At 33.9% G+C, this 144,179-nt stretch overlaps 1 protein-coding gene and 4 pseudogenes across 1 annotated transcript; 1 reads left to right on the top strand and 4 right to left on the bottom strand.

The window, feature by feature from the left end:
- Positions 1-979: 979 nt before the first annotated feature.
- On the bottom strand, positions 980-1,954 carry LOC149564939 (F-box/kelch-repeat protein At1g80440-like). Its single transcript, XM_089816249.1, has one exon. The coding sequence runs from the start codon at positions 1,952-1,954 to the stop codon at positions 980-982; it is 975 nt and encodes a 324-aa protein (XP_089672375.1).
- A 46,820-nt stretch (positions 1,955-48,774) lies between these two features.
- On the bottom strand, positions 48,775-49,909 carry LOC149564938 (putative protein phosphatase 2C 55 pseudogene; annotated as a pseudogene).
- Positions 49,910-59,990: 10,081 nt separating this feature from the next.
- On the bottom strand, positions 59,991-60,997 carry LOC149564937 (transmembrane 9 superfamily member 7 pseudogene; annotated as a pseudogene).
- A 5,613-nt stretch (positions 60,998-66,610) lies between these two features.
- On the bottom strand, positions 66,611-67,828 carry LOC149564936 (transmembrane 9 superfamily member 7 pseudogene; annotated as a pseudogene).
- Positions 67,829-68,283: 455 nt separating this feature from the next.
- On the top strand, positions 68,284-133,240 carry LOC149564935 (uncharacterized; annotated as a pseudogene).
- Positions 133,241-144,179: the final 10,939 nt, after the last annotated feature.

Here is a 144,179-nt window from a genome sequence, read left to right as displayed (position 1 = left end):
GGCTGCCAGTAATCATTTTGTTCTATGACAGTTAATACACCAGATTGCAGTATACAAATTGCTTTGCTGCATGATTCATTAGGAATGCCATGGTGTAATATTAGGTTGATTGTAACATAATATGTGAGACTGTTCAAGAATCTGTCGTTCATTGTATGTTCCTCTAATATAGACACAGATTTTTTTGATTATATCAACTAAAAGACAAAATAACTTGTATATTGTCAGACAGAGATACAGATGGCTGATACACACCTGAGGAAGGGCAGGCTAGTTTCTGGCTACTCTTAGTAGTCAACATGGATAACTCAATTTCTAATGAACACAAATGGAAAATAAGAAATTTAAAAATCTAGTTTATGGTGGGAAAATATAGTTTCTACACCAAGCGAGCTTATAGAGGTTGCTTTATCAGAGGATACTTTGAGGACAGATTGCTACTGATAATCTTGGCAGAGGATACTTTTTATTCAATTTTTTTTAGAAGAAGAGTTTGTTTCAACATACTACAACTGATAAATCGGAAGACTAGAGGAAATTGATTGAACTCACTAGAAGCTTCCAGTTAGATTGTGCTGATTGTAAAACTAAAAATGAACAAAATATATTTTTTATTTAAAGAAGGAATCATGTAAGAAGCTAGGGAACAATATAAAAAAGCCCATAATAAAACAAAATATGTCAAAGAAACAGAACAGAAAAAGAAAGCTGAAGTCATAGTTAAAAATAAATTTTATCCGCTGATTAGAAACAAGTCCTGCTGCTGGAATATAAGTATTCATTCAGAACTATAATTGTGTCTATAATGTTATATATCCCATTCAAAATTTGGATATTGCTGAACCCAATTATGATAATTCTAATATTAATAATAATATAGTATGAACTTCAAACATTGAATTGAAAATACATAACCATGCACAAATAAATTGTCAGCATATATATGTGTCTGTAAACATCAAAGCTAAGAAACAATAAACTAAAGATGGAGAGTGGCAGCACTTGTACAAACACCCTGGAAACCCTGTGGTCTGTCAATGTCAATGAGCTTGAATGTTCCTCCTCCTGATATCTCTCTTGGATGTTCCATCATAAAATAGCCGTTCCAACTGCCCACAAAGATTTTATTGCTAACCAGTACAGCAAAGTTAATTAGCCGTCCATCTGTTGGGAAAGTCCCTACAATGCTCACCTTGTCTTGTCTATAGTCATATTCCACCAATCTCCTCTCACACAGACAATAAAGGCGACCAAACGCACTTACCATATTCCCATTACTAAATCTCTTCTCCATAGTTTTCCAGTTTTTTGTGAACGAATCAAAAACCTGAAAGTTGCCAGAAGATCCAAATACATAAAACTTACCATCTGCAAAAGCGCCATTAAAGTCCTCCACACAATTGGAATTGATGTCCATGTCGGGAAGAATGTCCCACTTGTCCTTCTCCACATTGTAAACAAAAGCACTAAGGATAGAGTAAAAGATGTTCAGACCACCAGCCACATAAATCATTCCTCCCTCCTCGTCCACAGCAGAGGCAAAGCCATTCAGCCATTTTGGCATTTTTGCCCCCCTTTTCCACTTCAAACTAACAAAATCGTACACCCAAACGCCACTTTTTGTAGTGTCGGGAAGCAGATGCGTGATCAAAACCAGTTTTTGTTTCACGAAATGGCTGCAAAAGAAGCCAATGAGTTCTACAGGAATGGGCGGTAATCTTTTGCACGACTTCGTTTCCAGATCATATATCACTACTGTCTTGCGATCCTGGAGCATACAAATCCTCTGTTCTGAAATCTTCAATCTTTTTCTCTCTCGATAAAAGTGGGGGCTCTTCAATGCGGAATTCCAGCTTTTGCAGACACATCTGAGGTTGTGATGAGAGTTCAACTCCACTCTAAGCAGACATTGCAGCCCAAGATCATCTGGAAGACAAGGAAACAGAGATCCCATTGCAATTTCGATTTGCACCTTCTAAGAAATATAGCGGAATGCTTTGAAGCTTTGATTGTTATAGGTATCCTCCTCTTGGAGGATTTGAAATTTTCTACTTATAAGCGCAAATCTCAATTTATTTATTTTGATTTTTTCACTTAATTGAGCCGACTGTGGCTGTTAATTATTATTATTCTTTTTATCACGTAGGTTATTATTAATTTTTAGTACTTTTAATTGGGCCGACTATAGTTGTAACCTTTCTTTCCTTTTATTTAGTTCACTAAAAAAAGGAGCTTTCTAAATTCTATCTATTTAATAATTTTTTATTTTATTGATTCTCATTTATTATAAAGCAACTAACTTGTGTTTCGATTAGCCCTTGTCTATTAATTTGATTCATGTTTTTTTAAATATTATATATCGATAGATCAAAAGGAAGAGTTACAAAACATCATGAGGAGGTGAGGCCTCAACCTCAAAGTATCAAGTGGAAACCAAAAGGTACATCAGAGAGAGTTGATAAAAGATGGAACTCAGAATATACAAAAAGAAAAGGCTTAAGAGAGAATATCGGTGTAATCTTCCATCCAGGAGGTCCAACCAATAGTGTCCTCCATCCAAACAACTTTCTTTCTTTCCAATATTTGAGTGAAGAGCTTGATTTTATCAAAATATGATCCTCTAGTGTCACGTATCTCTTTAATCAGCTTCTTGAGTGCCTCATCAAAGGCATGTTGATTGGCGACAATGCTAGTCCACTCGTATCCATTCTTCATTTTGTATATAAATATGGTAACGTGGCCATCCTAAAGGAAACATAAGAATTTCTCCCTCTCTAGCCTCATAATACAATAGACCTAAGAAGTAATTTTAAAAAATATGAGTTTTCGATGAAAACTAGTAAGTAATCTACCATTGCCTTGAAATTTATCCTCATTTCTAAATTTCCAAATAAACCAAAGGATGTAGGAAGAAAGGATTTGCCAGAACAAATTAGCATCCTTTTTAAGATTCTAAATATAACCAATAATAATATCAAAAGTAGAAACATGTTCAGAGATAATGATACCAAAGATTAGCCAAATCTCTCTAGCAAAAGTACAATCAAAGAACATGCGGGCAAGTTACACACCAAGCAAGGGTCAATATTACCATGAGGAGATCTAATAGGGAGCTTTTCAAGCATGAGCTACCACTTGAAAAATTTGATTTTTAGGGGGATGGGAGACTTCCAGAAATTCATAAGGATATTTTTCCATTGTGTGGGATTGAGATCAAGATACCAAATGGAATTAAAATGATCTAAGATGGAGGAGTCATGATTAAGAGTTTTGGAAATGTCTTTAGTTTTAACTTTAGGAAGGAGAGAGCCATCATTCCATTGGAAAGAGAGGAATCTATGGGAGTCCATATTAGCATTACAGGGAAGGTTAAGCGAAGCACAAGCATTTTTAAGCATATTGTAAGTTCTTATGTGTGAGGTACGAAGATCAAAGGTGGAGCAAAGAGTTTTCCAACTAATAAGTTCATCATTTTCTAGGATGTCCATAAAATATCTAATACCTTTATTATGCCAGTAATGAGAAAAATAGCCTTGAGTTAAGGCAAGAGGTTTACCATTGTGAGAAAGATTCCACAAAATGGAGTGTTCTCCATGCAAAGTGTTGTTGTTGATGATTCTAGAGTTATAAATAAGGTGATGAACATGTTCCCAAGCCTTCCAGATAGACTTAAAGACGCAGGTACCATGGACAGAGACAGGGAAGGAACTAGCCACAAGGTCACAAAAGGGTAGCTCCTTCCAAGTCTTGGCTTGCTTGGGGAAACCACATTGAATATTGTGTCTTATTAAAACTTTCTAGGGCTCTTCACCCTCAAGAGCTTGGAATATCCACTTAGCCACAAGGGAAAGGGTATGTGCAAGATCATGGTGTACCAAACTATGGCCTTAAGTGGCAGTGAAAAATCAGCAAATCAGGTTTATGTCAACTTGACACATAATTTTGAAGTGGTTATGGACTTTATATCAAAAAGTTGTAAGAAAATAATTTGTAGAAAATTGAATGTAGTTTCTAAACTACTAGGCCTTATCAGGAGAAAAAAGTAATTGATTGGTCAAAAGTTTGAATTTTAATGCAGTACTAAGAAAATTTCAGGACGAAAATAAAAAGTAGGTGTATGTCTGACCACCTTAATCAAAATCAAATCATAATATTTTTTTAATATAATTATAGATATGAAAACTAGACTCATGCCTGGATGTGACGCATATTTTTTGATATTTTTATTCCAAATAAATAATTAAATATGAATTTTCTACCAAAACTTTTTTGAATTAAAAAAAGTCTCGTGTCTGACCACCCTAACTAATAGAAAATTTGATCAAATTTTTATTTTTTTATTTTTTTCTTATACTAGGCGAAGTATAGAATGTGACGCAACTTTTAGATTTAAAAAATGTTATACCGTTTGAAAGTTATAGATATTTTTCATTCAGTATGTCAATTAGCACTTTACAATAATCTTCATTGATAATTAACTAATAAATACTTATCGAACTCAGAATTTGACAAAAATTATATTGATGGAATCTAGAGAGCGATATTAAAAAACCCATTTCATTTCATTCAATTTCGATCAAAATAACATTGTCAGACGACTACCCGAAGTCTAAGTATCACTAAGACTCTCTATAAACACGTCTTTGGGGTTGACCGGGCAGGCTTGGTAAATACCAAGCCTGATCGGATATCCGATTTGACATCGGATATCCGATATGGCTCGGTAGTCAAATTCCAAAAATTTTCAAATTTCGGAGGGAAATTCGATTTAAACGTTCTAGTTTTTTATTTTTAAATTATTTCACTTATATTAATATGTAAAGGCATATTTTAATATATTATATATATATAATAACGTAATGTAAACATACAAGATATAATCTAGTAATATATAATAATATCTTATGTTAATCTTATTACAATCTATAAATATAATATATATTATTATTATTTTTACTAAATATAATAACGTAATTTATATATATATAAAATATGTATTATATATTATTATATTAATATGTATGTTATTAATATATACAATAACGTAATATTTTCATTAAATGTAATATGTATTATATATTATTATATTAATATGTATAATAATATAATATTTATATAACAACGTAATATTTTTATTAAATATAATATATATTATAAATATTATTATATTAATATGTATGTTATTAATATATTTATATAATAACGTAATATTTTCATTAAATATAATAATGTAATATGTATATGTGTATATATATATATATATTATTATATTGATATGTATATTATTAATATATATATGTATATTATCAATATGTATATTATTAATATATAAGAGTCAAACGGGGTCATAGGGTGACCTATAACCCTCTTTGACCCATTAAACGAAGATATATGTCTCTAGGGGTCCTAGGACCCCTAGGGACATATGTTGTCCTTTAATGGGTCAAAGGGGGTCCCTTTGACCCATTAAATGACGACATATGTCCCTAGGACCCCCAGGGACATAGCCGAATCGTTCATATCGGTCAAAGGGGGTCATAGGCTGACCTATGACCCCGTTTGACCCATTAAACGACGACATATGTCTCTAGGGGTCCTAGGACCCCTAGGGACATATTCGAATGGGTATTATGGGTCAAAGGGGGTCATAGGGTGACCTATGACCCTCTTTGACCCATTAAACGATGACATATGTCCCTAGGGGTCCTAGGACCCCTAGGGACATAGTCGAATCGTTCATATGGGTCAAAGGGGGTCAAAGGGTGACCTATGACCCCCTTTGACCCATTAAATGACGACATATGTCCCTAGGGGTCCTAGGACCCCCAGGGACATAGTCGAATCATTCATATGGGTCAAAGGGGGTCATAGGGTGACCTATGACCCCCTTTAACCCATTAAACGACGACATATGTCCCTAGGGGTCCTAGGACCTCTAGGGACATATTCGAATGGGTAATATGGGTCAAAGGGGGTCATAGGGTGACCTATGACCCTCTTTGACCCATTAAACGACCACATATGTCCCTAGGGGTCCTCAGACCCCTAGGGACATATTCAAATCGTTCATATGGGTCAAAGAGGGTCATAGGGTGACCTATAACCCTCTTTGACCCATTAAACGACAACATATGTCCCTAGGGGTCCTCAGACCCCTCGGGACATATTCGAATCGTTCATATGGGTCAAAGGGGGTCATAGGGTGACCTATGACCCTCTTTGACCCATTAAACGATGACATATGTCCCTAGGGGTCCTAGGACCCCTAGGGACATATTTGAATCGTACATATGGGTCAAAGGGGGTCATAGGGTGACCTATGACCCTCTTGACCCATTAAACGACGATATATGTCTCTAGGGGTCCTAGGACCCCTAGGGACATATTCGAATGGGTAATATGGGTCAAAGGGGGTCATAGGGTGACCTATGACCCTCTTTGACCCATTAAACGATGACATATGTCCCTAGGGGTCCTTGGACCCCAAGAGACATATTCGAATGGGTAATATGGGTCAAAGGGGGTCATGAGGTGACCTATGACCCTCTTTGACCCATTAAACGATGACATATGTCCCTAGGGACATATTCGAATTGTTCATATGGGTCAAAGGGGGTCATAGGGTGACCTATGACCCCCTTTGACCCATTAAACGACGACATATGTCCCTAGGGGTCCTAGGACCCCTAGGGACATATTCGAATGGGTAATATGGGTCAAATGGGGTCATAGGGTAACCTATGACCCTCTTTGACCCATTAAACGATGGCATATGTCTCTAGAGGTCCTAGGACCCCTAGGGACATATTCGAATCGTTCATATGGGTCAAAGGGGGTCATAGGGTGACCTATGATGCTCTTGACCCATTAAACGACGATATATGTCTCTAGAGGTCCTATGACCCCTAGGGACATATTTGAATGGGTAATATGAGTCAAAGGGGGTCATAGGGTGACCTATGACCCTCTTTGACCCATTAAACGACGATATATGTCTCTAGGGGTCCTAGGACCCCTAGGGACATATTCGAATGGGTAATATGGGTCAAAGGGGGTCATAGGGTGACCTATGACCCTCTTTGACCCATTAAATGAAGACATATGTCCCTAGGGGTCCTAGGACCCTAGAGACATATTCGAATGGTTCATATGGGTCAAAGGGGGTCATAGGGTGACCTATGATCCCCTTTGACCCATTAAATGACGACATATGTCCCTAGGGATCCTAGGACCCCTAGGGACATATTTGAATTGTTCATATGAGTCAAAGGGGGTCATAGGGTGACCTATGACCCCCTTTGACCCATTAAACGATGACATATGTCCCTAGGGGTCCTAGGACCCCTAGGGACATATTCGAATGGGTAATATGGGTCAAATGGGGTCATAGGGTAACCTATGACCCTCTTTGACCCATTAAACGATGACATATGTCTTTAGGGGTCGTAGGACCCCTAGGGACATATTCGAATCGTTCATATGGGTCAAAGGGGGTCATAGGGTTTCCTATGACCCTCTTGACCTATTAAACGATGATATATGTCTCTAGGGGTCCTCGAACCCCTAGGAACATATTCGAATGGGTAATATGGGTCAAAGGGGGTCATAGGGTGACCTATAACCCTCTTTGACCCATTAAATGACGACATATATCCCTAAGGGTCTTAGGACCCCTAAGGACATATTCGAATGGGTAATATGGGTCAAATGGGGTCATAGGGTAACCTATGACCCTCTTTGACCCATTAAAAGATGACATATGTCTCTAGGGGTCCTAGGACCCCTAGGGACATATTCGAATCGTTCATATGGGTCAAAGGGGGTCATAGGGTGACCTATGACACTCTTGACGCATTAAACGACGATATATGTCTCTAGGGGTCCTAGGACCCCTAGGGACATATTCGAATGGGTAATATGGGTCAAAGGGGGTCATAGGGTGACCTATGACCCTCTTTGACCCATTAAACGATGACATATGTCCCTAGGGGTCCTCAGACCCCAAGGGACATATTCGAATGGGTAATATGGGTCAAATGGGGTCATAGGGTGACCTATGACCCTCTTTGACCCATTAAACGACGACATATGTCCCTAGGGGTCCTAGGACCCTAGGGACATATTCCAATCGTTCATATGGGTCAAAGGGGGTCATAGGGTGACCTATGACCCCCTTTGACCCATTAAACGACAACATATGTCCCTAGGGGTCCTAGGACCCCTAGGGACATATTTGAATCGTTCATATGAGTCAAAAGGGGTCATAGGGTGACCTATGACCCCCTTTGATGCATTAAACGATGACATATGTCCCTAGGGGTCCTAGGACCCCTAGGGACATATTCGAATGGGTAATATGGGTCAAATGGGGTCATAGGGTAACCTATGACCGTCTTTGACCCTTTAAATGATGAAATATGTCTCTAGGGGTCCTAGGACCCCTAGGGACATATTCGAATCGTACATATGGGTCAAAGGGGGTCATAGGGTGACCTATGACCCTCTTTGACCCATTAAATGATGATATATGTCTCTAGGGGTCCTAGGACCCCTAGGGACATATTCGAATGGGTAATATGGGTCAAAGGGGGTCATAGGTCACCTTATGACCCTCTTTGACCCATTAAACGACGAGATATGTCGCTAGGGGTCCTAGGACCCCTAGGGACATATTCGAATGGGTAATATGGGTCAAAGGGGGTCATAGGGTGACCTATGACCCCCTTTGACCCATTAAATGACGACATATGTCTCTAGGGGTCCTAGGACCCCTAGGGACATATTCGAATGGGTATTATGGGTCAAAGGGGGTCATAGGGTGACCTATGACCCTCGTTGACCCATTAAACGACGACATATGTCCCTAGGGGTCCTCGGACCCCAAGGGACATATTCGAATGGGTAATATGGGTCAAATGGGGTCATAGGGTGACCTATGACCCTCTTTGACCCATTAAATGACGACATATGTCCCTAGGGGTCCTAGGACCCTAGGGACATATTCCAATCGTTCATATGGGTCAAAGGGAATCATAGGGTGACCTATGACCCCCTTTGACCCATTAAACGACAACATATGTCCCTAGGGGTCCTAGGACCCCTAGGGACATATTTGAATCGTTCATATGAGTCAAAGGGGGTCATAGGGTGACCTATGACCCCCTTTGATGCATTAAACGACGACATATGTTCCTAGGGGTCCTAGGACCCCTAGGGACATATTTGAATGGGTAATATGGGTCAAATGGGGTCATAGGGTAACCTATGACCCTCTTTGACCCTTTAAATGACGACATATGTCTCTAGGGGTCCTAGGACCCCTAGGGACATATTCGAATCGTACATATGGGTCAAAGGGGGTCATAGGGTGACCAATGACCCTCTTGACCCATTAAACAACGATATATGTCTCTAGGGGTCCTAGGACCCCTAGGGACATATTTGAATGGGTAATATGGGTCAAAGGAGGTCGTAGGGTGACCTATGACCGTCTTTGACCCATTAAATGATGATATATGTCTCTAGGGGTCCTAGGACCCCTTGGGACATATTCAAATGGGTAACATGGGTCAAAGGGGGTCATAGGGTGACCTATGACCCTCTCTGACCCATTAAACGACAAGATATGTCACTAGGGGTCCTAGGACCCCTAGGGACATATTCGAATGGGTAATATGGGTCAAAGGGGGTCATAGGGTGACCTATGACCCCCTTTGACCTATTAAATGACGACATATGTCTCTAGGGGTCCTAGGACCCCTAGGGACATATTCGAATGGGTATTATGGGTCAAAGGGGGTCATAGGGACAAGTATCTCTGTTGCCGGACACCTTGCCACTCCATGAAAGCGAGGATTCAAGTAGATTAGGAAGTTGGAATAAAGGTTTGGTCCATATTTTACAAGTTGGTCTATGTTTTGTAATAAAGGCACATGTAAGGCCCACAAGCATTTTGGTGTGGTTATAAACCAAGTGACTCCATGGGACCAAAAGGCCTTAGAATAGGGTATTTAGAGTCTAAACAATATTAGCAAAAAGTGGTTGTTTTTTTGTTTTATGGTTGGGAACGCCTATATGGTTGTTCCAACGGTCATGTAGACCTTTATATATGTCATATGTGATCTCAGTTGAAAGGGGGAGATCAGAGTATACAGTGGTTTGGAGAAAAAATAATAAAAACTTCAATTTTTTGGAAATTTACTTAGTTGCATTTAATAAATCCATATTACCAATTTTGAGTCAATGGAATAGTTTAGAAAGTTAGGGAATGAATAAAAACTATAGTTTGAAATTTGAATTTCAAATTCAAACGGTCATATTAGTTTTGGAGGGAAAGTATTAATTTGGTATTTGTTTGATTAAATAAACCTTTGTAACCAACTTGGTCGGTTGGACAGGTGCATATAAGCCTATTTAAGTTGTAATGAACATATGCAAGACATGAATCATTATTGGTACGAAAAAAATCATAGAAAGTGTATAGAAAAACAATCATACTTTCCTCTGCATGAATTAAAAAAATAAAAAATAAATGATACTTATACATACAATGGGGCTCTCTGTGCGAATGAAAATCCCTGATGATCTAGGATGCCGAATCTGTACAGGCTCATCGCCAGTAGCCACACCCTATATACAATAAATAATGTAATTAAATGAGATTACCACAAACATTTTACAAGAATGCATCAATATTTAATCAATTAGAAAACATCTAATTACCTTTCCTTTGTCAATGCATGCTGCCTCACCCCCCGCACTTTGTCCCCACGGGGCAGGTGGTATCTGCAAGATAAAAAAAAAGATTAGCAACCATATTTGCTACAATATCAAATAGAAAAAAGAAATGCAAACACAACATAATGTACCGTAGATGTCTCAAGGCCAAATGAAATGGCCGAGAGTGTAGCATCATCTATCTGTCTGAGCTCCTCCTCGGTCATCAACTAAACATGAATGAAGATCACATACATGTAAAAGTCAGTATGGCTTAAAAATTAAAATTACTCTATTATAAAAATTAACTTTAAATCACATATGTCATAACAAAAAAATGTATACACGTACCGACACCGAAGGAGTCCATGCCTCTACATTCCCCTCCTCTCTCGCATTAGGGTCTGTAGCCTCTGCACGTGCATCTGGTGTATCCTCGTCTAATACAAAATGATACTCAGGAAGATCACCTATGGGACCCAAGCAAATATTCTTGCATGTAATGCAAGTGTGAGGCACACAAACATGTGATGAGCTAGCCGATGATGAACTGGCACCAACATCATCAACACGAGGAGGCAAGACTGACCTAGCTTGAGATATCATTAGGCTACTTAGCCTATGAATGGCTTTGATGGTCTAAGAGCTAGCCTCTGCCATAATATCTGGATGGTGCACTCGAGGAGGGGGGGAGATATTAGGGGGGGGGGACAAAAGTGCCAAGTTTCTTCCGCTGGGAAGAGGGTCTATCCTGAGGAGCTCCTAGTCCTAAGCCCATGTTGGGCTTCATGCTCCAATAGTTCACTTTAAGTTTCAACACAAATTCTGCATATAATTTTTTAAGGAAATAAAATGGTATGTTTAAATTGCCACGTGGAGGGATATCAAAGACCATCCACCAACAGTCCCAAAAATTTGCACGTATGGCGTCATTTGTGCACCATTTAATCGATAGTTTGGTTTTTTTTGGGTCAACTGGTATACCCGTTTTTGGGTTAGCAAAAAGGCTTGCCAAATCGTCTTTGGTTATGTTGAGGGCCGCGACCTCATCATAATCCAAACCATCATCAAACATCTGGTGCATTTCATCATGCCAACGAAGAACGACATTTTGTTGGTTTGTAAGAGTTTCAATGTTATCCACTATGGTGTTTAACGTGGATAACATAGGAGCCAGTGCAGGTACATTATTGTATGTTCTATGCAAACCTCTCAACTCAGTGAGATTTTCATTTATCAAATCCTCGATTCGAGGAGGGTTTTGAGGAGGTAGAGGATCATTTGGTGGATGGTTTTGTGGGGATACTGGATCGTTTGGTGGTGGGTTGCGAGGAATATTATTCCCTGCCTCAGTGTCATCATTTTGATCAGCCATTCCTATTGAATTGCAAAACGTAATATATATTAAAAAAAAATCTAAATTTTAACCATTTTTGTCAAAAAAACCCTAGATTCAACTAAAACAAACAAAATCTTGTTAAAATCTATTAAATTTAGGTTAAAAATGAGTCAAGGGGGGGGGCGGGGGGGGGGGGGAACATACCTGATATCTGATATCCGATTTGCTATCTGATATCTGATTTATTATCTGATATCCGATCTGACTGGCCCAAATTCGCGTGAAAATAAGGGCCGCGGGTCTATGATTTTGTGTTTAATCCATGCACAGGTATCGGATATCCGATATTATATCGGATATATGATATTATAATATATATAATATAACATATATATTACATTTTATATTTTTTTATATTATATTTTATTTTTATTATATTAATTTCCTATATATTATAATATTAAATATTATTATTATACTATATTATTATAATTTATAATATATTATACTTTTTTATTATATATTATATTATAAGATATTACTTTTTATTATTATATTATATTATATATATATATATATATATTATATTACATTACTATATATTATAATATATGAAATATTATATTATATTATTATAATATAATATGTTATTATAATATTATTATTATAGTATAATATTATACGATTATAATATAATAATAATAATATTATTATATTATAGTATAATGATTATTATAATAATAATATTATTATATTATAGTATAATAATAATTATAATAATAATATTATATTATAGTATAATAATAATTATAATAATAATATTATTATATTATAGTATAATAATAATTATAATAATATTATTATATTATAGTATAATAATTATTATAATAATAATATTAAATAATAATAATATTATTATAATATAATAGTATGATATATTATTTAATAATAATAATATTATTAATATTATTATTTTATATCAATAATAATAATATTAAATAATATATCATACTATTATATGATTTTAATTATTAGTCGGATATTGGATTTAAAATCGGATATCCGATATGATATCGAATATCCGATATGATATCAGATATCCGATAAGGCTCGGCTTAACCTTCCAGGTTTGGTTCCTGGATAGGTAAAAAAAAGTCAGAGCGGATTTTGAAGCACTTTTAGGCGTCTTCAAACTCTTTTTTTTTCACATCACCACTTTTTGGCACACCATGATCCTACACATACCCGAAACCCCTTGTTGCTTAAGGTCTTTTAGGCCTAGCCCACCAAGATTTTTATCAATATGGCACCAACTCCATTTAAACTCATGGGCTTTTTTCTTGCCTTTTCCATCAGACCACAAGAAGCACCTGTTCCATCAGACCACAAGAAGCACCTGATGAACTTTTGTATTTCAAAAATTTGATAATTACTAAACATCTAAGTAGAGGAATAGTAGATACTATAGGAGGAAAGGATCTTCTGGTAGACCTAAATCCTACTAGCAAGGGATAACACCCTATTATTCCATTTATTAAGTTTCTTGTCAATCCTTTCTTTAACCCATAAGCACATGTCCTTTGACTCAATATTTTCATTAGCCCTTCTCTATTAATTTGTGCAAAGGAAAAAATCTCACCTTCTTAAGTTTAAATTTTTATTTTTAAAAATAATTTTTATGCACTAATTTTGATTTTCAATTGGTTAATGCCAATTTCTAGAATTTAAACTATTTTGGAATAAAATAAAAAAATTAAAAAGTATAAATATGTAGAATATATATTAATAAACTCTATTTATTATTAATATCAGTGATTGACAGAACTTGCGAGTCTAATTTAGCATTTAATTAGGATTTGTTTTAGAATTATTTTGCAATTATCTACAAAGTTTGATAATTTCTTTCAATTTTTCTAATCTAAAAATCATCTAAAATATCTGGTAAAATAGAATTGTTTGGAACCCACTTAGTAATGACACCTTTATTATTGTGACAATAAAAAACACATCTCTATTATTGTGGTTTTTGTGGTTTTCCTTGAAGACTCCATGTTGCTTCAAAATCAAAATATTTTTTTTTCACTCCTGCTTATGCATAGTCATTGAACAATTGTGGTCTCTTATTCATGCTAATCCATGTATGTAGTTTATATGGAGCCTTATCTCAACTTCATTTTCATTTATGGATTATGGTGTAGGATCTAACAATAATGGCAAAATAGAACAAACAAAGATCACAACATATAACACACAAGCACTGTCATATTTTTATTCATATTGCAGATGTAATTACAAAATGCCTTAGTTATGGGGTCATTTACAACTTGTATGCTTACACACTTTTTATTTTGAAGCTTAACAAATTCAATAACATGAGCTTACTATATAGAGATGGTATCTCCTAAAAATAGTTGATTCCAAATGCTTACATTTCATACATTCAACATGCATCATTCAACAGATTTTTTTAATAAGGAGATCTAAAGAAAAAATCAAACTTAATCTGAATATAATTTGTAGAATTTAAAACATAAGTGAAATAGGAAAAACCAAAATACAAAAAGAGCAATATAAAAAATATAGAGTTTGGCACTTAGTTATGAGAAATGCAACCTTTGGATTGTGTTTTGTATTTCAATGAGAGCAACAAGTTTCCCCTTATGAAATGACCATTTCTCTTCTATAGATCCATCATATAAGTTTCACAATTTATTTTCTCAACTTAATTAATTTTTATTTGCATTTCCATGAAATTTGTCACTATTTATTTATTAATGTTCATTTGTGTATCTTCAATTTAATTATTTTTGTTCATCTATATATCTTCAGTCATAACCTCACCAAAGATTATGTTTATTAGTTTATGTCCAATATTTTTAATATTTGCATACTAGGTGTTAACTTTTTGAGTAAAATCAAAGTTTAAAACTAGCCAAACTTCAATTTCAATAGCTTTGCAATGTGAAATAAAGTACTAAATAGAATTGATTAAGTTTTATTTTATTTTTTAAAGAAATTATTCAATAATTTATCTAAATTTTAAAAACATAATTTTTATGATGTATTCTAAAAATATATAGTATTAAATGATATATAATATATATAAGTTTATAAATATTCTTTTATATAAAGAAATGTATGTATGTACACACACACACACACACACACACACACACACACACACACACACACACACGCACACACGCACACACACACACACACACACACACACACACACACACACACACACACACACCATTTGTATCTTATAGGAAACCTTGAGATATACTGTTTCTCATCACATTGTCATTGCAACTCATTTCTGGCAACATAGAAATTTTGGCACACAAAAACTTTAATATCTTTAAATTAATCTCTCATTCTAATTACATATCATAGGTTGCATAGATTGATTGCATTAGACAATTTTTCTAGAGGTTGCAACTTCTCATTTATAGCATTCTTTCCTATTTTTATATTTCATGCATCTGATATGAATTTGTAGTTCAAATAATTTAATAGACATTTAAACTAAATATGATTGATGCTTTATTTGGTGCAAACAATAAACCAACTCAGTGCAACTTAAGTTGTAGTTGAGAAAAACTAAGCATGTAGACAATTTTCATACAATAACTACAGGCTCACATGTTGAAACAAAGAGTTCAAGCATCTGTTTTCTCAACATATGGTGCGTACAATTTTTTTTCTACTTATCGTCATCTATTTCATCTATATTATGCTTGTATTTTCAATATTATTTCTATTTTGTTTTATGATGGCTGACCTTAACCAAGTTAAAGTTTTAGAAAACTTAATAAAAAAATAGTATACAATAAGTTGTAAAATCTTGGTGAATTCTACCTTGTTTTGGGTGGAAAAAGTTAATTTATACTAGAGAATTTTTTAATTTGAAAAGAAAAAATATTATTTGTATTGGTAATTTTTTTCCAAACCATATGAAATTTTTATAAAATGCCTCCAAATCATTCATTGCAAGGCCTAATTAGTTATTACACCTAAAGGTTAAATGTTCCCCACTTTATTGTTGTAATTTCCCTCCAAAATATTGAATGGGAGTTTTGGGACAATACCCCCAAGATGGGATCAAGGGGGAATGACCCTTGTGGGGTCTAGGGACATATTTGTCTCACTTAAATTTTTATACTAGCCTAATTTTTGTTATCTATTGGATGATCATGTATCAATGGATTAAATTCTATCTTGGGCCAAAGTTTTAAAGGATACAATATTTTATATAAAATCCCCAAAACAGAGATACATGTTCATTGATAAATGTATTTTAGGTTAAAATGTATAATGACAAAAGGTTCCATATATAAAGTCTCCAAAATAGAGACATGTTGGAAACATACAAATGGAATAATTGTTGTTTTATCATTGATGTCAAATCTATTGATAAGATAAATTGCTACCTAATCTAAATGTCATATCTATTTGATTGATGAAGAGAATTTGAAAAGTTTCTCATAACAATAGCACCTAGAGGAAAGGTTGAGTTATGAAAATGAAGTTACAATGGACATTTGATTAGATAGACTTTCATAAAGCAAAGTGATTGCTTATGTCAAGAAAACTAAATAAAGTCGAGTAGAAGTATAAAATATAGTTAATGTCGAATAAAGCTAGTGTTAACCAAGCTATAGTTAGTGCCAGGAAAATATAGTGTTGATCAAGCATTAAAATCAACCGAGGAAGGCAATTGATCCTAAGACAAAAAGATTTACAGCGACTAAGTATTTTAGTGATGATCGAGTGCCACACTTTAGAGATTATTGAGTGACAATATAATAATGAATTCATTGAAATCATGAGATCAAGATGACTCAGTTGATTTCTTGGGAGATGTAAACCACATTGAAGATAAGATTGATGGGTTGGATTATTAAATTCAAGGAGAAGATTAGATAAAGTCCTAATAGACGAATTCTAGATAAGTTTCTAGAAGAAGATCAAGTTGAATATGATCGTAAACCATAAGATCTATGGTGGATCTAGAAAATGGTAAAGCACAAATTATCTATTTAAAGAGATATAGGGCCAAATAATCGATGTGAGCATGTGTATGTGTATGTGCACAAGCGTGTGACTGAATGAAAAGCTAAAGAAGCACTAGTAAATTTGAAATCAATTTTTGATAAATTTTGGTCAAAATTTTGACCAAGTAGTTTGTGGCAATTTTTCTCATCAAAATTTTGACCAACTTTTAGGTTGGTCAAAATTTAGACAAATACATTCCTCAATTTTTTTTTGTCTCAGCTAACTCTGATTTGTCATTTTTGGTTGAAATTTTGACCAAATAGTGGTCTAAAATTGTCAAGAAATGGCCAAAATTTCAACCAATTCTTGGTGGAAACTTTCAAGAATTGGTGGAAATTTTGACCAATTCTTAGTAGAAAACTATCAAGAATTGGTTGAACTTTCCACCAATTCTTGGTCAAAAACTTTCAAGAGATGGTCAAAATTTCCACCAAACTAAGTTGTTTTTAAAAAAAAAGAGTAGGTGAATCCCCCAACGAATGGCTACCCATGTTGACTCTCTCTTAGATCATCTTCTTTGATCACTTGACCATCGCAATTTTAGAAGAGGCTTGGCAGTGGTTGCCATTCTATAGCACACATATTCAGGGATTTTGAAGTTGATCTAATGGTGAGCCTCCGTCTAGCATTAGGTAGTTGCTTGGCACTATAGAAATTTGTTATGAACCTATTGTGGCTAATGGGCACCAACTTTGATTAGCTAAGGCACCAACCTTAGTTTGAGCACCAACTCAAAAATCAACATCTCAAAATAACATAATAAGAAATTTATAAGAGTGACACTCAATTTTTTCAATCCCTAAGATGCATATACAACAACACACATCTCCTTCAAAAATCTTCAACTCAAAATCACATCCCCAATAAATACTCATTCACCACTCATGGTCTTGCTTGTTAAATATAGTTATGTCCAGCAAACCCCAAAAAAGAAAAAAGAAACACCCACCATTATACATCTATAAGAAGGAAGGATCTTCAACACCCTATAACAAACTCAAATACTTCTTACTACTAACCTATGATTAGAATTTTTTGTCAAAAACATTGCTAACAATGCCCAAATCAATCCACAACCTCATATGAAACTCATTTTTTATACCTAGTCCTCTTCAAGCACCTCCCACACAAAACAAGTCACTCTAAAAATATATGCGATTTCAAACTTTCCTTAGTGATGTCTCATGCTCATAACAACATTTGATTGATTACTAATATCCTCACATATTCCTCTTGTCAAACTTTATCCCTGCCCAATTTTTTCTCCAATAAATGTCTTTATTATTTTATTAAGAGCATGATACCATCATATTCAACTACTATATTAGATTAAAAATTATTGGAATTTACAAGTGGGAAGATTTACTTTTGAGGGTGGTGGGGGGGGTTGGTGAATCAGAAGTAGATAACTTTAACCTTTTCAAAACCTTTTTAGCTGAAATCATTCACATGCATCTAATTCATCTAATAAACATAAAAGGAAAGACATGCATGAAAATAGATAACACAAGAATTTGGTAATCTAGAAACCCTCCAAAATGAGACGGTAAAACTGGGGTGGGGATGACACCCACATAGTATCACTACAACAATATATAATAGTTTAAGGTTACAAAGTTTGACCACTTCCAATGGTTTTCTCTATGAAAGGCTTGTCCTATTAAAGATTTTACACCAGGTGTTAAAAGTGACCTAGTTAAAGGATTTACAAAAACTCACTTGGAATGTTACCCTATTAAAGGATTTAGTACCTTGTTGAAAGGCTTACAACATTACCATTAAACCAACCTATCATCATAAGATTTTCATTTCTTATACAATTGCTAGAGAGTATTAGAAACTCTTGACCTAATGACTTGCAATCTTCAATTGCTGATTCTAGATCCTTGTTCTGCTCTATCTGTTCTGATCCTTGCTTGATCTGATATGTCTCTCTTCAAAACTCTGATACTCTATTCTCAATCAACTAAATTTTGCAATGTTGTTCTACTCTTTCTAAGTCTTTACACCCCTCAGCATTTTGCTATTATTCTCCCATAATCTCTTACTCATGCGTACACACAATGGGGTCTCATCCTCCTTTTAAAGGCTTCAAAGACTTAGGGTTAGGTATGAATCTATGATCAATATTCATTCTTTGTTTTTCATTCAATTCTTTCACTTTTCCTATTGGTTGCATGTTTTCTCCATTTTTCTTATTGGCTACATGCTGATTACATAGGTAATGCAAAAGATTCAATCTTATCTTCAAGATCCTTCGAGATTCTTCCTAAGTCAGCTCAAAAATGGTTTACATTTGAGTTTGTGAAGAAACAAACTCATATGCTGATTTTGTGTTACTCGACACTTACTAATTGCTAATGCTTAGCACATATAGGAATTTTCTCCCACTCGGCTCCTATTGTATTTTTGTTTTGCTCAACACCTATAGTGACTCAACATCACTTATCACAGTTCAACACTTGAACTTTGCTTGGCACCTAAAGTTCACTCGACACCTAAAGTTCACTTAGCACCTATTGAATCTCTTGCTTGGTACATACTATAGCTCAGCATCTGTATTATACTTGGCATCATCTTAAGAATTGGTTAAGTGTATTGACTCAATTGTCAAAACCAATCTGAGACCAACAATTCCCCGTTTGACATGAGTGGCAAAAAGACTTAACTAAACATTATGAATCTGGTTTTTATGAGTATACTACACATTATGTTCAGTATATGTACAAAACTTCAAAAACTTGTTCAAATTTTTTAGAAGACTATATACCTCAAAAATTTGTAACTTCCCCTGAGTTGATGCGCCAATGCTGTAACCAAAATTCCCTTAAGCTAAATTTGTCTGATGCTAGTATTTCATTATCTGCCTTATCATTCCTTTGCCTTTGTTTCTATGTACCCTGTTTCTACTTAGTTTCTGCTCCCCTTTTTACATCTTCTTGCAATTTATTTATTTATTTATTGTCCTTTTGGCTATATCTCCTTATTACTTCCTCAAAATTTGAATATCTCCCCCTTTGGATATTCTTTATTACCCCCATCAAAGAATGTATTATCTCCCCCATTCTTATTATATGCAATAATGCATAATGAATATCTCGCCCTTTTTGACACTTATGTCAAAGGGTCCTAAGAATGAATAGAATATTTAGCCAAAAATGTTTTATCTACCTCCATTATCATCTTCAAAGAAGCATCCAAATTGTCTAAGGTAATTTCTAGTGCTTTGTGTTGGATGGATATCTCTGTTGCAAGATGTACAAGGCCTTCTAAGGTAGAAAGATTAGGGTCTTTTTTTAAAACATTTTCTGCATAGGCCATTTCCTTATGTAGTACTTCTAGGTGTGGGGTAATAGTAGATTGAATTTGTATTAACTTGGCCTTGACATTGGCCTCTTCTATTGTCAATACAGCTAACTCCTTATGAGTGTGAAGCATTGTTGCAAAATGCTTCTCACTTTGAGCTAGATCTTTAGGTAGTTGTGTGCTAGAAATCTTAAGATTCTGTTCCAAGCTTAGTATTCTCTGGCTAGTTTCTCATGTTAAGTATGATGAGTTACACAATTTGGAGTACAATGAGAATATATTCTCAAGTACTGTTTTCACTTTTTCAACCTTCTTAGCCAATTCAACTTGTGATAGTGTTATCTCAGTGGATATCTTCTCATTAAATTTCATTTGAAATTTCATTTTAGACCATTTTAATAATTTGACATTAGTATCAAGGTCTTTTTTTTGTACCTAGTCCAATATGTTGGATAGTTGCTCCATGATGGACTTTGTTTCATTAGGTACTAGCAAGCTAAATGCATCAAGGAATATGTCTTTGATTTTTGCTAAAGCTTGCTTTTGTCTATACTCATTTTTGAGTATCTCCTGCTTCTTCTTTCTCTCAAGTGCCTCTTGCACTTCATTTATCTATGCTAGGTTCATTGTTTTGTAGTCATAACTAGGTATGACTATTTCTTAATCAAGTGCAGGGTCTCCATAGTGAAACACCCTTGCTACCTTGGTGAAGCTGGAGCCTGGTGTTGAAATTTGTAGTGGTACTGCATCAGTGCTCGGCTGCTTGGTAGGAGTCCCTAAGGTAGGCAAGTTTGCCAATGTCTGTATTGCCTCTTGCTCTCTTTCCTTGGGGGTTTTCTCCTCTTCCTTCTCTTCTTCTCTACTGCCCTGATCAATAACAATGATTTAAGGAGATGCACCTTGGCTTTGTGTTGGAGGAACATCTTTGCTAGCTCCTTAGTAGTTGTTGTTGCTATGACTACGAGATCAACCTTAGCCATTGTATCTTGTGCTGCTTTCTCTTTTGGTTGATCTTCTGTAGCTGTGGGAGGTTGTGAAGGTGGTCCTTGTGTGTTCACCTTCTCCTTATTAATCTTTTCTATGAATTTTTACAATTCTTCCACACTCACCAAAATAGGATTTGTGCACAATTATGATTGCACTGTGGTTTGGTGAAGGATCTTTTTGAGATCCTCTGCAGTCAATGGATTGATGTTCTTACTTGAGGTGTCAGGAACATCCTTGACAATTGCAATTTCTATAGGAGTTTTATGTGGAGAACTTAGTGGTGGTAATTGGGTGTTTTGGACACTCTATTCTGGCTACTACTCCTCAGCTGTTGCCTCTTTACCTTGCCGTGTCTTCTCCACTATTACCTCTTCTTTTTATTTCTCTCTTTCCTCATCCTCTTCATTATCTTCTTCTACCTCATCATTTCTTCCCTCAAAGGGATCTTCCTACCCTTCCTTGATAGTAGTCAATCCATAAATTAATTTCCCCATTTGTGTGGATTTCTTTACAACATCCTCTATTTTATTTTGTAAAATACTAAAGGCTCTGTATTTGGGTGCAAATTTTCTCCCATGTTTCTTACTAGCCTTAGTTATTTGACCTTTTGTAAGGTCTAGAATTACATGAGCCAATGTTGACTCCCTTATTTCTTTCTCCATATTAAGGTAGTAATGCCATTTATTCTCTACAATGGAGCTTAGCTCCTTAGACATAGAATTGTCTAGTTCAAGTGGGGTGGTCTTGAACTTAGCCATCATAGTGTAGATAGACTCTTCCACTATGTTCTATTCTTCTCTTGAAAATTTATTAAAATCAATGGTCTTTAAACCAGTCAAATCTTCATTATCTCTAATGTTATCACAAACATTTTCCAAATTAGACTTGGTAGAATGCCTTACCAATCTGAATTGATCATTGTCAGATTTTGTCTTTTCTTCATTTGACTTTGGGGGTGCAACATATTTTTCTTCTTTTATTTTGTTTTGCAAGCCCTCCTTGCTCTGTGGCCTTTTTATTCCCCTATTCCTTTGCCACTTGTGTTATTTCCCTTGTGTCTTCCTTTGTAGTTGGCTTGGTTGGGCTCGGCTTTGTTTCTTTCTTCTTCCCCTTGGGTTGTGCAACTGGTTGTTTCTGTACTTTTCTCTTCTTAGGTTCAACCTTGGGTGCTTCTCACTCAACACCTTCCTCTTCTTCTGCATCCTCCCCCATGCCTTGGGTCAAAGCAAGTGTTTCCTATCCTTGTTCTTCTTCATCATCTTCTTCTTCTTTACCTTTTTCTTCTTCTTCTATTGTGCCTTCACCAAATTTGGCCTTTAACTTCTTAACCAATTTGTCTTTCTTCTTCATTTTGGAGGTAGTCTTTAACTCCATATACAATTTTGACCTTACCACATCAAAGATTCCAAAATGTGGTGCACTTTTTTCCACTTCCTTAGCTAGTAGTGCAGTTATAGCTACTGATGCATCATTTATATTTATTTCATAGCCAAGAGGTCTTAGCAGTCTAACTCTTTGTATGGCAGCTTGAATATAAATGTAGTCAATATCTACAAGAAAGCATACATCATTTACATGCTTCTCTTCCAATGAAATTGGTATTCTTAGCCTTTGCTTCATGGTCTTCTTGAAGTCTTCAAAATAGCTAGTCATTAGGGTCTCAAAATTGGTTCCCATTTGTTCTATATATTTGTTAACTTGAGCTATGATAGACCTATTTGATTTCCACACAACTTTTCCAAAAGAAGGAAATTCATTCTGTACTTAGAAGAATATGCAAATCAAAATAGCACCAAACTTGCACTATGCCCCCTTGGTTCTTCTTATTGCTACTAAATTCTCATTGATTTGTTGCAATTGTATTTCTGCAAGATCATAAGTATGATCCTTTTTCACTAGTTTGTAGCCTACATCCACTGCAATGCATGATACACTGTTAAGTTTGCTAGATTGGTAGAATTTATGTGCAATAATCTTGATAGCAAAGTTAACAAGAGTGTCTTGGATGGTGTCTATTGTCATTCCTCTCTTGTTCCACTTGGCACCAATGTTCTTTTCAATTGCTTCCTTAGAATCACTTCTAAGGGTCTTTGGCCAATCTAGGGTTGGGTACCCTATCACTCTGTGTACAATTCTCTTTGTTATTTTTATTGGACCATCCTCCAACCATAAAATTCCATCATGTATCCTACTAAGCACTATGCTGATCCATTCAGTTTTGAAAATTGTGGGGATTTCTAGGGCACACATCAAACCCTTCTTCTTAATAATTTGATACTCTTCTTTCAAAACTCCATTTTCACACAATCTCTCATAGGCTTCCCTCATCTCCATGTCTCCTATTGCTCCAATTTTATAGTCGTAACATCTTCTAACATCTTGAACCATAACTACCTTAGGAGGTATAATAGATAGGGCTCTAGTTGGCTCATTTTTATATGCCACTTCAGGGATTGGTCAGATATCTGGTTGTTTCACCTCATTTGATACTAGTTGTACCTCAAATGGTTCTTTCTCCTATGTTTTCCTAGAGTAAGAATCCATTTGTACAATCTAGGTTTTGAACACAAAGAAAATATGGAACTGCGTAACTCGGCACAAATGTAAATACCTTGAATTTGATGAAACTGTGTTGAATCACTATTGAAATTGGCTCAAATGCTAGATTCTTTTCTTTGAAGTCATTCTACAAACTCTTTTTCATCTTTGTTCTTTGTTCACAACGAAGAAAAATGATTCAAAATATGATAATACACCCTATTTCAATTGCATTTAATGCTTAATGCGTTTACAACTACCCACTCAGCTTTTTAAGCAATTTTAAATTCCTTAGCTTCGATTGTATTTTCACCACTCAACATCCATAGAAGTAGCCCTCATTCAGCTTCAACTAAATTTTCTCTTTACTCGACTTCCTCTACCAACTTGACTACAACTGATCATTCAACTTCTACTAATTTTGACAATCAACTCGGCATGTAATGGAATTTTACTCGACATTTGAGGGCAACTCGGCAACACTTATGGAAACTTGAAGTTTTAACTTTGCATCTCTAATCATGCTAATCTCTTCTTTCCAGTACTTGCTTATTTAGGAATTGATGTATAATAAAGCTTTGTAAATTAGTCCCTCATACCATCTCTTTTCTTAGTTTGATGAAGTGTGACCACTTGACCTTTTAGGTGAAGTGATCCCTTCATTTGATATGCTACTCCCATCTTTGTTCTTACATGTCTTATTCATTTCTCCTTTGATGTGTTCAACATCTACCTTCTCTTTACCTTTGTTGTTCATTGAATTCGGTGCCTTTGACCTTGTTGGGAAATTCCTACTGATATGACCAATCTTCAAACAACTGAAACATGTGGTTTTACTTAACCATCTATGTAGTTTCCACTAAAATGTGTCCTTATGCAATTTTCAGGAATGTGTCCATATTCCTAACAGTAATGACAATTGTACTAGGTGTTGCAGTCCCAATTGTAGTGATGTCCATGGTTATTTCCCCTTGTTGGCTAATTAGGTGTCCACATAGGCTTTGATTTGCACTCAAAAGCTCTATGTCCATACTTCTTGCAATTGTAGTAGTGACCTTCAAATATTGGTGTTCTAATAGTCCTAGTCCTACAATCATGTGCTTGATGTCCTTTCTTGTTGCACTTATGACAATGACTCACATTCTTAGGTTTTTCATGCTCATGAGAATTCTTGCTTCTACATACATTAGAGGTATGCCCTTTTTTACCATAGAAATGACAAGTAGTTTTAGTGTTCTTACCTTTGTTAATCCTTTCTTCTGTAGTCTTGGATGACTCTCCTTATTCAGTGCTGGTGTATCCTAGTCCTGAAGTATCATTGCTAGCCGTTGATGATTTTAGTAACTACTCAAAGTACTTGATGGCCTCATTAGGTTTATTGAAGCTCTCTAAAATCTCCTTCTCTCTTTTCAAGTCATTTTGTAGTTGTTCATTTTGCATCTTTAGTGTAGAGATTTCAATTTCCTTAACATTCAGTTCATGGTGTGCATTCATGATCTAGCTTAGGGTGTTTAGCTACATGTTTGAAATTCTTGCAAGTTCAATTGACTTTTCTTCCAATCTGTTGGCAATATTTCTCTTGTCTTCTTCTAGCATAGCCTTATCTTCAATGGCTCTTTTCTTCTATTTAGTCACCTCACAAAGCATCATGGCTTGTGATTCTTGTTTAATCTTGAGAGTTCTGATTTCTTCTACTTGAGCTCTATTCTTCTCCATTAGGTCTACTATTACTGCATCAAACTCTTTGGAATATCCATTTGAAAAGAATTTTGAGGTGTCAATCTCCTTGTATTGTGTATCATTCTTAGCTATGGCAATCTTTCTTCTTCTCTTTAAGGATTTTCTCAATTCCTCCCTGGCTTCTTCCAAAGTATGTAAAGCAAGTTGTATATCAATTTCTTGATTCTCTATGATCTTCCCAAGTTTGTAGGCTTCCATTTTTAGATCTTTTCTCCAAGATGCAAGGCTCATTCTTGTGAGAACTTGGCTCTGATACCAATTGTTAGAATTTACAAGCGGAAAGATTTACTTTTGAGGGGGGGGGGGTGTGAATCAGAAGTAGATAACTTTAACCTTTTCAAAACCTTTTTAGCTGAAACCATTCATATGCATCTAATTCATCTAATAAACATAAAATTAAAGATATGCACGAAAATAGATAATAGAAGAATTTGGTAACCTAGAAATCCTTCAAAATGAGAAGGTAAAACTGGGGTGGGGATGACACCCACAAAGTATCATGGTAGCAATATGTAATAGTTTAAGGTTACAAAGTTTGACCACTTCCAATGGTCTACCTTATGAAAGGCCTATCCTGTTAAAGACTTTACACCTTATTAAAAGCGACCTTGTTACAGGATTTACAAACACTCACTTGGAATGTTACCCTATCAAAGGATTTAGCACCTTGTTGAAAGGTTTACAACATGGCTATTAAACCACCCTATCATCATAGGATTTTTATTCCTAATACAATTGCTAGAGAGTATTAGAAAATCTTGAATTGATGACTTGTAATCTTCAATTACTAATTCTAAATCCTTATTCTGATCTATCTATTTTGATCCTTGCTTGATCTAATATGTCTCTCTTCAAAACTTTGATACTCTATTTTCAATCAACTAAACTCTGCAATGTTGTTATGCTCTTTCTAAGTCTTTACAACCCTTTTCACTTTGCTAGTATTCTCCCATAATCTTTTACTCATGCGCACACATAATGGAGTTTCATCCTCCTTTTAAAGGCTTTGAAGACTTAGGGTTAGGTATGAATCTATGATCAATATTCATTCTTCATTTTCCACTCAATTCTTTCACTTTTCCTATTGGTTGCATGCTTTCTTTGTTTTTATTATTGGTTGAATGTTGATTACATAGGTAATGCAAAAGATTCGATCTTATCTTCAAGATCCTTCAAGATTCATCCTGAGTCAGCTCAAAAAATGGTTTACATCTGAGTTTGTGAAGATATAAAATCATATGCTAATTCTATGTTACTTAGCACTTACTAATTGTTGATGCTCGACACATATAGGAATTCTGTCTCACTTTGCTCCTATGGTAATTTTGTTTCTCTCATCATCTATACTTTTCTCGACACCTATAGTGACTTTGCATCACTTGGCACTTGAACTTCACTTGGCACCTAAAGTTCACTCAGCACCTGAAGTTCACTTGGCACCTATTGAATCTTTGGCTCGGTACATACTATAGCTCAACATTTGTATTATACATGACATCATCTTGAGAATTGGTTAAGTGTGTTGACACTCAATTGTCAAAACCAATCTGAGACCAACAAAAACTTTATCATTTCCAACACCCATACACTTATACAAATCAACAAAGATAATTCCTCTACACACAGTCACCCTTATCAAGCCAACAAAATAAACTCTCACTAATTATGTTTGCCTTTTTCTACAAATAGAAATGGACCACAAATATTATTGTGCAAAAAAAAGAAAAAAAACATTATAGACCATCAATAATTAAATCATACCTCAATTTATCATCAATTCATAACTACTCAAACCAAAAATAAACCTCCAATACAAAATTTAGACTGTGTCATTATACACAATTCCATGAATGAAGGCTTAGTAGATGAATATTTTCATTAACTATTGACTTGGCAATCTAACCTAGCAAGACAAGCTAGGAAGTAGGTGAAGTGGACAAGCAACAAGCTCAATCTAACAACCACACAATTCAAGCACACAACTAGTTAGCTCAACTAGACAAACAAGCCATTGAAGCATGTATCTAATTATCTCAAGAAGCTCAACCAAGTGACCAAGTAGCTCTAAAGGCAACTAAGTAACAAAGTAGCTCAATAACATAGCCACATAGTACAAACAACTCAAGAAAAAAATCAGACCTAGAGGTACTATGTAACTTATGGATTGTGTTTGAGGTGCTATGTATAGGCTAAAAACTATTCTCCTTTTCTATTGTGCTAGTGCTTAAACTGAAGTCAGTACCTCTGGAAGTGGAATTTGGTGCTTCAAGATGGGTTTGTGCTCTCTGAAATTCAGTGCTCTTTGTGGGTTTGTGCTCACTTATGTAATCTGGGTGGTGCTCATAAAGTGAGTGAAATCAATTCTATGTCATGGTTTCTTGAACCAAAGGGGTTTTCTATGAGAAATCTAGTGTTAGAATCTTGATGATTTCTCTCTTTATGTTTTATGTAGTTTCATGCAAAGCTTCAATAACCCTCTTAGTACTTCTTGTGTACTCTTCACCACACACACCAAAGCTTCAACATGCCCACATTTTCTTCCTCACATATCATTGGCTTTTACGTATCTAGGCACATTATACAAGTGTAATTATAGCTAATATTTGTGTAAATTCAATTGATTTGGAACATGACTTGTGGATTTTCAAATCATCAATCCATCATACTTTGTAATCCTTGTGAGCATAGATGTAACATAATAGCTCATATAGAAACTTTTGAACTACTCCAAATTTGTGAATCGCTTGTCTAGGTTGCCACTAGTAATCCTTGACCAATCCACAACCTTGACTACATTGTTAACTTCTTCAATAAAATACCACATCCAAGGCTTGAAAATGAAATATTACAAGCACTTAAATATTATTCTCAACATCATCACTAGGTTGCTATACTCATCAATGAGATCCAACCAAACAATTTTTTTGGGCAATCTTGAATAATGAACCTTAGGCATTAGCAACCAAATCCTAGGAATAATCTATACATTTTCAAGGTCTCGTTGGATTTTTTTTTTAATGGTTTTGGTACAAATTACCTCCAAGTGTTGGGAATTTCATAGATTTCTAGGTGGCTATATTACTGATAATTCATATTGTGTAAGGCAAGAAGAGTAACTATTTCTTCAAAATTAGCACAAGATAGATGATTTAGCCCCAACCCTTCTAAACATGCTCTTGGTCTAGAATTATACCTAATGGAAATTAGTGGACTAAACAACCAAGAAGACATTACCAGTGAACCAAAGCATAATTAACATACATTTAGTCTAGTGTCCTTACTCAACTAGCCAAAATGTGGAGTGCAAAAACTTCCACCACAACTCTCTCTTGCTGCATTCATTAGTCCCAAGTCATCCAAAATGGAATTATTCTTTAAAAAAGAAAAATTTGGTTATATGACAACAAATGTGTGTTATCAATGGTGTAGGTGTGGAATTAATGGATGAGGCCTAAGTTTCTAATTTGCAACATCCTACCTTAGATTTGGAAGCAGATTCATTCTGATGCAGATGTTGGTGCCCTATGGATGCATATAGAAAGTGAATCCTAGGCATCTAGATGAACTTGAACTTCTATCTTAGAGTCAGTATCATGCATGTTCACATCTATATCCTATGCAAATTTTTTTTAATAGAGAATTGGTCTCATCAAAATAATATAAACAAGTATTATAGTTCAAAATAACTCATAGACAAAAAGCATTATTAATTAATTTATTCTCTGACAACTAAATAGTAAAGAAAATTCAAACCTACTTTAGCAAAATTATTTATCTAGGAAATCATAGAAGAACTCCTAGAAACATCGTTATTTATATATATACAAACAAAATTAGAAACATGGCCTAACTAGTTAATTTAGAATGTTGCACTCTTAAGAAAAGAATGGATGCAAACTGTAAACATGGGCAAACTACCAAAAAATGAAAAGGCCATATTTTATACATATACAAGAAAGCACTTACAGGAGGAGTTCCTGTCATACACTATGCTAGCACATACTAGTAGCACAGATAGCTCCATGACTATCTTCAAATCTGCAAAAGAGAATAAACCACTACTAAACACTAAATGCCACCTTTCAAAAGATCAATAGTATTCAATTGTAAATAACAAGGAGAAACAATAGATATCCTACAAAAGAAACATACACAAACCTTATGATATTCACATCAAGATTCAATTGCATAGGTTTTGAGTTAACTCATTGTAGTAGACCATTCAATCTCATCCCATGAGATATGGTCCAACTAAATGACTTGTACTTCAGTGAGAATGAATGAACTACCAGTAATAAAACATGGGTCTGAGGAGTTTTCCTCAAAAACCTATGCCATTGAATCCTGATTTTAATAAAATTTGAGACAACAAAGAATACTCCCTATAAGTTCACAAACCTTCATTTGTTAGAAATTTTAAACATAGAACAAAAATATTGAATCAGAATAGATGATGAAGAAGAAAATAAGGTTGAGCATGTGATCCCCACTAAATGAGCTATAGACTCACAAGTGTCCATGTCTATGTGAACTATATATTGTTTCAGCCATGGAAGGCATTCAACAAATCTTGATGCAAGTATCTTCACCTCAAGAAAAAAATAATAGCTCAAATGTGTTAGCAACTTCATTTAATGTTTACATTTTATAAATTTAAAGATCAAAATAGTAAAAAAAAAATGTTCACTATAGTTGGAGAATAGTTTTGGAGGGTTACATTGGAAGTTGTGAGGAAATGTGTGCAACTTATCACTTAAACATGTTGAGTGCTGTGGAAAAGAGAGCTGGGGATTGTACAGTGTAGAATTTTGGAAAACCATTTCACCACTTAGAATGAGAAATATATCAAGATTAGGTGTGTTTTGGAGCCAAAGGAAATGGTGCTTCTCCTTGCAAAGCATCTAGGGACAAAGTGAAAAGTTGTGGAGGAGTATAAGAAGTGGAAGTGGAAAAGTGATAATTATGTTGCCTTCTCATGACAATGTTTCATTAGGGATTTGTTAGAAGTAATAGTTCACCAATATTACTAGGGGGGCAGGGGTGGGGGCGGTGGGGGGGATAGTAGGGGGTGAATTAGTTATATATAAAACTTAAAAATTTCTTACTTTACCAACCAAAGTAAATAGCAATCATAAAAAAGTACACATACACACATACACTAGATATGTTCACTAGGGAAATCCTTGATTAGAGGGAAAACCTTGGTGGGAATGATGCCTACAGAGTAATGCACTAATATAAATATTCCTTGTTAGAGGATAGACCCTATTAGGAGTCTGTTACAATTCTTAGTACAAAGAGTCCCTATTAGGAGATTCCAACCCTGTTAGGAGTTGTAGAAGGTAGTTGAACCCACTATCCAAACAACTTCAAGATCAGATCAACAAACCCACTGTCCAATTGATCTTGGTACTATTCCTTTTAGAAAAATAGATGTGGAATAATCTCTTTTCTCTTCCTCTATCTAGTAAATTAGGCTCCTTCACCTTCAGACCATGCAAACATATCTAGAAATCATTAGTAACCCTTAAGGTCACTTACACACATTAGCAGATTACTCTACTCTTCTACTTCACAATTTGCAAGTCTTCTCTACTTCTTGATCCAAAAATATAAACTCTAGAACTCGAAAAACATCTTTGCTTTATACCATACTCAATTATTAATCATTTGAGTTGGCTCCATATACTTAACATTCATTAGAGTTGGCTCCATATTTAATTAAATGAAATACACATTTAATTAATTCTGTCAGCTCATAGTTGTTTCTAAATTTCCACACGTGCCACTTTTGTACCTATGCACTTGCTGACATCATCAGTGGTTAGTGAACTTCCTCCAGTTAACTACGCAACCCTTCATTCCAAGAACAATATGTTATATTGATCATACAATAGGAACTATTTTCCCAATACTCTATTTTCTTGCGAGTCTCATTAAATCATCAATATCTTTTGTAAACTATTGATTCAAGTTCTATGCACTTGACCACATGTCAAATACATGCTATAGTATATGTTGTTAACTACGCATGGGTAGATACATAATGTGATGTCCTCAATACATAAATCTTAATTTGTTGCTTTGTCAGTTTTACTATGTTGTCACCAATGACAAACATAGTTATAACACTATTCTGTGATGTTTTCTCATAGCATTAGCATTCATGCTAACAATCTCCCCCTTTGGAATTGATGGGAACATAGATGAAAAACATCTAGTTCCAAGAATACCAATCAATCAAATCCTTCAACACTACTCCCCCATAGTGCAAGTTCTCTTTGGTGTCTTACATAGCACTCTCTTTCCCTTTCTATTGAAATGTTTTTCATATCACTCTCTCCCCCATTAACATCAATGTCAAAGGTAGTACAAAATTTTAACACATAACAACTTATTTGCATGACCACAAGCTGGTCTATTGCTTTACAATCTTTGCATATTGTTAGGATTAAACCATAGATAGAAATAAAAATTACATGCAAATATAACCAATAAAAAATAATAATAGATCACACAGAAAAGAACACTAGACACCAAGATTTAACATGGTTCACCCAATCCCTAGGCTATATCCACCAAATAACAAGTCTGATATTATTATGATCCAGTGATTACAACTTGATTACAATATGTAATCCGTTACAGCTAATACCACTACAAGAATTAATTTTGCATCGCCACACTAAAACAATCCCTAACCCTAAGCCCTTTTATACAAGTATTTTTATGCCACTTTAGGGTTACAACATATCGACCATATGTCAGCCATACATTGGCCACAATGTCGGCCACAACCCAAAGAATTTATGAAGTATGTACAATACTTTCCCGATTAGTCACCACAAACTAACAATCTCCCTCTTGGGGACTAATTAGAATCCACACTAGATACAATCTCCCACTTGGAGACTAATCTTGTAGCAATACCACCATCACATGGGGCTCCCACTAGATCAGACCATCCTAGACTTTGTTGTTATTTTATGCATGTTTAGTTTAGAAGACCAACCAAACCTAAAGAGGAGTTCAACTTCTCCCTTGTTACTATCTTTGTAAACATATTTGCTAGATTGTCATCTGTATATATCTTTTCTAGCTTTAAGTATCCATCCTCTAAAATTGACCGAATGAAATGGTACCACAACTATATGTTTTTGTTCTTTGAATGCAGAGCTAAATTTTTTACAAGATGAATAATAGTCTGACTATCTGTAAACAAATAATTATCCTTTTGAGGGTGTCCCAATTCTTTCAAGAAGAACTAAAGCCATATCATCTCCTTGGATACCTTTGTAGCAACAACATACTCTACCTCTATAGTGAATAAAATATTAATCTTCTATAACCTAGAAACCTAGCTTATGGTTGCCCCACCAATAGTAAAGACAACCTATAGTACTCACCTAGTATCAATATCCCCTACCAAATATGAGTCAACATAGCTCTGTAAATCAATATTAGAGCCCCCAAAGTGTAAATAGTGATTAGATGTTCCTCTCAAATATTTGAAAATCCATTTGACTGCATTCCAATGCTCAATTCTTGGATGAATCATATACCTGCTAACAACTCCCACTACATGTGCAATATCTAGCCTTGTACATACCATAACATACATCAAGCTTCCTACAATTGAAGCATAGGGAACCTTAGACATCCTAGCCTACTCTTCTTGTGTCTTGGGACACATCTCCTTAGTCAACTTCAAATGACCAAGTAAAGGTGTGCTAACAGCTTTAGCATTCTCTATAGAGACATTTTGCAACGCCTTCTCAACATAATCAGCCTGAGATAGCATCAGTTTTCTATTCTTACTACCTTTACAAATCTTCATACCAAGGATTTATTTTGCTTCTCCCAAATCGTTCATAGAAAATATATGTGCTAATTAGCATTTCAGCCCCTTAATGTGATCCATGTTAGACCCAGCTGCAAGCATATCATCAACATATAAACATAAACTAATGTAGCTATCATCATCCAACCTCTTAAAGTAGACACAGTGATTTGAATGACACCTATTGTAACCATGCTTATGCATAAAATTGTCAAAATTTAGATACCATTGCTAATGTGCTTGCTTCAAGCCATGTAAACTTTTCTTCAATTTGCACACTAAGTTCTCCTTACCTTTCACCTCAAATCCCTATGGCTAAGCTATATATATATCTTCATCCAAATCACCATGAAAGAAAGTTATTTTAACATCAAGCTACTCTAAATGCAAATCTTCAATAGCCACAATACTTAAAATAGTATGGATAGAAGTCATTTTAACAACAAGAGAAAATATCTCATCAAAATCGATACCTTTTTTTTCTATGAAAATCCTTTTACAACTAACCTGATTTAAATCTTTTCTTACCTCCTTCCTCTTCTTTCAACTTGTAAAGCCACTTATTTTGTAAAGCCCTTTTACCTACAAACAACTTGCATAAATTCCATGTTTTATTTTTCAACAAAAAGTCCATTTTGTCTTTCATTGGAGACTCCCATTGAATCCTGGTATCTGCCTGCATAACTTCATCATAACATTCAAGTTCACCAACATCTATTAATAAAATAGACTACAAAGAGGGAGAAAATCTTTTTAGAGGTCTAATTTTCCTTGTTGAACATCTAAAATTTACTGGTGTATGTAGTATTTGTTGTTGTAGTTGTTGGACATCATAAGGAATGACTAGAAAATCATCTTTTGGAGTATCATCTAGCACTACATAATCATTTTATTTCTTCTCATGTTGTTGCAACAAATCTTTGTACAACACTTTCTCATTGAATATGACATCTCTGGTTCTTACAATTTTATGTTTTTCAAAATTCCAAAGTCTGTAACCAAATTCATTAGTGCCATATCCAACAAATACACATTTCTTTGTTTTAGCTTCCAACTTGGTTCTATTTTTTGAATCTATGTGAGCAAATGCTTCACAACTGAAAGTTTTGAGAAAAGAATAACTCACCTTCTTACCAGTCCATGCTTCCTCTAGAATACCAAAACCTAAAGGAGTAGAGGGTCCTCCATTAATCAAATATACATTAGTATTAATAGCCTCTACTCACATGTGTAAGGGCAACCCAACATGTAACCTCATGCTCCTTGCACACTCCATTATAGTCCTGTTCATGCATCCAGCCACTCCATTTTCTTGTGCAGACCTTGGAATAGTTTTCTTTCTATGAATACCATTAGTGGAGTAGTAATCCTCAAATTCATGATTGCAATACTCACTGCCATTATCAAATTTGAGAAATTTTAATTTCTTACTAGTCTCATTCAATTCAATTTCTTAAAAGTTTGAAATACATCAGATTTCTATCTAAGGAAATAAATCCATACCTTTGTAATTGCATCATCAATAAATGTAACATAATAATGAGATCCTCCAAGGGAAGATACCTAAGCTGGTCCCCATACATTGGTATGCACAAGCTCTAATTTCTCCTTTTTGTTTTCCTTCCCAGTGTTTACAAAACTCACTCTCTTTTATTTTCCATACACACAACTTTCATAGAAATCCATATTAACACATTTCAGACCTGGTAGAACTTTCTTTGAATGAAGTACTTTCATACATTTCTCACTCATGTGCCTAAGTCTATTGTGCCACAATGCTATATCAGAATTTATAATAGCTATTTGTTCTCCCTGCTTAACTGTAATAATTGTTCCTAAACATTCATTTTTCTCTAAAACAATTAAAGTAGAAGGAACAATATGACCTATATAAAGATATAAGGTGACTACTTTCACACCTTTTGCTATTACAAGGGGACCCTTTGTAACCTTCCAAATTTTATCATTAAAAGTAACTACACAACCCTCATCACTGACTTGCCGTACTGAAATTAAATTCCTACTTAGCCTTAGAACATGTAGATTACCTCATGTAGTAGCCAATGATTCCCATTCTACAACTTAATCTTAACTTTTCCCTTTCCAACAATCTGATAGGGTCCATTATCCCCCAAATAAACAAGCCCAAAATCCCCTTGGACATAATCAATGAAATAACCTCTACGAGGCATAGCATGAAATGAAGCACCATAATCTAAAACCCATGAATCATCAACACTTTCTAAAGATAGAAGCACAACATCCTCTTCAGATTTGTTATTTACGACATTTGCCTCCTTGTCTCCATCTAGTTTATCTCCTTCATTTTTCTTTCAATTCCAACAATATTTCCTTTTATATCCTAGTTTTTCATAGTACCAAAATTTGTTCAGTCCTTTTGATTGAGACATCTTCCCCTTTGACTTTTCTCTTGATTTCTTGCAATTTCTAAAATTACTTCCTCTCTCAATCATTCTGCCTTTAGTTTGTGCATTCAAAGCACTTCTTGATGTAGATGCACCTGAGGTTTTCCTATGAGTTTTCTCACTCAAAACAACATCGATCACATCATCATATTTTAGGTTACTAGATCCAGGAACAAAATTACTCACAACCATTAGCAAGCCATTCTTGCTTTCAAAAAAGAACACAAAATCAAGAGAGCCCTAATTTCTTCATCAAAATTGATACCCACAAAAGATAACTAACTAGTAATAGTATTAAACTCATTTAAATTATCTACAACAGATCCACCTTTTGCCATTTTTATATTAAATAAAACAGTTCATGAGAAATACCTTGCTTGAAGTGGAGGTCTTTTCATACAATTTCGCTAGCATTTGCATCAATTCTTTTGTCATCTTTTCTTTTGTAATATTAAATGCCACTGATGGTGCCAGGCATGATCGAATGCTTCCAAGTGCCTTTCTATCTAAAAGATCCCATTCGTCATTTGACATAGATCCCTTATTCTTGGTTTTTCCTTTCAATGAATTTCATAAATCCTTCTAATAAAGATACTCTTCCATTTGTATCTTCCATAACTAAAGGTTCTACTCATTAAACCTATGAACCCTCAACTTACCCTCATTTATCATCGCTCCTACTTGATCATGAGATTCCCACTCAACCTTGAGACTTTCCTATAGAGGATAACTTAAAAAACACAACCTTGCTCTGATACACTTGTTAGGATTAAACCACAGATATAAATAACAATTCCATGTAGATATAACCAATAATAGAAAATAATAGATCACATAGAAAAGAACATAGACATGAACATTTAACGTGGTTCACATAATCCCTGGGCTCTGTCCATGAAACAACAAGTCCAATATTATTATGATCTAGTGATTACAACCTAATTACAATCCATAATCCCTTACAACTCAATACTACTGCAAGAACTAATTTTGCATCACCATAATGAAATAATCCCTAACCCTAAGCCCTTTTATACAAGTATTTTTATGCCACTTTAGGGTTACAACATATTGACCATATGCCAACCATACATTAGTCACAAGCCACAACCCAAAGAATTTATGAAGTATGTACAATAATTTTTTGATCAATCACCACAAACTAACACATATGACTAAATAACACTAGTATCTAAAGATACTATTTTATACTAATTACCTATTACCAAGAGTCCTTGACTGAATCTGTTCATCACATATACTCCCCCATTAAGGAAGCATCAACTTTCGGTCCAATCTAAGAATGGTAATGTGTATCATGGACTGTTGCACTTCTACATCTTTTACTTCAACCTAGATAGGGGCATAACCCCAAGCATACCTCTCGAGTACTCAAATGCATCCTTTGGTAATGCCTTTGTGAAAATGTCTGCAGTATGTTCCTTAGTGCTGAAGTATTTCAATCTGATTTCTTCTTTTGCAACTTTTTCTTTTAGTACATGATATTTTATAGCAATGTGCTTAGTCTTAGAATGCAAAACAAGATTCTTAGACATGTTGATTATACTTGTGTTATCATTGTAAATGATAATAGGTTCTGTGAATGTGATTCCAATATCCTTCATCATCTGCTTCATCCATATGACTTGATTATACTTGTTTGCTGCTGTAACATACTCTACCTCTGTAGTACTTTGTGAGGTACAATCTTGCTTCTTGTTGAGTCAAGAAACTAATCTTCCTCCAAGGAAAAATGCTCCTCTGCTAGTGCTTTTACTGTCATCCTTGTCTCCTACCCAATAAACATTTGTATAGGTATAGAGAGTAAACTCACTATTTTTGTCATACCAAATACCATGATCTGATGCTCTTTTAAGATATCTGAATATTCTTTCATTGCTGAATAGTGATATTCCTTAGGATCAGCTTGAAATCTTGCCATAATTCCAACAACATTGGCTATATCTAGTTTGCTATGAGTCAGATATTACAATCCTTTAATCATAGATCTACACTTCTTTTGTTCAACAGTAGGCATCTCATCTTTGCTAGATAATTTATGACCAGTTACCATAGGAGTTCCAATAGGTTTACAACTTTCTAAACCAAATCTTTTTAGTAAATCCTTTAAATACTTGGTTTAATAAAGATACCTTCTTTGTTTTGAACAATCTGCAATCCCAAGAAAAAAATCATTTCACCTATCATGCTCATTTCAAACTCATTCTTCATGTCTTCTGAGATTTTGTTATTGGCTTCATCATTTCCACCAAAAATGATGTCATCAAAAAATACAGTAATTATCAGCAAACCATCTTCTATTTTCTTTAAGTACAAGTTACCATCTACTATTCCTTTAGCAAATCCAAGCTTTGCTAAGTATTTGTCCAACCTTGCATATAAATTTCTTGGTTCTTTTTTTAATCCATATGATGCTTTCTTTAGTTTGGAAACCATATCATTTTCTTTTGTTAAAGGAAAACCCTTTGGTTGCTCAATGTAAACTTCTTCTTCAAGTTCTTTGTTTAAGAATGCTGACTCAACATCCATCTGGTATACCTTAAAAAATTTGTTTGTTGCATATGCTAGAAACATTCTGACTACTTCCATTCTTTCTACAGGTGCATATGTTTCTTCATAATCAATTCCTTCTTGCTGAGAGTAGCCTTTGTACACAAGTCTTGCCTTGTTTCTTATCACTTGTCCTTGTTCATTCATTTTGTTTCTAAATACCCATTTAGTGCCAATCACATTTTTGTCCTTGGATATAGGAACTAATTCCCATGTGTTATTATTAATTATTTGTTGAAGTTCTTCCTTCATTGCTTCTTTCCCATAGTTATCTTTGATTGCTTCACCTATGCTTCTTAGTTCTACTTGAGATATTAGACATAGTTCTTCATTAATTCTGCTCCTTGCCATTATACCATTATCTTTACTTCCTATTATTTGATCAATAGGATGATTTCTTATCATGTTTCTATTTGGAGTAGAAGTTGCTACTTCAATTCTTATCTCAGGTACTTTGCTCTTTTCTTCTCTCACATCTTCAATTTGCACATTATTATGCAAGTCATTGTTAGTCTTGAGAAATAGCTCATTACTTCTATCAGCCTTTTTAGAGTAATCATCTCCATTGGAGTTATAGTGAATTATCTTTTCCTTAGTACCTATTGGTGTAAATAAGTATTTAATTATTACACTTACTTAAGTTTACTTAGGGTAATGCATTATTTAATTATTTTGCATTATTTTATTTGTGAGACACTTAGGAGTTTGTGCACTCTTGTGAGTTGTAATGATGACATCACAGGGGTCCGCACCTCTTTTAAGAACATGTTGTCTACAACATAGGAATCTTCTACACACATATGACACTTTTTCATTCTTATCCATTCATCTAGAATGTTGGATAAGCTGCTTAGTTGTCTTATCTTCTAGTTGTTTCTAGAGACATTCTAGGTGCTTCCTAAGAGGCCTTTATGTACATGTATTCCTAGTGTACTATTAAGTTGGCTAAGCTGGAATATTGAATGAATATCATCATCCTACTCATACTCTATCTATTTTGGTCTACTATGTGCTTGTGTTGAGTTCTTTAGTTCTTGGGTGAAATTTGGCTTAAGAAAAATTCTTACATGGTATTAGAGCTGAGGGAGATTCTCATCACATAGTTGTTCGAGACCATTCATGCTTCAACACCTTGACATGAATCTGGAGGATCCACATAAATTGGGAGTGTCTAGAGCTAGATTTGACCTCACCATTGCATCCAAAGCATCAATTTGGTGAAGATCAACTATAAATTTTCCTATGCTAGGTGAAAGTTGATCATGAGGCAATTTTTTTTTCCAAATTGGAACCCGAAGACCTCGATTTGCAAATCGAGTATGATCTAATTCGATCTGATTGATTGTGTTTTTAGATCTAATCTCTGGATTCCTTTTTTCAATTTTATTTTTGGAATTTAGCTCAAGGTAGAGAAATTTTTTGGTTGAATTGGGCAATGACACCCTAGCTCAGCTCTATATTTTGGTGGTGGAATAGTCAATTTTAATTTTGAAGAGAATATTATTTACTCTTGATGGACTATAAATTTTTAATTTAAGTTTTGGCCTCTGCAACAATCTGCCATACACTATATAAGAACTGGACATCTATCAATGGACACATAATTTTCCAACAACCTTTTTTGCCGGCAAGCTGACAAAGCAAACCCGCATCCCGTGAGCTCTTTTATTTTTTTATTCGCAGGCATTTATATTTATATGATGCTCCAAGTGTTCATCCCATGCATGTGGTACTATCCTCCCATTTCTAGCGATTGATAACTCTATTCTCCAGAAATTGAAAACTAAATTTGGGGACCACAAACCCATACCCAACAATGCCTTAATTGTTTCAAAAACTACATAGTGTGCTTTGACCTCTACTCCCTATGGACACACGTCTGCTTTCAACTAGCTTAGATGCAAGACCCCATCGTAGGCCTCCACATGGCCTTATTGCAATTACATAGGCAGACATGTACACTCTATATTGTCATCCTAGTCACTCGATCACTGTACAATAAGCATAAGACACGTGGCAATTTGACAGGGCACCTGTAATCTGAGTGAGTGGCTAAATCACCACACATGCAGAATCCTAGTCAGCAATACGATATGACACATCATCTTCCACCCTATCAATCTAGTTAGCAACTCTACTAGGCCGCGTCTAATTTTTTTCGTGCCATCTGTATGATCGTATAGGTGACACACAGTGAGCAGTACTGCCACGTCAGTAGGGGGTTTGATTTTTGCTGACATCATCCATTTTACTAGTTTAAAATTGACAGCCATTTGGATGTCATTCTAAGTCAAATTATAACTATTGTGACAACCGTATGACCATCAAATTTAACCCTGTCATTCGTTGATGCAACCCCTCTCTAGATTCATTTTGGTTTTTGTAGTCTAACTTCAGAATGCCATAACTCAAACATCTGGAATCCAAATCAGGTACTATTTTCTTTGAAATTGGGTAGAATTTCTTAAAATTTTCAATGGTGTAGCTATTTTCTAGTTTTGGTGCATGGATTGTTCAAAAATTGCATTTTGTGGTGACTGTACCTACATAATCCTACATTTTACAACTTCAAATGCTCTGTATGGGCATATCTAGAGTTGAAAATAGGTTTTTTTTTTTTTTTTTGAAAGTGTGTTATTTTTCATCTACTTTCCAGATCTGCTATCAAATTATAGGGTTGTGTGGAAAAAAGTGTCACTTTCAGCAATAGGGCCTTGCTTTTCTTTGTAATGCTTCAAAATTGTAAGCACATTGTAAAGTTCTAGATTTATAATTATTTAAAAAGTTGTAACAATCAAAATTAGAAGTCCATGAAAGCCAAAATTGGCAAGTGGCCCATTGCAATTGCACTACTAATAAACTTGCCAAAGCATCTATTTTAGAGGGCTTTCTTGATTTAGTGAAAAGGGGGGGGGGGGGGGGGGGGGGGGTGTGGCTCTTGGTGTTGTGTTCTCTCTTTTTTGCACTTTTCTTTCATTTTTTGCATTATGGGAAACTTTAAGTTTCCTAAATTAACTCCTCATAACTATGCTACATGGTCAATCAAAATGTGGTATCACTTAATGCATAATGGAGTTTCACAATATGTAGATGGTACTCTTCTTAAACTAGTAGGTGATAATATTTTAACAAGTGATATTTCAACTTGGGTAGCAATGGAAAGAAAAGCCCAAGATGATATATGTTTGGGGGTAGATGATAAGATCATGTACCAAATCAAAAAGTGTTCTACATTCAAGTAAATTTGGGATACCCTCAAAAGCCTTTATGGGAACATGTTTGAAGAGGATGTGTTCAAAATTGATGATGTGCTTGTCTCCTTACATCCTAAGTCATATGACTCCATATAGGATTTCATCATCAAGGTGAATGAAGTCAGGACAAAGCTTATTGATTGTGGGAGTTCTATCAAAGATGAAAGACTGATCTATCTCATCCATAACAAGCTTCCATCAGAATATTCTACATTTGTATCTTCTTTTAACACCTCGAACTATCTTAGGGTCTGCCTACAAGAAAGTCACTTTTGATGAATATGCTAAACTATTGGATGATGAAGAAAAGAAGTTGAAGATGATGGGGATTCTCAAATCACCTCAGTCTAAAGCATTGGTGGCCAACAATGAGGGTTCTCAAAATTCAGCTGGACAGTCTTCAAATAAAGGAAAGGGTAACAAGAAATGGAAGAGCAAATTAGAGGATGCAGAAAAGACAACACCACAATATAATCAACAAGGAAAGTCCTCAAATTACAACAAGAAGGGGGAAAATAATAAGGAGAAGAAGAAGTGTGCTTATTGCAAGAAATTGGGTCATGAAGAGCATGAGTGTTATCTCAAAAAGATTGATGAGTTGACCAACATTATGAGGAAACATAATGTTCCATTACCTAATGCTTATAAGGAGAAAGGGTCTTCTTTAGATTCAAAGGGCAAAGGGCAAGCACTCATGGCTAATTCAAACTCTTCAAAGGAATGGATATTTGACTCAGGTGCCTCATATCATATAGGTTCTTCAAAGGAGGATTTTTCTTCATTGAATTAGTCCAAGATATTGCATATCTTGATGGGGAATGATAGTAAAATGGAAGTTGAAGGGAAAGAAAATGTGGAAATGGAAAATGGAGAGTTTCAAGATGTTCTCTATGTTCCAAACCCAAGTTTGAATCTCCTATCAATCTACCAAATCAATCACCTTGGAGATGGACATAGAGTTGAGTTCCTTCCAGACTCAGTTCAAGTGCACAGTCTTAAAGATGATTCCTTGGTTGTAGTGGGGAAAGTGAATCACAAAAAAAGGTTATACTCTTTCTCTCTTTTTGTGCCCAAGTCTTGTTCAATGTTATCACAATCACATTCAAACATGCAATTATGGCATGAGTGATATGGTCATCTTGACTATCACTATCTTCAACAACTTTGCACATACCAAATGGTCAAAGGTCTACCTCAAATCAAATTTTATAAGGGTGAATGTTCAATAGATTTAGTGTATATGCATCTAGAGGGGAAGTTACAAAGAGGAAAGTCTTCTAGAGCAACATGTGTTCTACAGATGGTTCACATGGTATTAGCAAGTCCTTTTACATTCAGCCAAGGTCGCTACATACTCACCTTAGTTGATGACTTTTCAAGGTTAACTTGGGTCTACTTTCTTCATATAAAGAATGAAGTGTTGGACACATTTCTAGCCTTCAAGACTCATGTAGAATGGAAATCTAGGAAAGCCATCAAAGTTCTTCGAATGGAAAATGGAAGCATTTATGTGAACATAATACTTATGGACTTTTGTAGACTCAAGGGAATTGATCTTCAGACTCTGCCATCATTCAGTCCGCATAAGACAGATGTTGTAGCTTTGAGGATCCACACTCTTAAGCCTATGGTAAGTTGCATGATTCAAGCCAAGTCTCTTGATCCATCATTAGAAGTCAAAGCAATCTCTAGTGCCACTCACATTCTTAATCGTTCTCCTCATCTAGCCTTAGATGGCAAAACTCCTTTTGAGGCACGGTGTGACAGAAAACCTATTGTTACACACTTCAGAGTCTTTGGTTCTCCTACAGGGGAAAAGGTATCTTTTAGGGGATGCAAGGCATAGTCACCTTAGCCTTGTACCTTCATTGGTTATGAAGATGGTGTGAAGGCATGTAGACTTCTAGATCTTGAGACACATCAGATATTTGTGGAGAAGGATGTATACTTTGAGGAAAGTTCTCCAAGCTTGTCCTCTACTCCTCTTCACACATCATATAGTGTGGAAAGTGATAGTGACAACATCGATAGTGCTTCAATAGATTTATACACATGGGGTTCTATTGATAGTTGGAGTGAGAGGTCACTTTCTCAGTTCAATTCACATGCATACATCACCACATTGATAGGTCCAGAATAGCAGGGTACATTAAGTCTTCTAGATATAGGTTCAATGTTAGATTTGGGGGATAGTATTGGTGATCTACCTCTTCTTCTTGATGCAAAATTACCTTCTTTAGCTATCACAAGGGTTCTATCTGACTCTCTTATTCATTTTCTACATGATTGATCATCATAGGTTGAAGTGATTGTGGATACTTATGATCAGCAGTTGCAGTGGGGTTCTTCATCAGTTGTAGAGATAGATAGTTTTTTGGGATAGGTTCTTCAGCCAGTTGAGAAAGTTTTAGAGACATCACTTATCCATGGGATTCTTTCCACACACAGTGGAAGTGTCTCATTTGTACCCTTGGTATTGTTTCTTCCTATGGGGAGGAACACCATTCTGCAGTCTTGGACTAGCTTCTTCATCAGAGCAGCTTTCACTTATTGGCATTCTTCTTTTTTTTGGGGGGGGGGGGGGGGGAGCCTATTCTATCTCTCTTCCTTCTCTCATTCTCTTATGTATATACTAGATGTATGTCATAATGGGGGGGTCTTGATTACTCCATCCATCGATGCATCCTTATTTATCTCTCTTTTTGGGGGAAGATTTTTCCCATGAGGTTTTTCCTCTTTCTCCACTTTACGAGAGATTGCATCTTCATTATGTATATGGGTAGCTAACATGGCCTAGTAGCTAGGACCCATTATGAATCTTCATCCTAGTTTGTAAGCTTAAGGGCATTCCCCTAAGTTGCACTTAAGGGGGGGTGTTGGTGTAAATAAGTATTCACTTATTATAGTTACTTAAGTTTACTTAGGTTAATGCATTATTTAATTATTTTGCATTATTTTATTTGTGAGACACTTAGGAGTTTGTGCACTCTTGTGAGTTGTCATGATGACATCATAGGGGTCCACACCTCTTTTAAGCACATGTTTTCTACAACACAAAAATCTTCTACACACATATTGTCATTCTTATCCATTCATCTAGAATGTTGGATAAGGTGCTTAGTTGTCTTATCTTTTGGTTGTTTCTAGAGACATTCTAGGTGCTTCTTGAGAGGCCTTTATATATATGCACTCCTAGTGTACTCTTAAGTTGGCTAATCTAGAATATTGAATGAATATTGTCATTTTGATCATACTCTATCTATTTTGGTCTACGGTGTGCTTGTGCTGAGTTCTTTAGTTCTTGGGTGAATTCTGGCCTAAGCCAAATTCTTACAGTACCAAACTTTTCATCTACTTTAACATTTGCACACTCTATTATAGTTTTTGTTCTATAGTTGAAACATCTATAAGCTTTACTTTTCAATGAATAACCAAGAAATATACCTTCATTGCTCCTCGGGTCAAATTTATGAATATCATCATCTTTTTTGATGTAACATTTGCTTCCAAATATATTGAAGTACTTGACTAATGGTGAGTAACCAAACCATAGTTTATAGGGTGTTTTGTCCATACTTTTTCTAATTTGCACTCTATTTAGTGTGTATATAGCTGTATTGATAGCTTCTCTCCAAAAGATCTTTGGTACATCATTCTCAAATAACATAGCTCTTGCTGCTTCAACAATTGAATTGTTTCTTCTTTCAACAATCCCATTCTGCTTAGGTGTATTGGGTGAGGATAGTTGTCTCCTGATGCCATGTTCTTCACAATAGATATTGAATTCTCTAGAGGTGAATTCTCCTCCTTTGTTTGATCTTAACTCCAAGATTCATTTCCCACCTTGTTCTTAAATATCCTAAATTTCTCAAATGCCTCTAATTTTTCTTTAAGAAAATCTATCCACATCATTCTAGTGAAATCATCAAAAAAAATCATGAAGTACCTTTCTCCATAGGATCCTCTTGTTCTTGTAGGACCACTCAGATCTATATGTACCAGTTCCAACTTTTTTGTAGTACAAAACTACTTGCTAGGAAATCAAACTCTTTTCTACTTAGCCAAAATGCATTCCTTAAAAATAGTGTCAATGAGCTTAGAGATTTTGGGAAAATCACTCACAAAAAGTGTATTACTGGCCTTTACAATGTTATCAAAGTTAATGTGACAAAATCTTCTGTGTCATGACCAACTATTGTCAATCCTTGCTACTAAACATGTTATTTCAATGGAGTTTAACTGAAATACATTACTTCTAGTTTTTGTGCTAGTACCAAGTAGTTTTCCTTCCTTGTTCTTGATAATGCATGTATCGTTACCAAATTATAGTTGATAGCCTTTGTCCATAAATTTTCCAACACTCAACAAGTTATGCTTAAGTCTATCAAAAAAAAAAACATAATTAGTAAATGTTTTACCATCAAGTGTTATAGATTCAATTCCTATAATATGACAGGCTACATTATTCCTTACTATGACAATTCCTCCATCATAGCTTCTGAATTCGACAAATTTGCTCATATCACCAGTCATGTGATGTGAACAACCACTATCAATGATCCAATCTTTCTTTTCAACTTGTGAAATCAGCAAACTTTCTCTCTAATTTCTCTATCAAGATCTTCCTCTTTTATAGCTACAAATTCTAATTCATCTTCACTTTTGTGTTGATTAGATTCTTCTTCATCTTCTTGTTCATTAACATATAAGCAATTTCTAGATCTTCTAGATTTGAATCTACCCTTAAACTTCCTTTCTCTTTTAGGATACTTACATGCATAATGATCATATTCATTACAAGCCCAACATTTAAACATTTTCTAACCATCTTTTTCTCTTTCCACAAGAAGAGCCACTCCTTCTTGGATCTTTTCTTCTAAGGATTTTCTACTGCTAGCAATGTCTCCCTATGTTTTTGTGCTTCTTGCTAAAATAGATTTGATGTTTAATGCATTGAATGTTGTCTCAACTTTTGCCAATTCTCCAAAATTTTTTAGATCAAATTTTGCAGCTTCCAATCTAGCCAACAATGTCTGTTTGGTAAAATTAGTAGTGCAAGGTATCATCAGTTGAATCATTTGTGCTACTGACTTGAAAGGTGATGTCAAAATTTTCAAGATCTTTCATATCACTTCATCATCAGATTTCTTTCCATCAAGAGATGTGATTCCTACAACAATCATAGATATTCTTCCAACGTAGCTTCTCATTAATTCATCTTCCATCATTCTACCATCTTGAAATGTGCAATACAAATTTTGCAATCTAACTCTTTTTACATGTGTATCACCTTCATAATTAGGTTCTAAAATTTTCCAAATTTGATGAGATGTTTTAAGTAGTTTTACTTGACTGTACTCACTTTTAGGTAATGCTGATAGTATTTCTTCTCTTGCCCTTATGTTGCACATAAGTACTTCTCTTTGTTCTTTGGTGCAGGTTTCAAGATTGTCTTCTTCTACAATATTTTTGGATGTCTTAGTCACAAGCCAATATCCTGGTCTAATGCACAAGAGATGAGTCTTCATTTTATCCTTCCAACTATCATAGTTTGTGCCATTAAATCTAGGACTTTCCTTTCCAAACATATTCACCATGGATCTCCCAAAGTTGTTTAAAGTTTCTTTCAAGGACCTATGGCTCTAATACCAATTGTTAGAAGTAATAGTTCACCAATATAATTGAGGGAGGGGGTGTGAATTAATTATATATCAAAATTAAACAATTCTTACTTTATCAACCAAAGTAAACAACAATCATGAAGAAATGTGCATACACACATACACCAGATATGTTGACTAGGGAAACCATCCTGGTGGGAATGATGCCCAAAAAATAATGTACCAATTTGAATATTCCTTATTAGAGGATAGATAATGTTAGTAGTCTATTATAATACTCAATACAAAGATTCCCTATTAGGAGACTTTGAATCCCTATTAGGAGATTCCAACCCTATTAGGAGTTGTAGAAGGTAGTTGAACCCACTGTCCAAACAACTTCAAGATCATATCAACAAACCCACTATCCAATTAATCTTTGTACTATTCTTTTTAGGATAATATATGTGGAACAATATCTTTTCTCTTCCTCTATCCAGTATGTCAGACTCCTACACCTATAGACCATGCAAATAGATCTAGAACTCATTAGTAACCCTTAAGGTCACTTACACACATTAGCAAATTACTATGCTCTTCTACTTCACAATTTGCAAGTCTTCTATGCTTCTTGATCACAAAACATGGACTCTAGAACTTAGAAAACATATTTCCTTTATACCATCCTCAATTATTAATCATTTGAGTCAGCTCCATATACTTAACATTCATTAGAGTTGGCTCCACATTTAATTAAATGAAATACACATTTAATTAATGTTGTCAGCTCACAATTGTTTCCAAACTTCCACACATGTGACTTCTATACCTGTGCACTTGCTGACATCATTAGTGTTTAGTGAACTTCCTCCAATTAACTACTTAACCCTTCATTCCAAGTACAATATGTTATATCGATCATACAACAAAAATTATTTTCCCAATAATCTATTTTCCTACAGTTCTCAGTAAATCATCAATATGTTTCATATGCTATTGATTTAGGTTTTGTGCACTTGACCACATGTCAAATACATGTTTTAGTATATTATATTAACTATGCATGGGTAGATATGTAATTTGATGTCCTCAATACATAAATCTTAGTTTGTTGCTCTGTTAATTTTACTATGTTGTCATCAATGACAAACATAGTCATAACACTATTCTATGATGTTTTCTCATAACCTTAGCATTCATGCTAACAGGATTAGGAAAAGCTTAGGAACATGATTCCTAGGGTAATGGAAGTTGATTAGATGCTTATTTTCCAATCTGGTAAATGAAGTTAATATAATTTTACATCATCTCTTTACAAGTAAAGAAATAAGCAAGTAATAAGCATCACCTTATCCGTGTCATTGTGAATATTCACTTTTAAAGAAAACAAAACTCTTCAATGTATAGTTATGACATATGAAACAATAACAATTATTTCATCCAACTTCCCCCCTTTATACCAATAGCTTGCTCTTTGAGCAGCATCAGAAAAAGGAGTACCTTTATCTTTGTCTAGTGCATGTTGCCTTACAGATGCAACAATTTTTTCGTAGTTGTCTGAGGTCCAAAGTTATCTCCTATTGCTTCAACAACTAGTGTATTCAATTCACCATCATACAAGTTGTCAAATAGTCCATTCGTACCAGTAATTATAACATCTCCATGTGCCACATTAATGGTGAAGGTCTACAAGCATGGTTCCCAAACGTGTTAAAATTACTCTAATTAAATATTAGGTGTACAAGTATAGCTACAAGTCTAATGCAGTAAATCAAAAGGAAAATAATATATGCTTCCATTACCTAAACAAAACTTGGAAGATCAACACCATCACCACTTTGAAGCTGAAAACAACAATTAAAGCCATGGTGCTAAACATGGGACTTGAATAGTGTATGCCCACCTCTTATTACAATGAATTTGCTATCTACTAGATTCACTGCATGCAGTCCCTAGAAATAAAAAATAATGAAAAAATAGATATTCAGGTATAAAAGCAAACTTACTTAGAACCATGAAGAAGTAAATGAGTCTATATCAATAAATATAGCCGTGAGCAACTTTTTCTTTGTAAGAATCTCAGAGATTCCAATCTACAAAAAATTTTATGAATAAAAGATGACAAACATTTATGAAAAAAACTAAAAAAGATATGTAGGATAATATAACAAATCTAAATAAACAATGTAGGATACTTGGGAATTTTCTATTACCTTATCTAAAAGTACTAAAATACAAGTAGTAGAGGATACATGTGACTTTGTACTCAAATAAGCATTCTCTAACACCTTAATAGGATCAATTGAATTTTGAGGCTCCCCTTTAATGGCAACAAAAACATTTGCCATGAGTTCTCTAGAATAATCTCCTACATTGATGCCCACTTCTACCCACCCTCCCACTCCATTAGCAACCCCAACAACTTGTTCCTCTATAAAGATAAAGTGAGCATCTTCTCCACCTCTATCCTCTTTGTTTGGATATGGAAGGTAGTGTGACCCATAAACCAATTTCAAAACTTTATTGTTCATAGATGCCCTGAATATTAAGCATAAGAGACCATGAACATGACTAAAAAAAAGTAATACACATTTACAATAGTTTCATGAAAGTTTATCAAGAAAAATGTCGTTTGATACTCAGATCCAACAAAAAAAGTGGTACATAAATGAAGGTGCAAAAATATAGAACACAAAGACCACTCTACTAAGAAGTATTTCTGTTAGTTGAACAGCTCATAGATAAGATCAATATATGGCAAGCTTTTATCTAGGGCATATATTGCATGTAATGTATCAACAAGTAGGGAATTTCTAAAAGCATCCATAACCTATATGAAACCATCCAATAGAAGTTGACAAACACCACAACTTAAAGACCAATTTGATCACAAAGAATCTCTGTGTGCAACAAACAAAATAATCTCAAGTTTCATATGTGTATAGTAATTTTGTAAACATAATATGCATGCCTCATCTACTCTCAAAATATGCCACAATTCATATCGATTATAAAATAACAAAGCTTCCAAAAAATGTGCATAGGGATTAAGAAAAGTAGGGAATTAATGTATAAAGTTCAATTCAGTATTGAGTCATTGACGACTTCAACAATTCACATAAGTTTCCATAGCTTGTTATGCACCATGCATCTATTTTTATTAGGGTATCATGTTGAAGCATATATGATAAATATTCTATCTAAAACCCATCAATTCACTACAAATAATTCCCGTGTAACATATTCTCTTCCCAATATGTAATTCTTGCTAATTACATGGAATCAGACACCATTAATGATCCATTCACACATACAATGTATGCTCTCTATCACCAAAATCAATGACACAAAACTTGCATTGGTCTAAGGACATGCCTGTCCAAAAATACTACATTCCCTATAAGGGAAAATTTTCAAAATTGGAGAGTTGGGTAAAATGTTTCCCCCACTCCACCACCAACTTTTCCACCTTCACCGAAGATGTAACCAAGTCACTTGCTATATGGCACATGCCATTACATACTGACTGAAACCTTTAGCTTTGTGAAAACTAGTTTGCCTGTCGTGGAGCACTTTGCCTTGAAAAGTTCAATTCACCTCAATTTGCATATCAGCATTGCCCCCCACCATTGCTTCACTAGCATCCCCTTTTTTCCTCTAGTAATTACTAAATTTGGGCCCTTGGTCCTCCATCCCTATAACTTGTCCTGCATCCTCCATATGAAACTCCATGTAACTAAGTAAAAAGGCTGAAAAACATATACTCCAACAATAAACAAGTTAAATTAATGCTTTACAATTTTGATCATTCTACCAAGAGTAGATCAAATAAGGCTCTATGAAGCCAACCCCAAAATTCTAACAGTTAAACCCACCGTCATGTTGTAGACTAACTAGAATCCATGGGGAAGACACAAATTCTTCATCTACAAATTTGAACATGACTAAAAGTAAAGGTGCAAGGATGTAGCAAAATTGGTTCAACTATAATCTCTATCAATTAATTTTAGTTATCAAATGAATACATCAAAGAATACAATCATACCATTCCACAAACTTGAATCTAGTCTATACTACAACAGTAAAATACATAGAGTTACAACCTTGATAATAAGTTATTAAAAAGCCCATATAAATTATGGAATGACCATTAAGATAGGCTGCTCCAGTTCTCTATTTTTCAATAGTACTATAAATTAACATAACGTGTTAATCTATTATCAAATCCCAACAAAACATATCCATCAAATTTCAAAGCATAACTCAATTTCTAAACAAACATTGACTTTAGTGATGCTCATATGTATGTATGTATGTATGTGTGTGTGTGTGTGTGTGTGTGTGTGTGTGTGTGTGTGTGTGTGTGTGTGTATACTTTCTTCAAATACTAATGACAATATTGAACATATTATATTTCACTAATCAAAGGACGTTGTTTTAAATATCAAAATCCACCAAATAATGATACAATCTTGAAAATATATGGCTTAAATTAAAATAGGTATATAGTATTGACATTAATTAATTTTATTAGATAAAGAATTTATCTAGTAATTTTCTTCCCATATTAGAATAAATAATATAATTGTATATGAAGCATATATATATATTTTATAATAAACGAATATATAATTTTAGATTATAATAAATTTATAGAATATTAAACATATTTATTATTATCTAAGTAAAAGCTAGAGGAAAATATTTTTTAAGGGTGTCATTGTATAATTTGAAGTTATTGTTTACACAAAAGTATACACCCTTTCTTGAGGTATGACCCTCAAGTGACCTTGTGTAACATTGAAACAATCTTCAAGCTATGGGACTTGAACTGTGAGATTGAGTCTCTGGAGAAGGTTAGCTTCCTTACAATCAAGATGCACCTAACTACTGCTTGAGAGGAAAAGGGAGAAAGAGATGTAGGAAATAAAACTACCTAATCTAATTTAGAGGAGGATGATGCACCTAATTAAAATGGTTATCACTCTTCTTAGGGATGCAAAACACATCAATGAAAAGCCCAAATACACAAGTCTTGACTCTATTCTACTCCCCAAGAATTCACATGTAGTTTTAAAACTGATCAAGTGTTGAATGAAAATACATCTTCACAATACAAAAATCATCAATAGTTTGAGCACAACATACAAACCTTAAAAAATAGAAAGAAACATTTAGAACAAGGAAAGATACATGCACAAATAATGAATGGAAAGAAAAGGTAAAGAAGAGAGCTATTTCATTAATGGAAAGAAAGGAATACAATTGTAGAGCATAAGGCTACTGCAAGTAGACATGACAAAATAGAGAGGAACCTGTAAAACATATTTATAACTACCTTTTATAGAGTTCAAGCATAACTCTAATACTACATTGAGTTCAAACCCCAACTAGGTGGAGTTAAAATTGGAGAGGAGAGAAATAATTGAGAATCATAAAGAAATTTGATCAAAGCCACGTCTTTGTGTTGAAAATCTTATTCTTTCATGCAAATTGAGCTATGAAGAGATAGAAATAGTGGACATCAATGCTCTGGCTAAGTAGATGGATAACTAGGTGGTGGGAGGATAAAATCTACATTTACTAGGCATGGGGAACACCAATGAGTGGTTGCAAGTGATCAAAAGGCTTAATCTCCATTAAAGAGCTAGTCAATACCATGTTTACGACCATGCCAAGTCAATCATGTCATCAATTGAATAGTTAACCTCACCACTTGGCCTCATATCATTGACAAATTTTGCTAAATCATTCCATTTTTCAAGTTGTTATGTTGACCCATGCCTACCTTTGTTTGTGGCTTTGCAATTAAAAATCCTCATTAACTGTATGGCCCTGTGAAACCATGACCTCCCATATTATGCCTTATCACTGCTTCATGGCTTGGAATAATTTTGCAAACACCAAAAAAATGACCACTATGCTCCATCATTGCAGTTTGGACTTAACAATCCTTTAACCGTGTGATGATGTGAAGCCATTCATTATCTTTGTCACCCCTTCACAAGCTAAACCCTAGGTTGACTTGAAATGTGTGTGATATTGTGATTGCCATGAACTTAAATATCAACATTACCATTTGTACTGTCACAACTTAAAACTTGACTGTAGCTTAGACACGTGCGATAGTGTGAAGCCACATAAATTTGACTATCTAATACCCGTTGCAACTTTACAACCATCTATCCTAACTATAGGTGAATCCATGTGATGTTGCACTATCCTTCTAGGTCTTAAGATTTTCTTTGCTTGCAATATCACAACCTTAAACCTTAACCACAGTAATAACCTTGCAAAGATGCAAACACAACATTTCACATCATTGCCACCCTAGCTCTGGGTTAGCCTTAACTCCCAAAAAATGTGTAATGACCTATCTCTTGACTGCATGGTCTCTTACCACAACTTCATAAATTTAACCTTGGTTTTATTTGAACCCCCTATGACAGTGCAAACAAGGTATTTTAGAACCTCAACACCCTAACCTTGGGTTTCCCTTAATCATTTGTGATGGAGCAAAAAAATTGAAATTGACTGTAGCTATTGACATTTGCAACATTGCAACTTGGAATTTTGAAGCTTTTTGAAGGAGTGGTATCAATTGAAGCTAAGATGTATTTATAACTGGAAATTCCTTCAAAACTAACCCTTGTGACGATGCAACTAAGGAGTCTCCATGTGCCTAGCCCCACCATGACACACATCAAAAGCTCATATTCCCACTTCAGCTAAACTTTGCACAACTTCAAAAAGTAAGAATACAATAGTTGTCGATCTAAAAAGTTTCGATGGTCTGACTATAACTGAAGTTCCCTTGGCATAGTCATCATCCTTGACCAATCAAACACCACCAATCTATCACTACCTTGACACATCCCTTTTTGTATCCCACATACTAAATTTGGTCCCACCTTGTCTATGCAGTAGCTTGCTACTTCCCTAGTTTCATTAAACTTCAAACACTTTCAAAATGTAGGGATGAGATAAGTATTGATCCTCTTCTAATCGAAGATTTGGAACTTGCATGATCTTCACTACTTAAAACTAAGGAGGAGGGGGGTCTATAAGGATAGGTGTCACAAGGTCATATCCCTACATTTTTGAAACCTCATGCATTTACAAAAAGTGGGGATACGCCAGTCGTTGATCTATTTAAATCTGATGGTAGAGAGATGCCCTATAAACCTTCACAACCTTGCAACCTAAGATTGGATGCTAGCATTAACACCTATGAAGCTTTGCTAATGGTTATTGAGACTGCATCATGCTTTCTCAAGTCATCTGATGGTTAAGTGTTAAACTGGAGTGATAGGGTGATGAAAGGTAGTTGCACGATTATGACTTGAAATCTCTTAAGGATTTGTCATACAATATAAAAGATTTGAAGACTTAGGGATATAAGAAAAATATATTTGACCTAGATTTTACATATCCCTCTTATTCATGCATGACAATAAATGAATATACAAGAATACAAACATGGCTACCACCCTAGATTTTTATGAGATTGGTCAACATTGGAAAACATGGGTGGGGCAAAATGGTCAACATTTTTGGTGACTCAAAGGGAATGTTTGCCTCCTAAGCATGGACTAGTCACCTTAAGAAATCTATTGAGCTATAGAGTCACAAAAAAATGAGACCTTCTCTACAAACAACCAAAAAATTACAACCTCTACAACTATCAAAAATTCAAAACATGTCATTTCACAAAGAAATAGCCTATGCTCATGCACTTCTTGGAAATATCAAAACAACCTAATCTAATATGTACAAAAAATTATAGAAATGGAAGTTTAAAAAAAACCATTAACTTGTTTGTTGAAGTAGTTTCCTCTTCTCACTAGTTGATTTCTCCTTTCAAGCACATGGGTAGCTGAAAAAATTAGTAGACATGACAAGCACACTGTTGCATGAAACACCTTTCCCCCAATGCTGAAAACAATGGAGCTCTCCAACATTGGGACATTTTCTTATGGAGCAAAATATATCTGCTCCTCTTTGTAGAATTGTCCCTCATGCACTAGAATGAGCATGACTGGGGGTAACTTGCATTGTTGCAAAGCTAGATACCTAATGGGGCATCTTCTTGATGGTTTTAGGTTTGGGCAATCAACCTTGACTATGATATTCTCTACAATGGTAGCATCCAACTAGTTTGGAAGTGGCTCCTCTTCTTGCAAAGAAACAATCTCCACCCCTTCATGATACTCATGAGCCACCTCCTTGGGCGTTACTAGTATAATTTGTCTCTCCACTTGTTGTTGCTAAAGAAGATGCTCTTCATGTATTAGAGATGATGATTCAACATCTATGAAAGAGAAGATAGAATCAAACTCATCCAAGAGATCATCCTCATCATTGATCTCCTCCATTATAGTTTCAATAACATGCATAGGTTGAGGGGTGACCTCATGCATGTAAGCATGTTTCTCCTCAAGGATAAAGCTTGTTGGAAACATGAATGTTGATAATACTTCTATGGGGGAGGATTGTAGAAACATGATTAGATCATTATCATGATGAGATGTTAAATTCATGACTTTGTTTTTCATTGATGTCAACATAGCAATTTTCTATGGTATCTAACAAAAGAACAACGGTAAAGGTCAAGTTGGTACAAACAGCTAGTTGAGCATTTTTACTAAGTGATGTTAAAGGGAGATTATACTAAGTATCTAGTATATACAGCTAACCTCAAAAGCTTAAGATATTCAGTCTAGAAGAAGTTATGCAAGTTTTGGTAAAGAATATTCTAAGATAGAGTTTACATAGGCATGTTCTAGTAAACTTGTTATATCTCTTAGTAGATTTTTTATTCTAAGAAGCCAAAGTTAAGGATATGAAGAAGACATTCTAGAGATGACGTAGCTAATCTCACTCATCATAATGTTGCATGTATGGAAAATTATTCAAGTTACAAGGTGGAAGCATCTTGGCCATAAAATTATTTGGACAATGGGTCCTTCTATCATCCACAACTCTTAACAAGTTGCTACAACTCGTAATAGGGTTGGAATCTCCAAAAAAGGATTCAAAGTCTCCTAATAGGGACTCATATGTACTAAATGTTGAAATAAACTTCTAATAGGGTCCATCCTTTAACAAGGAATATTTATATTAGTATGTCATCTTGTGGGCATCATTCCCACCAGGGTTTTCTATCTAATCAAGGTGTACACACCCAAAAATTGGCAAAGACTTGAATTACACAATTTTGATCAATCAATGCAAATTGAGGAGGAAATTAGAAGAACACAATAGAGTTTCAAATCAAATATCACATTAGGTCATTAATCATCTATCGTATCAACAAGACCTAAACCAATTTAAAAAAGAGGAGAAAAACAAGTCAAAATCATAAAATGAAATTCAAAAAGGGAGGAAAAAAAGATAGTTTAAATTAAATAGAACATTTATTAAATCAATAAAGTCATTTATCCTCACAAAAGTGAAAATCCCCCTTTTACATTTAAAAGAATTGGAAAAATCCTCATTTATCCTCAAAACCAAGTCTATTGGACTTTTCCTCTTGGTCTCTTATGAGATATTTTCAATTTCACCTCTACCCACTTGTTAAAGATAAAAATCTTGATTCTTACCCCAACACCTTCCTAAATCTTATAAATAGGAGGGAAATCCAAGAGCTAAGGGACCCAAGTTTTAAGCATCTACACTATAGGCACATTTTGGGTTATCATATTTTAGCATTGTCATTATAGAAAGTTCATAACATTTTAGCACATGTTTAACTCATCGCATGTCCATTTTGATAGTATTCTAGAGTTGCTACCCACATCTAATTTGCATTATAGTCATAGATCTTGCATGCATTCTTGTAGATATACACTTTAAGCATACTCCCATTCTAGAACTGTAATTGAGCTGCTGGTCTAAGAGTTTTCTTAGTGGTTGTAGTTAGGGAAACATGAGATGCTCATAGAGTTTACATTTTGACAATGATTTCTTGGGTTTAGTCTAGTTCATTATCATTTTATCTACACTCTGAATTAAAGTCTCATGAATACATGAATATACCATGTACAAATTGGCACCCACCATGGGGCTTGATCTCAACACCTCTCTACTTTTCAATCTTTCTATCTATTCTTTTATTTTTTGTATAGATCTATGTTTCTTGTTGGTTTCTTGTGTAGATCTAATTGGTTGTAGGTTCTACAGCATTCTAAAGGCTTCGTAACAGTGAAAGTAAACTCTCAAAGTCTTCTTTGAATGCACAAGGGCCAAATCTAAATCTTCTGATGCTTCTGAACTCTATTTTAACACTTCCAAGCAAACTTTTAACATATTTACATCTTTTTGTAGCATTTTTAAATATTTCTATAGTGCATATAAACATTTCTATAGCCCATATAAAGTATCTTATAACACATTTTCTATTTATTACAGTGCATTTACTAGATTAAATAGTGCATATAACACATTCTATAATGCATACAATTATTCTTGTAGTGCATTTGATAAAAGTTATAATTTGTTGAATCTAACTTCTAGATCTGAATATTGGTTACTAACAGCTCCCTTTCAAGCTAATAGGAAACTCCTAAACTACAAACAACACATCATAGGAATGAAGACCCTTAGAAATGCACATAGTCTTTGCTAGCTTTGCATCAGGTAAGTGGACCTTGGCCCTCTTTTTAATTCAAAGTGTGGCATTTATAAGTTCCAACCCTAGTTCAATAGAAGTGTTTCATCTCACTGATCTAAAAAGAAGTAGGTTTATGCTCTAAACTCCCTTGAGTTGATCAAAATTCCTGACCTTTTGTAAAGATTAGTTATAATTGAATGAGGAAAGAACCCACACATAGTTAAACTAGGAGCCCCTTTGTCTTCAGTAGTATAAGGGCTAGTGATTGAACATTTGTGTCTGTTGTGTTTGGGAAGTCAAGAGAGTAGGGATATCCTCTCACTCTTCTCAAGTGATCAAATTCCCAAACCTTTTTTGTGATTTCTATTTTCTTTCTTTCCACTAGGTAGGATATTTAGCCATAAAAAGGCTACCTCCCAAGTTGCCTTAGTAGGGTTAGTGAGAAGGAATGCCTCCCAATCTTGTATTCCTAATTGAATGCAAGCCACCCATGTTTGGAATATAGCTTTCCTCTAATAGACCCATGAGGGATTGTGCCAAACCTCCTTAGTGTTGTGTTGGTAAACAAATTTGTTCTTTACAATTTAACTCTCAAATGTCCAAATCTGAAAGAATGACCCGATACCAATAGTTGGATGATCTATCATCAGGTTGGTAGATTTCCTCTAAATTAAAAGGTACAAATCCCTTAACAAATGATATTCAATGAATCTTGTTTGTTCCTAAAATAATTGGGTACATTCTTAACCCAAGAATGAAAGAGGAAAACCAAGCCAACCCTAGATAGAACTAACTCAGGAAGATTTTAGTTCCTAAACCTAGCCAATACCAAGAACCCACAATTCCTATGACTTCTTGTATAACAATAAGCTAATTTAAAGTAATCAGAAAAAGTGATGCTCAAATACTCTAATTCATAACAAAACCTTTCTTGTTTTAAACACAAAAAACACAACACTTTGACTACAGTTTCTCCCAACCTCAGCCAAATCTATTTGAAAAATTGATTATCAATATCCAATGCATTAACCAAAATACAAAAATTAAATGCTTTCCTCTCTACTCTAGTAATGCCTACTTTTTGTAGAAAAGAAGCCCTTATATCCTCATCTAATTCCTTATTTAATGCCTTTTCATCTTCATGACCCTTTAATCACCAATATAACTAATTCTTTCTCATCCAAGTATTTAATCATTTCTCAAAGATAATCTATTTTCACTATTTTTGAATCCTATTCTTTTAAATTTTAGTACCTGGACCATTTTAATGGTATCGTTATTTATGAATTCAATGAAAAAGATTCCTCAAAATAATGCAATAGTCTTCTGAATATCAGCACTATTGGGATTCTTTGACTCTTCATATCCAAAATTTGATTGGCTTGGAATACCCTACCTTTTTTTAAGGAATAGTTGTGTTTAAACATTGCACTACCTATAGTTCCTTTGCACCTTATGTTTGCAAATAATGGAAACCATCTGCACATCAAAACCTTTTTATGTCCTTTGCCATAAAATTGAATTCTATAAAATTGAATGTATGGCACACACAAGTAGTTGTGTTGAGTAGCTCAATCAATCTTCACTGATGAGTATATCATAAACAAGCTTGGTGATCTCCAATTTTGTGAAGAAGTAGAATATTGCATAGAGAAAAAAATAGAGCATTGATGAGCCTAAAGTTAGATATAATGTCCACCACCAATGGTAATCTTTACTACACAATGGGAAGTAACAGAGAATAATAGTGATCGTGGCACAAGTGATCAAAAGGATGATAAAGATGATGAACAAGAACCCAAAGATATAGTAGAATTGATTCAGCCATATGGAAGTCAAAATGAAAAATAGCTCAATGAAAATAGCTCCAAAAGGTAAGATGCCACCAATTAATATGGAGCAAATTGGTTGCATATACCAAGCCTATTATAGAATTTTCCTGGGGGTCTTGTTTGTCTTCATTAGATCCTCAATTGCAAGTTTCTTGAACCCAAAGTAACTCAAAACATAAAAGTAGACTTCAGGGTATATTTTTTTATTTTGTGCTTTTGAACATCTTATACAAATGAGCTAAAGAGTAGCCAGCAAATAACCTTGTGAAAACCCATAATAGAGCAATAGTAGTCATCAACCCACCACGACTAGAGAGAGAAAGGAAACCAAGCATTGCAAATATCATTGTAACAAGTGTCATTCCAAAAAATTGAACACTAGTTCCAACATACACATAAAGTAGGCTAGAGTGACTAGGAGGCTTGAACACATCTCCATGGACCAATTTCCATCATGTTTCTTCTTGGGATTCATCCTGTGTCTCTAGTTGGTTGTGTTTTGAAATATCCCTCAACAAAGTTCTCATCATGATCATTGCCATAATGCTAGAAAGGAATGACACAATCATCAATGAATTAATTATGGAGAACCAATGGATCTAATCATCTAAACTTAGCAGATATGTATCCCATCGAGATGCCCATTTCATAGAGCTATCCTTAAAAGTGACATCATAACTAAAGATGACCTATTCACCTTCCTCTACCTCTTAGGGAGTGTCAAAACTTAAAACATTTCACTTAGTGTTTGCGTTGCAAGTTATCAAATGTGGATTCTTAGGTTTCTAAGGCTACTCATATGCTTTACACTAAAAGGTGTGACTTCAAAACCAACAATACGTGCAATATTAGTCTCTATGTCCTTGTGGTACTTCACTTCAAAGTTCAAATGGTTGTGGATAAAATACTTCTCTTGTGTACTCCCTGCATAGCTTGTAACATGATTTTGAGCTTGGGTTCATTATACCATGGCACTCATGTTGTTCCTTGGTAAACTACAGGCAGTATCACATAATTCCTCTACTAGTGGGATTTCATAGTTTTGCATAGAACATATTGTGTATGAACAAATCATAGCCATCTTTACATGACCGTGGGTCTTTTGTAGTCTTCAATGGCAATCCTAAAGACACTCGGGTTGATTCATCTCTTGTATGGCCATGGGCCTTCTCCATCTTGTTGTCGACATTTGGTTAGGCATACTGACCATTTCTTCTCTATCACAAACTGTGTGCTTTTTCTTTACTCTCCAAACAAAGCTCAGCTGATGTTGTCTCTTGTTTGCATGTGAAAGGCTTTTGAGACTTTTATTTCCTTCTTCATGACCATCAAGTCTTCATTGGCCATGAGTATATTTTCTCAGACATTAGCATAACAAAATAGAAACTTCATATAGGAATGTTCCACTCCTTTATATGGGGTTTAGATGTTGGGCTTTCACATCCACAAGCTCATGTTATAGCACCCAATGGGAACAAGACATAAAATGTATTTAGAGCATCAAATTTATCAAGCTTGAGGTCTCTCATGGCTAAGACTTTTGTAATTGACATGCATCCTCTTCCAAGGCCCAAGCTCCTATGTTCGGCACTAATTCCCCACATGTACCATAACTATTGGCAAGTTTTCACAGAATTGCTTTGATGGAGTACCATAGTATACATCTTCTCCCTTGGCTTCATTAGAGAGTTTTTGCTATGTTATGGAGGATTCACAAAATCACTTTTGGTGAGATGAAGTGATGCAGAGCCACACCTTGGAAAGCTCAGGAGGAGAACTCACTCAACTGAGTTACATCAAGGGGCATCTACAACAGCAAGGATCAAAATCGAACCAAACTAAATGCAAATCTTTACATGCACACCAAGATCTTTAACCCGAAATGTCCTTCCAAATCAAATTTTTAAGGCTGAGACTCAAAGAAAATGTATTCCATCTCCGTGCCGCCTACACTTCAATGTGATCAGACTTAGCAAAGGTTTGCATGAAGAATAAAATGGAGTGATAGAACATGCAAAAGATCCACCAGAAAATAGACTGTAAAAGAATGTTATAACGTCTCATACTAATCCTCCTACAACATCATTCGAAAATCTGCACCTTTCTACTTTCGTACGGACTCACCACAATCTTTCCTCACCTTTCGTATTCTTGTCTTAGAAAATCAGGTGCAACTGAATCATAAATGCCATGCTTGAAAAAACAATCTCAAAACCGTATATCTTTTCTGAAAAACATCAAAAACACCATAGAAAACCAAAACTTTGCATAATGGAAATCATTTCATATTTGCCAGATGGAAACCGAAAAATCTCAGCGGTTTTTGGAGAGTTTTGAGAAAAAAATGACAACTTCAATGAGACTTGCACAAGAAAACTAAAACGCATTTCATACTAAAAAATGAACCATGCACCATGAAAATCAGAAGAAACATTCTATTCTCTCCAAAATTTGATCTTCCAAAGCTGAAGAGACACACGAAAAAATTGCAACTTTTCTATTTTACTCAAACTCGAATGAATCTCTTACATAGCCGAATGGCTTATTTAAAACTGACTTCTCCTTTTCTAATAAAAGTATCTGAAATGTTTTTTTTGTCTTTTATCCAATAAAAGAATAAGAATCTGAAACTGCCTACTACCTATTATTGGAATCTTTCAATCATTATCTACGAATTAAAACTATTCTAATTTAAAGAACCTACACCTAGTCCTAGGTGGCTATATCTGGAGAGCTCATCGAACTGCTATCTAGGTATGCCACCACATGTAGGACGTTTATTGAAAACATTAAATTTAAAATACACACACAAAACATAAACCTTTCTTATTCTATTTCCCACTCTGCTACTGCAGCATGAAGCACATAAATAGATTCTTTTGATAGCCATGCTCTTTGCTTTGAATTTGATGTTTGGCAAAAAAATTAACTTCTACTTCTCGATTGGTGAGATTTCATGAATGGACATTGAAAGATGCATTAAGACATGAATTTCCTACATCTTTCATTTCTCATATAGTGGCTCCAAAATCTAATCTTTGTATTAAGTAATTCATATTGAATACATCTTTCAAGTTTAGAATCTATGGAAATATCGAATTCTAATTTGCTTCACTTTGGCAAAAAATGGGAAATTGGCTTCTCCGGCGGAAAATATCAAAATGGCTTCTCCTATGGTAGGAAAATTGGAAATTTAGTTCTAACCACAATTCTAATTTTTCATTCCAATTCCAATTCTACATTCCATTTCTAATTCTACATTCCAGTTCCAATTCTTCTTCTTTTTGTATATTCAATCAAACAATTTCAAAGACTAACTCAATTGTTTCTTTCTTTAAGTTAGATTATGAACATGAAGCTGAAGAAGCATAATAGATCATATCAAACTAAACCTGTAATTCTAAATCGAGGCAATGAACTCTAAACTATGGCATAGGAACTTTCACATCTACATTAGAACTTTGATCTTTATCTTTCATAGAAATATTGTTAAGAAAACTGGAAAAAATTTTGGGGAATTCTTTATGGGAGGAAACTTTAAAAGTTTTTAAAATGGTGTACTAAAAGTGTACCTACAATTGGCTCTAAATGGGGATTATGTGCTGCAAAGCACATAAAGAATCTAGTATCTCTACTAGAAGACAAGTTCCTTATCCATTGGGTTACAAATTTTTAAAAAAATGAAGATGAAAATAGAGTTGGGTGGAGGGTAGCAAGGAAAAACCAAAACTAGGAATGTGAACAACAATGCAACAACGTAAGGAAAAACTAAACTAGGCAAGACAAAATTTCGAAAGAAAAACATATTTACAAATAGGAGAGGAAACCTCACTAAAAGGAAGGGGAGCATAATAAAACTCATACATGGCCATTAATCGATTGTAAAAAGAAGGAGCCATTTTGGAACAATGCATGGTGTCCCAATAAAGTAATTCATCTTAGCTATAATTTAATGACCTACTCAATACTGAAAATCAACTCAATAAAATGAAGAAGTCTTGCAAGCAAAATATTATACCCAAAGAGCCATGTTTCATCATAGAATTCCAGTTTTTCTTTATCCTTTTGCATGAAATATTTGAGGCCATTCCTAGACTCAAAGTAAAATGAACATTTCTAAAATATATCTAAAGAAAACACTTCATTATCTTTATCATTTAAACACTTGGGATTGTCATAATTTGGAGGAATTTCAACATACATGACAGCCTCAAATTTTGAACATGCCTCTCCAATTTTAGAATAAAGATTGATTGAAATAATTTATTTATCCTCCTCACAAATCAGATCTGAAAATCTTCTATCCAAAATAGTGACATAGGATGATGAATCAATACCTGAATCTATTGGAGGAGCATCCCTTTCTTCAATAATCAACAAGAGTTGAGAGATAACCTCTTTCTTGCAAGGTAATGTGTTTGTTGAAATCATGGATGATATCGACTACTATAACCTTTTAACTTCTTCAATCTCAACCAAAATTTTACCTTGAAACTCAATGGAAGAATTAGAAAACAATGATCCTTCAACTATTTGACATGATGGAATTTTATCATAGCACATTGGTGGAAGCAATACATTTTGAACATTGCTCTCTATTAACATAGGATCCAACTTCAATTTGAAACTCTCTTTATTCTCAAAACAATTAAAATTTTCCTCATTCAAACAATTAGGTCAAAAATGTAACTTATAAGAACATTCATTATTACTTAATTGAAGGTCATCTTGTATATGTTGTTCCTCTTCCTATTCATGCAACACATGTCATGAGGTAATGTTAGTCTCCTCATTTTCAACCTTTTGAAGATCTTCACATGCATTTCTTGTTCCTTGGGTTTTTGCACAGGAGGTTTCTTCTTGATGAGGAAAGAGCCATAGGCAACCTTCAACCAATTCACACTTCCTGCCATGTCTTCTGTAACTTCTTCAATTGGGTTTTTGAATCCTAGGATAAAAATAAAGTTGTTTGAAACATCTTCATCTCTTGTTAGCATCCAATCTTTTAATTTTTTTGAATATTTCAAGAAATATTCCTCAATAGAGCTGCCAACCTCCATCCTAGGGGAGGCACCTCAAATTCTAAAAATGAAAGCACCAAACTACTTGACCACAAATTTTGAGAATTAAAAATAGAGTCGCCAATATCCAAGCAATAGAGATAATAATAAATTGAGGAATTAAAACTCTACACTAATCTTCTTTTCTGCCTCCCTAGTAGAGTTTCCAAAAATCTCTTGGTAAATAGATTTGTTCTTTTCAATTTAACTCTCAAATGCCCAAATCTAAAAGAACGACCTGATACCAATAGTTAGATAATCTATCATCAGGTTGATATATTTCCTCTAAATTGAAAGGTGTAGCTCCCTTGTTGAATGATGTTTAATGAATCTTGTTTGTTCCTAAACTAATTGGGTACGTTCTTAACATGAGAACAGAAGAGGAAAACCAAGCTAGCCCTAGATAGAACTAACTCAGGTAGATTTTAGTTCCTAAACCTAGCCAATGCCAAGAACCCACAATTCCTATGACTTCTCAACATTGGTAATGCAATGATGTTTCTAATTATGCAAATGCAATGACATGAGATGAAAATGAAGATAAAACATACTAATCTTTACAAAAAGAATGAATGATAGTACTCTGATCTATCACCCATTCACCATTTAGCTAAGAATGCAAGAAAGTGCTCAAACCTAATTACAACAATACTTTGATTGAAAGTAATAAAAAAAAGTGATGCTCAAATACTCTGATTTATAAAAAAATCCTTTCTTGTTTTAAACACAAGAAACACAACACTGACTACATTTTCTTGTAACCTCAGCCAAATCTATTACAAAAGTTGACTATCAATCTCCAATGCATAAACCAAAATACAAAAATTAAATGCCCTCTTCTCTACTCTAAAAATGCCTACTTTTTGTAGAAAAGAATCCGTTGTATCCTCATCCAATTCCTTATTTAATGCCTTTTCATATTCATGACCCTTCAATCACCTATATAACTAATTCTTTCTCATCCAAGCCTTTAATCATTTCTCAATGATAATCTATTTTCATTCTTTTTGAATCCTATTCTTTTAACTTTTAGTACCTTGACCATTTTAATGGTATCATTATTTATGAATTCAATGCAAAAGATTCCTCAAAGTACTGCAACAGTCTTTTGAATATTAGCACTATTGGGATTCTTTGACTCTTCATATCTAAAATTTGATTGGCTTGGAATACTTTGCCTTTTTTTTAGGAATAGTTATCTTTAAACATTACACTGCGTATACTTCCTTTGCACCTTATGTTTACAGATAATGGAAACCATGTGCACATCAAAACCTTTTTTTGTCCTTTTCCATAAAATTGAATGTATGGAAAACACAAGTAGTTGTGTTGAGTTGAGCAGCTCAATCAATCTTCATTGATGAGTTTATTAGAAATAAGCTTGGTTATCTCCAATTTTGTGAAGAAGTAGAATATTGCATGGAGAAACAAATAGAGTGCTGATGAGCCTAAATTTAGATATGTTGTCTACCACCAATGGTAATCTTCACTACATAATGGGAAGTAGCAGAGAACAATAGTGATCTTGGCACAAGTGACCAAAAGGATGATAAAGATGATGAACAAGAACCCAAAGATATAGTAGAACTGATTCATCCATATGGAAGGCAAAATGAAAAACAACTCAATGAAAATAGCTCCAAAAGGTAAGATGCCACCAATTAATATGGAGAAAATTGATTGCATTTACCAAGCCTATTCTGATTTTCCTTGTGGTCTTGTTTTTCTTTACTGGATCCTCAATTGCAGGTTTCTTGAACCCAAAGTAACCAGAAACAGAAAAGCAGACTTCAAGGTATATTTTTTTATTCTATGCTTTGAACATCTTATACAAATGAGCTGAAGAGTAGCCAAAAAATAAACCCGTGAAAACCCATAATAGAACCATAGTAGTCATCAACCCACCATGATTGGAGAGAGGAAGGAAACTAAGCATTGCAAATATCATTGTAATAAGTGTCATTCCAAAAAATTGAACACCAATTCCAACATACACATAAAGCAAGCTAGAGTGACTAAGAGGCCTAAACACATCTCCATGGACCAATTTCCATTCTATTACTTCTTGGGCTTCATCCCGTGTCTCCAGTTTGTATTATTTTGAGATATCCCTTTACAAAGTTCTCATCATGATCATTGCCATCATGCTAGAAGGAATAACACAATCATCAATGAATTAATTATGGAGAACCAATGGATCTAATCATTTGACATTAGAAGATATGTATCCCATCGAGATGCCCATTTCATAGAGCTATCCTTGAAAGTGACATCATAACTGAAGATGACCTCTTTACCTTCCTCTACCTCTTAGGGAGTTTCAAAAATTAAAAAATAACACTTAGTGTTTGTATTGTAGGTTATTAAATGTGGATTCTTAGGTTCCCAAGGATGCTCATATGCTTTACACTAAAAGGTGTGAATTTAAAACCAATAATACATGCAATATCCGTCTCTATGTCCTTGTGGTAGTTCAATTCAAAGTTCAAATGGTTGTGGATAAAATACTTCTCTTATGTAATCCTTGCATAGCTTACAACACAACTCTGGGCTCGAGTTCATTATACCATGGCACTCATGGTGTTCCTTGGTAAACTATAGGCATTATCACATAATTCCTCTACTAGTAGGATTTCATAGTTTTGCATAAAATAAATTGTGTATGAATAGATCATAGCCATCTTCACATGATCGTCAGTCTTCTGTGGTCTTCAATGGCAATCCCCAAGACATTCGGGCTGATTCATCTCTTGCATGGCCGTGGGGCTTCTCTATCTTGTTGTTGGCATTTGGTTAGACATATGACCATGTCTTCTTTGTCACAAACCACGTGCTTTTTCTTCACTTTCTGAATAGAGATCATTAGATGTTGTCTCTTGTTCACATGTGCAAGGGTTTTGAGACTTTTTCTTCTTTCTTTGTGACCATCAAGTCTTCACTAGCCATGAGTATATTTTCTTAGGCATTAGCATTACCAAAAAAAACTTCATATAGGAATGTTCCCCTCCTTTATATTGGGTTTAGACATTTGGCTTTCATACTCGCAAGCTCATATTATGGCACCCAATGGGCACAAGACATAAAATGTATTTACAGCATCAAATTTATCAAGATCTAGGTCTTTCATGGCTAAGACTTTTGTAGTTGACATGCATCCTCTTCCAAGGCTTGAGCTCCCATGTTTAGCACTGATTCCCCACATGCACCATAGCTATTGGCAGGTTTTCATAGAATTGCCTTGATGGAATACCATAGTATACATTTTCTACCCTAGCTTCATTAGAGAGTTTTTTCTCTATTATGGAGGATTCATGGTATCACTTTTGGTGAGATGAAGCAAATAAATAGATCTCCTTTTATAGCCATGCTCTTTGCTATGAATTTGATGTTTGGCTGAAAATATGACTTCTACTTCTCCACTGGCGGGATTTCATGAATGGACTATGAAAGATGCATTAAGACATGAATTTCCTGTGTCTTTCATTTCTCATATAGTGGCTCCAACATCTAAGCTTTGTATGAAGCAATTCATATTGAATACATCTTTCAAGTTTAGAATCTATGGAATTATCGAATTCTAATTTGCTTCACTTTGGTAAAAAATGGCAATTTGGCTTCTTTAGTAAAAAATATCAAAATGGCTTCTCATGTGAGGGAAAATTGGAAATTTAGTTCTAATCACAATTCTAATTTTGCATTCCAATTCTAATTTTGCATTCCAGTTCTAATTTTGCATTGCAGTTCCAATTCTGCTTCTTTTTCTATATTCAATCAAACAATAAGACTAACTCAATTTTTTCTTTCTCTAATTTAGATTATGAACATGAAGTAGAAGAAGCATAATAGATCATATCAAACTAAACCTATAATTTTGAACTGAGGCAATGAACTCTATATTGTGGCATAGGAACTTTCACATTTGCATTAGAAATTTGATCTTTATCCTTCATAAAAACATTGTTAAGCAAACTGGAAACAATTCTAGGGAATTCTTTACAGGAGGCGAGTTTAATTTTTTTTAAAATGGTGTACTGAAAGTGCACCTACACATTGGTGGGGAGCTATCTATCACAAGAGAGGTAATTTGATCATTGGTTAAAAACAAAACCCACTAGTCACCGACTTTAGATAACCTTATTGGGAAGCCCTTTTCTTCCAGTTTTTAGGTGTGGGCAATTTTATATTTTATTCCCATTTCTATTGTTATTGTGCTTGGATGTGTTTTAAAAACTTAATAACAAACACTAGTGTGGGTCACAGTCCTACCAAAAGATGCAACTGTAAACTAATATGAGAAACCAAGTTCAAAATGAGAATACTACTAAATAACCTTAAAATACCTCATCTACTACCTAAAATGACACATTTGGCTTATCTTGTGATGCATTTGAACTCTTTATAATGCATATGACTGCAAAACAACACAATTAAAACTTTAAACAACACATTTACTCTATATAACAATGCATTTAAAGTCTGTAACAATGCATGACAAATGTAATAGAGCATTTGAGTATTTAAATAGCACATATAATCAATGAAATAGTGCATCTGATCAATCCTATGACACATTTGAGGAAAAGTCTAGAATAGAGGCTATTTACATACATGACACTTCCAAACCAACAACAGATTTGGATACCCCTTTTTCTCATTGATATTTTCCTAGACTGAGAAGTCCCAAAATTGATCGAAACCATTTTTGAAATGAGAAAAGCTGCAAATGGCATTATTAATCCAATAGTCATTATTGCTTCATTTCACACATCAAGCCATAAACATTCAAAGACAAACATCTATTCCCTACCTAACTTCACAAAAGTGAACTCACCATATCAACATTGCCAAACACCTTTTCCAACCTAGGTTTGTTACTCCGGATGAATCACAATCAATGAAAATCCTCATACTATGAAAATGCATAGGAACTAGAAGAATCCTACTCACATTTCATGCCACTACATAAACTAATATAGCCATGATGTCAAAATGATCACCTCTATGGGTGAGTGCTAGGATAGCCAACAAAACCATCAAACATATGAAACCTCTAAATATTATTGAACCTATCCCACCAACAAACTATTCACAAAATGTAGTTACCAATGAGTCACCCCTATTCAATCAAAATTCAAAATCCTTTTCCAAAACGGGTTCATCTAACATATGGTCTGACAAGAGCATGATACTAAAATTGAAGATTTTCAACAAAATCCTAAACTTGTTGATATCATGGAAAAGATACTTGAGAAACACAAGGAACATTTCATACTAGCATTAGCACAAAAAGGTACAAAATTGCCATCTAATTTTGATGTGACCAATCTAAAATGAGGCAAAGAAGAGTCACCCCTAGATATTATCACACAAAAATTACAAGACCTACAATTGGAAATGGAGAGAATGAAGCGAGGACAAATACAACTCGTAGAATTTAGTCTTGAAAAGGTGTGTCCTCTTCCATTTGATAAAAACATTACCTTCACACCTTTCTTTCAAAATGTGCAAATACCAAAATACAATAAATATTTTGGCACATCAAATCCACAAGATCACCTCAGACAATTCTATACCCTAAGTATGGAGTTTGTCCATGACATGACTTACCTAATGTGTCTATTTCTTAGGAGCCTTGGAGGGAAAGCCATGGAGTGGTTCTCCAAGCTACCCTCTAGCATCAAAACCTTTGACCAATTGGCTTCCATGTTCATCACCCAATATTCCTATAATATCAAAAGAGAAGTTACAATGATCAATTTGTACAATAGAAAACAACTTCTTGGCAAGTCATTCAAGATCTTTCTACAATGATGGAGACACATTTTTTCCAAGTATCATAGAGATATACTAGACAAAGAGAAGACTAATATCTTCATTAATAGTCTCTCCAAATTGATGAATTACAAGGTCCAATTTGAAGGACTTAAAGACTTTAATACTACCATAGAGAATGCCACTAAGGCAGAAGAGACCCTAATAAATAATGACATTATTAAACTATCAAAAGATGGTAAGGGTTTTTCAAATAATTCCATATATACCCACAATTCCTCTTATGGGACCACTAATAAATAAAAGTCATGGTGGAAAAACAACAACAAAAACACCATCAATGATGGGGCGGTTGAAGCTGACCATGTCAAATTGTAAACCCAACCCCATCCAAATTAGTTGCATGCTATAGTCAACAACACCAATCCAAATACACCTCAACAAGATAATGCCTATCCATTTTATCAATGTAACGTAGAAATTCCCTTGATATCTAATCAATAAGTCACTTATAATCAAGCTCCTCCATGTAGATATCAGTCTTTTGATATACATAGGGATTATACACCTATTGGGGTGTCTTATGAGAGTGCTTTACAAACCCTCTTGGCCGATGAACTCATTGTACTTCTCGGGGCCAAACCTTATGAACCTTAAGTCAAGCCAAAGTGGTGGAATGAAAAACACATTTGTGCCTACCACTAAAATAGGGGGCACTTAACAAATAATTGTTTTTCCCTTAAGGGGGCCATACAAAAATTAATCAATGATGGAACTATCGAAGTGAATAACCTTAGCAATAATGAAGATCATACGGCCTTCAAGAACCCTTTTATGAGTCATTAAAAGGAAAAATCCTCTAGAGCTAATCAAAATACACCTCCTCATACTAAGGTTAATTACACACATCATTACAACAAAACCATCAATATGATCTCTGGATTAGATGATGTCATAAATGTCATCATCATTAAGGATAAAAACAAGAAACAATCATCGAACATTGTTACCTAAGGCTAGGCCTCTAAAGTCATCTTTCCAAGACCCATGACAAATTTTGATCATGCAACTATGAGTTCCTCCTTACACAAGTACAACGTGGTCAACCAATTACTTAAGACTCCTGCCATATCTCCATTTTTGAACTATTACAAATTTCCCTAGACCATAAAGAAATACTCACCAAAGCCTTAGTTCCAAATGACCTAGATGTGAGTAGATTTCAAAACATGGTCAGCAATCTAGTTGCCCCTCATTGTATATCCTTTTCAGCCCAAGCTGATAGGTCTATCATTTAGCCACAAAATGCTCCTTTGCATATTGAAGTCTTTATCCATAGAAAAAAAGTCAAGAGAGTATTGGTTGATGTAGGGATAGGTCTCAACATTTGCACACTAAATTTAGTGAAAGCCCTATGATATAAAAATGATGCTATTGACCCAAGGAAGAAAATCACCATCAAAGCTTATGATGAGGAGGAGAGATCCTCCAAACAAATGGTTGTTTTGCCAATTAGGGTAGGACCAGTTGTGAAAGAAATAATTTGTTAGGTCTTAGACTTGCAATTAACTTATAACATCCTATTAGGAAGACCATGAATTCATCACATACAAGTCATTCCCTCCACTTACCATCAATGTCTTAAATTTCCATACATGGTTCAAGAGGTGACCATACCTGGGGATCAACACTTTGCCCAATATTGTAACTCTTGTGTTCCTCATAGTAGGGAACAAATTGGCACCCCAACAGACATCAACTAGTCCATATTGACAAATACTTCATGCTCTACTAGCCATAATGATAACCACTTACTTACATTGACTAAGGATAAAGAGAAAGTTTTTTGTTTGAGTTCTTCCCTTCCTTCACCATCATCATCTAAAGACCCTAAACAGTCACACTATGAAGAAATGGATAGATTAATAAAAGAATTTGATAGGAAGTATAAACTACAATGCAAATGGGTAGTGAGTACTCAGTCTCCTTATTTGGCCCCCCACTTTCTCTAAGATCCCACAACAAACCATCATCCACTACCAGACCTTATCATGCACATTTTTTCAAAGCAAGTGGAGTACCTCCAAGCTCAGTAGAAGAAATGAGTCAACAAAACATTGACATCTCCCCCCACCTTCATGGAAAAGGTTTTGATCTAATGAAAAAGATGGGATATATAGGAGATGGTCCTTTAGGGAAAGGGACAAGCATCATTTAACCTCTAATGGAATAGTTGAGGTCTAATAGATTCAAAATAGGGGTGGGATACAATGAACAGGACAAGACACAAACCTCTTCCGAGTCTCTTCCCAAGCATAGTGATTCCTCCTCTTCCACCTTCATGTGGGTAACTTAAAAAAGGGATGGTAATAACCATAAAATAGCTGACATTATAAATGTAAATTTGTCCCTCCCAAGTTCACATCACACAAGAGAACCACCCATAGACACCTCTAATAATGAAGATGATGACAATTCCACTAAGTGGGAATTTGAGTCATTATCCAAAGAGTCTCTTTATGACAAAGAATGTGATGTTGTTCACATGCCCGTATCTAATGGTTTCACTACACCAAGATCAACCTCTCATTCGGGTTCTACTTCACCAAGAGTTAGAGTACAATAGAGAAACTTAGAGGATGATGAACATATTGAAGGGTTTTTGTTTCAAACCTTATTTCCTAACTTCTTTCCAACATAAGTTGAAGTTGACTACCATGATCCCCTCACAAACTCAACTTTTCCTAACACTTTAGAGGAAACACATGTCATAGACCTAACTAATACATCATATGAGCCATCTAATGAGATCATGTCTTTTAACCTCACTAAAACCTTTCCATATTATGAATCACTCTCCCTAGTCCATCTTGAACTCATAAATTGAGATACAACTGAGCCTCACCATATTCCCCATTCTGACACTGACCATGATGTCTTAATCTACCTTAATCTAGCTTAATCATCTTGTCCATGAAAAATAGAGGAAATACACATAGATAGGTCTGATATCAATCATCTCAGTCACACTAGAATAGGCCAAACATTCCATAACCTTGATGATCACTACCAAGTTGTAGGTGATCTTAAGAAAAAATAGAAACAAATAGAAGCGACACATCCCAAGGTGCGAACCCAATTGTGGCACCCACAGATGAGATGATTGATACCTTACCTGAGAACTCTAAATAAAGATCATCCATCTTGATTGAATTGATAGAACAAGTCAACATTGGTACAGAGCAAGAACCAAGGATCATCTATTGGCATAGTCCTTAAGCACAGAAGAAAGAAGGGCATTCTCTCACTTCTTCAAAGAGAGACAAATAAAATTTGCATGGTCTTACCTAGACATGCCAAGATTAAACCCAAATTTAATCCTCCATCACCTCAACATTTCTTTAGAGGTCAAGCTAGTTAAGAAAAAGCTTAGAAAAATGCATGCCCACATAGCTCTATTAGTCAAAGCCAAATTATAGAAATTGATCAACACCAACTTCATCTGGTCCTTGGCATATGTGTTATGGATATCAAATATTGTGCCTATATCAAATAAAAATGATAGCGTACACATCTGCATTGATTTTTGGGATGTAAACAAAACATGCTCTAAAGAAGATTTTGACACCATTATAGATCTGACAACAAGCCATTCCATGTTTTCACTCATGGATGGATTTTTAGGGTATAATTGGATTATTATAGCACCAAAGGACTAAGAGAAAAAAACTTTTACTTATGCATGGGACACATTTTGCTGGAATGTGATGCCCTTTGGGCTAAAGAACACAAGAGCCACCTATCAGCAAGCCATGCCAACTATTTTTCATGACATGATGCACATCTTTATGGAAGATTATGTGGATAATATTCTTGCGAAATCCCATACTTAAGAATAAAATCTCCCCATCTTGGACAAGATATTTACTTGCTTAGAAGCTTTCAAAGTTAGGCTAAATCCAAAGAAATTTTCTTTTGGCATCAAATCAAACAAGCTTCTAGGATACATTGTCTGAGCCAAAGGGATAGAAGTTGATCATGAAAAGGTACATGCCATAGTCAGCATGCAACCGCTAAAGAACCTAAGCCAACTACACTCTCTTCAAGGAAGACTTCAATCAGTCCATCATTTCATTTCCTAGTTGGTAGAAAAGTGCATGCCTTTTACCCACTTACTACACAAGGACATAATTTTTAAATGGGAGGATCAGTGTCAGAAATATTTTGATTTACTCAAGATGTACTTACCATCTACCCATCTTGGACAAGATATTTACCCACCTAGAAGCTTTCAAAGTTAAGCTAAATCCAAAGAAATGTTCTTTCAGCGTCAAATCAAGCAAGCTTCTAGGATACATTGTCTCAGCCAAAGGGATAGAAGTTAATCATGAAAAGGTACATGCCATAGTCAAAATGCAACCTCTGAAGAACCTAAGCCAGCTACACTCTCTTCAAGATAGAATTCAGTTAGTCCATCATTTCATTTCCTAGTTGGCAGAAAAGTGTATGCCTTTTACCTACTTGATGAATCTGCCCATGTTGGTGCCTTCGGTATCACACAAACCATTGTTTCTCTACATTTACCTAACAAATAAATCAATTGGAGCCATCTTAGCACAAGAAAAAAACCAAGGAAAAGAAATGGCCATTTATTACATCAGGTGCACCTTGGTTAACTATGAGGTTAATTACTCTTTCATTGAAAAGGCCTATTTAGCTGTACTCTTTGCTTCCCAAAAACTACACCATTATCTTTTGACACATAAGATCAAGCTCATCTCCAAGATTGATCCCCTCAAATATCTTCTTAGAAAAACAACATTAATAGGTAGACTAGCCAAGTGGGTAATGATCCTAAGTGAGTTTGATATTGAGTATGTCAATAGGAAAGCAATAAAAGGATAGGCCATTGTTGATCAATTGGTAAATGTCCCTATAGAGAGCTCAAATCCTATCTTGGTTGATTCTCTAGATATGCACATTTTTTAAACAGAGCCGATAAACTAAAAGTTCTATTTTGACGGTTCTTACACACACCATGGACTAGGTGCTAGTATTTTTTTCATTGCACCACTGGGTGTTACCATCCCCAAATCTTACAAACTACTTTTCCCCTATACCAACAACATGGCAGAATATGAAGCTTTGTTTTTTGGTCTCAAACTAGCTTTAAAATGGAAGCTTATAGTGCTAGAGGTCTATGGACATTCCCAATTGGTCATCAACCAAGTCACCAACACATATCAGACCAAAGATGAGAAGTGATTGCCTTACAAACATATGGTTGACACACTTAAGGCATGTTTTGTTCATATTACTTTTGAAAAAATCCCTAGAGATAAGAATAGAGCAATAGATGCCATGACCACCTTGGCCTCCTTTCTTCAGTTACCAGAGTAACACAAGCAGTATGAGTTTTTAGTAGAAGAGGTGGTTCAACCTATGTTTACTCAACCGGATTCCCTTATCATTTTCCATTTAGATGCTCTCGATTCCCTCTAGTATAACCCCATCATCACTTTCCTTTGTGAAAACACCATCCCCTCTGATCTCTCACACAACCAAAGACATAATTTTATTTGAAAATCCTCATGTTAAATTTTTTTGGTTGATACACTATATAGGAAGGATCTTGATGGTACTTTTTTTAGATGCCTTGAAAAGGATGAGTCAAGAGTCGCTCTACAGGAAATGCATGTAGGGATTTGTGGGTCACACTAGATAGTGGGTTTACACTAGCAAAGAACATCCTTAGGATGGGTTATTTTTGGCCAACCATGGAAAGGGATTCTATCAACTATGTTAAGACTTGCAAAAAATGTCAAATCCATGGTAACCTTGTTGATACACTAGCCCAAAAGCTCAACCCTTTGGCCACACCATGGCCTTTTTATCAGTGGGGCTTTGATTTGATTGGAGCCATCCACCCACCTTCCTCTAGCAAACATAAATGGATTATTACCACCATAGAATACTTCACCAAGTGGGTCAAAGTGGCACCACTTGTCAACTCTATGGGAAAAAAAATATCTTCCTTCATTTTAAACCATATCATCTGTTAGTTTGGCATACCCCACACCATTCTCACAAACAATCCTTGTAATAATCAAATAATTGATGAATTATGTGAAAAATTTCACATTATACACCACTCCTTGTCAATTTATTATTTCTAAGGCAATGGCCAAGCAGAGGCCACCAACAAGACCATTATCAACATTCTCAAATGAACCATCAACAATATTGGTAGAGATTGGCATTTATAGCTAAACCCTACCCTTTGGGCCTACATGACAAGTTTTAGGACACCTATAGGTGCAACACCCTTTTCATTGGTTTATAGTTGTGAAGTTATTCTTCCTTTAGAGGATGAGATCCCATTCATGAGAGTTACTCTCTGTGATGCCCTATTAGGTGAGGACTATAGAGTGGCCCGTCTAGAGTAGCTAGAATTATTAGAAGAACATCAGTGTACAAAACATGAACACCTTAAAGCGTATCAGAATAGGTATCAAGAAATTATAACAAAAAGGTCAAACCCCATATTTTTTAGATTGGTGACCTAGTGCTCCAAGAAAACCCTAAGAACCAATCTGCTAGGGAAAAGAAATGAAAATGGGAGGCCAATTGGATTGGTCCTTACATCATCACAAATTCTTTCAAGATTGGTACCTATACACATTTAGATTGTGATGGTGTAAACCTAGTAGATCCCATCAATAGTATCCATCTCAAAAGGTTTTATGTCTAGAGCTTTGAGAAATACATCATCACTGAAAATACCAAAAAAATCAAAAACACCAAAAAAATGGCATAAAAGAAGTGATAAATGCCACCCCTAGTTTCAAAAGGAGTGAGAGATAACACCTTTGGACTTCCCTAAACAACACAAGTCCTTCAATGCTGAAAGAAAATCAAGACAACACTCAAGCAACTTCCTCAGTGACAAAATTTTGCTTGTTTGAGGGTTACCTAGCATAGTTGAGTTAATTTCACACATACCCAATTGAGAAACACTTGCGGGTTATAGTTTGGTGATTTCTTGGCATCAAACATAGTTCATAGTAGTAGATATAGTCAAAAAGATAGAAACAAAGAGAAGAACAACAAATCAAGAGACACATGGAGTTAGATTATGTATTGAGATACCATAGATTGTAGGAAAATCAATGCACATCTCAGCTATCCACTATGACCAATGATCCCCAATGTCCATTTTAGCCCTCGTTTGAATCCATTTGATGTCCCAAATTTCTTTTGCCTCCCACATCTCAAATATAGCTATCCACGTCCACTTTCTACCTTTTTGGTCTCCTTGATTCTTTAGGTGCCTCCACACTGTCCTAGTTTCCCCCATAGTCCACAAAATCTTAGTCACATCCTCATTCCACTCCCACCAATTCAAAATTTGTGAAAATTTGTCAAAAATTATCAAAAATTGCCAAAAACATTCAAACAGAGGTAATATTTGCCAAACATAGCGAAAAAAATCCAAAAATTAACAACATCCAAAAATTCCAGTCAAACGTGGCTCACTTCAACTTAAACAAACTATGCATAAATTATTGATGTATTTTTGAAACTAATGATCCATTGATTTCATGTCGAATTCGTGTCTATCTATAGTTGTTGCTCCTTCGAGACAGGTTTGCATATCTCAACTAGTCTTATATGAAATCAATGGTGAGACCCACTATATTGAAAAATATCTAAATATTTTATGACATGTTTTATGGCTACATTACCTTTGACAAAACAATAAGAGTGCCTCAATGGTATTAAGAAGTAGCGTAGTTATGTCCTAAAATATCTCACTGGGCTTTGAAAAATTTGGCACAATGCAAATAGCACAAGAGGCTCCAACAAAGTCTCCTCTTCTTTCCTCTTGTCAAGAACAACAATTCCCAACATATTATTAGTCTTATTTATGTTGCAGTGGCCACGATTGATCTAGATCCCTTCAACAAATATATCAATGCTATCCTAAAATCCTAGATATCTGTCAAACTCTTTCATCATCACCTAATAGGGGGCACATAATTAGTAAGCATAAGTTTGAGAGACCGCTAGGACCTTCTCTCTTTTTAAGCCTTGAAGCACCTTTTTAAACCCCTCAAACATCTCTTCTAGGTCCCTCAAGTGCCCTTTTTTCTAGGCCCAAAACACCTTTTTTGGCCAAAAATGCCTTTTTAAGGCCCTATTTCACCCTTCTAGGTCCCTCAAGCATCTTTTTAGGCACAAACGCCTTTTTGAGACCCGTCCAACACCTTTTCAAGGCCTTCAAGTGCCATTTTAGGCCCACTCACCTTTGCAAGGTCCTTACATGCCTTTTTAGGCCAAAATGACCTTTTTCAAGCCCCTTTTTTGCCCTTCTAGGCCCCCAAGTACCTTTTAAGCCCAAAGACCTTTTTCAAGCCTTGGTTCTGTCTTTTTAGACTCCCATACTGACCTTTTAGGCCCTTAAAGTGCCTTTTTGACCCCAAGCACCCTTTTCAAGACCCCAACCTCCTTCTTGGACTTCCAAGTGCCTTTTTCAAGCTCCCACTTGGCCTCTTTTGGCCATCTATGCTTCTCATTGGCCTTAACACCTTTCACAAGCCTCGTGGGCATCTATCTCAACACACACCTAGAGACAAATCCCAACTATGGTCTTAGGCTTATCTATAAAGGCTATCAATATATATGAGACTGTGCCTCATGATTGGTGGTTTAGCACTTCTTGCTTTTTCCACCTTTAAAGCCATGACTCTCCAATGTTACAAAAAATTATACTTATCTTTCATTAAGATCCCACAAAGACATTTAGTTTCCCTTATACAAGTAAAGGTCTTTCTTCCTCTATACATCATATTGTTCACACTTTTATGGAAATTGACACCTTCCAAATATCTATCAAAAATCCCATAAACATTCAAATAGTTATCAAAAATCACAAAAACATCCAAATACATTCCAAAAATATCAAAAGAAAACATGACAATATTCATCCCATACATTAACATCAACACCAGTTATCCTTTTACTTGTCACAAAAATAAACACAACTTTTACTCTACTACGACAGCAACGACAACATTAAGCATCTGGTGGATTATTTATTCAAGCCTCCTTGGGGGAGGTGGCAAGATAGGGTGTCCAATCAATGACATTTCTTCTAACCTAGCTCCAAAAGAAGAAGCCCCTAACATCAATCCTCTGCGTACCCATACCATGTCCATTGAAATCGAAAACCTCCCACCACATAATTGTGCATTCAATAGTTGCATAAATTTTGTATCCACAAATTGTGTCTCCCACTGGTTCTCATTTGAGAATGCTTGGTGATAACATCCCATATAATAAGAAGCTTCTTGGTGTACCTTTGTTGTCCATGGCATTTCCATGAACACATTCTGTACCAGCTTGTTTACCCCAGGCACCATGATTGCTCATTAGGCCACATCTCACTCCTACTACATTTGATTAGTTGCCATTCACCAATGCTCCATGTTTTTTTTTTCCTAGCCCAACCACTACTGCAACTATCTCACCTTTGCCTCACTCAATGCAAACTACTCCTATAGCTTTGCTAACAAAGAGTTTAATTTTGTAATTGCCTCCCCAAATGACTTAGAATGTGACTAAAATAATACTAGCTCATTTTGTGTGCTCTCCAAACCCACTTGTAGTATCTTTAGAGATTCCTACAACCTTTGAGCTCATGACCACTCTGCCTACATCCCTACATCACTTCCCTCTGCTCATGATTGCTTCACAGGCAGTTCCACTTCTAGTGATTGCACCCACACTCACTTTGTATTCACCACCGCTTGGAGTTGTCTTGCCTCTATTTGTGCTCCATCTTCCTATGCCTTCTCCATCAATCCTAGCAAAAACATGACTTCTTGTTCCACATTTTTTTCTTAGACTCTCTCTGTGGAAAACATTCTCTATAGTTCTTCCACATTACCTAATGATTGACCTCCACCCCCCTATAGATATGGCTCCTCCACCTTTACCATGCTTGCTTCCCCTTCCATTGACCCTTGTCCTAGAATTCCAAGACTAATCAATTGACATGCTCCACTCATCTTCTCACCCATACTAACATCTTCTACATCCCTCAGAGCTTCTCCTATGTACTTTTTAGGAGATTTTATCTTCCCCACCTCCTTCTCCACTCTTGACATACTCTTTGTCATCCTAGGTGAAATATTCTCTACCTACATCATCAACTCATCATCCAATATCACTTGTAATACCAATTATATTATAGTCCCCGAAAAAATCATTAATGCTGACAAGGGCATTTGTTCTACCTTGATCCTCATATCTTTAGGTTGTGTCAACTCTTGTTCCACATGACTTGATTCACCTTGCTTTGAAACTAGTGCTTGAAGTTTAGGCTAATACACCAGCTCCTCAAAGGTTTTCCGAATTTGTTTCACTCTTTGCCCTTACCTAATCCACCTTCCCTAGCTAGCATCACCCTCCTACTATGATTGATCTCATGAGCTCGACATGCTTTCAGTTGCACACCTCCTCACACTTCTCAATAAACCCAATGACCACATCATACTCTTCACTTTTCTTTGTTCCATCCCCATGATATCTACCTATTTATAGCCATCACTTGCCCAAGACTTGTTCTTTACTAGTCTTACCATGAATCCACTCTCTACATCTCACCACACCAATACTAGGTACACTTGACCCTCAGCTCTGACACTCAAACAACTAATTTCCACTGACATACATCACCAGATAGAAACCACTGCTAAATCACTGCTAACACATCTCATGCTTTTTTATCTAACCTATAAAATAGTTGTTTGTAGGGAGAATTGAACAAACTTGACACTATTACACACAATTGTTAGCACGCCTAGTCCACAAATAATGGGTTTTTTTTATTGTTATGCACTTCTAGAACCTCGATGATGGGTTTGAATAGAGGTACTAGGATGAAGTCATGATATTTTATTTTCCTTTGATTTTTCATTATTTAACTCCAATGATCCTCTAATCTCACACATTATTGGTGTCCACTTGTAAGTGTCTTCTCTCAGTTGGAAGGCCATGTGTACCTTGACCAATTTTGTATGATATCTTAGGTGAGGTCTTTCATCTAACATGTGACTATTTGCATGCCTATTTTTATTCTTCTGTAGCTATAGCTTTTGTCTTCTAGTAATTGTCATGTTTTTCATGTACATTTTTCATGTTCATTGGTACATCTTAGCATGACATAGTATTCATATCACCATAGCTAAGCTACTAGTGGTTGGACTTAGTCACTTATTATTAAACACTTTATGATGACAATTAATTTGCATCTCTTTACAAAAAAGTGACAGTTAGTTGCATTCATTTAGTTTGCATTTTCATCTTGGGTTCCTTAAAAATAAATAGTTGGAACACAGATGAAGATTGCACAAGAAAGCCTTCACAACATGATTCAACAAATTCAGGGCTGGTCATCCAATAACAGACATCAACATCAACATCAATGCAATCTTTTAACACTCAACTATTATGGACTTTGTCTCCTCACAATATTGCCACCATGCATCACACTTCATTGTCTCATATCATCATTCCACTTATTGCATTATGTGGCTTTTGAATCTCAAACAATTCTAGTCACTATTTCCTTTTATTAAATTTCATTCCTCATTACACCACATGTCTACTGCATTACGTGGCTTTCAAATCTCAAACAATTTCATTTCATCACATTCCATTTCATTGTCTTTTCTTTTGTTCATCACAATTCACTACATTAAATTTTATTACATACCACAGTGCATTTCATTTTATTATATTTCATTTCCCTTATTTCATTACATTCATGACATTGCATTATATTTTTGTCCATCACATTACATTTAATTCATGCATTTCATCTATTCATTTTGTGGCTTCTAAATCTCAAAGGTTGAGTCCTGTCCCATGTCTTCTCATCTCTAACAGATTCATTGCCTTCCATTTTTCACTTTCATTCACTTCATCTCCTTTACATATTTCATTACATTCCCATTCCATTTTTTACATTCCATTTTATCATGTTTCATTCCATTACATTTCCATTTCATGTCATTACATCCTGTTTTATCACAATTTCATTACATTATCATTTCATGTCATTACATTTTATTACATTTACATATCATTACCATTTCATTCCATTTTATCATATTTCATTTCATCACCTTTCCATTACATTTCATTCCACTAGATTTTTTTATTCCAATTTCATTTTATTACATTTTCTCACATTATTTGTCTCCTTATCCATTCCCATTTCATTTCACTCCATCACATTTTTGATTCACTTAGAAATTTTATTTCATTTCATTGTATTACATTACATCTTATCACATTCTCATTTCATTTTATTTCCATTTCATTTCATCACATTTCCAATCACTTACAAATTTCATTACATTACATTTTATCACATTTTCATTACATCATCATTTCATCTCATTTCATTACATTTTCATTACATCATCATTACATCTCATTTCATTACATTTTATCACATTTTCATTACATTGTCATTTCATGTCATTATGTCCCATTTTATCACATTTGCATTACATTAACGTTTCATCTCATTACATCTTGGTTTATTGTATTTGTATTACATTATCATTTCATGTCATTACATCCCATTTTATCACATTTCTATTTCATTTCATTCTCATTTAATTTCTTTCCTTTTTATCATATTTCATTCCATTACACTTTGTCACACCTCCATTCATTTACAATTTTCTTTTCATTTACACATTCATTTCATTTTATCACATTTTTCATTTCATTCTGCTTCGTCACATCACATTAAATCTCACTTCATTACATATCAAACTTCATTGCATTACATTACATCACATTTCATTTTCAATTTATTTATTACATTACATTACATCACATTATTGCAAAATTCATTCCATTACATTTCATACATTACATCACATGGCATTACATCCAATTTCCTTTTACCACATTTCATTTCATTTCATTCACACCTATTTCATTACATTCATACTCTCACATCACATTTCTATTCATTGCAATTCATTTTTTCCATCTAATTCTTCACATATCATGATACATTAATCATTCACATATATATCAATATCTACTACTATCATACCCATCAAATCAAACCATCACATGCATACATGAGTCCATGATATAACAAGTGCACACATCTAAACATCAATAAAAATAGATATATCATAAAGAAAAAGAATGAACATATCAAAAGGATCATATCAACATGAATATAAGATGGATTGCATCAACAAGAACATCCAAATGATCACATAACATGAACATCAAAAGTTCACAACATCTATCCACATGAGTATCCTAAGATCACCAAGTACATCAGCATGAATATCAAATGAACATCAAATGAATAATAAAACATATGATAAGTAATTCCATAACAAATAATATACATGCATCCATGTGTAGGTGGCTGATCTGAAGGTCCCTAGTCATTGGAGGCACTCCTATCTTCTCATGGCGCCTGCTTAGTTGCATCTGTCATCACTATGACATGTATAGCTATGGTTGTTTGACTAGTCAACACCCCATCTATCACTAGTGGTGGTGGCCTCAGTGTTATCAATGCTATGAATGCTTGTAGCATACTCATGAACTCACCCATTCAAGCCTCCATGGCACTCATCTGAGCCTCTAAATCAGTAGATCCTCTTGGCCTCTCTAGTGGTGGCTATGCATCTAGCAACACCTACTTCTACCCCTATAGTTGTACATCTTGTGGCCCTCTAATAGGAGCCTGTACTTGTAGCCTCTATCATTGAATAAACTATATATCATCGGGAAACTTGGCCCTCACTTGCTTTATCCTACCTAGCCCAATACCTCTATCCCGCTAACTAGCCCCCACACCACCACCCATCCCTCCCCTCATCCATGAACCTCTATGGCCTCAAATCCCTCCAACCCTCCCTTCACCTACATCTTTTGGCCTCTGCATTGGACCTCATGCAACACCCCTCTATGGAAGTACCACTACTACTTGGCCTCATCCTCCATATTTCCCCCGTACTCTAAAAAAACCTCATGCTCTCCCTCAAGCTTGCCACCTCCCTCTACCTCTCCCTTGACCACCCTCATCATCTCCATCCTCCTCTCCACTTGATGAGTCATTAATGCCCAAAATTGGCTCCACTGGATCTATGTATTTTAGAAATGGATACTCATAGAACCATCATGCATAGTCCCCCTCCATCCCTACATCTACCTCTCCATCTCGCAATGCCCATGGTTGTGGCATATCTATCATCTAAAGAAAGGCCTCTAGGAAAGCCTCATACTCCAAGGTTGGCTCCTACACTACCCTCTCTGATTGAACCCAAGCATAATGTGCCAACCCTTGTGGCATGCCTTGTTGCTACCCAAACTATCTCACAACCTACCTAAAAAAAAAAGTCTATCATTTTGGGCACCTGTAAAAGAAAATATCTCAGACCAAAGAAATATATCATCTCATCATCATCCTTGGCCCACAGCTCTATAAACCTATATGGTCTCCATACAACCTCATCATTGCCATCCAATATCCACTGCCAATACTCTGTCTTGCCCAAATGGGGCTACATGCTGCATGATCACACCATAGTAAGTATATATGTAAGATATATCCTAAGGATAGTGTGGCACACATATTGAATGAATTATGGGAAAATGCTCCCATGTCGATAACTATAACAATATCACCCTTGTTGATAGTGATGAAGCTCTAGAATATACAACCTGATGCAAGTCATGAGATAAATGGGCCAAAATGCAGTTGCCCCATGAAAATCTTCGTGGCTAATTAGTCATACCCTATATCAACTAACCCCATCCAACTAGACATCCTTGCCCTCATCTATCTAGTAATAAAAACCTTCCTATTAATCTAGCTAAAACTGCCAGCAATGGCTCATACTACAACATTTAGAACCAAAATACACTATCATCCCCAATGTTGTCATCTTTGAATAAATCTATGAATGCAGTGCCATCTACAATTTGATCATAGTACACCAAATCTCCCACTATCAGATTCTACAATAATTGATACACATCCTTTGGCATCATAGTCATCTTGCCCATAGGAAAATGAAAGGTGTTATGGTCCAAGTGCCATTGCTTGGCCACAGCTATCAATATCCCTCTATTCACTTAGAACTGGGGCATCTATAGTAAATCAATGAACCCACATTTGTCTATCACCTAGTAATATATGGCTAACAATCTACCTATAGCCTCTAGGGGCCATGGATACAATCCTCGTACCATGATCTTTCACCCACATACCTATTTTTTATTCAACAAATAAACAACAACACTAGTTTTCATCCCAAGTGATAATCATACATCAGTCTACTATCTATATCTAGCTACTTAGCTAATGGTTCTATCTTGGACCTTTTAATCATCCTTCTCTATCCTAAGCTAGACCTATTTGTTTTCCCTACTCTATATCTTGAGTTGAGGCATCATTCTCTACCTATCTAGCAACAAATTGATTGCTATTGTTTACTTGTTATGAAAAATCCCTAGCCAACAGACCTAGAATCTAGCCTTTGCATTATCATACACTCCATTAAGGCTCACAATTTGTTCCCACTCTCCAATGCTCATTTGCACTATTTCCTAGGACATATGTGCTACTTGTTTGGTCAGATGTGCTAAAACATGCATATGTGTTATTAAAACACTCTAAAGCACTATTTTTTTCTATATCGAATGCACTATCAAATGTATATGTGCTATTTACATAATCATATGCACTATTTCACAATGCATAAGCACTATTTAACACAAAAGCACTAAAACATCATTCAAATGCACTACAAGATCAATCAAATATGCCAATACGTTCAAATGCACTATTAAAAATCCTATATGCACTAATCTACCTAAAAACTAAGTCTTTGTATGCACTAACATGTCCTTCAAATGCACTAAATTATTATGTGAATGCACTAAAAAAAATCAAATGTGATAAAGAAAAGATAAATGTGCTAAAACACTTAAACTACCACATATACCACACAAATTTAGGCAAAATTTTAAAAAACTCAGGTACACATGCAAAAATATTTAAAATGGAGGATCTTGATGACTTAATGGGGCATTGTAGTTCACTAGACACTTGTACCTATAACCCCTCTTGAATCTATGCTCTCATAAAGGAACCACTATCCTCGCTAGCTTAGAGCTCAAAATTGCCAAATGTCAAAAGAAAGTGTGAAAATAACAAGGGCAAAAGGTCTTTTGATCTATTTAAACATCCTTAGGGGCATTTATATCACTTTTTCACCCTATTTACCCAACATTAGAACATTTTTACTCACTTTCGTGAATTGGGTATTGCTTTAAACCAACTTGATCGTATTCACTAGTCAATTCTCACACATTTCAGAAATCAAATTGGAACCTCCTTAATTTTCACACATTCATTTTTTTCCAATTTCATTTTTGAGGGCACAATATATCCATATCAAACTGGGGCATCCAAAGCAGGGCATCAAAATTTTCTAAAAAAAAGAAGAAGCAAAAATGTTCTACCCCAGCCAAAATTCCAAATGTCAAATAAACCAAAAACTAGGGTATCCAAGTAAAAACATTGCAACATCAATTAGCAAAATCAATGACAAATAAAGACATCAAGTCATCAATGATCAAACATAAAGTCATCAATAATTAGACACCATGATGAATGCGAAACAACATAATATCATCAAACATAATCTAATCATCAAGATTTGACCTAAAATTAGAAAATCAAGACAGTCTTTGAACTAATAGGCTTCACATATTAACTCAAAAATGGACATTTGTAGACACCCAAAAATTGGAAAAGACCTGAATTACACATTTCTGATCAATCAATGCAAATTAAGGATTAAATTAGAAGAACACAACAAACTTTCAAATCAAAAATCACATTAGGTCATTAATCATCTATCAAATCAATAAGACCTAAATCAAATTTAAAAAGAGGAGAAAAATAATTCAAAATCATAAAATGAAATTCAAGAAGAGAGGAAGAAAAAGACAAAGTGTTGAAAATGAATAGAACATTTATTAAATCAATAAACTTATCTATCCTCACAAAAGTGAAAATCCCTTTTTTACATTTAAAAAAATTGGAAAAATCCTCATTTATCCTCAAAACCAAGTTTGTTGGACTCTTCCTCCTATTCTCATATGATATATTTTCAATTTTACCTCTACCCACCAGTCAAAGATAAAAATCCAGATTCTTACTCCAACCCCTTCTGAAATCCTACGAATAGGAGGGAAATCTAAGAGCTAAGGGACCCAAGTTTTAGGCATCTACACTATGGGCACATTTTGAGTTATCATATTTTAGCATTGTCATTATAGGAAGTTAATAACATTTTAGCATTTTTTTTCATCTTATTTAGTATCATTTTAGCACATGTTTAGCTCATCTCATGTCCATTTTGATAGTATCCTAGAGTTGTTACCCACATCTAATATGCATTATAGTCATAGATCTTGCATTTATTCTTATAGATCTACATTTTAAGCATACTCCCATTTTAGAACTATCACTAAGATGCTGGTCTGAGAGTTCTGAAACATGAGAAGCTTGTAGAGTTTACATTTTGACAATGATTTCTTGGGTTTAGTCTAGTTTGTTGTTATTTTATCTACACTCTACATTAAAGCGTCATGAATACATGAATATACCGTGTACATAAGGGTTTCCCTAGTTAACATATCTAGTGTAATTATGTATGTGCATCTTTGTATGGTTGTTGTTTACTTTCATTGAATGGTTAAGATTATTTAATGTTGATAATTATTAAATAACTAATTAACCCCCAACCCAACCCACCCCACCCCCACCCCCACCCCCCCCCCTCTCTTAGTTATATCGGTTGACTATTGTTTCTAACAATTGGTCTCAAAGCATTAGGTCCTCGAAGATAAAGTTTAAAAACTTTAGGAGATCCATGGAGAACATATTCAGAAAGGATAGTCTAAAGTTCGATGGAAAAAATTATGACAACTGGAAGGAGAAGATGAAGACACATATGTTGTGTATGGGTCTAGGATATTGGATTTTGATAAAATCAGAAAAGACAAGATCATTGTTGATAAATATTTGGAATCTTGTACCAAGGAAGAAAGGGAACTTTTCATGTGCAACATGAGAGATAGGGAAGCACTAATGTTTGCACTTCCCCAAATTGAGTACAACAAGGTAAAATCACTTAATACTACTCATGAGATTTGGAAAGATTTAGAAAATAGTTTTGAAGGTGATGAACATTCTAAGAAAGTGAGGTTACAAAAATGGATTTGTGCATTTCAAGATGCTAAGATGATGGAAGATAAATATATAAGAACATTTGTAGGTAGGATATTAGAAATTACTACAAGTATCAAATCTCAAGGAGGAACCAAGGAAGATGATGAGGTGATCTAGAAGATATTGAAGAGCTTAGCGCCACCATTTAAGAAAGTAGTTCAAATGATACCGTTTTTGATCTCTTGTACCAAATATTTCATGAAGGAAAGTTACTTAGTAGGCTTGAAGTAGTTGAGAATGAGCTTAGACAGTCCAAATAATTGACCAGAAAAGAAACAACATTCAGTGTCCTAAATATTCAACCTAACCTATCAAGGAGCACAAGTGCTAGAGGAGACTTTGCTAGCAGTAGCAATTCTAATGAGGATAGAAAGATAGAAGAAGGTGTAGCCCTTGGCAAGAAGAGAAAAAGATGGTAAGAAAATTTTTAAATGTTGGACTTCTAATGAGTTTGGTCATTATGCATCTAAGTGTCCTAAAAGAGAGAAAAAGTATAAAGGAAAGTTCAAACCTAGAAGAGATAGAGAGTATTTGTATGCTAATGAAGAAGATGATTATGATGAACAAGCAATAAGTGCTAGTGATGATGAAATAGGATTTTTAGCTATTAAAGAAGAAATTCTAGAGAAGATGGCTTTGGTATCATAGGTTGAAAACAAATATCACTAGATAATTGATAATGGTTGTTTACATCATATGACTAGTGATATGAACAAGTTTTTTGACTTCAAAAGTCATGATGGAGGCATTGTCAGAGTAGGAAAGAATGCAGCTTGCCATGTTAAAGGTATTGGATCTATAACTCTTGATGGTAAGACTAACACTGAGGATGTATATTTTGTTGATGTTTTGAAACACAATCTTCTGAGTGTTGGACAACTAATGGATAAAGGTTATCAATTATAGTTCACAGAGAAGACATGCATGATTTGAGACAAAGATGGAAAGGTAATTGGAATGGGAACCAAATCTAGAGGTAATTTATTTCATCTGAATCTATAGTGCCTGCCCCTAAGTTACATTTTTGCTATCATTGCTAAACTTTTTTAGGTCAGTTTTATGTTTACTACTATTATTTTGGAGATTATCAGATATTGTTTTACACTCAGTTTATTATATGATGAGATTACTTGGCACTCTATATTTCATGTGTGTATGATGATTATTCATTTTTTTCAGTTATTGATGATGACTAGTTAGATGGTTTAATATCACATGTGTATTCTTATGGATACTTACCCCATACTACATGTGTATGGTGCACGTGTTTGTTTTCTTTATGTATGGCATCTCTGATGTGGTTAAGGAAGGGAGTCGTACTCACCTGCTAGTTGAGATCTACATGATGCACCACTTCCCGCCATTACTTGTTTAGCTTAGAATATTGTTTCTATACATGCGTGGATTTTATGCAGGTTGTAGGTACTGGGTATTGACTTCCCTGAATTGTCAGGATGAATGTAGCCATCACATTCTCTTAATGGTAAGATAGGGGAGATAAATTCTCAAGTCCAAATCCTAAACCTTTAAGCCATTGTCCTAATTAAAAAATTAGGATAAGTATCTGAGTCAAGTACCCTTTGAATGCATCAAATGACGTTAATTCGTGATTACAACCCTTTTATTTAATTTGGTATGTGTTTTTCTATGATGGGTTTTTGTATGTTGTTTTATGAGTCCTTGGAGTATTTTTCTATTAATTAAGTTTAATTAAAAAGATTAAATTAATGATTTAATTTAATGAAAAATTATTATGATATTTTAATATTTAATTATATTTAATTAGTTGAGAAATTAATTAAGTAAAAAGAATTAAAACTAGAGATTAAATTTGTAAGTATAAATTTAGAACGTGATAATATTTATTTAATTTAATAATAATATATTTAGAGTTTATTTTTAAATAAATGCTAAATATTATTGTCATTTGAGTTAATAAATATTTATCAAATTAAACATTTGAAAATAAATTAAAAGTGAAGAAAGATATTAAATTATTCAAAAAAAATTTCAAGATCGCATGATGCATGCATGAGTTGAATATAAAAGAAATTAATTAAAAAGATAAAACATGTGGACTTAATAAAGATATTTTAATTCATAAATATTTCATGAGATTAAAGTAATAAATTAATAAAAAATAGAAGTCAAGTGAAAATTAAATAAAGTTATTTAATAATTCATTTCATGTGCATTAAAAGATAAAAGAAAGATTAATAAAAGTTAATTTAGAGTTTGAGTCTTGTAAGCACAGAATTCTCCCGGGTGAATGCACAATTAGTTCCCCAATTTAAGGAGAGAGAACTCTTTATCACCATTTGGAGGTTCATTTTGATAGACACAAATTTTTGGGAGATGAATTTTTGAGACGAATTTTGGGAGACAAATTTTGGATGTGAAATTTGGAAGTGAATTTTAGAAGGAGAATTCTGGGAAAGTTTTCAGAGAAAGGTTCATGAAGAGGAGCAAATTCTCTCATAGTTTTCGAGGATTGCGTATTAGCATCAGGCTTTGGTAAGGTCTTGTGTTATTAATTATGCAATTATCCTTCCTCTCTTCTTCGTGCCTATGGATTGTAAATCCGAATTTCTCAATGATGAGTTGTGAATATTTCAAGGTTGTTAATTACTCAATGCATGTCATTATCTTCTACATATGTGGTGATTAGAAAATAATCAAAGATCATCATTCATAGATTAAAAAAATTATTACTTAAAAACTGGGGAGGGTTTGAATTTAAAAGAAAATTAAAAAAATTAGAAATTAGAAATTTGATTAGTTAATTATATTTTTCCTATCAGACTTCAAGTGCAAAGGTTTAAAAATAAAAAATAAAAAAATAAAATAAAAATTATATATATATATATATGAAATTTTTTTAATTTAAATTTTATAATTGATAAAATAAATTTAATTAAAATTATTTTAAAAAATAATAATAATAATTGGAGGGTGTTGATAAAATTTGATAAAATCTATATTTAAAAAACAAAAAAGAGTATACTACATATCGTGGAATGTTGTTTTAAAAATTTAAAGTTAAAAAAAAAATATTAATTAAGATAAAACTTACCCCATTTTATTTTATTGGTCTGGCAGCATCCACAAGGTACTGTGTGCAATGTGTAATACAGTGGGGCTGCATGGTCCTTTATTGGAAAGGTGGCGACTATATTACACCAATGTCCAATGTGTTAAAACGTAGGCCCATTAACGTGAAGTATGGGTAGAGTTTAAAGTTTTTAGAATTTTTTTATTATTATCATTTTAAATAAATAATAACTTTGTTAATAGTTTTTTTTAATAATAATTTTTAATTATTATTTTAATTAATATTAGTTATTAAAAGTTTAATATTTTTTTTTATTAATAATATTATTTATAAGATTTTAGTATTATTTAATTATACTTATTAATAGATTTTAATAATATTTATTGATTTAAATAATAATACATTTAAAATATAGTTATCAATTAATGAAATTATCTTATTTATGATTGGTAAGTACTAAGAAATTAATATAGACATTTATGTAATTATTAATTAATTAATTTAATTATAATTTAATTAAGTTAATTGATAATTGAAGTTATGTAATGAAATTTTAATTTATTATCGACAATATTGATCTTAATAAATTGTAGATTATTTCTCTAATTATTTTTGGAAATTTGATTTAATATAATGGGAGGGTAAATTTTATATTTTATTCGAAGAGATGAATGGGTTAACGTATAAGGGTAATACTAAGAATCCTATACACTTGAAACATACATTAAAATGCAAACTGAAACTTTACATTTAACCCTATTATGTAATTTGAAATCAAATCCAAACTATAAAATTGTACTATTTTGTTGTACTATCAATGCTTTTGGGCTTTGGAGTTGATCTAGCTTTGACCAGTTTAGGTTGTTACTAGAGGCTCGGGGGTTATGCGATTGTGATGATATGATGATTTGTTCTTGATCTTTCTAAACCCAACCATGGTGATGTGTTGATATGCTCTATGATGGATGTATTTACTAGTTGTTACTGCTTTCTAGTTTCGTTGTGAGAAGCTAAGGTGTATGTATATGAGATACCTGACTTAACCATTTTTGAGTCATTGATTAGCTATACTTGGGTTTCTCTTTCAGTCGCTTTGAGAGGATTGAGATGTTTTGGATGATTTGTTCTTGATGATGTCATGTTGTGACATGTTTTGACTTGACCATTTTGGAGTCTTCAATCAATATTGTGATTTATTTTCAGATACGTTTTGGTTTCTTGTTGGAGAACCATTGGATATTGTGTTTTATCATTGATGCCTTCAATTGCTTATAGAGAATTGTTGTGATCATTATGATTATCATTTGATGCTTATCAGTTGCTCATGGAGAACTGATGTGATTATTGTGGCTAATCTTTTGATGCTTTCCAGTCACTTGTATAGGGCTAAGGTGATTTTTTGATTTGTGATTTCATGAGCCTAGGGTAGGTTATCTATATACAATGTTGGGAATTGGCTTGCAATGGGGGACGGGGGCCCTAAGAGGCTCTAGGGATGACTCATTGTAATTTTTTTTTAAAATAAGTGATAACATTTACACTAAATGAGAGTAAAATGAACCTAATAAGATAATTGTATGTTCTTGCCCATGCCTCGAGTGCTAGTATAGACTAGGATGGGAGTAAAGAGAATGCTTGGTTACGACCTTGCATTCCGTAGTATGCCTCATCAGTATGAGAGGATACTAGTGGCTACAGGGATCACTAGGAACCTAGGATTCCCAAGAGATTGCTCAAGGATTGCTCGGGTAACTTCTACATGACTTTTGCTATGACACTTTCCCACTTACATAGTAGGTTTCCTACATGTCTTGCTGTACCTTTGGGTCTAGATGTTGATCTATGTGTTGGAACCTCTGAGTTAGCATACTTTTAGGATTCCTAGACTTAGAGAGTTCTTGTGTTATGTGATTTGATATTTTGTTTGGGACTTGAGACTATCTCCTTAACACGGTGGGACTGGTCGAGTGGTAGTGCTTTTTCACTCTTACCATTGAGATCCGTCCATAGTCACCATGATTGGAGCTTCTTGGGATGCTTGTTCTTCATGTTTAGGTGATGTTATCTACTTTGGAGGATTGTCTTGTTCTTTATTCTTGCATGTTAGATTTATTTATGCATATGTTGTAGCATGTTTTAGGAGTGATGTCCCTATTACGATAGAACCAATGATCTCTTTGGTGGCTTGGGATGTTACACATGGGGGATGGCTAGGGCCTATGATGGTCTTATGATGCTATTGATGGTTGGGAGGAACTGCATACTTAGTTAGTTATGTTTTATGATGGGTAGTTGTATTTCATGTTGGATGTTTATATGTTTTATGATGGATGGATGTAACATGTATGGTGGATGGTTTCGTTTATTTTACTGTACTTTGTATCATGGATTTGAGGAGATGATGTATCTTTATTTTTACATATGTATATTCTTTTAGCCTTTCATACCCTATTACATGTATAGTGGATGATTGAGCATTCCAAATTAATTTTCCAAGAGACATTCAAAATAAATGTACACTAAATGGACATTAGACTTTTAATTATTCTTTTATGTGGATGTGGTAGTTGTTAGACTTAGTATTAGGTTAAATTTAAATGTGACTCATCATCTTGGGATCTTTAAGAAATGTAACCTATTATGTATGCTTATAGTTGATTGTATGTTTTTGCTTCTGCTACTATGTGTTTGATGTGTATGATTATCTTTCTTGTTTAAAAAAAAAATGCTTGACAAACTTAGTAAAACTTTAGGTTAATTCTTTTAGATCCCTTAGTGGGGCATTACAAAATCCAACTAAAATGACATGTTTGGTTGCTAAGGTAGATGATAGTTGGTTATGGCATAAGAGATTTTGTCATATAATTTTTGACAGTATTGTGAAAACTAGTAGTATGGCTGTAGTTAGAAATTTTCCTAAGATTGTTAAGCCTACTAACACAATTTGGAAGGAGTGTGTATTGGAAAAGCATGCTAGAACTTTGTCTCCTAGTAAGAAGTTCACTACTACAGCTAAGTTGGAGATTGTACATATAGATCTTAATGGTCCTACGAAGACCAAAGGATTCTATGGTGAAAGGTATTTCATGATCTTAGTTGATGAATTTTCTAGAATGATGTGGGTTACATTTCTTAAAGAAAAATCTAAGGCATTTAATAAGTTCAAGATATTCAAGAATACAGTTGAGAATGAATGAGGTATGAAGATTAAATTTTTAAGATCAAATAGAGGAATATAATTTATTTCAAATGAGTTTAGCATCTTTTGTGAAGCTAATGGAATCAAAAGACAATTATCAACTCTAAGAACCCCTAAACAAAATTGCATTGCAGTGCAAAGGAATAGGTCAGTAACAAAAGCAACAAGAGCTATGTTAGCTGAGAATGATGTATCCAATATGTTTTGGAGAGAAGCTATGAATACAATAGTCTACACTATGAAAAAAGTGCAAGTCAGGAAAGACACAAACAAGACCCCTTATGAACTATGGTTTGGTCAATCACCTACAGTTAAGTATTTCAGAATTTTTGGTAGCAAATGTTACATCAAAAGAGATGATGATATTGGTAAGTTTGATGCTAGAAGTGATGAAGGTATGTTTCTTGGTTATTCATTGAAAATAAGATCCTATAGATGTTATAATCAGAGAACTAAGACTATTGTGGAAAGTAAAAATGTAAGAGCTAAAGAGAAATTTAAGATACAAGAAAGAGTAGTTTATTACAATTCTAATGATGAGAATATTTTTACTAAACCAAGGAATGATGAAGTATTCTTTGAGACTAACAATGATTTTCAAAATGAAGGAGAGAAAAGACACAAAAAAAGCTCAAAACCTATTACAAAGCTAAGAGTTGAGATGCAACTCCTACTTTCAGAAAGAATATGACAAATAATCATCTACCGGAGTAGATCATCGAAAGCAGAGATAAATATGTGATGACAAGAAGAATAATCAATGAAGAACTATGTCTGCTATCTCAAGTTGAACCAAAGAATGCAAATGAATAATGTAAAGATGATTATTGGAAGAAAGATATGAAAGAGGAATTGGAGCAGATAGTGAAGAATGAGACATGGGAATTGGTCCCTAGACCAGCAGACAAGAATGTTATAGTAACAAAATGGGTATTCAAGAACAAGATGAATGAACAAGGTAAAGTTGTAAAGAATAAAGCAAGATTCATATGTAAAGGTTATTCACAGCAAGAAGGAATAGACTATGATGAAACCTATACTCTTGTGGAAAGAATAAAAGAAGTAAGGTTATTCTTAGTCTATGCAGCACATAAGAAATTCAAAGTTTATTAGATGAATGTCAAGTCAACATTTCTAAATAGAGAAATTGAAGAAGAGGTATACATAGAATAGCATGAATGTTGTCCTTTAATAGATAACATAGACATAGTCTGTAGATTGAAGAAAGCATTGTATGGCTTAAAGAAAACTCCCAGGACTTGGTATGCAAGGTTGGACAAGCATTTAACAAATCTTGAATTTAGCAAAGGTATGGAAAATAGTAATCTATACTGGAAAGAAATAGATGAAGGATTTATGATTTTGGTAATATTTTTTGATGATATCATATTTGGAGGAAATGATGATGAAAGTGACAAGTTTTCAGAAGAAAGGAAGAAGGAATTTGAAATGAACATGATAGGAGAAATGAAATATTTCCTAAGATTACAGATTGTGTAGGAGAAAGAAGAAATCTTTATTTCTCATACTAAGTATTTGAAAGATCTATTGAAAAGACTTGGTTTAGAAACATGCAAACTAGTTGGAACACCTATGTTAACTAGACACAAGTTATCTACAAAGGATAAGACACCTACTATTGAGTAGAAGAAGTATAGATCTATGACTGAAAGATTGCAATATTTGACTTAGACAAGGCCAAATATAGAAAATGTAGTTGGAATTATTGCGATATTTCAAGTTGATCCCAAAGAAGCACATTATGCAGAAGTCAAAAGTATATTTAGATATCTTAAAGGAACACTAGAATTTAGATTCTGGCATGATAGATCTAATGATTTTACTCTATATGCTTATTTTGATGCTAATTGGGTAGGCAATATGGATGACAAAAAGAGCATCACTAGTGGAACCTTCTTTCTTGGAGGAAGATTGGTTTCTTGGTTAAGAAAGAAGTAGGACCATACCTCACAAAGTATAGGTTAAGAAAAATATGTTGCAGCAACAAACAATTGCAATCAAGTTGTTTGGATGAAGTAGATGCTGAAGGATATAAGGATATAACTTAGTGAACCTGTTGTCATACATTCTGATAACACAAGCACAGTGAACATGTCTAAGGATCTAGTGTTGTATTCTAAGACTAAAAAAATTTCTATCAAATATCACATGTTGAGAGAGAAAGTTACTAAAAAGGAAATTACACTGGAGAATGTAATCACCAATGAGAAGATTGTAGATGGGTAAGTGCACCAAGTTGTGGTGCCAAAAAGATGACACCTTTTTTTTTTTTTCTAGTTTTGAAAAGTGTGCACGTGCTATAGTGTGTACGCACTATAGCGTCTGCACACTTTTCAAAAAATATTTAACAAAGTGCATCCACGCTATTTAGAAGTAAATTTAAAAAGCTTTAAATAGCATGTGGGTGTTATAGTGTGCACACACTAGACGACACGCACACTATTCAAAGCTTTGCATTCTACCAAACCTAATGTTTGGTTTTGCTTTGGGGATCCAACCCAAAGCTTTGTAGTCTATAAACTGGTATGAAACATGTTTTTTTGCAAACATACAAAAAATGATTGATTTTTTTTGTGTGCTCTCCTTCTGGTTTCCTCGTGGTTGAGCATCGATAAAATCAAGTTACATGACATTGTTGGTCTCTGTATTAGCTACACAACCATATAATTTATTTTTTATTTGAACTATTTCAAGCCTTTCATCTATAATTTCTTTTGAATGTATGTCCAATTTTTGTCAAAAACCAATATGTACTAATTGGGTTGTAGATTTTAGCTTGTTCATCAAATTTTGCAACAACTTAGTTTTTTAGAAACTAGACTCCATTCTACACACTTTGAAAAGAAGAAGTTTTGATTTTAGATTAGTTTTTAATCATTTCTAGGGGGAGCACACAGATATTTCACATTTTTTGAATGTCTCTAATTAAAAAATTCATTAAAAAAATACAAATTATAAAATTATCCAAAAAATCTGGGATAAACTACATAGTGCTAGGTAACTTTTGATAGGAGGGGTTAGAGAATTTCAAAAAAAAATTTAAAATTTTGGGGGGGCCACACTTTGTACTATGTTATGTTTTTTTGGAATAAATAGTACCACTTTCTATGGCCCCCTTTTTTAAGGACCTAAAATTAAACCATTTTGAAAAAAAATTAGTAGTTTAGAAACTAGATTCAAAGCAATATGATTTTTTTTGTCATATCTTAAAATTCTGAGCATAACTATCTTCAAATTCTTATTGAAGTCCATAAATTATTGATTTTAGGAAAAAGGTGTCCACTTATACCCCCTTTTGGCACCACAACTTGGTGCACTTACTTAGATATTTTCATCAAGCCTCTTCCCAAAGAGACTTTTGAGTATTTGCAAGGTACACTATAGGTTATGCACCTTCCTACATTAGAGTAGATGATGCAAGAGTGCACCAGTCTAGTGTAATACAACACTATTGCTTGTCTAGATTGAATGTGTTGTTTAGTGTGGAGCCTGATCAGTCCCCAAGTGGGAGATTGTTAGATTATGGTGATTGATTAGGAAAGTACTATACATACTTCATAAATTCTTTGGGGTTCAGGGCATCACCCTCAAAAAAAATTTTGGGCCATGGCCAACGTTGTAGCCAACATATGGCCAACATGTTGTAACCCTAAAATGGCATAAAATACTTGTATAAAAGGGCTTAGGGTTAGGTATTTTTTTATTATGTTATGTTGTGATGCAAAATTGGCTCTTGTAGTGGTATTGAGCTCTAAGGGATTATGGATTGTAATCAGGTTATAATCACTGGATTGTAATAAGATCGAACTTGCTATTTGGTGGATGTAGCCCAAGGGATTGGGTGAACCATGTTAAATCTTGATGCCTTGTATTATTTTCTATGTGATCTATTATTTTCTATTAACCGATTATATTTGCATGTAATTATTATTTTTTGCTCGTGGTTTAATCCTAACAGAATGTTGATGCTTCCTGTATGGGGGAGTATCTATGATGGGTAGAGTCATCTTGGACTCTTGTTGGATTTTATTTTGAACAATGTATTTTGACACTTGAACTAGTTAGAGATAGTTGTTGCAAAGATTGATGGTTGCTAAAACCTTTGACATTGATGTCAATGGGGGAGAAGTTATATAGCATGAAAAATAGTTTACAATTTGAGAAAAATAGTTTGAACATAGAAAAGTTTGATATATAACACATTGATGTATATTAGTGAGGGAGATTTATTGATGAAGAGGATTTGAAAAGAAAGGTTAACAATATTGATAATTGGTATTTTTGGAGCTAGATGTTTTTCATCTATGTTGTCCTTAATGCCAAAGGGGGAGATTCTTGGAAGCATGAATGATGATGATACTGCTATGGGGGAGTATTGTAGATATATGATTAGATCATTATTATAATGAGATGTTACATTGATAACTATGTTTATCACTAATGTCAACATAGCAGTTTTTTTCAGTATCTGACAAAAGAACAATGATAAAGATCAAGTTAGTACAGATGACTAGTTGAGCATTTTCACTAAGAGAGGTTAAAGGGGGATTATATTAAGTATCTAGTATATTCAGCTAACTTCAAAAGCTTAAGATATCAAGTCTGGAAGAAGTTATGTAAATTTTGGTGAAGATTGTTTAGAGATAGAGTTTATAGTGGCATGTTCTAGTAAAATTGATATACCTCTTAACAGATTTTTTATTCTAAGAAGCCAAAGTTAAAGATGTAAAGAAGACATTCTAAAGATGACGTAGCTAAGCTCACTCATCATAATATTTCATGTACTTAAATTTATTCAAGTTACAAGGTGGAAGATTAATGTTATTGCTAAGTGTAACATGTTCTTAATGTGGTCCTATAATGGTTATTCGAAAAGGTGTAATAGCTAACTCAGGGAATTATTTTATGGAATCAATATAAAAGAAGTAAATTTTCCTTTATCATGGAAGAGATGTGATAAGATGTATGAATGATTGCAAAGAGTGGAATGCAAAGATAAGCAAAGAAGGGGGAATGTGAAGGAAACTTCAATGCTGATGTTTTATTGTATGATCCAAAGTTTGATACTTGGATCTAAGGTTTATGACTTGGTCTACAAGGTCTAATAATGGTTGGTATGGTTGACAGGACAAAAGAAAGAAGTTAAACTATAGTATAGAAAATTATTCTACAAGGAATAGTTGAAAGATCAGTTGGATGGTAAGTTTGGCGATCTTGCCCCTCAAGTTGTTTGGATAGTGGGTCCTTCTATCTTCCACAACTTCTAACAGGGTTGGAATCTCCTAATAGGGATTCAAAGTCTCCAAATAGGGACTCATATGTACTAAATGTTGTAATAGACTCCTAACAGGGTCCATCCTCTAAAAATGAATATTTATATTAGTATATCATCTTGTGGGCATCATTCCCAGTAGGGTTTTAACTCTGATCAAGGGTTTCCCTAGTTAACATATTTGGTGTAATTGTGTATGTGCATCTTTGTATGGTTGTTGTTTACTTTTATTGAATGTTTAATATTATTTAAGGTTGATAATTATTGGATAACTAATTGACCCCCCCAGCTATGTTGGTGGACTATTGTTTCTAACAGAGCTAACCTTGGAATCCTCTTTTTCATCCTCCATATCATGAAAGGTTGTCTGCAACATAAATTCCTCATATGGTGAAGATGACTTGCTAGATAGACACAAGGCTTCAAGCTCATAGAAGCCAATCTACCCCATCCACTATGATTTCCCCATCTCACAACAATCCTTATGATAGCTTGAAGATGAAAGAAAGCCTTCTTCCTAGATTTTTTATTCTGTTGTGACATTACATGCAAGTTGAGGAGCAACCTCATGCATGTTGATGTGTCCCTCCTCAAGGATAAGGATTTCCTTTTGATGTTCATCTTCCTCAACCTCCTATGGCAGCACATGTTCCTCAATGAGTGGTTTCTCTTTTTGTGTTTCTAATTAAAACAAACTTTATTTAATTTATTCTCTCTCTCTTTCTCTTATTAAATCACAAGACATTTTGATTATATATATATATATATATATATATATATATAATATTTTGAGTTTATTATTAAATGAAACTCCTAAATAAATTATTATTAAATTAAATAAATATAATTATGCCAAAATTTGAATTTGAATTAAATATTTTAAGTTTAATTATTTTATTAAAATGATTTCTCAATTAATTAAATATAATTAAATATTCATTTTTCTTTATAAAATTTTCTTTAAATTAAATCATTTAATATCTTTTTATTTGATTTAGTTTTAATTCAACATCACAACAAACCCACAAATCCAAATAAGAAAATCCATCACAAAGACAAAGTACTAAATCAAACTCAAGGGTCAAAATCTTGAATTAATGTCACTTGACAAATTTGGAAGGGTAAATAACTCATATGCTTGTCCTAATTTCTAGAACAATTGACTTAGTATTAGGATTTGGACTCAAGAACTATCTCCCCTCTTTACCATTGAGATATTGTGATAGGGCACACTCATGTTTGAAATTTAGGCAAGTCAATGCCTAGTACTTGCAATTTGCATAGAAGTTAAGCATGTACATATACATGTAAATCTAAACTAAATAGGCAATAGTGGGGAGTGGTTCATCATGTAGATCCTAACTAGCAAGTGACTATAACTCCCTCCCTCAACCACATTAGAAACATCAAACATGAAGTAAAACATACAAGTACACATACACATGTAAGTATTGGGCAAGTAACTATAGAAACTATATATAGATAATCCATCTAACTATCATCATGAAATAACTAAAATCACAATTTGAGTATACAGGTATCATCATCAAATGAATAATCTTGAACATAAGAAATAACCAAGTATCAAGTAGCTCATCAAATATATAAGTTGGGTATGAAATAAAATCCAATCAAATCAAGTAACCAAGCACTACTAATCATAAAACATAACCACAAAATTGGCTTGAAATAATTTGGCAATAACACACAAAACGTGAACTAGGTGTAGGCATTACATCCACCCTCTAGACTTGGGCTTACTCCTAGAAGCCTACAAGAAAAATAAAACTCTAGCACTCGCTGTGTGGGTCCCATTGGATGCTTAATTTCCCCATCTAGGAGGATAAGACTCCATTGAAAACACCCTCTAAGAGCTACCCATATCTCCAACCATGGGTTCTCAAGTTGTAGGTCTTTGATTAGAAAACTATGGTTTCCATTTATGACAATGGGATGACTTATGCCCACATTGTACAAATGAAAAATATTTTCTATCAAAACTCCTATGCACTCTAGGTGTGTTGGACTACTGAAAATTACCCCACTAGAAAAAGAATGAGTATTCTATGTTGGCTGGTCATACTTATTGTGACTATTGCACTGAGAGTACTAAGAATCCCTAGAGTGTAAACCACCACTACCACTCTGTGTTGGAGGATAAGATCTCCCTTGATGTTGTCATTGATTACCTCTAGAAGGAGGCTTCCTACTATTACCTACTCCATAATTACCTTTGGACCCTGATGCTGTAGGTGCTCCCACAAATCCACTATGTCCCAAAGTGACATTTTTCTCTACAAGAATATCTTGATGTACCACATCCTTTAGGATTTTATGTTGGAAAACCTTTACACCCCCAATAAGATGGTTGTTTAGACCCTGAATGAAGTGTTGAACCATTAGTGGTGAACTATCACTGATACCTGCATAAGACATGAGCTCATAGAATTTCCATTCATACTCTACCATGATTATGGTACACTGCCTTAGATTCTAAAATTCATCTACCCTCTCCTAGTGGTATTCCTTTTTTAGGAAGTGTTCATAGAAGTTCTCAACGAATAAATCCCATGTAACAGTATTCATGTTCATACCCGATTTCTTTTCCTCAATGTTCCACCATGTAGCCCCAAAGAGCTCTAGGTGTGTTACCTAGGGTTTTGAAACCCTATGTATTACCCCTCCCAAAAAAAGAAAAGAAAAAAGAGATACTTTCAAAACAAAATATTTATAAAATATTTTACATTGTATTTAATTATTTAAAGAGAATTCAATATTATCACTAAATGAAAAATAATTTATATATCAAACTATTGAAGGTGATATTGATTTTTCACATAATTAATTCTACAAAGAATTAAATTATTACTATTGCAATGTGACCATGAAAGTAAAAATGGTAAATTAGGTAAGATGATGAGGGGTAGGGTAAGTTAGAAAGAGAATTTGAAATAATTAATTCTTTAAAAGAATTAATTTTATTGTAACATGAGTCATTTGTGGAAAATTTGTACAAGGAAAAACTACTGGGAAATAAATTTTAATGAAAGGGAGTTATGGTAGTTGGGAAACTACTTGAGTAGAATTTCTTTAAAAAGAGGAAATTCTATTGTAAAGGGGTTCTTCTCCAATTTCACATGCATGTGCATTTTTGAAGGAAAGGGAAGACATTTTTAGGTTTTTCAAGTTTGTAATAGAGAAGGGAAGGAAGGAGATTGTGTTTATTTTGCAACTTATTTATGGTGTAAGGAAAAATTATCATATGGTTATTTGCTTATATATTTGGAATGAAGAGAAACTTACTTTTAGATCGTGTGGTTTGAATGTATGTTTCTTTAGTTGGAAATGATCTTGTGATTATTCTAATCATATTCAAAATACATCTTGCTCTCATTTATCAGGATTATTGTGTGTGATGAGATCAATTAGTTTTATTCATTCAAATATGCAAAATTAATTTTAGATCTCCATTTCATTTCTTTGTAGATGAGAAGATTGATTAGATAGTTTTTGTGCCATAGATTTGATTTTCTTTTAAAGTTATATAAATCAAACTTCACATTCATATCATGTTGATGAATGGATGTTAGTGTTCCTTCTTTGCCTTTTGGTTAAAGGCATATTAGAAAATTATCTACTATAAACCAAAAGAAGGGAGTTGTACTTTAATTTAAAAATTCAGAGAGAACTTGACAAAATAATTGCAAGTGACTCAACTGTTGGTTTTAGAGTTTGTCTTTTAGTTTGGGCATTTCAAAGTTATTTGTGAAGGATTTTTAAACAAGACAAATCAATTTACTAATAAGGTGGATGATGACATATCTCACTTTGACATTAGAGTCAAAGTCTTGCATAGAAAAACACCTATCTAAGGCAATTAACCACTACTCTACGACATATCCTATACCAACTCTATTGAAAGGTTTGATCTTTGGACCTTTCTAGGTCTCTCATTTGAGTGGCCTTAACCAACCTCTATTTATCACCATGGAGGTCTCCCCAAAGACTACTATATATCTACCTCTCTTCATTCTTAACATAATATGATATCTCTTGATGTGCACCCCTTGGAGGAGGTAGGTGCACTAAGATCATTCTCATCATTTGTCTCAAATTAGTCTCCTCTGAGTCAACATGCTCTTCTTTATGGCTCTCCTCCCTATTTTCCTCTTGAACAAAACTCTCTCTATGAGTTGGAAGAGGATTATCATATCTACATCTCCCATGACCTCTACCTATGCCTACACTATGACCTCTAGCAATTGATCTAGTCTTAGACACCATCCTCCTACAACAACCAAGCAAGAACAACAAATACACTCACAATGTCAAAAAAGGAATAGCACCTTAAATCATAATCATAAGAAAATATGTCTAAAATCCAACTCAATAGTTGTTCAAGTTTTTCCTTTTTCTATGTTTCAAGTATTCAAGTTTGAAGTTTTCATGTGTTCAAGTTGTAATAAATACTATAAGTTTTATTTTAGTTAACTAGTTGTCATCTAGTGATGATTCAATATACCTAGAGATCCCAATGTAGAAACTTGGACTCTGATACCAGATATAACACCCCGACAGGGAACCCAAAAGAAATTAAACTAAAGTTTCACTAAGTTTGCCAAACATTTTTTTTAAAGATTATAACAACAAGAGATAATAGAGCAGAAGAAATAACTCACATACATACAAACAATCCATAAACTGATTACATCTCTTAAGGGTTCCATTACATTGAATCACATGTATAAGTTTTATTAATATTAAATCTGATACATAAAAAATCCACTTCATAGAACAATCACAAGTATGAATCCATTTAAATAATATACAATTACATAAGATGCCACTTGGCATAACCACCATTGTACAAGTCACAAGGTATGAAAAGCTCAAAGAATAAACATCATCTCATAAGATCTTTGAAAATAAAGTATAGTACAACAGAATATGATCACTGAACATAAACATAAGATCACAATGAAAGAAACAACTACACAAGTACATCTAGCAATGACATCCAACTGTTGAATATCAATGGCATAAGAAACACTAACACATGGCCTTGTAGAACCTAACTGACCCACTCCCACCATGCTGAGGAGATAATCTCAAGTCCCATACTGATATCAATCCACAAGTCATAATCAACATCTAGGTCAAGGAAACACCTAGTAGCACTCTATCTCAAAGGTACCAAGTGTTAAAGTAAAAGGTTAATTTAATTTAATTTATTAAATTACCTTTACTCCCTTCTTCATATTTCACTTTATGCACCTTGCATTTCCATTTAATAATTAATTAGAAATTATTAAATGTCATTCACCTTTTAGGGTTTTGACCTCCTTCATAAGAATTGATTGGTTGTAAATTTATTCATTCTATGTTGCTCCAGCAAATACAATTTTCTTGTTTGTTGAGAAAACCCATCTCTCTCTATTCTTTTCTTTCTTCCTTGTTATTCGTTATTTTCATACAAGATATCCAAGGTTTGTGGATTTGTTTATAATCAAATCTTACATGGTATTAGAGCCTTGCCTGTGACTGCCTATTCTTGTTTGGAGAAAAAGAAGAACGATGGATTGATGGAACAAATTTGGCATTTTTTAGGCATTTTCTATGAAAATAGGGGGGTCTTAGATTTTTTGAGGTGCAATGGTAGCAATTCAGGAAAAATAATTATAGGGGTGATTTTCAAACAATGATAGTAGTGATTCAAAAAAAATAATTACAGGGATGATTTCCAAACAACGATATCTCACTCATTCAAACTCCTTCTTCTGAGCATTTTTTTTTTTTTTTGTGGTAGAATTTCATGATCTACACATTGTTGTAGGTTACTTGTAATCTATGTTCTTGAGTTTTTTTGAAAATTGTAAATCCCAATTTTTGCAACTTCAAAGGCTTCATTCGAACTTCTATGGACACATATTAAGGTGTTTTTTTTTGCTAAACTGTATAATTTTTTGTCTACTTTCCAGATCTGGTATCACTTTGTAGTAATATTGAGTGGACATAGTAATTTCAACATTTGGTCATTTTTTGGCTTGCAAAAAACAATCCAACACCTTCTAAAACAATGGTCAAGACTTCTTATTTTCTAGAACTTCTAACTCCTCATAACTATCACACATGGAAGACCTTAATGACATGATTTCTTCATTCAAAAGGGTTGTGGTCTTGTTTAGATGTTATGGAGCTAGTTTTACAAAGGCCTTTTGAGGTCATGCAACAAATGAACAAGATGGATAAGACAATGAGGTTGATTTCTTTACAGGTATCCAGCAATCTACAATTTTATTATGATGGGTGCAGTACCCCTCTGGATATGTGGACCAAGCTTGATGGCTTGTTTGGTACAATGAATGAGTTCAGAGCACTTCAAATCAAGACAAAGATTACCTCTCTTGTACTAGATTCTTTTCCTTCCATTAAGGATTTTTTCATGAAGTTCAAACAACAAAGATCTTTATTATAGGGCTGTCGAAAAATCAAGACTGATACTAGGTGCATCTACCTGATTGTTTCTAAGCTTTGTGGAAAACTCTAGATTTTTTCTTCTACCTTCTATTCAACAAAATATGCTTTGGGTAATACATTTAACATGACATCCTTTAGTTTTTTTGTGATTGTTTAACTCAAGATAAATATAAGCTCTCTTAGTTGGATTCTTTCATAGGCTCAAAAACTTATGCATTGGTAGCTTAGCCATCTTTTAGGATGAAGGAGAAGACACAAAAATCTCATTCTATTGATTTTTAGATTGATTCTAGCCCTCATAGTTCATCAGGGCCACCTCCTCCTAAGGGGGTTAAACCAAAACTAGAAATACCAAAGTGTGCTATTGTAATAAGCCTAATCACGATGAGTCACATTGCTATGAGAAGAAGTTAGATGATTATGTAAAATAGGTTTCAAATTTGACAACTCTTCTTTAGAAGAGAAACATTGATATTCCTTCTACTTCTCACAGATCTTCTTCATCGTCGTCATTTCAGTCAAATCGTAAAGATATAGGAAAGGGTCATGAACTATGTGCAAAAACTACTCCACTCTCTTCTAGATGGTTACTAGATTCAGGTGCTTCACACCATATGACATCTTCTCATGATTTTTTCTTTTCTTTTGAGGCTTCTCCTACTCCACACATTTTGATGGGGAACAAAACTACTATGACTGTATGTGTGAAAGGTTATATTGACATTGATGATGGTAAATTTCATGATGTACTTTTTGTTCCATCTTTTTCCTCTAACCTTCTCTCTATTTATCAGATTACACACAATGGGATGAGGAAGACAATTGAGTTTTCACAAGACTCAATGCACATCATAGATAGTGAGATAGATAATGTTTTTTCTATAGGGATTTTTGATCACTCCTCTTGCCTATACTCTTTCTCTCATTTTGGTCCACCATCTCCACTATCAGAGACTCACTCTCCTTCATTAGGGACTATCGAGGAAAAGTTAGGTCACTTGAACTTATCTTTTTTTCCTGAGACTAATATTGTGACTTCTACACCTCCACCTCCTATTCAAATTCCATCTCATGTAGAGGATTACTCTTCAACATTGCCTACTATTGAAGCTCTATTCATTGAGCCACCTACTATAGTTGTTGAGGATATACACACATCTCCTCTCAAATGATAGATTTAATACACCAATCATCCCACCTCCATTGGAGATTCCATTTAAGGATTCTCACGTTGGTCAAATAAATAGTATTGACAAATGAGTGTCAACACACTTAACCATTTTCATCATACATGTTGAGTAATACAGGAATTGTTCATGTGCCAAGTAACAGAATCATTTAGATGCTGAGAAACTCAAAACAACATATGCCGAGTGATACATGATATAGTAGGTGCCAAGCAAACTAGGAAATGTAGTTGATGCTGACAAATCCAAAAACACTATGTGCCAAGCATCAGTAACACTTCATATGCTGAACAATGCAGGATTAGCATAAAAGTTTTTTATTTGTACAAACTAAGATGTAAACCATTTTTGGAGCCAACTTAGACAAATTTTGAAGGAGAAAAATGATAAGGATGAGTCATTTGTATTCCCTATGAAATCTGCATGCAACCAATCAGAAAAAATGGTGTGGGCATGCAACCAATGAGAAAAATGCGAAATATAAGTGGGAATTTGAGATTCAATTTAGATTGTAGATCCATACCTAACCCTAAGTCTTTGCATTCTTTATAAGGAGGATGAATGCACCATTGTATGTATGGAAGAAAAGTTGTATAAGGGGAGAATATAGTGAAATTTTAGTATGAAGAGAAAAGACTTGGTGAAAAGGATAGCATTTATATCCAATTGATCATAGTAGAATAGGGGACATATTTAGAGATCAGATCAAGTAAGAATCAAAAGAGAAAGAGCAGATCAAGTGCTTGAACCTAGCAATTTGAGATTACATTCAATCAGGTCAAATGTTCTAATACTCTCTCACAATTGTATTAGAGGTTGAAATCCTATGGTGATAGGTTAGCTTAACAGCTAGGTAGGAGAGTCTTTGGAGAAGGTCAAGAAAATCCTATGTATTAGGTGGGTTTAACAACCTTTATGTAAATACTTTAATAGGGTGACACTTCTTGTAAAGTGTTTGTAAATCCTTTCAACAAGTCACTATTGACATAGTGTAAAGTCTTCAATAGGGCAGGCCTTTAACAAGGTAAACCATCAAAAATGGTTGAACTCATTACTATAGTAATTTTTGTGGGTGTCATCCCCACCCTAGTTTTACCTTCTTATTCCTAGAGGGTTTTTGGGTCACCAAAATATCTTGTGTTATGTGTTGATGCATGCTCTCATTTTATGTTTGTTTACTTGCATGCATGTTAATTTTAGTTATATATTTATAAGAGTTTTTTGAAAGGATAACAATTGGTACTTTTGAGTTAGGACTTCTAGTTGCACCTTACATACATGGGTTTTATCATCCTTGTCCACTACCTTTGTTTCCTTCATATAAGAGCCACATTGGTATGTTCATCAAGATAGGAGTTTTTCCATTCTGGGGGGCGCTATGGAGTCTCAAGCTTCTATCATGGGGGCCTTCATTGTACTTATGGTCTTGAGAGAGTCTCTTGAGATGTTTCATTTGTGCATCCTTTTCTATCTCTTTTTGGAGTAGGGTTTTTCCTACTAGGATTTTTCTATTTCTCTATTTCATAGAGATTTGATTGTGATTGGGTACCTCATCAGGCCTTGTTTTCAAGACCCAAGTTTGCCTTTAGCATTGTAGTTCCCTTGTATTGTTTGTAACTGCATTATTTCTCATCTTAAGGGGGTGTAAGAGTAAAAGGTTAATTTTATTTAATTTATTAAATTGCCTTTACTCCCTTCTTAAGATTTCACTTTATGCATCCTACATTTCTATTTAATAATTAATTATTAATTATTAAATATCATTTACCTTTTAGGGTTTTGATCTCCTTCATAAGGATTGATCAGTATTTGCACAAGAAAATACAATTTTCATGTTTTTTGAGAAAACCCATCTCTCCTTTTTTTTCTTTCTTCCTTGTAACAAATTATTTGCATGTAGGATATCCAGGGTTTGTGGATTTGATCATCATCAAATCTTACACCAAGACACAAGTATCATCTAATCCCAGAGGCAACAAAGACACATAGGAGATCTACTATGCAAGTGGACAAGTGTCATCACATGAGCCAACTCTAAGCTTACCCCAATAGCCTCTCTGGATTCTAGTCCCCTAGTGTCTCTATGTGGCATCAATATCCTTTCATATAGATAAAGCATACTAATGAGGCAAGGCTGAAACCAAGCATCCTTTCTACTCCTATCCTAGCCTGTACTAGCACTCAAGGCATGAGAGAGGCAAAATACTAACTCTTATTAATTCAAAATACTAACTCTTATTAATTCATTTTAGACCCATTTAATGAAATGTTATCACTTATTAAAAAAAATTACAATGGGTTACCCAAGAAGTCTCTTTAGGGCTCTAGCCTCCATTGCAAGCCACTTCCAAAAATACACATAGATAACCTACCCTAGGCTCATGAAAAGTACAACTCATAAAATCACAATTTTCACCTCAGTCCTATACAAGCAACTGGAAAGCGCCTATAGATAAATCACAATATTCACCTTAGTCTTATGCAAGCAATTGGAAAGAACCTATAGACAAATCAAAATCTTCACCTCAGTCCTATACAAGCAATTGGAAAGCACCAAAAGATAATGGATCAAAAACTCAAAGGTTACAAGAAGAAAGCCACAAAAATCACTTCCATTCTATACAAGCAACTTAACCAAAACGCATCATAGAAATATGTGAATACGTCACAATGATCTAGTATAAAAGATTGTGACCAAATAATAACCATAAGATCATCATAGAAAAAAAATCCCCCAAGCCTCTAGTAAACATCTTGACTGGTCAACATACTAAGTCAAACATGAAACCAATACCAATAAACCATACATCACATCAAGTATATAAAAAATGTAGTTTTCATAATTCATTTGGTTTGTAAACATGAACGTTCAATTTTCACATTTGGGATTCAAGTTTTCATTTTAAAAGTGTCATAATTACTAAGGTTTTTGATTTCACCAAAGAAATAAAATTTCCCTAGTATAAAATCATTTACATATAAACTAAACCATATAATCAAATCCGAGCTTATTAAAACCCATCAATTCTCCCAATTAGTTTAGGATTCTTAATTTGCTTTATAATTATATTTTAAATAATAAAGTAATTTATGAAAATTTCAAATAAATATTATTAATGATAATAATTATTAATTATTAATAAAAAAATATTATTAAAACTATTAATAAAATAATATTAATTATTGATTAAAAATAATATTTATAATAATTTAATATTTAATATATTAACAAGCATATATATAAAAGAATATATATTAATATAATTTAAAAAAAAAAAAACTTACCTATCTCCTTCATGCGAGCTTCAACATGTAGCTGCAGGGTGCCTTTGGCAGTCGCGGTTTGTTGTAACAGCCATGCATCACCAAAACAAAGAAGGGAGGAGGGGGGTGGGGGGGTGGTGGAATGCCTCCTATTTTTTTGTATTTAATTTTTTTAATATATAAAAACAATATCAAAGCCCACCCCCCTGCTCAAAGAACAAAATCATTTCTATTTTTATAAATTATAATTATCACAATAATTATCAATTATTGTGGTATATATATATATATATATATATATATATATAATATTTCTAATATAGATCTGATATAGCAACCTGGATTAAATAGTAAAAAAAAAAATATATAAATATAGTTTTTTTTCTAAATCCATATCCTGATTTTAATCAATTCAATTACGAATCACTGAATTTCTCAAACAAGGGTTTCCAATTTAAATTTTGTTCACAAACATTTTTAAAATGAAGAACAATAATTTCACGAACAAGTGTTCAAACATAACCATTTCTAAAATAAGATTCTGAAACAAACATGAAGAAGATAGAGAAATTAGAAGGGAAATTACTATGATAAATTCAAGCAACATTCTTACCTCAATGTGATGTTAGTCAGACCAATGCTTGAAGATTGCAAGAATTACCCGCTTCCTTGAAAAACCCTTTTCTTAAACTTTTCTCCCTATGTGTGGAGAAATGAGCTCTAATTTCTTAATAAAGAACTTTCTCCTTTAGGGTTTTAGTTTTTCAAACATGCAATCCCCTTTTTCTTTATTATTTTAATTTATTTTAATTTCATGCAACTTTTTGCATTTTTTTCTTTTTTTTGAAGAATAGTCCATTTCTATTAATAAATGATTTACTAGTTACTGTTCACAAAAAAGGGTGAGGGGATACAAGATCACCCCACAAGAGTTCACATGACCAAAGTCAAAGTACACAACTGTTCATAAAAAAAAACATTAAGCAACCCCTCAAACTGCTAAAGTAGTGCTAGCTAAGGGGGGTGGTTCATCGCAATCATGCAAACCCCAATCACCCTTGGGATTGGTAGGTGGACTAGGAATAGTCCAGCCATCAACAACATCATTAAGGGCTTGGTCTCCATCCTTTGTATCAGCCAACTCTAGGCGAAAAGGCCATTTGCCAAAAACTACACGAGGAGCACCAAGAAGGGGAGCCATCGGGCTTGGGGACCATCTAGAGCAATGAAAAGGTGGAGAACCTAATTAGTGATGCTAACCACCATCACCACCACTAAGAGAGTGATGGAAAGAAGCCTGTGAATGTGGCATGTGAGAGAGGTAGGTAGATGAGTTGTGCCCTCGGGGGTGGCACCTAGGCTGAGTGTGATCTATCAAGATGTCAGGAGGAACTTTGGCAACTATACAGGGAGCATTACCAAAATGATTGAGTAGCTCCTAAAGATGGGCCACCTCTAGAGCCACCTTGTTGTCTTGGACTTGAATTTGCATCATAACATTTTTACAAATGCATGCTTTAGTGTACATAGCAACATTTATGTCAAGAAAACTATGAGTCAAAAGAGCAACATTCCTATCTTTCCACAAAGTAAACAAAATATCCATCTTGAAGGTATTCCAGATCTAGGTAAATTGCCTAGGGAACTTGGGGGAGTCAACCAAAAGAACCATATGCAAGGAAAAAGGTTCTAGCTGAAACAACTTAAAGAAATCATGAATCTAGTACCAATAGTGTTGGGAATGTCTACAAAACCAAAAAAATGCAAGAAAGACTCTGGCTACCCACAAAAGGGACACTGAGGATCCAAAACCCTAATATTCTTAAGTTGAGGCCCAAGGGGAAGACCTTGAAATACTAGGCACCAAGAAAAATGGGAAATCTTGGGCTCAGTAATGGCACTCCATATAGTGTCAATATGCTTTCTCCACTGAGAAAGGGAAGACTACAGATGCCAACACTAGCTGGGGTTATCCACCATCAAAAAATGGGGAGAAAGCTATTGATACCTCAAACTTGGTTTTTAGGTAGTAAAGGGAGTGGTAGGATACAACTTCTAGTCTATCCATCAAGGTCGAACAAACTGAATACCCACTTTGTGAATTAAGTGATCTAGAATTGTAGAAAGCAATAGATAAAAATTCTGTCGATCTGAACGGGCAAGATGGAACCGGACTTGCATATTTTCCTAAGATTTGAGCCTCATAAAGACCTTGGAAAATAGGTCCTTAGGTGTCTTGATGCCATATTTGAAAAAATGCAAAGCACTAGCACCTTAAGTCTTGGCCAGTGGAACACCCTAGATGGAAAATAGTGGAGACCACCAAATATTCTATTGATTCAAAGAAATCCCATCATGGAACCCTTCAATAGACCAGCAAAGCCAAGGCTTGATAGCTTCCCAATATTTCCATATGTTCTTGATAACAAAAGAGCCCTGTATGTGCACAAGTTCCTACATGATGAGAAGGGTTTGAAAGCCAATTGCATTCCATGCAAGCCTATTAATAGGAAACCTAGAAGAAATGCAATGTCAAACCAAAACTTCCCAAGCTTCATCTCTAGTAATGGCACATATAATCGATTTGGCACAAAGAGTTAAGCCTTTCTTCTATGTGGAGACAAGGCCAAGGCCTCCAAACTCTTTAGGGAGACAACAAAAATGCCAAGCCACTTTGTCAAAGCCATGATGGTCAAAACTAGAAGCCCAAAGAAAGTCATAGAAAAAACACTCTAATTTTAGATAAGAGGCTTTGGGAGGATCCCAATAGAAAGAATAATAAACATGTTTAGCCACTGGGACCTCTGAACAAATCTGAAATTTCCCTGCAAGAGAAAGAGGTTTAGTAAGCCAATAGTAAAGCTTCTTTTCAATTTTAACAAGCACAATATTCCACAAATCAACTGGCAAAGCTTGAAAGGAAAAGGGAATACCTAGAAAGTGAAAGATCTCCCTATGAGTGACCCATTTCCATTCGAATTGGCTAATCCATAACAAAGCTAGAAGAAAATATTGCCTATAATAGAACATTTTGTGCCATTGAATAGCAGAACCAAAGGCTTGTAAAAAGGCATCTAGGTATTGAAAGGCATTAGTGATGTTCTCCTCATTCTCCAAAAGAGTGAGAAAGGAATCATTAGCAAAGTACCCATTGACAAACTAAGATGAGGAATTTGAAAAGGAGATGCCATGAACAAAACTAGAAGAAACAAAGTGGGCTAGAAAGTAGCCAAACCTATCAGCAACACAAACATATAAAACTGAAGCTAGAGGCTAACCCTGCCAGATGGAGCGAAATAGCCCAAAGGCTTTAGAATGAGAGCTATTGATAATAGTATAAACATTAACATCTCCATAGATTGAAGAAAATTGGGACCAAAACCAAGAGCTTGAAGCATAGCCAAGATGAAAGGCCATTCAATTCGATCATATGCTTTAGAAACATCAATTTTTAATAACATAAATGGCTAATTAGATTTGTAAGCCCATTCCATGCCTTCCTAGACAACAATGATATTGTCAAGAACATACCTAGACTTAATAAAGCCATATTTCTCTGGCCACACAATTAAAGGTAGGAGATGGAAAATTTTAATAGAAATTACCTTAGTAATAATCTTATAAGACACATTAAGCAAAGTGATGGTCTGCCAACTATATATATCCTTAGGATCATGAGCTTTAGGTGTGAATTTGATGTTTCCTTTGTGATAATAGGTCCTAGACTTTTAGAATGATAGGCTTCAAGATAAACTTTGTGCAGGTCAGAACCAATAGACTCCTAAAGGTTCTTGTAAAAATCACAAGGAAGTCCATCACAACCAGGGGATTTGTCATCATCCATGGAAAAGACCACCTCATTGAGGTCTCAGATGATGAGAAGCTATCATACAAAGTGCATTTCTCAAGCACTATGTGGTTTGGAGTAACATAAATATACATACTAGGGCTTCCTCCTGAGAAACTAAACTTCCCTACAAAGCAAAAACATTTTCATAGTGATGAACAAAAGCTTTTAGAATGTCAAGGAGATTGTAGAGAAAAAAATTGCCTTGTTTCATATTTTTAATCCCAAAATTGGTATGATGGTCTCTAAGAGCTTTAAGAAAATTTACAAGAAAGAATAGAACCATTTCCACATAACCCATAATAGATTTGAAATAAATATGTAATTGAGATCCACATGCAAGAAAATAAACAACATACCCACAAAAATTGTGACACGAGATATACCCTAGGAAATCCTCATTAAGGGAAAAATCTAGCCTTTTAAAGCATCCATCACTATGTATTATTTAGCAAAAAAATACCATTGCAATACAACCATGGAATTTTTCAAAGCCATAGCCACAATAGAACAATCTATGTGAACAAGCATGAATCCACACATCTCATGCCATGCTTCCAACCTTCACAAATGCTCCCTTGGCTAACCTATCAAGCCTTGTCCTACTTGACTATTGCCCTTTTTTCTTTTGTCTTTTCACTAAAACTAACCTTATGGTTGCTTATATAGTAGCAAGTCCTAAAAAACCACCAACTAGTATTACATAAACCATGTGCTACCTAACCCATTGACCCCATATTTAATATTGAAAATTTTAATTCTTTTCTCCAATATTAAATAGTTACATGAAATATTATCACAATATTACAATAGAAATCATAAAGTATATCCCATGGGAATCTTTACATATTTCATGTCCATCTAGATGCAACATTACATAATAAAATAAAATAATACAATATAACAATATTATGCAATGTGTGCAACACCATTATCTCAACAATCTCCCACTTGTTATATACATTGCATAGGGTTAGTCAATAGCCACATAAATTAACAAGGGAATAATCCCTTCTAGAGCATCCACCATCATGGATTAAAATACATGAAGTGTTCCATCTTGGTATCCAAAACAAAATCAAAGTATCCAACATCTCAAACATGAATGAAGCCACCTCCTATTATGCCATTATCACAAAACATACATAGAAGCCATCCAAAGAGAAAGCCACCCAATCTATCACATTATAAGATCATAAAATATTGTACCAATTGAAATGCCAAGAACAAAAAACCTGATCCAAAGGTAATCACATGTATCCATAGTTGTCAAAATATCCATAGCTGAAATAGCACTGATAGCAAGTGCCAAACCCATCCAACTATCCATACCTCCAAAGGTATACCAAATGAATCTCCACATCATCAACATATCCAATCTATAATCTACAATCACAAGTATCAAGAGAAATACTTGCCACATTTATACCAAGAAGTTCCCACTGCAAAAGATAATGTCAAATATATAACCAATCTACTCACAATATCTCAAAGTAGTGAATCCATGTAGTCTCAAGGACATCCACAACACATAAACCAATAAATTGCAAGAAAAAATCTCATTAAAAGTATCCAATAGTCTCCCAAGCTCTCCACAACCAACAAAAAAAAGAGATAAAGAAATAACCATGTCATCTCTCATAGGACACACATGAGCACAAACCAGTGATCACAATCTCTAATCCAATCTCAAATCCAATGTAAGTAAAATCAAACATCTTGGAAGATAACCAAGACCAAAGAGAAACCATGCAAATCATAACCTTTATCATGTCCTTCTACACACACCTCTAGATGTAAACTATGTAAGTATGATCTCCTCCAAAAAAACCCCAACCAAGAAGCCTCAAAAATACCCAAACCATACCATATAACTAATCATGGATGTAAGCCTCTCACAAGAAGATCAAACTCATAAACCATTCCTAATACAAGGAATATGACTAATATAAAACCATCTCCCAAACTCAATCAGCATAACAACATATGCAAATGGAGATAATCAATGTTAAACCATCTCTCAAATACACCCTCTAGAACTAACTCATGTACCATATCTCAAGATCCATATCCATGAAAGATAAGAATAGACATAATAAACCTAAGAGAAACAATGGGCTATACCTCTCAAGTAGCAAACCACTGAGTAGACCAAGAGTGGGGAAAGAGAATGCTCATCAAGATATCCAAGTCTCCAACCAAAACTCATCTAAGAACAATCTTCTCTCAAGTCCATATCAGGTGAATGCCCATTAGACTTCCTATTGAAAACATCAACGATCCCAACAAATACTTCTTTAATATAAGAGAAATCAGCATCATCACCATCTCTAAGTATGCATGAGCACTTGTAACCAATTGATCCATCCCAACTACAAATGCAACATAGCAATATCATGAAGTATCCATCTTATGATCAATGTACTCAATATCAAGAAACTAAACCAAGATCAATGTCAAAGTTCCAACCTAGCCTCAGGAACATAAACATGACAACGTGATCTAACCATCTCAACCAAAGAGATAACATGCTCCATATGAACATACTATAACATGTCAAAAATATAAACACATATCAAGGGTATATCATGACATAAAAATGAAACCATCCTCACACCAAGGATAATATGTCAAATGAAAGCATAAACCACACCTTTACCAAGAACCCCATTAGTCCTCAAGATGCAACCATTTGCACACAACATGAAGAAAACCATCTCCACATACCATGAAGAACCATCTCCACACACCATGAAGATAACCAAGAACCCCATGAGTCCTTTAGATCTAACCATCTTCATACACAGTGAAGATAGCAAGTGTACCATGCAAATGTCAAAGATGCTTCTACAGAAATAGGATCTAAGAAAAACTTCTAACATCTGCAAACACTCAATAAATATATGAATGCCAAGAACTCCTACTAAAATATGGTACCAAGTCACCTATGACATCAAAAAATCCATCTCCTACATAAAGATCCTCCAGGTCTAAACTCACACAACTAGAGTTCTAGTACCAAGTGGAACCAAGATCTCCAAACCAAGAAGATACAAACCAAACTAGGAACTAATCCTTTACTATCACCTCATCACTTCCACAAGCTCCAACTAAACTATGTATCCAAGCTATCCATGACATCATGATGAAAAATACCATCATCTAACCATGAGAATCAACCAAGGCATCAAACCATCAAAGAACTCAGAGTGTAAATCATGAGCTCCTCAAAAGAAGCCAAATAACCTTGATCCTCAACCAAGAAGATATACTACCATGACCAAATAAGGAATCCAAACCAATAAACATCAAGGATGTACCTATATATCATATCATGCCATGCCAAAATCTATGGCACCATGATCACATCCATGGACCAAGCATATAACTCTCAATATGTCCAATCTGTTAGCTTGAAATAGTCAACCACAATGATCCACCATGACTATACACTAGTATATTTTAGCAAATATGTGACTATGTGACTAGAACATTTAGTCACACCACTAAAATGTTTAGTCACATGACTAAAATTGATCACATTCTACTATTTATTTGTAATTTACAAGCATAGGTGACTAAATAAGTGACTAATTTGATCATCGAATAAAATCACAAGATCAACCAATTAGAAGTGAGTAAATAAACTACCAAATAAATGACTAAATAGGTGATTGAATAATTAGTCACCTAATCACAAGTGACTAAATAAGTTATTGGATAATTAGTCATTTGTACTTTCTCTCTTCAATTTCTCTAGGATTTATTTATTAATGGATTAGGTTAATTTTATTTTCCATAACTCATTCATGACACTTGAACTTTCATTTTCCCATACTAACCATGGTTTCACTTTGCATCTTCCTAAATATAGGAGGCTTTTTCTTATGTAACATAAACTTTAATTAGTTAGGTAGGTTTCATGCTAATGAATCTTTTCTATTACATGCTAGGGTTGTGAATTTCCAAGTTAGTATGTGGTTGGTTGTCCATTATTAATGAGTTATCACATTATTTTGTTCTTAAGGGCGAACCCCCTAGTTTTTGGCTACATTGATATTTTAAAACAACACATTAAATTCATATATTTAAATAAATAATAACTATAGTTATTCTATTAGGATATAAAATCTACAGTGTCAACATTGACTCTCAGTTTATATTAAAAAAATTGTCATAAAAGATTAAAATTAATTAGTTTTCTATTTATTTTATTTGCCTTTATTTATTTTAATTTAAGTTGTATACAAAAAGAAAAGCTAAAGATCAATAAAAATAATATATAACAACTTATTAAATAAACTACTATTGTCTATCATATCAAAATAGTTCCTATAAAATCCTAAGTTTCCCAAAAAAATCTTTTATTACAAAGAATTGTTGAATATAATTACAAAAATTCAAATAAGATTTTAAGATTTTAAACTACAACTTAATAAGAAATTTTTATATAGGTTTAATTTTTTAAAAAAAATTATATATAATTTATTTATCCATACTCTTCTTTGATGGAAAGCTAGGTGAATGGATCCTCATGAGTTTCGGAGGGAAGGTTGAAAGATGAAAATCGGCTCTCCAACTCATACGGTTTCCTTGCATAATTATTTTTGTTGAAGAAAAAGCCCTAGATTTTTAAGTTGCACACTGCACTCTGCATTGAGATCTTGGAGGAAAAAATCACCATAAAGATTTAAGTAAGGAAACATTGGCTAGGATGATTGAGTTTGTGACTATTTTTTGTTTGAAGAAATTTATTTTCACTGTTTAATCAAAATTTCATTGGGGATGACATCTATATGACAGAGAGCTATCTCCATTTCTAGAGTTTATTTTTGTTGTGGAACTTGCCATGAAATTTGGAGGGAATGATAATTATTTTATTATTCAGAAGATGAATTTTTAACAGCCATAACTTATGGCTAGGAAGGCTCCAAATGGAAGGTATAACCCTAGTTTTGCATTCAACTTTCATGGCCACCTAACATGGATAACAATGAGTTCTTGCATAATCACATTTCAAGGGAGTAAATTAGTAGATTTTTCAGGTACATAAATGAGTTACAAGTTTATAAAAAGAAAATCAATGGAGGAAAAATGGACTCCAAGGGAAAATAGAAAATCAAATGAATGTTATTGTAGTTTTCTAATATTAAAGGGAATTTTTTTGTACTAGATTAATACATATGGGGAATTAGTAAAAGTACCCTAATGAGGAAAGAAGATTTTGGTAAGAGGAGATAGTAAGATATGATTTCAATTATAGATTTCAAGGAGAGGCCACATTTCAGTGACAGCATGAGAGCCCACATTTCAGTGACAACACTAGACCAAGAAGTTTTTTTTCATTCAAAAAGAGGTAGAGTTTCAAAAAAAACTCACAAGGCCTAGTGCATTTATACATTTCTAAATGTTTCCATGCATTGGTTTAAGGTTTTTATCATCGAACTTCAATTTATTTTTTATCTATAACGTTTTCAAATTTAGATTCTATCTTTAAATCTAGGTCACTTTTTTTTTCTCTCTATAGAGTATTATACATTGTTTTTTAGTCACATGACCTTTTTTTTCCAAACAAAGATATATATTATTTGTACAAACATTTTTCCCCCTAACCTATTAATTATAAAGAAAACCCAAAACTAAAATTAATATAGAATATGTTCTAAAAAGAACAAAATAACACTTGGCATAGAAATAGAAGAGCTCAAGACAACTAAATTACAATCTAATTTAAATTAAAGCTTTGGTATTGACATACATGTCAATTCCTCTTTATGGTTTGTTGAATATGCTTTGTAAGCTACCCATGACTATCTTTTTGACTTCTTCCATAGGAATAAGTAAATTTTTAGATACTACTTTTAGTATGAACAAGGAAAAGACATGAGATTAGCATAGGAAAAACTAAATAATGGATCACAATGACCTAATTTGAAGCGTTGTATCCCTAGATCTAAAATATATGCAAGCCATTGAAATAAGATCACCTTGAATTAGTAGAAGAACCAAAATCATAATAATTATGTGTAATGTTCCTTATTGAGACATTATAATTCATTTTAAATCATAAATTCTCCCAATGTCTTTCTTCTTAGCCCTGATAACTCGAAAGTGGACACATCAAGGAAAAATTTTAGCTATCAATACTGAAATAAATTGTGCTCTATATTATCTCTAACATGATAAGCCTACTTGGGCTCTAAAGTTCTAGTCACCAGATAAGCCCCACCATGATCAATCATATATTTATGACCCTTATTCAATTGGGTGGGGCAAACAATGGAATTACCATCTTCATCTTCACTTTACAACTTGAGAGTGGCTTGAAATCAAAAGTGCTACTTTTTGGACTAATTTTAGTGGACTTAAAAAGTTTTCCATATCTACAATGGATTCTAGTTCCTTCACCCCTTCTATCATGGTGGGTCTTTCAGCTACCAATTTCTTAACGCATCTAAAACTCAAATTTCAAGAACTCCTCAAATACTTCTAGGTTGTCTTCTCTCAATCTAGGGTCCATTAACTTCTCTTGAAAGTATGAAATTCTATACCACTAGTTTCCAAGGCACTATTCATTAGTCAAGCTAGGTATTTGTCTCCTTTAATGGAGATGCATGTTGTAGTGAGCTCCAACAAAACTATACCAAAACTACACACACTTTTCTCACAAAATTGTTAGGTCATGTAGTACCTTATATCCAGGTATCCTTGCACCATATATAATTCCATATGAAATTATTTATTGAAATCTTTACTTTGTCTACACTATCATCTAATATTTTTCAAAAGTAAGCATCATTTAAAATATTTTTAAAAATATAACTTCATCAAATAAACTATATAATGTATTTTTTAATAAAAGGGACTACAAGGAAATGCCTAAGAAAGCCTGATCATGATAGAAATATCTATGAACAATGCACATACATTACTCACCTTCCATTTTCCTTTAACTTTTTTCATTTTCCCCTTTATTTATGTTTGGAAAATCGTAAAAACTTTTTTAGCAGCTAATGATAACTGGGAGTATGAATAGATGAACATATTTAGGTAGATTAATATATTATCAACTATAATTAGGTATGAAAATTATTACAATCTCAAAATTTGAGGACTTCAATAGTCTTACAGGATGAGTAAATAGGAATAATGACCAAATAAGAAGTACGATTAATTTTTTTTAGTCTTCCATCCATGGCTTATCATAAATATTTTTGGGCTTCAATTTTCTTGACTTCTCTACATTCACTGGTTTTTGTTGGAGTGGTGGATGTGAGAAATATGATAATTGATGAATATGCCAACTACATCAACCCCCTGCAATACATAACTGTAAGGTCAAGAATTTTATTTTTTCTAAAATGGAACTTTTTTTTTACATTTGAATTAGAATGTTTTATTTTGAGAAATCAACTGACCCTTATTAAACATAATCTCATCTTATAATTAATTGAAAGGTAAAAGAGTGAAATAAAAAAAAAGGATTTTGGATGGTATGATCCTATCCAATTGGGGAATGACTCACTAATTACCATGCAAAATAGTAACTAACTAAAAATATGTCTATTCTCTTCTAGGCCAAAACCACTCTAACAATTTAGGAAAGAATGGAAAAGAAAAAGGTAATATACAATCCAATGATCTCAACCATCTCCTGATAGGTTATGGATCCATTCAAGGATCCTTTTATCATAATAATGCATTCCAAGCCAAAATTTCTTCCTTGCATCATTATGCATCAATAGAAATTCCTTCAGAGTAACTATATTGGTACTTTGATATGTGTTAGTGTGCAAGAACATCTTTTTACATTTCTTGTTACCATCTCTAGATAGATCTGATCACCAATAATATGAATTTATTCTTCCATGACTCAAAAACTAAAAATAGCCTCATAGAATCTACACCTGGCAAGATCAAAAGCTCATATATAGTTGATAGAAAATGAAAACCTGATTAACCTACCCCAAATTAATTAACATGATTAAAATTAGTTCACAAATCAAACTACACCTCATTTCCTTCTTTTATGAATCACAGACTTCTATTAGAAACAATAAATTCTTGCACATGGTTATCTATCCTCAGTCTCATCATATTTGCTGAAGGAATATTTAGAGATTCTTAATTTCTATAGCTTAGTTAGAACTCCATGACCTTTAGGAATAACTTAGCACTAACATACTCCAAGAAATTAGATTTTAATCAACCAATATCTACCAAAGTGTCTCGTTTCTAGATTTTGATTGACGACAACATGGATCTTTGTCTTGTTCCAACTCATTTTTTTTATATTACAACTAATTCTTTTCGAAAACTTATAAGAACAAAAAAAATTTTAGCATGAAGAAAAGAAAAAGTTATAAGTTGAATCAAAATTAATAATAAAATAGTGATTAAACTCACAATTTATATATGGAAATGAAATTGAGGATATGATATGGAAGAGTGCTAAAACTCCTTACTTAACATCTCCTATACAACACCTTTATGTTTCATTGTTGATATTGTATTACTATTTAGTTGGGGCTCAAATTATGAAGTATTATCTAAGATAATTTCTCACCTAGGATTTATTCTTATGTTATAGTGGGGATAAATATTACATCTTATCAAAAATTGGGAGCATGCACTTCTTTATACTATTATAAATTTGTTGATCTAACACTCTCAAGATTAATTTGGAGATGTGTGGGTTCTTCTTGATGTGTCACAAACATTTGGTGGCTTTGTACCCCAACTAAAGTAATGGATGTACAAGAGGCCTAACTCCTAGGTATCTCCTTGTAAAATGATGGCATGCATTCTTTGCGACATATCTTGGAAAAATGGGCTCCTACATGTATAGGAATAGAAATTGAACTATTTTGGAAATGAAAAAGTTTGAGAATGAATGTTTTTTCTCCTTTAAGTGTGAGTTGTCCCAAATATTGTGTGTCTTCTAGCATCAATGGATACATTTCTAGGGATTTTGATTTCTATGAAAAGTTGAAGAAAGGTCACAAGAGTCCTTAAATCTAATTGATTTTATTATTTCAATAAAAATATCTTAGTTACCACATGCTGCAAGGTAGATGTGGATTAAAGTGAGATGTAATGGCAGCACTTCTGAGATGATCTATCTTTTGCAATGGGAAAAAATATCTATAACTTTGGGATCACAATAAAATGAAGATTTTCTATTAAAAAAATAATTTTTGACAAATCATGTTTATTCATAATATAGCCAATTCCTAAATAGTGAATTCCAATAAATGGCAAGTATTATATAGGCTATTAAAACCCAAAGAAACATATCTTTTTCTTTCAATAATGAACTTAAGAGTCAAATTCATCATTGTTAATATGTTTACTCATTTTCATTTGCTGCATATTGGTTCCATTTTTTTCATGTGTACCAAGCATGTGAGGTGTAAAAGAAAGTATGAGCATTGTTTCTAGAAACTGCTAAGAAATATTTTTGCCCATTTGCTATTATAGCATGTGTTGTGGGTGATACTATTTTGAAAAAAATAATACAAGATTAGAGAAATTGCTGATTCTAGTATCTAATTCATCCATTTTGATAATTTTTTATCCATTAAAGACATTAGGAGGTGATTGTCTCAAAGTTTTTATTTGATTGTCAGAACATGAATGTTGTAGAATTGGTAGTCTAAAAAAAACTATGGTTGAGGTATTAAATAGAGTTTGAAGACCCTATTATTTAGGAAAATGGTAGGTATTGAAGTTAGCTACAACTTTTGTTCCTTCCATTAAAATTAGTTTTAATGTTTTGTGGGTCAAACAAAAGGATTTCTAAAAAATTTCCCAAAATCTAAATCTGGACAATCCTAGTAGGATGATGGAATAAGGAATGTCAAGGGTGGATTGGAGTTACATTGTGGGGTTTTATGATTGGTTTGGAGTCCAAAAAATGGGTCTAGTGTTGTGAGGGTTTGGTTAGTCCCTTGGGAAGGGATACAACATAATCAAGCATTGGGGAGAATGTATTTTGAATGGTTAATGTGATTGGGGTCATCACAAATGTAATCTAATTATGCAAAGTGCCATAAGGATTTTGGAAATTCTATCTAATTTTTTAAGGGACCTCATAATTCTCATTAAATAAAAAGTATTTGATCAGCGTAATGGGATTTCTTTTGGTATGGCTAAAAGAAAACAAATGTATTGTATTTCCAAGCAAGTATGTGAGAACAATTTTGAAGAATGAATGTTCAAGGGTGTCCAACCTGCCAGCACAACCTCCTCTGCTTAGTATGCTAGAGGAATTAGATGTGTCTAATCCTTCACCAACCTTATTATGAACAAAAACAATACATTAAACACTCAATACTATTTTGTGCTAGTTGTATCACATTTGATGAATGGGCACCTTCTTGGATATGAGAAATGAATCTATCATTTTGCATAATGGTATTGAATCTAAAAACAAGAGAGTGGGAAAATTGAATATTAGTTCTCTTTTCATATTCTTAGATCTCCTTTCCATTCATATTCTAATAGATTTTTATTGTGAATAAATCAATAAATAACTAATCAACTTCAACGATAACTGTAGAATTTTAAACATCTTTGAAACACCCTTCAACTAGTGCATAATCAATAGCTATCAAAACCAATATTCAAGGACAAATGATTTCCAAATTTTGACAAAGTGCATGTAAGATCACTGTAACTTCATAACCATTTATTATATCGATCAAATTTGCACCTCTTTCCCATACCTTGATCCATTAGAGGTATCTTCCCACTTATTGTTCATCCCACCTTGAAGTTTTTTTTGAGAGGTTCTTTGTAACTCAACATTTACAATGGATTCATGATATCCATATCCATGCAAGATTTCATCAATACTTACAAAAAAGAGGAGATCCTTACTTGTCACATAGACAAGATGCGTACCCACTTCGTCTGCATTGTCTGCAACATTTGCATAAAATACAAAACTACTGCAGTTACTACAAATAATCCAATCATTCAACTATAATTTTCCACCTTCATCAAGTCTAAGTAATAAAATCTTTCCATTCCCTTCATCATATGTAGAAAAAACATGCATTCTTATTGTCAACATTATCTTCAATATTATCTTCTTAGGTCAACATTATCTTCTTACTATCAAAATTATCTTATGGTCAATATTATCTTCTTAATTACACTACACATATTGTTGTTTCTCCTTACATAACAAACAAACTTTAACTATTCTAGATCAAGAAGTTGGTCATCTTTGTGATTCATTGTCTACACACTGATATTGTAAATATACTTACTCATAATAATAGTAAATACAAATAAATAAAGGCAACCATATCATATGCTGCCAACATTATAAATTGAATTATTTTGAGAAGGTAACATAGTACAAAGTTTTTTAGAAGTTTTACTTTATGGTGTTGGTTATATGCATTTGTTTTTAAATATTTTTTATTATTCATTACATAAATATAAATAACACCATCACATATCCACCCACTGTAATATGTATTTGATATTTGATTATTTAATGAGAAAACCCATCCACTACAATATGTATCTAATATTTGATTATTTAATGAGAAAACTTAGAAAAGTAGAAAACTAGGTATTAATAATATTGACGATTTCATTGTACATTGTCAAGATAGTGTTCATATGGATCAAAGGTTGGGCCAACTAAGACTCAACCTTTTTAAAAATTAACATTTGAATCAAACTCATTGTATTTCCTTATCCAAATGAATGACATCAATGATCACATATTATTATTTATTGAAACCAAATATTCAAAATGAACTAGGAAGGAAGAATGAACTAATTTTCACAATACTACCAACAAACCCTTAACCTTAGAGCACCCAACAAGGGTTTATGAATATCTTATGCTTTCACTATTAGGAAATTTTGAAACTTTTGGAATTTATGAGTATGCTTAACCACCTTTAAGATGCATTCAATTTTATATTGAATAATTAATGCATATCCAAAGAATTAGAAGCTCTAGCAGGTTTTGCTAGTAGAGAGCTGTGCATAATCAATGATTGGTGTACTGGTTTATATGACCTAGTAGATGATGTGGGTATATAATGAATGGAACCATCATATTGCATTCTATTCATTGGAGTGATATTTTGGACATATCTAAGGATTTATTTTACAAACAACATGTACATGGAAATGTTTTGTACATTCGACCATTGAACAACCAATAAAACTCTAAAAAATTTGCGGGAGGACTGAATTAGTTAAGAGCATTGGTACAGATATTGATGGAATAATGGTTTATGTTTTTTTTTCCTCATTTTTTTCTATCCAATGAAGTGTAGGATGGAAGAAATACTTAACTTCTTGAGAGAGATTTGATTGAATGTGACTAAATTTTAAGAGAGCTCTTACAACCAGGTGGTTACTTGAAACTTGTTAAGTTTTGGTCTCAAAGGTAGATTGTTTGGATCTATTATTTATAGAGCTTGTGATTTTGTTGTATGTTTTTTCTTGGTAGAAAGTTTCTGTATATGAAAGGGGATCACTTTTTAACCTTTCTAGAATTTAATTTCATTTGATCACACAATTGGAGGATTTTTCCATGGTGCATATAGGAGTTATCAACTCATAATTGATCAAATGCTAGTAAATGAGAGTTTTAGAACTATTTTTAGAAAACTCGTTTATTCTTACTCTATAATTCATGGTTAGTGCTCAAATTGCATCCATAAAAGAGTTAATTCATTGTGCTACAAATCCAAATATGTTTTAGAACCCATTCAATCCATTTAACAATAGAAAAGAGTCCTAGAAAAAGTAAAAACTATGTTGTTATAGAGGACAGTGAAGAATATTGATCAAAGCATCAATATTACTCATTTATTCTTCAATAAAAGTACATTTCAAGGACACTTCACTGTCCATATATGTACATGTTAAAAGGCTGCATTAAAAAAACCTAATACAAGGTCTATCTTTCCTATTCATATAAATTAAAGCTACTTAAATCATACCACAATATAATGTCCTAACTCACATTGGATGCAACTATGCAGTCTAGGAATTTTCTCTATCTTTGTAGCATACAAGCTTGTGACCTTTCACCTCTAAAGAGGATGTTACTTAGTCCATCTTGGAAATCCTTAAAAGCCTCTATGGGATTGATCCCTTCATCCATAGTGTCATGGGGATGGCACTTAGGTGATGTCTACTTTGCTTGAAACTTGTATATTGGCTGATCATTTTCAACCAAAATATTGGCTGCTATAGATCACTCAGATAGGGGTTCATTTATCATTTGGTAAGGTTCTCACTTGTTCTTTTATAGTTATGGTTGGTTGCTAATGATAATTTTTTATAGATCACCTAGAGTAGTTGATGTTAGAGCCTATTGAGAGAAAACAACAAATTATCTGTTGAGAGAGTAATTATGTTTAAGAAAAATTAATTGGATGTTTTTACTTTTTAGTATCATAATGCAAATAGTCTCTTTATATTTTTGTGTTATCTCAATGCAATTTTTTTCAACTACATGTAGGTTTTGAGTGTGTTAAAGAAAATTTCTAATGAGGAGTGTCAAATGTTGAGATTGAACCCAAAATACGCTCACCCAGACTAGATGATTTTACAAATGCTTCTAGTTCCTCCTCCCCCAATCAAACCTTTAGTTATGATGGACACCACAAGTAGGAGTGAGGTATTTTTTACATTTTCCTCTGGTGTTTTAGATACACATTCTCATAATTTTAGGCTAAAATGAGCAGATCTAGTATTTATGCTTTGTGAAATTTAAATGGTATTTTTAATATCATTGGTGCATGAAATTTTTTTATAAAGTTTATTCTTATCATTTTGCAAGATGATCTCACTCATCAACTTGCTATGATTATTAGAAAAAATGAAAATCTTAAAAAATAGGAAACAACTAGGGCTTGAACACATATTATACCAGAGTTTGCACAATTGTTGCAATTCCACATTGCTACTTATTTTGATAGTGAGCTGCCTGGCCAACCAAGGGTAAAATAGATTACTGTTTTCATTCATTATGTTTTTGTATTTTAATTTTTAGCACTAAGTTAATATTTTATTCTTTCTATAATCAAGCAACCCAAAGGTCAGGTTGACTAATTAAGTCAATATGTAGCAAGTTGAAAGTGAAAGAGGGTTGTATCGAGGAAATCTAATGGGGAAGCATGTAAATTTTTTTGCACATACAGTCATTACACTTGATCCTAATATTAACATTGACTAATTATAAGTCCCCTAGAGCATTGTTCTAAATCTAACATATCCAAAAACTATCACTCCTTACAATCTTGAAAGGTGAATAATAGAAGATGTTAGTTTCTTAATCTTTGTTTCTTCATGACCATTGTTGTATAATTTATGTTGATCCAACTTGTCTTAATCAAATAGATTAAAGGAACTTGTTGAATATGGACCTCATCCTCCACCAACGAAACTAGTGCCAAATACATTATCAGGGAGGATGGGTAGAGACTTGATCTTTGTTACTTGAAAAAGAGTAGTGATCACCATCTAGAGTTGGGCTATAAGGTATAAGATTAACTATTGTGATTTGCATTTTTTAAAACACTTTCAAGCAAGGTGTTTATATTTTTTTTTCTTGTAGTTGGAGAGGCACTTGAATAATGGATACTTTGTTCTTTTAAATTGACAACCAAGTCTTCATAAAATGTCTATCATGAGGCATAGAATCAGAATCATGCCCTACTCAATGTTTCAATTAAACTTTTTAGTCACATCACCCTACAATGCTGATTTTGATGGAGATGAAATGAACATGTGTGTTGCTCAATTTTTTGAGACAAGAGCAGAAGTTTTGGAGCAGTGATACAAGATTAGCCTTGGCAAATTATATGAGGAGATTATAATCACTATGACATCTACAAAAGATAATTTATTTGGAAGTATGGATGATATTGTATTAGTGAATTAAAAAAATCCTTACATGGAGATAGGGCACTTCATGCATGTATACTAGGTTGCAATTGTGATGATGAATTAGGCACTCGGGGGAGTGATTATTAAAAAATTAACATATAGGCATTATCAAATAGAATATGTTGGATGATGTGAATATGAACAAAGTGTATTTATGTGAGTGAGAAAAAATAATACAGATGAGAAATGTTAATAATTCAATAAGAAATAGTGAGTCCAAATTGGAAGAGGCTAAATTCAATATAATAAGGCATGGTGAACTTGAGTCTTTTAGACAATGGAAGATCATCTCTGGAAAATAAGATAGTAGAAGTTTTAGATTTAATTTTAGAATCTACATCTAATCCTAATGCATTTATAGATTATGAGAATCAAGGCCAAGGGTGCTTGTAGTTAGGATTTCCATCTCTAGTAGATGATGTATTTTAGTTCAACAAGGGCATGTCATTATCTCTATATTTACCAAAATAGAATTATCTAGTTGAATCTCACCATCAAATAATCTAAGCTTTGTGAAGAGTATTTAGCAAGGAAGAAAGTATGGTTCATCAACTACATGTGACAGAAACTCTTAGTCTTCTTTAATTAATAATTTTGTAAAATTTTTGCTGGAAGCTTACCTTTTAAACACTAGGATGATGTTTGAACCAATTCATAAGAATGTACATCATACTAGTTTAAGTCCCCTAGCTGTCAAGTCCCCTATCTGGTGGACAAAATTATGGAGTGAATACATCCACATTCAGCCCTGCAAGGAACTAATCTTTTAATAAATTTTCATTAGCTACAAAGAATTAGTTTGACCATTATCACAATTCTTCAAGCTATCCATTACACCTGGGAGATAGTTCAAGTTATTTGGTAGTGGAGGATGATCATCTAAGAAAAGAAATAGATTCTCCAGAGGAGGGGCTTCCATCACATTCTACTAATTGGTAAATAAGTTTGTCTTATACAATGAGAATGCATCCAGTGCACAAGAATTCCATTTTTCAGTCAAGGTCTTCTCTTGTGAGGACTTTAAATAGTGGTTAAACATCAGTTGTTTTGAAAAGCTTTGGTCTTAAATTTGATCTTGGCTATCTTTGTTGAGTTTTGTCCTATTGATGACATAGATATCATGAAAGATGAATGGAAATAGAACAAAGGCGGGGAAATTTTTATTGTTTTTAATAGTTTGATTGATAAAAAAAATTCATGGTTGATATTGTCTTTGTTAATTGTTAAATTATCTATGTAGGATGTACATTTGTTAACTAGATAAATGGATGCATCAACTATTAACAAATTACATGGAGCTTTCACAATGAAGGTAAACATTGTATTTTCAATTGTTAATATTTCCTTTAGTGGGTGCTTATTTTTTATATAGTTCTCAAATGTAAACTACATTTTAGCCTTATGAAAATGTATTTTTTTTAGGGATGCAGTCAACCTTTGATTGTACAGTTTGCAGAGACTAAAAGACCCAAAGCTAGAGATGCAAGGTTAAAACCTCTATTTATCTTTTCACCTAAAACATGTTACATCAATATGTATCTTGAAATACTAGTGTATTCCCAACTTATTTTAGGTGATATTTTTTTTGTTATATTATATAGAAATAGCCCTATGTTTAGAGGACCAAGCTTTGGTGTTGAATAGAAAAGGTCATTTGGATCTAGTAAGCCATCAATAATTTAATGTGTTTGAGTTGGAGGCTTCAAGTAATGTATTTAGTAGAATCATTTGTGTTGCTCATGTAGGCCTACTATAAGTAGTGGAGGCCATACAAGAGGACATGTTGCACCTAGATACTAGTGGCCCATGGGTGTAGAAAATATGAGAATACCATCCGCAAAAGTGGAATAACATCCATATGGTAGGCCATCAACTCCTAGTGGAAGATCATGACTTATAGGAAGACATTCACCATTGGTAAGGCCATTCGAGTATAACTTTGTTGATTATATTATTTATATATAATATATTATAAACATTTGGGAGTTTCTAGTAATCTTTTTAAGGAGAGTTATATCATTGTTTAATATAGACATCAAGTGTGATGTACATGTTGGATCTATCAGTGGCCCCCAAATTTCAGTAAATGGCCCTATTGAAGGGCTTCTTCATGTTTTTGCTCTAGTAGGAGGCTCTGCAAGGGTGACTACCCCTTCTCCATAGCAGGTATATTTTAGACTTTTCTTTTTCTTTTTGTATCAAACAATAAATATGATACATTTTAATTTGATAAGTTTTGACAAGGATTTTCATTTTTTGGTTGCCTATAGAAATGGTTTGGATAGTATTTTGTTCATGGCATTTAGTGATGTTTTGGATGTTGTCCTTGACAGGGTTATAATTCATCTTCTTTGTAGCATCAAACTCAAGTTCAAGGCTAGTTACCACTAGTACAAAAAACACACCAAATGCAGTAATAGTTGTAACCACCATTTCAAAATCAACATTAATCTATACAATCTCATTCACAGTTGCAAAAATCACAGTAATTATTGAATTTGCAACAATATGGTCAACATGTGCAATCCTCTCAACTGCATAACCAACAATCAACACAATCTCAATTACAAATGTAGGCCCAACTATCTTTACAAAAATATCATCAATATGTGCAACAACATTCACAACCACATGCCCAACAACCCAAATAATTTCCTTCACAATTACAGGCCCAACAATCTTTGTAATAGTTTGGTCAATAGTTGCAATCTTCATAACATGTTCAACAAACCCCATTTGGCCATGCACCAAATTCATATCAACCATTTAAATATGGGTAGTTTCATCTTTCTCAGTCTCTAATCTAGCCAAGTGTTGCTTCCTCTCTTCAACAAATTCCTTCCCAAGTTGAGCAACTATCACAACAACAATATGTGCAATAACTATCACAATAACAACCCTCTAGTTAGCTATTGCAATAGTAGGTGCCTACTGTGTCAAGAAATGTTCAACCCCAACAACACCTTTCATTTTAATAGTAGATCTAGTTGCCTTTGGTACTAGCATCTTTAGCATAGGCTTCAACTCAATCCTAGAAACAACCACTCTTGATTCATCCTCAACAAAAGCAAGTGTAGGATAAACATAAATGTAATGACTCAAAATAGTTTATTGAATGTGAAATATCTTAAGAATACTTATTCATGATTTTCATTTTTCATGGTTATTATCAACTAACTCCAATACAATAATCTAGACTGCAACAAGTCAGTAATGCATTTATGACTTAGTTGTTGATTTATTTAGAACTATTAATGTGGTATAATATTAACATTGTTATATGTTGTTGATAAAGCTATGGAAATTATTAGCATAGTCACAAGGAATTGTGACAACTAGCTCCACAAGTGCACTTTCTATCTCTGCTGAAACCAAGACTATTGTAGTTGTCACACTAGTTAGTGCCCCTAGTTCTACACCACTAAGTTGTGTTTGGAGAGAGCAAACTTCTCCACAGGGATACAAGTATTATTATAATAGTGTGACATGCAAAAAAATCTTTTGAGCAACATTCTTTTATTCAATCTTGTTAGCTTCACCTAAAACTTTGTGATTAATGTTAGGCATTCAAATTATGTAGCTTGGTCAGCAGAGGCCACTCTTTTAGGTTAAAATGCTATCATTTGAAAAATAAAATGATACAATTTCTTATGGTTTCAAATTTATGTTATCTTGCAACTAGTAGTCATGCTAAAAAAAATTGAACAACAAAAGCAACTACAAAATCCTTGGCCAGAACTACAACAACCTCATCAACAACAATAGCCTCAAATGCTCCAACCCCGACAACAACAATAGCCTCAAATGTAGTAGTCTAATGCACAACAACAACCACAACTTTAGCAAACCTAGCAACAACATTAGCCTCAACTACAACAACCTCAGTAACTTTTTCAACCTTAATTATCAACTGTGAGTTTTCTTTTATATGATGTTCCATGTGGACCATATTAGTAAAATATAACAGTAATTTGGTAATTAAAATTTTGATATGAATTTTTACTCAGACCTTTGTGTTAACCAACAAAATAGAGCAACTAAGTTTTCAATAATGTATAAAACCCCTTTAGCCTCTCTGAAATGGAATCATATGAGTTGTCACCTCCAAAGAATGTGTGTGGAATTAGTTATCCAATTTTTAAAGATAATTTATTTTGACAATAGAAATATAATTCATGCCTATGGAACACTTTGCATGCTTATTTGTGCTCACTGGAAAATTTTGAATTTTTCTATATAAGTAATTATTGTTTTAGTGTTCTTGATACATTTTCACTTACTTCTTTTTGGCTACTATTACTATTGAAAATAAACAATTTTGTGCCTTATCTATGTGCAATGTCATGTGGGCTTAGTAGCCACCATTTTATTTCAAAATGAAAAATACTTTATAATCAATTTTGTTCATCTATTCTTTCCTTGAAAAATAAGCATTTATTTTGTGTAATTGCATGGCCAAAGGGTGGATGTAGAATCTGTAGCTGCAACTGTATGTTTGATGCATGACTTTGGTAATGTTAAATCAAAATTTAAGGCAATACTTAAAATCATAAGTGGAAGAGCAATGCTTGTACTTGAATGCAAGCACTTGACTACACAGATATTGTAAGCTAAAAAATCTAAGAAAGGCATAGATTCTAATGCACTCCTTGCAATACTTGATATAATGAAAGATAGGATTGAAAATAACTTCAAGTAATCTATCTCTGGAACTCTTAATGCTATACATAACCTATTATAGCTAAATATACTACTAAATACACTACAAAATGTACTCATACAATGTTATACACAATATATGATTATTCTTCAAAGGGTATTGGCTCAATGGAAGAGCACTTTCTTTTAAAGTAGGAGGATGGTGGTTTGATTCCATCATGCCCTATTATAACTAAATATAGTACTAAATATGATATTATGTGACAAAATAGATCACTAAATATAAAACTAAATATATGACTTAAATAAGTCAAGTGACTAATAGTAGTTAATATCCAATCATTTATAACACTACTACATATACTACTAAGTGATTTTAGTAACTGATTTTGATCTGTGACTAAAATATACTACTAAGTATACTACTAAAAATCAGTCAAGTGACTAATAGTAGTTATACCTAGTCATTGATAACACTACTAAATATACAACTAAGTGATTTTAGTCATTAATTTTGATTTGTAACTAAAATATACTACTAAATATACATATTTTAGTCATATATCAAAATTAGTGACTAAAATTGCTTAGTAGTATATTTAATAGTGTTATAAATGACTAGATATTAACTACTATTAGTCACTTGATTGATTTTAGTCACATATATACAATTTTTAGTGGTTTTTTTAGTCACATATTGTTGTTTTTGTACTAGTGGTACTTGGTAACAACATGTCATCCCTTCTATAAGAAGAAATATTAGCAAATCACGTGACTTAGGGCATAGACAACCCAAATACAAGCCACTAATCTAAATATGCATCAATAATGAAAGATCAATGGGCAAAGACAACCCATATCCAAGCTATAAATGCAACTTGTAAGTATAGACTACTAACAACACTACACAACTTGTAGACCCAACAAGTCATCATGCATATCCAAACCAAATACTGATAACTACATCACCACCATACCAATCTGAAATATGAACTGAGTATACAATGACATCAAATCCAAATCTCTAAAAATATACAATGTTATAAACTCACAATGTTACCATAGTCAATATATACCATAAACTATTTAGATCAATATATCACCAAATAAATCATGTCAAACTTGCACCAAATATGAACCAATGTGTAGAGCTCTCCATGAGCTTTCTATTGACTACTCAAAGTCAAAAATCTGACTTTGCATACCCAAGTTATGCCCTAATCTATGTCCAAAATAAGCAACATCCAACTTTCAAGCTCTTAAAACTTGACAAAATGTCAAAATCATAGAAGTAAACCTACAACAAGTTGTAGTGCTCTAAATTAGCTTTCCAACTCCTATAAGAACTCTGAAATATGATATCCTGAGAGACAGTTATGGTCATTTTACTAAGATAGTCCTTTTACTATTTTCCCTGTGATTTTTTTATTTGTGATGAAAATTTCAGTGGGATTAAATTTGACAGCCATCATGGGCTGAAACTAAAAAACCTTTGCATTTCCTCTGAACATGGCCAAACTAGGGCACATTATATATCAAATGGAAATGTCGACACAGATCAAATGGTGAGGTCTATTTTTGCCCAAGAGGTCATTTCTACAAGATGCCCCCTAAAATCCTCATTTAAATGAAACATCCATAAAATTCTTTTGTCCAACGATTTAACATGCCAAAAATCTACCAATATCCCATCATAATAGCAAACCCAAAACCCTCAAATCTACAATAAAAACTCATATATCTTGCCCTTTCTTTAATCCTCTCATGTATTCCTTGGATTCAATCTAGGGTTACAATAATAAAACTTGGCTTTGATACCACTTGTAAGAAAACTTGCAAGAAAGAATAAAATTGTTTCCACATAACCAATCCACATGCAAGAGAATAGACAACATACCCACAAAAATTATGACACAACCTTGGGAAACTCTCATTAAAGGAGAAACCCAACCTCCAAAAGCATCCATCACCATGTATTATTTAACAAAAAATACCATTGCAATACAACCATGGAAGCCTTCAAAGCCATAACCACAACTGAGCAATCTATGTGAACAAGCATGAATCCACACATTCCATGCCATGCTTCTAACCTTCACAAATGCTCCCTTGGCTAACCTGTCAAGCCTTGTTCCACTCAACACTTGCCATTTTGCCTTTTGTCTTCTTACTGCAACTACCCTTGGCTACTTATATAGTAGCAAGTCCCATAAATATGTCAAGTGGTATTACATAAACCACGTGCTACCTAACCCATTGACCCCATATTTAATATTAGAAATGTTAATTTTTTTCCCCAATATTAAATAATTACATGAAATATTATCACAATGTTACAATATGACTCATCAAGTATATCCCATGGGAATCTTTACATGTTGCACATCCATCTAGATGCAACATTACATAATAAAATAAAATAATACAATATAACAATATTATGCAATGTGTGCAACACCCATTATCTCAACAAGAGCCTAGGAGAATTATTTAGAAGTGTTATGCCAACCTCCAACCAATGGAGGCGAGCTTTGATTTGAGCCCCTCGAGTAGCATAATTATCTATAATCTTTTTCTCATGATGAAGCTTGGAAAGTTGGATTTGCAATTCAACATCAAAAGGGTTAAGAGTGAGAGCTTCAAAATATTTCTTGAGAGTTGTGGTAGTGGATTCTATTGGAAATATGATTGAAAAGATCATTGTGAGAACAAGATTGAAGATCAAAGAGGAAGATTGTTGTTAATAGAATGTTTTCAATCATTATTTTGTCATTGATGTCAAACCTATTATTTGTAGGAATGTATAAGATACAAGTACTATCACGTAGTTGATTGATGAAGAGGATTTAATTAACTAGATGTAATAAGAGAACCTAAGGGAAAGGTTGAGTTATGATATTGTAATGAAGTGCAAGGATCAATTAAGACAATGGTTAAATGATGTATTGATAACATACTCAAAGATACAGAGGTTGGTCACACTTAGAAACATTGGAGGAATAAGTTGTAACAAGGTTGATTGCAAACCTTAAACTAAGTTCATTAGTGGATGCCGAGCAAGCTAGTTGAAGCTGAGAAAATTCTCAATTGGAGCTGAGCAACAAGAAAATCTAGTGTATGCCAAGTGATCTTCAGGTGCCGAGTGAAGTTCAAGTGCTGAGAAAAGTATTAGGTGCCGAGCAACAAGAAAATCTTAGTTGGTGTAGAGTGAACTTCATGTGCCAAGCATCAGTAAAAATATAGTTGATGGCAAGTAACATAGTATGTGTTGGGCACCAATATTTCAATAGTGTCGAGTTGCTACATTATTTCAAATGACAAAGATTCACCAAATCTGAGCTGACAAAGTTGTTGCCTTGAATTTTGTGAATCATTTGGAGGATAAGGATGATGAGTTGGTGGCATAGAATTCTATGTAAACCATTTTTGGGTGAATTCAAAATGATTATTCAAGAAATTTCTAGAGGAAAAGAAATATGGGTTAGATACAATGAATGCTACCTAATCTATATGAATTGAAATCAAAGGAAGGAAGAATCAAGTAGGAAAAGGAACTCCAAGACTTCTATTTAAGGATTCATAGACCAAGAAGAAAATGTTGTTGAAGTGCCAAATTGTGAAGTGATTAGAAGGGTGTCAAGGAGAAGACATCTAGGAGAAGGAAGAACAAAGCATAGAGACTCTAATTCTACAAGTGGTTAAGAAGAGATGATTACACTAGTACATTGAGCATGGAGACTCAAGAAGATTGAGCTTGAAAGGAGGGAAAGCTATCAAGAGTTGTAGAGATTGAAGGCCAGGCAATGGTATGAGTTGAGAAGTGATCTAAGATCTGCAAGATAAGTTGTATGTTGTAATCAGGTCAAAGAATTTCTAATACTCTCTAGCAATTGTATTACATATGAAAATCCTATGGACTTAAGTTGGCTTAACAATCATTTGTAAATCCTTTAATAGGGTGGCATTCCAAGTGAATGTTCTAAAGTCTTCTAACAAGGCCCACTTCTAATAGGGTGGATAAATCCTCTAACAAGGTCACATTTAATAGTGTGTTGTAAGCCTTTAATAGGGTAGGCCTTTCATAGGACATCTCTTTAAAAGAGTGAGAATTGAGTAGCATGTTACTCGTGATTTTTCCCAGATTGGGTTTCCACATAAATCACTATGTTATGTGTTGATCTCTTATGTGTTATGCTTGCATGCTGATTAATAGTAACTTTTTGAATAGGAAGATTAAGGCTTGGATGAATGTATGGTTGAATGGGATCACTACACTTAGTGAAAAATTTTGGATTAGACAAGTTGGACCTTGAATAATTGATTCACCCCCCATGCCTCTCGGTTATTCTAAAGCATTTCTAACAATTAGTATCAGAGCCATCTATTGATTTAGTTTCAAAGTACTAGAAGCAAGAATATCAAGATGTCCAAGAGAGAAGTTCCCAAGCTCAATAAAGACAACTTTGTTGCATGGGAAAATCTAATGAAATTGCACCTTGGATCAATAGGTGACTATGCACAAACCTCAACTAAAATAGAACATGTAAATCTAGCTAGACCTCTTACTTTAGATGATTTGAGCAAAAGGAAGGAGCATAATCAAGCAATGTTGGAGATTGTCTCTGCACTCAGCTATGCTGAATATGATGACATCAAAGATTGTAACACTATATTCAAGATGTCAAAATCTCTAATAGATATCTATGGAGGAGATTAGAATGTCGAGAGAGTAAAGAGAGAAAGCCTAGTTATCTTACATGAAAATGGAAGAAGGAGAAAATGTTGCTCAATATGCTACTAGAATGAAAGAAGTGGTAAGTGCAATAAGAAGTCTAGGTGGTCAATTGGAAGAAGAAACTGTCAACAACAAATACTTAAGAACTCTACTCCCTATCTATGCTATTAGAGTTTCAGCCATCCAAGAGCTAAGGTGTGTACAAGAAAACACACTAACCTTTGAAGGAATAGTGAGAAGACTTACTACATTTGAGTTGTCAAACTTTGACAACTACAGAATTGAGAACCTTGAATCTACTTTCAATGCCAAGATGACAATCAAAGACACTGAGGAGACATCAAGAAAGAAGAGAAGAAAAGGAAAACATGCATCCAGTGATAGCAACACAGATGAGGAAGATGTGGAATAGTTGGAAACACTACTGGCTAGGAGATTCCATAGAGGAAAAGGTAAATTCAAAGGTAAGCTCCCTATCATATGTTTCAATTGTAATGAAATAGGTCATATTGCTGCAAGGTGTACACAAAAGAAGAACTACAAAGAAGGAAACAAGTACAGGAAATAGAAAGAAGATGATAGAAAAGACTATAAGGAAAAGGGAAAAAGATGCTACATTGTTGAAGAAGATTCTAATGAGAATGATGATGAAGTAGTCTAGTGACCATGAAGGATGAATTAGATAAAGATGAAGATGAAACAACAACATTGGTAACCTGTGTGAACAAGAATGACAAGTGGATCATAGATAGTGGATGCTCACATCACATGATAGGAGATAAAAGTAAGTTCATTACCTTTACTCAATATAATGGAAATAGTGTTACATTTTCTAATGATGCTCCATGTCAAATCAAAGGAAAAGGCTCAATTAAACTCTCAGAGAAAATTTCATGTGATAATTCCAACTAGGTTGAAGGATTGAACTACAACTTGTTGAGTGTATCATATTAAGGTAATATAGGTTGCAAAGTAGAGTATGGAAACAAAACTACCAAGATTTATGACACTGATGGAAATCTAATAAGAAAAGGTGAACAAACTAGGAGTAATTTGTTTTACCTGGATATGGAAGATGCAACCTATCTTGTTGTTAGACTTGATGATGTGTGGTTGTGGCATAAAAGATTGTGTCATTTTAATTTTGATAATCTGATTAGCATTAGCAAAAAGAAGAAAGTTAGAGGTTTGCCCAAATTGAAGAAACCTGAAAACACAATGTGCAAACAATGTCAACTAGGAATGATGACCAATTCTAGCTTCAAAAGCACAACATACACTTCCAAACAAGTACTAGAGCTAGTCCATATAGACTTATGTGATCCAATAGAAGTACAAAGTTACCTAAGAGATAGATACATAATGCTATTTGTAGATGATTATTTCAAGATGATGATTGCTATGTTCTTGAAGAAAAAATTTGATGCATTTCAAATGTTTAAGTGGTATTTGGCCAGAGTTGAGAAAGAAACATGTAAGAGTCTAAAGTGCCTAAGATCAGACAAAGGAGGTGAGTTTACATCAAATAAATTTGAAATGTTCTGTAATGACAAAGGTATCAAAAGGAAAACATCAACACCAAGAACTCCACCATAGAATGGTATTGCTGAAAGAAGAAATGGATCGGTGATAGATTGTGCTAGAACCTTGATGATGGAGAAAAATGTTGCACTAAAGTACTAGAGAGAAGCTATAAGCACTACTGTTTACACCTTGAATAGAGTCCAAATCAAGAAAGGTACAAATGCAACACCTTTTGAATTGTGGCATGGTCATTCACCTAATGTAAAACATTTCAAAGTCTTTGGTTGTAAATGCTATATTCTTAAAGATACTAGAAATGGAAAGTTTGATGCAAAGAGTGATGAGGGCATATTCCTTGGATACTCCATTAGAAGCAAAGCATAGAAGTGTTTGAATACTAACACTAACAAGATTGTGGAGAGTGCAAATGTAAATTTTGATGAGCATATAGAAATTTAGGTTGATGGAACTAAGAAATCAGAGGATTATAGATCCTTTTTATACTTCTATGAAGGAATGACTATTGAAGACAATGCTACTAATCAAGTTGGAAATCAAAAACAAATTTCAATATCAGCCAAGTCACAGCTAGTGAATGTCAAGCTACATTCAAAAGCCAAGTTGCAAAATATAGAAAATGCACATTTTAACTCTTAAATTAGTGCACATGAAAGAGATGATGAAATACCAGATGAAGAAGGACAAAATGAGTCTGAAGCTAAAGGACCAGACATGGAGAGGAGGATAGAACCAAGGTTAGCCAAGTATGTAAGAAGACATCACCCTGTAGATCAAATCATTGGTGACAAGGATGCCAGACCTATGACTAGGAATAGACTAAGGAATGAATCATGTTTGTTGAGCAAGGTTGAGCCCAAAATAGTGAAGGATGCACTACAAGATGATTATTGGTATAAAGCTATGAAAGAGGAGATAGATCAGATTGAGAAGAAAAAAACATGCACCTTAGTTCCTAGACCAGCTGATAAGAATATAATTGGTACTAAATGGGTGTTTAGAAGAAAATTTTATGAGAATGGTGAGATAGCAAGAAACAAAACTAGATTAGTTTGCAAAGGCTATGAAAAAGAAGAAGGACTAGATTATGGAAAAACATTTTCCCTTGTTGCAAGAATGGAAGGAGTAAGAGCATTACTTGCATATGCTTCTTACAAAGGTTTCAAAGTCTACCAAATGGATGTCAAGTTTGCTTTTCTAAATTGTATACTAGAAGAGGAAGTCTACATAGAACAACCAAATAGATTTTTTGATGAGAAGAACAAAGATATGGTTTGCAAATTGCACAAGGGACTTTATGGTTTGAAGTAAACATCTAGAGCGTGATATGAGAGACTATACCAATACCTTGTAAAGATAGAATTTGAGAGAACAGATGACAACATGAACTTGTATAACAAAGCTGAAAAAGGTAAAGATATTTTGATATTAGAAATCTTTGTTGATGATATAATATTTGAGGAAAAGATGCTCTATGCAAGGATTTTTTTGATCAAATAAAACATGACTTTGAAATGTCAATGTTTGGGGAAATCAAATTCTTTGTTGGATTGCAAGTACATCAATTGAAGCATGGCATATTTGTGACCCAATCCAAATACATCAAGGAGATACTCAAGACATTTGTATTAGAAGAGTCAAAAATAGTTAGCACACCAATGGCAACAGGACATAAGTTATCCAAGAATGATGAGTCAACTGAAGTGAATCAGACATTGTATAGATCAATGATTGAAAATTTGCAATATGTTGTACATAGTAGACCGAAAATTGCATTAGTTGTTGGAATAGTGGCAAGATTTTTTGCAAATACAAGAGAAAATCATTTGATGGTAGTGAAGAGAATATGGAGGTACCTAAAATGAACTGATGACTTTGGTTTGTATTACAAGAGAAGTGAAAAGTTTGAGCTAAGAGCCTACACCAATGCAAATTGGGGAGGTAATATTGATGACAGAAAAAGTACTAGTGGAGGAGCACTATTCTTGGAGAAAATTTTGATTATATGGACCAACAAAAAGAAAAGTTTTACCTCATAGTCCACTGCAGAAGCTAAATATGTTGCAACTGCTATCAATTGCACCAATATTGTATGAATCAAACATCTACTGCAAGGTATGCAGGAAGAGGTAAATGAGTCAGTGATACTTTATTGTGATAATACAAGTGCTATCAACATCTCAAAGAATTCTATAATGCATGCTAAATCCAAGCATATTGTAATCAAGTATCACTATGTAAGAGAGTTGGTGGAAGATAGACAAGTGAAGATGGATTATGTTAACTCAAAGGAACAGATTGCTGACATCTTCACAAAAGCACTACCTAAAGATGATTTTGAGTATCTTAGAGGTAAGTTAGGGGTGATACCCCTAGCCAAGGCTACTTAAGTAGAAGCAAGACTTCCATGCATCAAATGAGCTAATTGTTGAAGATTTTACACATTGATATAAAGGATGTTTACTTTAGGATTCATGCCTGAAGTAATCAAAGTGCAGAAGTTCCAAATCAATCACAAGCAAGGTGACTAAGGGAGTAATTGAATGAATCTACAAAAGCTACACTTGCATATTAAGATGCTAATATGTCTTTGGCATTTTTTTCAAAGAGGGAGACATAGAAAAAAAATTGATCAAAAACATTTGATCGAAAGTAAGATGGAGAAATATCAAGAAAATGCAGAAACTAATCAAATCTAGAGAAAGAGGGTGATTGTCAAATCTGGAGGTAGAAAAAGGAAGATGAAGAAGTTGATCAAAATAGAGATAGTATAGTAGAAGATAAGCAATGCATACAGAGGGAGACAATAAAAGAAAGGATACAGTAGCTAAGAGGGAGAAGCATAAATGAAGCAATCAAGATAAAGAGGGAGATGTGAAAACTGATGGTAATACAATTAATTTTTGGCATTTAACTTACTATTCTAATCTAATTTTCATTTGGTTGAATAGTTTAGTCTGATGGTTGATCAGTTTGGT

The sequence above is a fragment of the Cupressus sempervirens genome, chromosome 3 (genome assembly GCF_028749045.1).
Source record: "Cupressus sempervirens isolate cs-2001-9-10 chromosome 3, ASM2874904v1, whole genome shotgun sequence".
Classification (NCBI taxonomy): domain Eukaryota; kingdom Viridiplantae; phylum Streptophyta; class Pinopsida; order Cupressales; family Cupressaceae; genus Cupressus; species Cupressus sempervirens.
The sequence above is the reverse complement of the archived record's forward strand: the minus strand, read 5'-3'. Positions and strand labels throughout refer to the sequence as shown.

Coding starts and splice junctions, on each gene's coding strand:
- LOC149564939 (XM_089816249.1), bottom strand. CDS start 1,954: ATGGGATCTCTGTTTCCTTGTCTTCCAGATGATCTTGGGCTGCAATGT.